The 144,179-nt window shown below is 35.0% G+C and overlaps 7 protein-coding genes and 1 pseudogene across 11 annotated transcripts; 3 read left to right on the top strand and 5 right to left on the bottom strand.

Annotated features, from left to right (window-relative positions):
- Window positions 1-8,723: 8,723 nt before the first annotated feature.
- On the top strand, window positions 8,724-17,830 carry LOC120090406 (protein LNK1). Of its 3 annotated transcripts, XM_039048042.1 has the most exons (9): window positions 8,725-8,924; window positions 9,678-9,792; window positions 12,168-12,316; window positions 13,652-14,217; window positions 14,311-14,662; window positions 15,173-15,544; window positions 16,405-16,556; window positions 16,892-17,030; window positions 17,300-17,830. In XM_039048042.1, the coding sequence occupies exons 4-9, from the start codon at window positions 13,856-13,858 to the stop codon at window positions 17,393-17,395; spliced, it is 1,473 nt and encodes a 490-aa protein (XP_038903970.1). In that variant the 5' UTR covers window positions 8,725-8,924; window positions 9,678-9,792; window positions 12,168-12,316; window positions 13,652-13,855; the 3' UTR covers window positions 17,396-17,830. The 3 variants fall into 3 exon arrangements, with proteins under 3 accessions (XP_038903968.1, XP_038903969.1, XP_038903970.1); XM_039048040.1 differs by lacking the exon at window positions 12,168-12,316 and having other exon boundaries at window positions 8,724-8,924; XM_039048041.1 differs by lacking the exon at window positions 12,168-12,316 and having other exon boundaries at window positions 8,724-8,924; window positions 17,186-17,830.
- Window positions 17,831-28,124: 10,294 nt separating this feature from the next.
- On the top strand, window positions 28,125-32,649 carry LOC120090386 (pentatricopeptide repeat-containing protein At4g33990). 3 transcript variants are annotated; one of them, XM_039048012.1, is made up of 3 exons: window positions 28,125-28,646; window positions 29,293-29,350; window positions 29,887-32,649. In XM_039048012.1, exons 2-3 carry the CDS (start codon window positions 29,346-29,348, stop codon window positions 32,336-32,338), a joined length of 2,457 nt encoding a protein of 818 aa, XP_038903940.1. In that variant the 5' UTR covers window positions 28,125-28,646; window positions 29,293-29,345; the 3' UTR covers window positions 32,339-32,649. The 3 variants fall into 3 exon arrangements, with proteins under 3 accessions (XP_038903940.1, XP_038903941.1, XP_038903939.1); XM_039048013.1 differs by having other exon boundaries at window positions 29,176-29,350; XM_039048011.1 differs by having other exon boundaries at window positions 28,125-29,350.
- A 1,195-nt stretch (window positions 32,650-33,844) lies between these two features.
- On the top strand, window positions 33,845-44,005 carry LOC120091856 (endoplasmic reticulum-Golgi intermediate compartment protein 3-like). Its single transcript, XM_039050005.1, has 13 exons — window positions 33,845-34,241; window positions 35,041-35,114; window positions 35,609-35,692; window positions 35,851-35,931; window positions 38,098-38,178; window positions 38,612-38,704; window positions 39,806-39,985; window positions 40,132-40,199; window positions 40,533-40,584; window positions 41,182-41,235; window positions 41,326-41,418; window positions 42,281-42,347; window positions 43,585-44,005. The coding sequence occupies exons 1-13, from the start codon at window positions 34,100-34,102 to the stop codon at window positions 43,674-43,676; spliced, it is 1,161 nt and encodes a 386-aa protein (XP_038905933.1). The 5' UTR covers window positions 33,845-34,099; the 3' UTR covers window positions 43,677-44,005.
- A 2,066-nt stretch (window positions 44,006-46,071) lies between these two features.
- LOC120091306 (probable leucine-rich repeat receptor-like protein kinase At1g68400) lies at window positions 46,072-50,919 on the bottom strand. Its single transcript, XM_039049281.1, has 2 exons — window positions 47,315-50,919; window positions 46,072-46,895 (listed from the first exon to the last, which is right to left on the bottom strand). The coding sequence occupies exons 1-2, from the start codon at window positions 48,540-48,542 to the stop codon at window positions 46,225-46,227; spliced, it is 1,899 nt and encodes a 632-aa protein (XP_038905209.1). The 5' UTR covers window positions 48,543-50,919; the 3' UTR covers window positions 46,072-46,224.
- Window positions 50,920-51,187: 268 nt separating this feature from the next.
- On the bottom strand, window positions 51,188-52,778 carry LOC120091307. The gene has a single exon (XM_039049282.1). It carries the CDS (start codon window positions 52,672-52,674, stop codon window positions 51,382-51,384), a length of 1,293 nt encoding a protein of 430 aa, XP_038905210.1. The 5' UTR covers window positions 52,675-52,778; the 3' UTR covers window positions 51,188-51,381.
- A 2,102-nt stretch (window positions 52,779-54,880) lies between these two features.
- Window positions 54,881-58,357, bottom strand: LOC120091101 (probable anion transporter 5). The gene is made up of 2 exons (XM_039048942.1): window positions 57,744-58,357; window positions 54,881-56,692 (listed from the first exon to the last, which is right to left on the bottom strand). The coding sequence occupies exon 2, from the start codon at window positions 56,537-56,539 to the stop codon at window positions 55,211-55,213; it is 1,329 nt and encodes a 442-aa protein (XP_038904870.1). The 5' UTR covers window positions 56,540-56,692; window positions 57,744-58,357; the 3' UTR covers window positions 54,881-55,210.
- Window positions 58,358-64,101: 5,744 nt separating this feature from the next.
- On the bottom strand, window positions 64,102-74,762 carry LOC120090415 (BRASSINOSTEROID INSENSITIVE 1-associated receptor kinase 1-like). Its single transcript, XM_039048055.1, has 11 exons — window positions 74,246-74,762; window positions 73,520-73,652; window positions 73,349-73,420; window positions 72,823-72,966; window positions 67,939-68,010; window positions 67,757-67,828; window positions 67,593-67,672; window positions 66,665-66,793; window positions 66,236-66,577; window positions 65,580-65,974; window positions 64,102-64,984 (listed from the first exon to the last, which is right to left on the bottom strand). Exons 1-11 carry the CDS (start codon window positions 74,331-74,333, stop codon window positions 64,670-64,672), a joined length of 1,842 nt encoding a protein of 613 aa, XP_038903983.1. The 5' UTR covers window positions 74,334-74,762; the 3' UTR covers window positions 64,102-64,669.
- Window positions 74,763-114,270: 39,508 nt separating this feature from the next.
- LOC120090655 lies at window positions 114,271-140,828 on the bottom strand (annotated as a pseudogene).
- Between the last annotated feature and the right edge of the window lie 3,351 nt (window positions 140,829-144,179).

The raw sequence follows: 144,179 nt of genomic DNA, 5'->3' as shown, positions 1-144,179 counted from the left end.
GATCAGTGGTACTTAAGGAGGAAGATGTAATTACAGGGGCAAAATGGTAAATTGGCATGTTGTAATTACGAGCATCTGTGAAGGGTCATCGTATTGATGATTGGTTATATTCAATGGACATAGAAATATATCTACGAAAAGAAGAGTTCAACTTTCGGTCTTTAGTAGAATGCCTGGGAGTTAACAGATGGTGAATATCATGACTAAAAAGTTTAGTCAGCTATTCAAGTACCGTTGGAGCTTCGAGCCATAGGTCCATAAGGTCCCCTTAGTAGCTTGGATACAAGTTGAGAGTCAGTTTTTGGGTCAATTTAAAATGTTCAAATTGACAAGAAGGAGTTCGATTATATATGATATAATTGACGAGTTAATTAAATATGATATAATTAACTTTATGTATGAGATATATTAATTTGGAGGAAATTGGATATAAATATGATTTATATCTAGTAGAGGAAAAAATATTATAACTAATATTTGATATTAATTTATAAGTTATGAATGTGATAAGATCACATCAATTGGACGGTTATAAAGGAAATGGGAAGGCGCCTCTTCGTTTAAAATAACGGATGAGTGCATTATAAATAGCAGACGGTATGTTGATCTCGGGGTGCGCGGGTATTGTGAAAAAGATAGTGTCATCGTTTAGAAAATCAGTTCCTATACGATAGGACTGCATGATCGCTTACATATACGATATTGCTAAGAGATCACATACCAATTACACCACCGCACGCTATTATATAAACGATCGTTTACCTTTTTACTAAGTGATCGTTTAGTTCCCGATATTTACTAAACGATCGTATAGACGATCGCTTAGTTTTTCCTACACGATCGTTTTGGACGATCGCTCACCATTTTCCTAAATGATCGTATAGACGATCGTTTACCTTTTCCTACACGATCGTTTACCTTTTCCTACACGATCGTTTAGACGATCGCTTACTTTTACTACACGATCGTACACTTTACCTAAACGATCAAGCATATTGTCTATGTGATAGACGACCGCATCTCCCACTTGCTTGATTATTGTGTACGGTCGCTCTTCCTCCTTCTCTCTATCAAATCTGAACAAAGCCCACACTTTGGATTTTCACTCCAAGAATACTAAGGGCTCTAAGTGGTGTTGTCTTCTCCGATTCCTTCTGTTCGAGTGGTGAATATTCGAGGTAGATGGTTGGGCTTTAGACTCGAGAAATCTTCATCTGGTATGATTTCTTAATCCCTTTAGCATTATGAAAGTATGTTTGAATGTACATGTGGTAATTCTGTCACAATGAAAAATGTAATAGATAGGGTTATTTCATTCCGGTTTTGTAAAGGCTCAACCCGGTCCATAAATCCTTTATTTTTTACATGTGATAAATGTTTTTTAATATGTCATATGGTATGCACATATAGATAAACCCTACCTTAGGTCATCCATATTTTCTTTATTATAAGTGTTATAATTTAGATAAGCATGCTTTAATTTACATAAATGCATGCTCATGCATCATATAATATAAGGGTTATATTTATATATGCTTTATTCAATTTTTTTTCGTTATATTTATAAGCGTTATAAATACTTTGTTATGTGGGATTAGTGTTTTAGTTGTTTATTTTATAAATGGTTAGAAAATGAAATTAGAACTAAAATAATTAGTAAAAGATCCATATGTAGCAAGTCTATCTATAGTAAACCTTTTGTCGAAGGCGAGTTCTGTCTAGGTTGTGGTATTTAAGATGACGGCAACGAAACACCCCTACCTGGAAAGGTAAATTAGATAGATTTGATGCATGCAAACTAAGGCCAGTCCATTAAAGAGTTTAATATAAGTACTTGCTTTTTTTTTCAAAGACAAAAGTTGTTTTTGAGCAAACTTTATAAATGTCTTAGATCAAAATCAGTAGCCGGATTGTCTAGGTTAATAAACCCCTAGGTAGAACATTCAGTGGGAGGTTATTGGGGCATTTTCATTTTCACCTCTTGCGTTTCTCCCTCATAGTCCACACCGTGAGATCTACCCTCGGCCTTGAGGCACCTTTGGCGTGTCCGCCCAACGGATGGTGTTTAGGTAGGTCAATATCAAGGTGGATGGAGAGAGTGTTCATAGTAAGTGGGAGTGGAGCAGGAAGTGGGACAGCAATCCTTCGGTCTCCCTCCGTTGATTGAATAAAGTTTTTGCGCATTGCCTCGTGGTACCATTAGTGTGTCCCCCTAAAGGATGGTTGTTTTGCGCGTTCTTTAATTTGATCTCCAGTAAGAGGATAAAGTTACTTAGTCTCTTGTCCTAATCTGTCTTTTACCCTATGGTAAGCGCATTAGAACGGGACTCTGGGGCCGAAAACGAGGGGGGTACACTTACGCAGTATTGTTAAGGGTTAACTATTCTGGATCGACAAAATGGTGGCTATTAGGTTTAGTTCCAAGAGTTGATTTGCCTAATTGAGATTGTCTCATCCCAGTGAAGGGCCATCCGATCACCCACCGGTGAATGTTTGTCCTGCCTCACTGGGGCATCATTGCAAAAATAAGAAGTCTTTTTTACTAAGGGTACTTGAATCTGTTTTGCTAAAAGTTAATTGGTTAATTAAAAAAGTGGTTTTTGCAAAATCTTATAAAAGGTTATTCATTTTTTTTCCAACGGTTGTTTTTAATGGCATCAGCCACTATTAATTTGCTTAGCATCGAAAAACTAAATGGCCAAAACTATTCAAAGTTGGAAACATATGCTCACGACGATACTCATCATCGAAGATCTGAAGTTTTCCTTACGGAGGAATGTCCTCCTATTCCACCTCAGGACGCTACTCGAAATGTTCGGACAGTGTACGAGCATTGGATACGGCAAATGAGAAGGCCCGAGCCGATATTCTGGCAGTCTAAGTGACATTTTGGCCAAGAAACACGAGTTCAAATCTCAAGCTTGTGAGATCATCACATCCACTGTGGGGAATATTCGGACAGCCATCTGGACAGCTCAAGCATTAGGCCTCTGACATCTTCAGCTCCAAAATGGAGGAAGGCACCTCTGTTCGTGAACATGTGTTGAATATGATGGTCCACTTTAACGTGGCAGAAATGAATGGTTCTAAAATCGATGAGGGTAGTCAGGTTAACATTATCCTGCATTCATTGCCGGAGAGCTTCCTCCACTTTGTCAGCAATGCGATTCTTAACAAAGTGGAATATTCCCTTACCACTCTCCTCAACGAGTTGCAGACTAACCAATCATTTTTTAAAATTAAGGAAAAAGGGGAGGTGAGGCAAATGTTGTCTCGTCCTCTAAAAAGTTCTATCGAGGTTCAACTTCAGGAACAAAGTCTACACCTTCCACTTCTAACTCTAGAAAGGGGAAGAAGAAGAAGGGTGGTAAAGGGAAAGGGAATGCATCTGTTCTGCCACCTGTCGCCTAGAAAAAGCATCCACCACCGGTTAAAAAAGGAAAATGTTTCCACTGTAACCAGGATGGACACTAGAAGAGGAATTTTCCTCGTTATCTGAAGGAAAAGAAGGCTGCCAAGGCTAAGGCCAGGGCAGACAGAGGTAAATATGATTTGTTTGTATTAGAAACTTGTTTAATGGAGAATGATGATTCTGCTTGGATATTAGATTCGGGCGCCACTAATCATGTATGATCTTCTTTTCAGAGGATTAGATCCTGGAGACAGTTGGAGGATGGTGAGATGACGATGCGAATAGGCAGCAGGGCACGTCGTCTCAGCTGTGGCAGTGGGAGATATCCAGTTTACTTTACAGAATAGATTTCTTATATTAAAAGATATCTTTGTAGTACCTGAACTTAAAAGGAACCTTATTTATGTAAAGTGTCTGTTACAATAAAATTATACTATTGAATAAAGTGTTTATTCATAAGGATGGTGTTGAAATTTGTACATCTAAACTGGAAATAACTTGTATGTGCTAAGAACTTTTGCCGTAAGTTCCCTCCATAACATAGAGATGTTTAAAACTGTCGTAACTCAATCTAAATGCCAACGAATTTCTCCAAAACCTTGTTGGACATGGTTTGTTCGATGATGAATTACGCTTCCTTACTAGACGCATTTTGGGGTTTTGCAGTGGGGACTACAGTATACATTCTCAATTGTGTTCCTTCTAAGAGTGTTGCAAGAACACCTCTGGAGTTGTGGAACGGGCGTAAAGCTACTTTGCGTCACTTTCGCATATGGGGTTGCTCAGCACATGTGCTTAAGGAAAATCCCAAGAAGTTGGAATCACGATCGAAGTTGTGCCTCTTTGTAGGCTACTGCAAAGGTACACGAGGAGGTTACTTTTATGATCCATTCAAAAATAAGGTGTTTGTTTCCACGAATGCTACTTTCCTGGAGGAGGATCATATCAGGGAGCACAGTCCACGTAGTAAAGTCGTATTAAGTGAGCTTTCCAAAGAAACTACTGAAACTTCAACCTGAGTTGTTGAAGAACCTGATTCATCAAACAGAATTATTGATGATAGTTCATCTGGTAGGTCGGTTCCACCTCAAGAGTTGAGGGAACCTCGACTCAGTGTGAGGATTATGAACCCGCTTGATCGTTATTTGGGTTTCACAGAAATCTTAGCTATGGTGATAGATGGCGACGTTGAGGATCTGTTGTCCTATAAAAAGGCAATGGAGGATGTTGACTGGGATGAATGGGTCAAAGCCATGAATCTCGAGATGGAGTTGATGTACTTCAACTCGGTATGGGAACTTGTAGATCAGCCTGATGAGGTAAGACCTATAGGTTGTAAATGGATCTACAAGTGCAAACGGGGTGCTGATGGGAAGGTGCAAACCTTCAAGGCTCGACTTGTGACAAAGGGTTATATCTAGATGGAGGGAGTCAACTATGAGGAGACTTTCTCACCTGTTGCCATGTTAAAGAAATGTAAATAGATAGGTTTATTTCATTCCGGTTTTGTAAAGGCTCAACCCGGTCCATTAAATCCTTTATTTTTAACATGTTGATAAATGTTTTTTAATAGTCATATGGGTATGCACATAATAGATAAACCCCTACTAGGTCATCCATATTTTCCTTTATTATAAGTGTTATAATTTTTAGATAAGCATGCTTTTAAAAAGATTACATAAAAATGCATGCTATTGCATCATATAATAAAGGTTATATTTATATATGCTTTAATTCAATTTTTTTTCGTTATATTTATTAACGTTATAAATACTTTGTTATGTGGATTAGTGTTTTAGTTGTTTTATTTTATAAAATGGTTTAGAAAAATGAAAATTAGAACTAAATAATTAGTAAAAGATTCCATATGTAGCAAGTCTCTATAAGGTAAACCTTTTGTCGAAGGCGAGTTCCTGTCTAGGTTGTGCGTATTAAGATGACGGCAACGAAAACACCCCCTACCTGGAAAAGGTAAAATTCAGATAGATTGAATGCATGCAAACTAAGGCCAGTCCATTAAAGAGTTTAATATAAGTACTTGCTTTTTTTTTTCAAAGACAAAAGTTGTTTTGAAGCAAACTTTGATAAAATTGTCTTAGATCAAAATCAAGTAGCCGGATTGTCTAGGTTAATAAACCCTAGTAGAACATTCAGTGGAGTTATTGGGGATTTTCATTTTCAACGCTCTTTGCGTTTCTCCTCATAAGTCCACACGTGAATCTAACCCTCGCCTTGAGGCGACCTTTGGCGTTCGCCCAACGGATGGTGTTTTAAGGTAAGGTCAATATCAAGGTGGATGGAGAGAGTGTCATAGTAAGGTGGAGCAGGAAGTGGCGACAGCAATCCTTCGGTCTCCTCCGTTGTATTGAATAAAGTTTTTGCGCATTGCTCGTGGTACCATTAAGTGTTCCCCTAAAGATTGGTTGTTTTTTTGCGCGTTCTTTAATTTGATCTCCAGTAAGAGGAATAAAGTTACTTTAGTCTCTTGTCCTAATCTGTCCTTTTTACCGCTATGTAGCGCATTAGAACGGGACTTCTGGGGGCCGAAAACGAGGGGGGTACACTTACGCAGTATTGTTAAGGGTTTAAACTATTTCTGATCGACAAAATGGTGGCTATTAGGTTTAGTTCCAAGAGTTGATTTGCTAAATTGAGATTGTCTCATCCCAGTGAAGGGCCATCCATCACCCACCGGTGAATTGTTTGTCCTGCCTCACTGGGGCAATCATTGCAAAAATAAGAGAGTCTTTTACTAAAGGGTACTTGTAATCTGTTATTGCTAAAATTAATTGGTTAAATTAAAAAAGTGGTTTTCTGCAAATCTTATAAAAGGTTTATTCATTTTTTTTCCAACGGTTGTTTTTAATGCATCAAGCACTATTAATGTTGCTTAGCTATCGAAAAACTAAATGGCCAAAACTATTCCAAAGTTGGAAACATATGCTCACCGACGATACTCATCATCGAAGATCTGAAGTTTTCCTTAACGGAAGGAATGTCTCCTATTCCAAACCTCAGGACGCTAACTCGAAATGTTCGGACAGTGTACGAGCATTGGAACGGCAAATGAGAAGGCCCGAGCCGATATTCTGGCAGTCTAAGTGACATTTTGGGCCAAGAAACACGAGTTCAAATCTCAAGCTTGTGAGATCATCTACATTCCCTGTGGGGAATATTCGGACAGCCATCTGGACAGCTCAAGCAATTAGGCCTCTGATTAATTTGGAGGAAATTGGATATAAATATGATTTATATCTAGTAGAGGAAAAAATATTATAATTAATATTTGATATTAATTTATAAGTTATGAATGTGATAAGATCACATTAATTGGACGGTTATAAAGGAAATGGGAAGGTGCCTCTTCGTTTAAAATAACGGATGAGTGCATTATAAATAGCAGATTGTATGTTGATCTCGGGGTACATGAGTATTGTGAAAAAGATAGTGTCATCGTTTAGAAAATCAGTGCCTATACGATAGGACTGCACAATCGCTTACATATACGAAATTGCTAAGCGATCGCATACCAATTACATCGTCGCGCGCTATTATATAAACGATTGTTTACCTTTTTACTATGTGATCGTTTAGCTCTCGGTATTTACTAAACAATCGTATAGACGATCGCTTAGATTTTCATACGCGATCGTTTTGGACGATCGCTCACCCTTTTCCTACACGATCATATAGACGATCGTTTACATTTTCCTACATGATCATTTAGACGATCGCTTACTTTTACTACACGATCGTACACTTTACCTAAACGATAAAATATATTGTCTATGCGATAGACGACCACATCTCCCACTTGCTTGATCATTGTGTACGGTCGCTCTTCCTCCTTCCCTCTATCAAATCCGAACAAAGCCTACACTTTGGATTCTCACTCCAAGAATACTGAGGGCTCTAAATGGTGTTGTCTTCTCCGATTCCTTTTGTTTGAGTGGTGAATATTCGAGGTAGACGGTTGGGCTTCAGACTCGAGAAATCTTCATCTGGTATGATTTCTTGATCCCTTTAGCATTATGAAAGTATGTTTGAATGTATATGCGGTAATTTTGTCACAATGAATTAGAAAGATCCGTTTCCACTCGTAGGTACTCTTCAATAAGAGTTCCTTCAATTACGCACCCTTCATTCCTTTACCATTTGTAGATTACATTTTAATTGGGGTAAATGTGGCCTAAAATCAACTTTCAAGAGCTAGATTTGAGTTATCAAATTTCAAGATGTTTGAGATCGATGCTCATTGGCATGGGTTGAACCTAGCTATAAAGAGATCCGATTGAGTCACAATAATAATTGTAACGAATTTGTTTTAGTGAATATCACAATTTGTCAATGAGGTTTAGATCTACTATCATTCCTAAAAAAATTAAAGTTGGGTCATAATATATTTAGTTTTACTCCAAAACTCTAATTACCCCAATGGGTCAAGAGCTAGTTCTTGTAATGTATGCACTTTCAAAAAAGATATTGAACAAAATATATCTCATTTTAAATATTGATGATCAAGATAATAGAAGCCACAACTCAAAAGAAGAAAAATAAAATAAAAAAGTTATCATAGTATTCTATTTCCAATACCAACGTGATAGATGAATCAACATTTTTATTATACTGTAGAAAAATTCAAGAACATAAAAAAATATTAAAATATCACGATTGCAAAAGTAATAAATACATTAACTTAGCTAAAAGTCCTAAAATATTTATTTACTAATTTAAGTATATTTTTCAATTTTTTATTTTTATAAAATTTTAAAAAATACCTATGGACATCAACCTTTAATCCACCTTGCCCTTCATGTACCTTAAATTAAAATAATTTTAAATAAAGCCAAACCTTTTAAAACACAAACAACAATGCACTGAAAAAAACTACATAAATTAATAATATTTTGTACAACATAGTCGGTTGGAGAAATAAAAAAATAAGAAAAAAATAATATTTAAAATAATAAAAGAAAAAATTATAAAAAGAAATACCCACCCGAAAAAAAAAAAAAAAGAAAGAGACCACTGAAGTTATAAATAAATATATATGTGTACAATAATACGTCAGCCAACGCCCAACTTTTAGAACCCACTGTCTTAAAAGGAATCTTCCAGCAGTATGCCACGTGTCGCAAATCGAGCGATTGCTACAAAATTGAACCAATCACGCTGCCGAAACTGATCGGATCTCTTCTCGAGCTCTCGTCCACGAATTCTGATATCCCATCTCTCTTCTTTCTTTCCTCACGACACGTGTCCAATTTTCCGCTACTAGTTTTATAATTAAGGAATAGTAAAATATTCTTCCTCCAAAAAAAAAAAAAAAGAAAAGAAAAAAAGAGAGAAGTCGAAACAAACCAGCTCCTTTGCAAACCTGACTGAAGAAACAAAACCCACCTAGGGCTTATCTTTCCTTTTGTCCTAGCTGTATTTTTTTCTTCTTCGATTCCAAATCCTTGGTTTTTCTTTAAAGCCTTTCGGATTCTCTCACTACAATTTTGGAATCCAGGTGAGTTTTGTATTTTTTTTTTTCCGTTCTTTTTTCTGGGTGGATCGTTGTTGGTTTTGTTGTTTGTCTTCTGGCTTGGTGATTCGATTCCTGAGGTGTTTATGGGGTTTGAGCTGTTTGGTTGTTGAAGAAAATGGGTTGGATTGAGAAAAGCCTTTCTTGAATTTTGTTTATGGGAATTGGTTTCATCGAAAGGAAGTGAAATTGATGAGTTTCTGAGTGTTTTAGCGGATGAGTTAATAAAAAGAGGGGATGCTTATTCTTTGAAGCTGTAATTTTTTTTTTTTATTATTTCATGTTTCTGGTTCAAAGGGGTTGTTTTCTTTTTTTTCATATTAATTTTCAACTTTTTTTCATTATAAATTGGTTGATGAACTCATTTTTCTTTTCATCCGGGAACTTTTTGGATCAATTCGTCTTTTCAGATCACTTTTGGGTTAATTTGATGGACGGGAAATATTAGATCTAAGAAGAGTAAATTTAATAATTTTGTATGTTTGTTTGGACAGTATTACAAAAGGGGGGAAAAAAATAATGAATAACCAAAATTCCTTTAATAACTTACACCCCCGGGAAAATAATATTACCGGAATAAGTAAAAGAAATCTTTCTACCGTTCCTTCTTAATACTTCCGTATCCGATAGCATGTTTCTACTGTTTTTCCCTTTACAGTCTCCAATGGGTCGGTTTAGAACGCAAGTATGTATGAATCTGAGGAACTCGTGTCATTTTTTCTTCTATTCTTTATTCAGATTTTATTGCTGGGCAAGTTCGTGATTGAGATATGAGATCATATCAAACAATTTTTTGCTTCTTAGATGGTGGATAGAGGATCTCGAAGGAATGTCTGACTTGTGTATGTATAAGGTAGAGTTTACTTCCCCGTTTTTATCTATTTTTTAATTATTAATATGAACTGATGTTGGTTGTTTTTCCTAATAGAGACGCTAAATATCTCTCACGTTCCTGGCTTTGCATGGTTGTCCGTTTATTGATGTTACTACCATACCGAGAATTGTTAGTTTATCCAAAATTTCAAATTTTCAACTATCATTGATTTTGTAGCATTATTTAGTGTAAAAAATCTAACGGCCATTGAAATGTCATCCCACCCACTTAAAAATGGCTATAAAAGACCAACGGGGATATATCTAAGTATTTTAATTTCCACAACCTAGTCTGTTCACTAATAAATTTTCTTCGACTATTTTTAGAATTCAAAGACACAGACTACCTATGAAAAATATCCAATTTGAGTAAGGTCGTAAATTTTCTTTGGCTATTAATCATATGTTTTTAGTACACCCCTTGTCTAGTGTTAGTGCTGTCACAAAACTCATAAGAAAAGTAAAGGATGCTTGCTGGATCACGTGGTTAACTAGAAATTTTGTTTTAACATGTACTCCACATGTAGTGCGTTCTTGTTTTGCAAAGTAGTTTAAATATGGTTTAGTTGCAATCTTTTCGGCTTGATGATCATCGATTCAGTTAGCCTCCATAGGTTAGATAACTGGCTGAATTATGTTTCCTCTAGCACCCATGACAGCTCGTCCAGGTGTTTATTTATGAATCTTGGTTGTATTGAATGCCAAATTACTGTGTGATTAGCTTGGTGATACATTATTCACATATACATCCCTCGCTGTACATTGGCTGAACAAGAATTTGAGGCACCTTTATTGGTTTTAACAATAAGCCTCATAAATCAGGCCTCCATTTCTTCACTGCCAACACAACAGTAATTACTTCTCTTTCATAAATTGCCTTATGGTAATAACTTAGAGGGAAGGCTTTTGTAAGGTTTCCGGTGCCAATGCCAATGCAAAACAGTTTTTTGGATGTCTTCTTGTTTGAAGTGTCTTTGGAAATGACCGGACTTCAAATCAATGCTGAAAAAGATAGCTCATGGTGTTCATCTGAGAGTTATTTAGCAATCAAGTTTGGGATGTAGTTTGGATTGTCTTTTGATTATGGTTCATAATTTATAGAAAACGGCAACTTCCATCCTTTTTATTAACTGGAAAAACTAGATTAGAGATTGTTGACGCCCAAGACAAGGATAGCAAGCTGATCTGATTCCTTATTCCGTAGGTCAGTACGCCAATTTAGGAACCATGAGTTCTTAAGAAGCAAAACTCTTTCTGTGGATGCTAGTTCTTAACAGTACGAACACGCAAGACAAGGTGCAAAGGAGAACTCCTTTATTCTCTTAGGTTATGTCACGTGTAAGGGGAGTGAAGAGATCCTCAGTAACCTTCCTTTTTTTAACTACCAGTTTGCCTCTAAAGCTTGGAAGTTTATCAATCAAACGTTTTGGTTTGGTCTGGTGTTCTTATTAAGGATGTTAACAAATGGCTCCCTGTGTTACTTTCGGGTTGGTGGTTGAGGATAAAGCAAGAATGCTGTGGTCCACTACTACTAGAGCACATTTGGAACGGAATGAATGAGCTTTTTTTATATTTCTTGTTAATTTTTGTGAAAATATATTCATAATGAAAAGATACGTCAAGTTGGAGTTCCCGTCACCTTGAAGCTTTTCAAAGACAAGTTATTAAGGTGGATTTGGCTAGGTTCCCCAAAAGCACTATTAACCCATTTTCCACCTTGATGTTCATAATGAGTTATTTTTTATCCACACACATTGATCTTGTCATTAATACTACCAAACTAGGAAACAAGAAGTTCATTGCCTTGTGCCCTGGAAACACAATATTTTGGTTGCTTATGATATCTGATATGCAATTTTTAGATGTCCTTGAAGCAGTGCTAATACTAACGTTGTAACATGAGAGAATTTCATATTTACCAGGATGATCAATCTTATTCCTTTTATAGGATTTAAACGACATCTTCCCTTACTTTTCCACCTTAGCATCCAATTGTTTTCTAGAGATTATACTAGCTTTCTTTTTTTCAATTTAATTTATCTTCTATTTGTTTGAAATTTGAATATCTTTACTTGTCTCTAATGATTTGAGTTAATCTTATAATCTAGACTCATGTGGTGTGTGTGTGCACATGCATGCATGTATATTTAACTTATATGCATTTGGCTAGAAGGCCAAATTGTTGGTGCAAAGCAAACTATTCTTGTAGATTTACTTAGCAGTAGCCCTTCTCTGTAACTAATGTGTCTTCAGAGGTATGTATCTGTTTTGATTGCCAATTTGGCTTCCAACTGAATGCCCTTTTTTTCTAGTTCCAACTCTAGATCCGTCCATATAATATCATCTTATTAACAGGACTTTTGCAATTCAAGTTCAAGCTAAGGACCATGAAATGGATGTCGTAGTATAATAAGATATCACTGGTATTTGCTGATCTTGTGGTCGGTCATAAGTTGGTGTAGCTGATGTTGCCATTGAGATGAAGGCGACATCACTAGTAACTGGTATTCTGAAATCCTTAAATTTTCGTTCTGAATCAACATGTCTCTGCATATTTTCAGTTTTACAGTTAAAAGGAGATTGTTTCTGGCTTCTTAATCCGAATTGTAAGCAGAAGACTATCACTCTAACAATCTCACGTGGTTGTGTACAAGAAACTTATGGCAATAGTCTATGCAAAGCTCTAGCTTAGATGGGCTATTTATTATTCTTTAGTCTTCCAATAAGTATCAAATTATTTGTTAGGGAAAAGAAGAAAACAAAATTGAAAAGTCATACAAGTAAATCTAAGACTAAAACTATTAACTAAAGTGGGTATGTGTAATTGTTAATTTTCTGAAACTAAAGACTAAAGAAGCAATAAACTGAACACTGTGCGGGGAAATCCTCCTACCTTTTATTACGCTGATGAACATGATGTTTGAGATGATGGGTGAGGGCAGGATTCTGGCACTTAGCAGCCATTTCTCCATTAAGGATCATCAATTGAGTGTATTTTTTGGGAACAATAATTTATGGATGGATGTTATATCCATTCTTTTATTTCTCTATAAGATTGAAAAAGTCACATTTATACATATTTTATTGTAGTCCTAAACTTTTTACTTTTGAATTGTTTTTTTCTCACTCATTGAACTTTCAAATGTTTTGTTTAAGTTCATAAACTTGATGATCCATGTTCACTTTTTATTAATAGTTCTAACAGAATTTCAAATTCATTTTCAGACTTTACGTCTAACTTGCTATTTATAGCTTTAATGACTCGTCCACATAGACATCTACTCTAGTACTCATCATGTAATGCACAAAGTATGTCACACCAAGTTTCAATCAAATAATTTATAAAATATTAATAAAAATGACTTGAATGGTTTTTTGAGAACTGAAAGAGAACATTTGAAAGTTTAAGAACCAAAGAAGGGTATTATTGATACTATCATTCATACGGTTTTTTTTGGTGCAAAGATATACTGGCTCCCATAGCTTTTCTTTTCTTTATCTCTTTGAACTTTGTAGCTATCAAAATATTTATGTTTTGTATAAAGAAACGGTTTGAAGTTGTGCTATCAAAGAAAACTAATTCGATTGGCTAGAATAAGGGGTTACCGATGTTTACATCAAGTTTAAATGTAACAATTTTGCTATTGCACGCAGTGCTGGTATTTTGGATTTAGTTCACCTGCATGATGAGTGTTCAATTAGGTTTTGTATTTTCCGAGATGTAACAATTTATCCAAATCTTTTTAATGTAAGTGGGAAAAATAAAAAAAATATATATCTTTGCCTTTTATTTTAAAATTTAAAGCATTATAGCTTTATACCTTGTAATTGTGTTGCAGCTCAAGGATAATATTTGGAAGGACTTCACTGAGAATGATGATTATATAGTGCCTCATCTTGGTGATGAACTTTGGGATCTACTTGAAGTACAGAGTGATAGTCTCGGGAATTCTAATTGCAGAGTTGGCTTTATAAACGATGCTTACAGTGCAACTAAGTTCAGTTTTCTTGGTAAGGAGAAAGTAAAAACACAAACATCAATCATGAAGAGTACGGTGCTGGAAAAAGATTCATGGTCTCATATGCCTGATGGTGTCCCTTCTTCATTAAAAAGTGACTCATTCAAAGATACGAAAATGGAATCTAGTAGTCTTACTATGTCAAACAATTGCTTTAAAACAGACGTGGGTACAGATCTTGATTACTGCACAGATGATCATATTGTAACTGACAATAGTGCTGCAGACGAGAATGACATGTATCAATATTCAGTCAGTCACATTTCCCAAACAGATAATGATATTAGTTTTCTGGATGATGATCGTGAAAACGAAGAAAATAACGATCTTCTGTATTATGGGTGGCAAGATATAGGAAGCTTTGAGGATGTTGATAGGATGTTTAGGTAACCTTCTGCATTCCTCATAACTTGTTTTTCCATTTGTTTATTTTTCATAATATGAAGGCTGAATTCTTTGATCCCACTGTGATGATACAGAAATTGTGATTCAACATTTGGGCTTGGGAATCTAAGCAATGAAGATGATCTACGTTGGTTTTCCCCATCCCATGGCTCGGAAAAACTTGAAGATCCATCAAAGTCAAACTTTAAATTTTCATGCTGTGAAGGAAGTACAATAAATGATGCATCTGAATTTAATGAAGAGTCTAATCCCGTGAATTCAGAGCCTTCATCTGATGGTTTGAACAGAAATAACATTTTAAATGGTTGCAAGATGAATGATGGGATTACCGACATTGGTGACTCTGCTGCTATGAGTCACTTGTCAGCTGCTGACATGGCAGATAGAAAAGGCGATTCTAGAGGTGACTTGATACCTAAAAAACAGGTTTGTTATTATTCTTCTAATTTTCTGTTTAAAATTTACTTTTCTGGATCTTTATTCAACCTCTAACCAAGAATAAAATAAAACCTTTCTCATTTTATTTGTAAGTGAGGCCTTCACTCCCCAACCTTGAAGAAGTCATTATGGAAGGAAACGTATAGAGTTTCATTTACTGAAGATTTTAGCATAAACTTCTAGGGCCATTATAGGATAATGTAAAAAATGTCCAAGCATAATTTTCTGGAACTCGTCAAATTATAAACTTATGACTGAAATGTAAATAATGTTCAAAGTTTTTCAAGGCATAAATGAAGAGCAATACATAATACTAGGGAAAATTTTCCCCTTTGGTTTTGAAGGTTTAAATAGAGATCTAGATCTGATTTGTTGAGTGGTATGTTACAAAAAGTTTATGTTTGCACCTCGATTATAATGATGCATATTAGCAAATTTTGGTGTCTTTAGCTCTTTCTTGTACAAAATCTACAAGTAACGACCACCTATTTTCTGCAGGAGTCATCTTATGCATCTAATCAACTACATAGCTCTCATTATCCTTCCTTTGACGCTCCAACAATTGCAGCAAATGAAAATAGAGAGAAACTGTACCACCAGGATTTACCAGCCTCATTCAATAAGAATTTCACTTTTATGTCTGTGCCAAGTTCGGAAACATTCAATACTTCGTTTCCAGTTAGGAAGCAGGCTTCAAGGTCTGAAAGTGAAATTGATGATGGTCACAGCGAAACTGGAGTAGTTAGCCGAGGAAGTAGAGCAGAATTAGATTCTTCAAATGCTCAAGATAAGTCTTGCAGGAGCACTAGGCTGGATGGAATCTCACTGGAAGCAACTAGTTTTCGCCAGCTTCAACAAGTAATGGAGCAGGTAGTAGTACTTTCCTTGCTTTTCACATCACAAAATAGTCTTTATTGTCCATTTTGCATGGAAAATGTAATTTGCAAGCATAATAGTTATACTTCCTGTTCGCAGTTAGCATGTTGCTTTTTGCCAACTAACCATAGCCAACAGTCTGACCATGGCCATAAAAATAATATTTGGCGCTTTTCTTCATTCCCTACAACTTATGGTGTTCATTGCTTTTATGTCTTGAAATTCCACTAGTAAAAAATTGTCTGTATATCTTAATCAACATCATCTTGAGGAAACACTGGCACAATATGACATCGGTATGCATATTTTAGTTATATTTGAATTGAACAATTGCATTAAGTTTCATTGATTTCACTTTAAATATGTGTAAGTTTATGGTATCTATTTTAAAAGATAGCATTATAGAAGTGATTAAATATTCAACAGCTCAAGTACTTAAAAGAAACTGGTCATGTATTTCCAATTTAAAAAAATCTAGAAACTAACGAACTTATAATATTTTTGTTACGTTACGTACTTTTAGCTAACTAGCTTTTTTTAGCTTGCACTTGTTAAAGTGCGGATTATGTGAACTTTTATCTTTATTTTATTTTATTTTATTTTTTAATGCATGTTTCATTGTTTATTCATCCTTAACCTCTTTGATTCTTTTAACAACTCACTACACAGGTGAGCATTTTGCATGTCCATACTCTTGAGCAAACATTTACGTGGTTCATACATTGGAAACTAAAGATTAGCCAAGATTCAGAAAATTCTTTGACAATAAGCTTTTAGATGTGTTTACTAGTATATGTGTATGTGAATATCGTGATATTCTTCTTGCAACTAACTTTTTGGACCAATTAATTCAGTTGGATATCAGGACAAAACTATGCATAAGAGACAGCCTCTATCGCCTGGCAAGAAGTGCAGAGCAGAGACATAACTGTGCAAATCTCAATGAGAATATTGGTGAAGATAAATTTGTTAGAGTTGCTTCGTCAATTGATCAAGATCCAAATAGGCAAGTTCTTGCTGTTTTCTGACCTTATTGTATTTTTTTTCTTTTCTACCATTTAGCATGGGTATATTCTTAGGCCTCGTTTACTTAATCTAAATGAGGATGATGGAAAGCTGGAATGAATGCGTACTGAAAAGAAAAATTATAGAATGGAAATAAAAATTCTATATTACGTTCAAGAAAACTATGCTAACTTGCTCAATGTCTCCGAAAATTGGCCAGTATGGCTGGATGGTTATCGGCGGTTATTGTCCCCCCTCCCACCCCCCACCCCGCGGGTGCCTTTTTCCGTCTATGGAGTTATCCAACTTTCTTACTGTGGATTTTGGTTTTAACAGGAGTGGAGGTTTTCTGGATTTGGAAACTGATACCAATCCTATAGACCGGTCAGTGGCCCACTTGCTGTTTCACAGGCCTTCAGATCCATCATTAATGCCTGCTGGTGGTAACACCTTGCCACTGAAATCTCACAAACTGGTTAGCTCTTTAACCTTTCAGTTTTCTTCCTGTACTGTATGGAATAGAATCACCTCCAGTTTGAGAAACTCAAGATTGACCTATTTATCTGTTCAATGTCATTCGTCTTGCCATGTTATCTTGACACGTTGTTATATTTTGCATAAAATATCAAGATGATATAACATGGACTGAAGAAATGGAGATGATGATCCATTCAAATTTCCATTTCCCTTACCAGCAGACTTATTTCCTGTCAAGAGATTCACTGGTCTGTCATCAATCTGCAGGTGTCAGCCGAAAAACAAAATTTCCAGGACGAAACCGGTGCAGCTGCAGCTTGTGCAGCAGATCAAAAGCCACTGTCGAATGGGAAAAAACTATGAGCAGTAAGCTCTGTAAAATATTGTGTAATAACACGCGTGAGGCCCGCCATCGATGCATGGAGTGATTCCAATACTCCTTTATAACCTACCTTAAGCTCTGTGATATGTGTTCCCAATTCCTCCATGCATCCTTGTTGGTCCAGCTCCTTCAAATCCTTACCTTGAAAAGCTAAGTAGGCTATAATTCTACTTGTCTTTGGCTAATGTATTAAGAGCCTGTTTTAATATGCTGATTACAAAATTGTCATGTGCATTAGTTATTGCTTTGATAGGCTAATCACAATTCACAGGTCTTGTTTATACAGTCAGCTGGTGGAGGCTCCTCTCTTCTTGGTTATATTTGTTGTTTGCAATTTTTTGTCCCTGTGGTACTTTTAGGAAATGGTCTGGCCATGATTTTTTGGAAATTTAAATTATTCCTGTTTGTATGTTTTAGTGATCTAATTGAGTTCAAAGTTTAGATTATATGTAGTATATACCTCTTTATTTAGATGAACAAATAGTGGGTTACATGTAAAGTTCTTTTTCTTTTCCTTTTTCAAGTATAATTTTATGCGGGGTTTCCAATGAATACAATTTGATGAATTATCTCTACTTTGGGGCTAGTTTTCTTTGGATTCTTAAGGCTGAATTTTCATTGTAATGGAAAAATATATATGTGATGGTAACAATGGCAATAATTCTATGAATAATTTTTAGAGCTAACTGCTGTAATACACATTTTAAGAAATGTTACTAATGTTTCAACATGCTGGTTTACCTTTTATTTAGTAGCATATGGCCTAATCACGAGAGAAAGAAAAGTCAATTGTCTTTCAACTTTCGAAGTCATTTAACTTATAAATTGCAATGTTCTATTTTTCTTTTTCAAGAATCAGTCCTACATGATTTAGGGAAAAAAGAAGAGTAAAATTCACCTCCATATTTTGAGGTCTGTCCATTTTTTTCCCCATAAATTCTCAATTTTATTAGATTGCACAATAGATGAGAACATCGTCTAAGATTTCCACCGTCATCTTGAAATTTTGCGATTTGGAAGGGCTTGAAATTTTGTTTTTTCCCACAATTTTGACAAAATTTTGAGAATATTATGATTTCCTCCCTTTCAACGAAATTTTGATATTTTGAGAAAAATTCGATTTTTTCAATTTAGTTCAAAATTTTCAATTTTATAGTCTTGGTTAAACACAATTTTATAGTTTCATACATCAATATTATTTTCGACAAGTAATCAAGTCTTTTTATGTGCTACTTTTTCTAATTTCTAATCTTTCTCAATTTTTAGCTTTATTTTTTACCCAAACTTTCATTTATAAAGAAATTGAATTTGAAAAATTCACAAATAATAACCTATATTTATTTTTAACTTCATTTAAACTTTTTTAATTAAGTTTTCACGTCATTTTACCTCAAAATTAAATTGATGTGAGTTCTTTCTTTTACCTTCTAAAATATCATAATTTTCACATCATTTCACCTCAAAATATTCCTAAACTTTATATTGTTTTATAATTATTTTTTCATTTCTCTTTAAATTTCTGCTCTCGCGTCAACATTTACACATATATTTATAATAGACATCTAAATGTTATTTTACTTTTAATTGTGATTAAAAATGGTTAATTATAGTCTAATTAAGTCACAATTAAAGTTTCATTAACTAATTATAACAATTACTATCCATCTTCATAATTCTTCCTAAATTTTCTATTAATATCGATATTTCCATAAAATTGGAATCTCGATATTTCCATCGACATCGATATTTTGAACCTTGTATAAGAATTGTACTCTTTGTCTTAAACTTGAAGGTGTTGCAAAGTACATCGTGTTAAGTTGAAACAGTCATCTCAAATTTCCACTTTACAGTAGAACTTTTTTCTACTTTTTTTATTTTTTTTAATACAAATTTTGGGTATGCGGATAATCTCGCTCTCGCTTGCTGATTCTCACTCTCTCTTTGGAAGAAGAAGACAAAGACGAAGAAGATGAGCATAGAACCAACTTGAAGTGAAGATGAAGGTACGAAGACAAAGACGAATACACACAGATGCAAAGATGAAGATGAACGCAAATGAAGAGGAACCAATAGAAAGATGAAAAAGAAGAATGAAGAAAAAAAAACAGAGAAAAGGAAGAAGAAACAAAAAAAAAATTGCAAAAGGGAGAAGGATATAGGTGTTGGGATTGATGTCCTAAACCTCGTGGTCTTGGATTTTGTAAACTTTATTTGAATAAACAGATTATTTATTTCATAAAATAAGTCTTATTTTATTTGACATTTTTTTTACATTAACCCAAAACCAATAAACTAAGATTCAAGGTTATTCAATGTAGTTTAAACATGTATGTGGTGACATACATGTGGATCATGTTTAAGTAATAACCAAAACGGTCTGTAGTAGATGGATAAGGCTGGGTACCTTATCTTGGTGACATTACGAAAATGACACGCTTTGTAATTGTTACAATTGTTGTAAAATGTTACAAATGATCTGAACCGCGAAATGATTAGTCTCTCTTTATAATGTTGTTACTAGAAAGACTTACATTTCAGCTGAATGACCATAGTTGACTTAATCTTAATCCTGGGTGAGTTGTGAACTCCTGTCTATGAGGACAGTCCTTTGATTTGAGTAGGTGAGAGTGGCCAGATTTTCCGACTCAATATGCCTACCATTTTAGGGATTCGTTTGATTGGAAAGCTGGAACACAGCTAAATAAGAAGGAATTTACTCCTTCCTGTGGTCAGGACAAGTAAATAAATTACTCCCTAAAGGGTTGATTCCCGGTCTTGAACAATGAAACGTCTCACCCTCTTTGAAAGAACCGGTGAAGGTCCTTGAGTGGAAACGGAGAACGGTCCAAAATCCCAAATTTTACAGGTTCAAAATTTTCATAGAAATGTACACATTATGCATTTTAATGACAAAATACAACATGCTGAAAAACAATTAAGAAAAAGAAATAAGGAGACAGAAACTAACCCTTGAAGAACCCTTCTTCACATATTTTTTTTTCTCCGGACCTACCATGAACAAACTCGATCCAAATAGTCATCACCACGAAAAGAGCCTCCTGTATTCTCTAATAGAATGAGAACCACTAAGGAGTTGTGGGCTCTTGGGTTTTTGGAAGAAAGGAAGTGATTGAGAGGAAAAACTTTTTTTGCAGAGAAAAACTTATGTATCTTTTTGGAATTGTGTAAGTCTATAGAGCACTACATCCACACATGCATTAAATAGAGATAAATAGGGGAAACAACTCCCTCCCAAAACCATTTTCAAAATAAATTAAAATAACTTAATATATAAATATATGATAACTACCTTATCATATAATATATATTAAATTATATGTTATATCTAATATAACACATAACCTATAGTTTTCATTCTCTCAACAATGCATGATATTTAATATAAATCATATTTATATTAAACTTAATTATATGAATCCAATTTACATAATTAATATTTGAATCAAATTCAAATATTTATTTCCTCTCAAATAATGTATCAAATACATTATAGTAATTATATCATATAGAATTAAGTGAAATTAATTATATCACATATAATTAACTCCCTCAATTAATTTGAATAATTCAAATTAATCCAAAATTGATTCTCATTTAATCCCTGTTGAACTACAGAGGGGACCTCATGGACCTGTAGATTAAAACTCTAATGGTACTTGAATAATTAATTAAACTCTTTAATTAAATTATCCAACATCCATTAATTAACAGACACTCCACTAAAGACCACAGTTGCACTATTCACACTATAGATATATTCTGTATCAATTGGATATAACCAGTTAACAAGGCGATGACCTTTCATAAATTGCTCATGTCCAACTATGACTAAACCCCTCTTAGGCTAAGAGGAGATGTGACACCATATTTTTCAAGCCCTGTAATAAGTTTTTAAGGAGCAATTTATCTACTTACCTCGACCTCGGGGAATGAGTGAATTTCATCTTGTGTAGATGTGTTCCCAACTCCTCAATCAGACGAATTCCTAAAATGGTAGGCTTGTTGAGTCAGCGATCTGACCACTCTCACCCATGTAAATCAAAAGACCTCCTTCATGATAGAAGCTCATAACTCACTCAGGATTCAGGTCATGTCATCTATGGTTATCTTGGTGAAATGTAAGTCTCTATTATGAATGGTGTTATATAACGAGACTAGTCATTTCGTGGTCCGGTCTTATACAAACTCCTTTATATGAAATACTCCCGCTCACATGTCTCTACATGAATTATAATGATCAGATCATTTGTAGCACTTTATAACAATTATAACATCTACAAAATAGGTTGTACTCGCATTATCACCAGAATAAGGTATTCAGTCTTATCCATCTACTACAGACCATTTAGGTTATTACTTAAACATGATCCACTTGTATGTCTCTATATACATGTTTAAGCTATATAAGATAACATTGGATGTTAGTTTATTGATTTGTGGGTTTAATGCTACTAAATGTCAAATAAAAATCTAATATTTTATTAAATAAATAAAATGTCTGTACAATACAATACAAACTACATAACCCTACGAGATTTAGGGCACCAACCCCAACACTCTCCTGGGCCGAGAGGGGTTTAGTTATAGTTGGACTATGACTAATTATTCATTAGAGGGATCAATGGTACTTAAGTAATTAGATTTAACTACAGGGATAAAACGACAATTTTCACTCAGCTATAGTTACGAGCAATTTATGAAGTGTCAACGCACATTTATATCCAATGGACACATAAATATATCTACAGTGCGAAGAGTGTAATTGTCAATCTTTAATAGAGTAACAGACAGTTAATAAATGAGGATTAATTTAATTAAAGAGCTTAATTAGTTAATTTCGTATTGTTAAAGCTTCAATCTGTAGGTCCATAATGTTCCCTTGTTAGCTCAATAAGGATTAATGAGTATCAAATTAATTGTGGATTAATTTGAATTGTTCAAATTAATTAAAGAGAATTAATTGTATGAGATACAATTAATATAATATATGTTGATACATTATAATATAAAGTTTAATGAGAGAAATAAATATTTGAATATGATTTAAATTTTAGTTATATGAACATGATTCATATAAAAACTATACGTTAAAATAATAATGTGAATATAATTCATATTAACACTATAGATTATATAAGAGAAGTTAACTATAGGTTATATATATTATATGAGATATAGTATATGGTTGCATTTAATTATATATATGTAATATAATTAGATTAATATTAAAATAGGAAATAACTTCCTCCCATCTCGCATATGTGGAAAGTGGTAGAGGATTCCTTTAATTCTGGATATTATCTCTTAACTTCATCTTCCTTCTCTGCCATTTTACTTTCAAGATCTCTATCTCCTTTCACTAAAATTGAAAAAGGAGCCTACAAGTCTCCTTGATTCTCACCTTGAGAATAACAAGATAACTCTTGTGCTAGTGTCTCATTGCTGCCTTGCTATGAAGTTATGTTCAGGAGAAGTGACAGAGATCTTATTCGTGATCATCCAGAGAAAGGAAATCATAAACAATAGGTTTTTCAAGGGTATGTATATCATTTCTCCTTTTCTTCTCTGTAATTCTGTAGAAAGCATGCTTAGATTTACATATGTTTATCCATGGGTTTCGTCTCCTTTGTTTTTCTTAAGTTTGTAAAACGAAATTTGAGACACCCAACGTTCGTACGTTTCAGAAGGGTTAAAATAGTAATTTCACAGGGTGATAACATCAGCAAAATGTCAAATCTCATTGGTTTTTAAATTTGGGATTAGTTTTCATAAGGGGCGTTCTATACAATTAAATCATTGGTGATATGGAGGGTAATAGGAAGGTGTACTCCACTAAAGAAAGAAAGTTTAAAAAGAAGGGGTAAAGTTTTAGAAACAGTTGCTAGAAATCATGGTTTTTGGTTTTATTTTATTTTATTTAACTTTAACTAGAATTTATGATTCTTGGTCACAATCTCAATCGAAAATTATGAGTTCTAGCCAAAATCTGAATTGAAAATTCATTGTTTTTAAACTTAAAATGATTTTCTTTATTTTCTTTTAATATTTCTTTCTTCATACATTTTTATGTAATATTTCTATTTTTTAATAAACCAAATAAAGAAATCATTGTTGTAAATAATTGGGGTTTTTATACCGAAGGCTCTTTTTAGGAGCCAAAATGAAATTTGGCTCAAGATTCAAATTTGCTCGAAAAATGGGCTCTACTTGCGTGAGTTGTGTGTGAAAGTATCATCTTGTACCTAGACCGCATGCGAGAGCCTGGCGCTCAAGCGAATTTTCCTTCTTCTTGTTTTTCACTCCTTCCTTTTGTTCCTTACCAGACACAATTTCAACTTTTTTCTTCAATGTTTTCCTTTGTTCAGATTCTTACTCTCGTTTCTTGATCCTACTTCTTATTCTTCATCAGGCACAACTGTAATTCTTTTCTTCAATTTTTTCTTCCTTTCTTCAAATTCTTCCTCTCACTTTTTCCTCTAGCTTATTGTTCTAGCTTCTTACTTCTCCCTCTTGTTCCTCATCAGACATAAATGCAATTTTTTCTTATAAAAAAACTATAGAACAAATAAGGAAGAGAAAAAAATTTAGAGAATGAAGAAAAAGAAAACATAGGGAAAGAAGAAAAAGAAGAAGAAAAACACAGGAAAAAAATGGAAGAAGAAAAAAAATGACGACTTAGAACCAATAAGAAATGAAAGAAAAAGAAAAAACGAAATAAGAAGAACATAGAAGAGAAAAAAGAAGACGAATGCATAAAAAATGCATATTTTTTTTTTTTTTCCAGATTGAGCAACTAGAAAAAGAAGAAAAAAGAAGGAAGTGCATTAGGGATTAAAGTGGTAATTTCTCATGGTGCTAACATAAACAAAGGGCCAAAATTCATTGGTTTTTAAAATTGGGTTTAATTTTCATTTGGGCCCTTATAATTAGGAATTTTATATGGATGACCCAAATGAAATCTGGCCTCTTCCCAGATTTCCAATGAATATGGTATTTTGCTTGCGTCAACGACGTGTAAATTTACGTATTGCCCACATAATAAAGATGGATAGACCCCACGCATACCACTCTCGCTTCTCCACTCGGACTCTTGGTTCTCGTTCTCGTTCCACTTCAGTCAAATATTTTGATTTTTTATCCTCCACTCGCTCTCGATTCTCATATACACTTCTCGTCTCTCGCTCTCGCTCCTCTTATACCCTTCTTGTGTCTCGCTCACTGTCAGTACTTTTTTGATAATTAATGCGCACTGCACATCAATCAATATGAAAATGCACTCATTCCATTCAAATCAATTTGAGTAAAATATTAATAAATTGTTTAACAAATTTCGATTTGGTTAACTTTAGAAATTAAACCAAACACAAGATTTTCAAACCAAAGAGAAAACCTCATATCCAAAATTTGTGAAAAATCTATACAACCTAACTGTGAAAAATGATCAACAAGAAGTACAAAATTGATATTATAGTAGTTTAGCTTCAAATGCCAAGTAGGTCTTCACATGTGCAATCCTTCTTTTATACATTGTTAACGTAATGATTTTTTTTGGTGTCTACATTGTTAACACAAGTACCAAGAGGGTGACACAAGATAGAGATAGTTTAGCTATAATGTTAATGACTAAGAGCAAGGCACAACAACGACAAATGAGAGTATAATACGAGGGTACGGGGAGCGTTAGCGAGAAGTGAGAGCCCGATCTGAGATTGGGAGTCGAAAGCGAGAAGCGAGCACAAGAGGTTACTCTTTGTCTTATCATTGCCTATCAACCCAAGTCCATACATGTAGACAAGACTGACCTTCATTGCATCTAGGTCATTCTCAAACTGTAGTCCCTTATAATGTTATTTAAAGGTGGTCGGGTGGGTCTTCCGATTGCGTATATTTTGGAAATACTTCGTTTGAAATGACCACTTTGTCACTTTAACGGTACAAGGAACAATCACAGGTGACCTCCATAATCTAGTCACCAATAGGAACTAATCCTTGGAGAACTTTATAGTATGTCCATTCATGCCAAAGTACATGGGCTCATCACCACCACCCTCCGGTGCACCTCCCTCAGTAGGATGCAGTGGACTAAGGGTTAATTGAAGACTATGTTTATGTCCATAAACCTACCAAAAACAGTCCTCCTAAACATGTGGAGCTGCCTATCAGTAAGCTTTTATTTGATTAACGGGTTCACAACCTCAATATGAGATGACAAACATAGATTGGGCAGAAAAATGGTCTTCAGGACCAATCTTGAAGTTTTCCATCTACCAGTGCAAGTAAGAAACAGAATTAGAGGAAGGAAAAAATAGAGATATCAAAATATAGCATTCTATAAAAAAACTCTCGTTTCTCTCTCTCGTCACTCGCTCTCGTTTACATCTCTTGTAGTCTCTCTCTCGTACGTGCCTCTCGATTCTCATTCTTGTTCTCAGTTACCTCTCTCGATTCTCTTTCTATGGTTTCTCTTATTTCACACGACTCTTGATTATCGAAACCCTAACTTGACTCTAGCATATCGATTCTAGATAATCCATCGACAACACCCTATAACCCTCAACATTACATAACAACTCAGTCTCAATTATTTCCTACAGGTATTGTTTCTTTCTCACGTTTCCTACACTCGTTTTTCGTTTTATTCTATCCTCTTTGTCCCTTTCGTCCTTATCTATCATACAATTCAAACACTACAACATTCTATAGACCTCAACATCAGGGCATGCAACAGAAAAAGAAACCTTAAATGTGAAAATCGGAAACAAAAATTCCAACCGAAACAAAAGAAGACGAAATAGAAATAAAGGCATTGCCTTTGGAGATGAACTTTTGAAATTATGAGGGAGCAACGCAAACCGTCGATCGATCATATGGTAGGCGTTCGTCAAGAGAAAAATAGTGAGAGAAATGAGAATCGAGAGAGAAAGAGAGAGAGAGCCAGTGGGGTCCGTCGAACTATATACACCATCACACTTTTGAAATTTATTTTAATGGTTGAGTTTGTGTTGATGAGAGGCAAGATCGAGAGACAAGAAGTGTATACAAGAACCGAGAGCGAGTGATGGATAAAAACTCAAAATATTTGATTGAAGTGGAACGAGAACAAGAACCAAAGTCTGAGTAGAGAACCGAGAGCGAGAAGCGAGAGTGGTATGCATAGATGCCTGTCCATCTCTTCTGCGAGGGTGATACTGTAAATTCACATGCCACTGACACAAGCAAAATGCCATATATCATTGAAAACAATTCGGGAAGAGGCCAAATTTCATTTGGGCCACAGATTTTGGGTCAACCATACAAAATTCCCCCAGGGCCCTCTGTGCAATTCTTCCAAAATATTTTTTTCCCAAATGTATTTATCAATTTATATGTTTTTTTTTTAAACACGATAATTCTACACATGAAAATTAATTTATACTTTTTTCTAAAGATTTTATAGTATATTGTTTTAAAATTTAACTTTAATTTGACACAATTTTTTGACAATATGTGGGCTGGGGGGAATCAACCTCTAACTTCGAAGTTGATAGTAAAATCTAATTGAATGATGCTCATTTTGACCGTTTTAATTTGATATTCAAACCCACTGATCTTGTTTTAAAGTTTAATTTTAATTTGAGATTTGAAATAATTGATTTTATTTGTTTGAAATTTAAAATACGCATGTTATATTTGGATATTTTAGTCATTTAGTAGATTTAATTTAATATTAAAAAACCATGACTATTTTTATAACAAGGCCATGTTTGCCAATCTATAATGAAAATTAGTGTAATCGTGATGGAATTTCATTGATAGATCAATTGTAATGGGTCATAATTGCAAATGTAATTGGATTGCTTTTTATCACAATTACTTAGAATTATGAACTTTGTCACATTTACTGGTACTATTACCACTATCGTTACCTCTAAGGGTCAAACGGTAATAGTAATGGTACGATATCAGAAAGATGTCAAAATTCATAATTCTCATGTTGTAACAACTATAATAATGGTAACCGTAATGGTAACAATAAAACGTAATGTCTAGACGCAACTGGGTTAAACACCATCCACTTGTCAATCATTTTGTATCTTTTATTACAAATTTGGAAGTGGCCCCAGATGTCAAACGAGTGCAGAACACAAGTAAATAACACCATGGGTAATCAAATGAGACCCACTTTTTATATTATAACCGATTTATTATGTTTTCATTTGGGTAAAACGTGACCTAAATCTTTTGCCATTTTTCAAAAGTAAAATAAAATTTGTTGTTAACATTTCTTTAAATCTAGGGCGATTCCTCTTCTTCCTGGTTAGCGGTGGTTCTTTTCTCCCTTCGATTGTGGAGCTTGACTGCGCTAATCTTGTCGATGTTGTCCGAGTTGTGTCCTTCACCTGGTGTCCAAGATCGATGAATGGAGCGACACATTGTCTTGCTCGTGTGGCAGTGCCTTCCTCTACTTCTAGGACTAGTTTGGTAAATTTCTCTTCTTCCTTGTCCAAAGAAGTTGGTAGGTTTTTTTAGTTTGCCTGTTTGGTTCTCTCCTCCTATTTGTGAGAATGCATTTGTATCGTACTCTAGTTAGTTTATACCTATCTAATTCTTAAAAAAAATTACTAAAAAAATCTCAAAATAATACTAATAATAATTAATTAATTATATTTTTTTAAGGAAAAACCCTAGGTCGTTTTCTCATTTTCCCTTTTTTCCATCTTAATTTATTGCATCTGCAATTTGATCCCAATTAGCATCCCTCCTTCCTCTGTTGTCTTCTTCGCGCCTCTGCTGCACTCAATCCCTCCCTTCTCCTTCTTACAACTTAAATCCTTCCAATTTCAACCACATTTTTCTGTGTGATTTTACCCAACATCAACCCAAACCCAAAATTTGTATTTTACTTTGCCTTTTGCCCTCCCCTGTATTCCTTCGAGTGAGCTCTTATGTATCAGCTAGAGTCGAGGATTCACTCAGCAATCTCTGAACTTTTTTGCGAGTAAGGTATCCATGCAACTTAGATTCTTGAAAGGAATTTCATGGGGTTTATTATAATGCGAGAAAGTACGGGCTGTGGAGCTTTATATTTGAAGTTGCAAGGTTTCAGCCATTGGAATAACTCAGGCGAGGTCGAAGAACGGGTGGTCGAGGAGAAAGAAAGAGACCCTTTTCGATCAAGTCGTGTTTATGGTGTTGATATGATTAAACACCGATCTTTGTTGTCAAATTCCGGTATGCCTTAAAATCAACTCTATGAAACATTTGTGGGATTTTGTGGGAATGCTCTATAGTGGTCTGGAGATATGTTATAGCTCTGTGTAGATTTCAATGCGATTTTAAGGTCCCGTTTAATAACCATGGTTACACTACTTTAATCTATGAGTTTACCTAGGCTTTCTAATCCAAGCCAAGTTTTGAAAACTTGAAAACAAGTAATTTTTAAAAACTGGAAAAAAAAGTAGTTTTTAAAAACTGTTTGTGTATTGGACTTTCACTAGGAATTCAAAGGTTTCCTTATTAAAATGGAAACCATGGTAAAGAAATTGCTTACGAGAAACTAATTACAATTTCACTAGAAATTCAAAGGTTTCCTTATTAAAATGGAAACAGTGGTAAAAAAATTGCTTACGAGAAACTAGTTACAATTTTACTCGGAATTTTAGTTCGTGCATCATTAAAGAGTTTTCAGTTTGCCCTTTGTTAGTCTTTTGTTGTTTGGTGGTCATTCGTAGCTTTGTAGTAGCTTTTGTTTTTTTTTCAGAGTGAAGGAGGCTTGTAGGTTGAAGTGGCATTAACTTTCTTATAAACAACATTCTTAAAAACGGGGCATTGGATATGCATCAGACTTTTTTTTTTTTGGTCTATTACTTGGTTTTAGGATACAAATTTGGTGAACAAGACCCCACTACATAAAGAACTATCAGTCTCGGTATGAGGTATACATCTCTCTATATGTGTGTATGCTCTTTTGGTTATTTAACTTCTATGTTGCGAATTCCTGTTTCAATTCAACATGTTTAAGCATGGATAAACCTGTTGTTGACATTGGTTGTGAAAACTAATAAGGATGTGTTTTGTTTTTCAACATTTTATATTGTAATTACTTTTATCTCTTATGTTTCTGTGCATCGACTTCAACCTTTTCTTTTTGCCTTTGTGGTTATTGATTATGGATTCTTAGAACCAAAATTGGGAGGGTAAGAAACTGTCCAGACAAAAGATTGACAGGAATGCTATTAGGATAGAATTAGGAATGTTATTGGGGGCATTAAAATTAAGATTACATATAGCAAGGTGTCTATTTTTATGGAATCTATGAATCATCTTTACTTCTTGATCCTTAACATTGTTTACAACAGTTTTTTGTTTATTTGTTTGTTTTTTCCCTATCCTGCTTTGATTCAAGATAGTTGTTTGTCAATTACTGAAAGTTATTGACAAAAAAATATCTTTCTTTTTGTATTGTTCTCAGATTTTTGCTATGTAAATGGCGACGGGTTTCTTTGTTCAGGCCTTCATTCCAAACTTGTTGTTCTCTGTATTCAGCGACTACAACTGCTCCCAAGTATTACTTGGATGGAGTTGAAAATGAGAAAAGGGAGATCGATTTCAACCGACTGTTCCTTTTCTGCACAAAAGTACACCATGCCCAGCGACTCCATGCACTACTTGTGGTGTCTGGGAAGGCCCAGAACATCTTTCTTTCTGCTAAACTCGTCAATCTCTATGCTTTTCTTGGTGACATATCATTTGCTTGCCATACTTTTGACCAAATTCAGACAAAAGATGTCTACACATGGAATTCCATGATATCTGCATATGCTCGAATCGGTCGCTTCCATGAAGCTGTAGATTGTTTCTACAAATTTTTGTCAACTTCCATCCTTCAGCCTGATTATTACACATTTCCACCTGTTATAAGGGCATGTGGAAAACTAGATGATGGGAAGAAGATACATTGCTTGGTTCTAAAATTGGGTTTTGAATGTGATGTATTTATTGCGGCTTCTTTAGTCCATTTTTATTCTAGGTTTGGCTTTGTCAGTTTAGCTCGTAACTTGTTTGATAACATGATGATTCGAGATATTGGTACTTGGAATGCGATGATTTCAGGGTTTTATCTTAATGGTAAAGTTGTAGAAGCATTAGAAGTCTTTGATGAGATGCGATTCAAGAGTGTAACTATGGATTCTGTAACAATCTCAACTTTACTTCCTATTTGTGCACAGTTGGATGATATAATAAGCGGCGTCCTAATTCATGTCTATGCCATCAAGCTCGGGTTGGAATTTGACTTGTTTGTACGTAATGCATTGATAAACATGTATGCCAAATTTGGTGAATTGAGGAGTGCGGAAACCATTTTCAATCAAATGGAAGTTAGGGATATTGTATCTTGGAACTCTTTGATTGCTGCATTTGAGCAGAATAAAGAACCAGTGGTAGCTCTTGGGGTGTATAATAAGATGCATTCTATCGGGGTTGTACCCGACTTATTGACACTTGTGAGTTTGGCTTCTGTTGCTGCTGAACTTGGCAATTTTTTAAGTAGTAGGTCTATTCATGGATTTGTTACAAGGAGAGGTTGGTTTCTACATGATGTTGTCATTGGTAATGCAATTATAGACATGTATGCAAAGTTGGGTTTTATAGATTCAGCACGAAAAGTTTTTGAAGGACTTCCCGTCAAAGATGTGGTCTCATGGAATACTTTGATAACAGGATATTCTCAAAATGGGTTAGCAAACAAGGCAATCGATGTGTATCATTCGATGAAAGATTATAGCGATGCAGTTCCTAACCAAGGCACTTGGGTGAGCATTCTTACAGCACACTCCCAGATAGGAGCCTTAAAACAAGGGATGAAAACACATGGTCAGCTGATAAAATTTTTTCTCTACTTTGACATCTTTGTAGGTACTTGTCTTATTGATATGTATGGAAAATGTGGAAGATTAGCTGATGCACTGTCTTTATTTTATGAAGTACCACATAAAAGTTCGGTTTCTTGGAATGCTATCATATCTTGTCACGGACTCCATGGATACGGTTTAAAAGCTGTAGAGTTATTTAGGGAAATGCAAAGTGAAGGAGTGAAGCCAGACCATATCACTTTTGTATCTTTGTTATCTGCTTGTAGCCATTCAGGTTTGGTTGATGAGGGTCAGTGGTGCTTCCAATTGATGGAAAAGACTCATGGGATAAAGCCTGGCTTGAAGCATTATGGTTGCATGGTAGATTTGTTCGGTAGGGCTGGCGATCTCGAAAAAGCTTATAATTTTGTAAAAAATATGCCGATACGACCTGATGCTTCTGTGTGGGGTGCACTTCTTGGTGCTTGTAGGATACATGAGAATGTGGAGTTGGTCAGAACTATCTCAGATCATTTGTTGGAGGTTGAATCAGAAAATGTTGGCTACTACGTTTTGTTATCGAATATTTATGCTAAACACGGCCAGTGGGAAGGAGTCAATGAAGTGCGATCGTTAGCTCGAGACAGGGGATTGAAGAAGACTCCTGGGTGGAGTTCAATTGAAGTAGATAAGAAAATTGATGTCTTTTACACTGGCAATCAAACACATCCAAAATGTGAGGAGATATACAATGAATTGAGGAATCTAACTGCTAAAATGAAGGGTCTTGGTTATGTTCCAGACTATAATTTTGTGTTGCAGGATGTGGAGGATGATGAAAAAGAAAACATTCTTACAAGCCATAGTGAGCGATTAGCGATGGCATTTGGGATTATCAGTACGCCGCCAAAAACAACTCTTCAGATCTTCAAAAACTTGCGGGTTTGTGGAGACTGCCATAACGCTACTAAGTTCATATCTAAAATTACTGAAAGAGAGATCATTGTAAGAGATTCGAACCGATTTCATCATTTCAAAGATGGAGTTTGTTCCTGTGGTGATTATTGGTGACATTTTCAGAAAGAACATACAATATACAAGATTCAGTTTATTCATTTTTATGTTAGGGAAACATGTATGGGCACATAGAGCAAAGTTTTGCTTTCAAGTTTTGGCAACTTGTATTTGAGGTGATCCAGTTCTAAGTTCTAACACAATTTACTTCAGTGTTCTATAATTTAAAGTGAATATTAGGAGTCCAATTGTCACTCAGGTTATTTTCTTTGTATTCCTCCTCCATTCACTATGTATTTTTGGTAAAAATGGAAATGCTGTAAAGAAAATGGAAATGATTGGGTGAAGATGATGTTTCAATTCTGCATTAATATGTTTTGTTTATGTTCTTTTTTAATTAATATCTGCCCTATACACTCCTTTAAATTTCGATAATTTCATTTACAATCTTAATCAAAATTTTAATACTAAAAGTAGATTCTTTGGCTGGTTTAATAATCATTTTATTTTTTGTTTGTTTGTTTTTTTTAAAAAAAAATTAAACTTATAATAACCACTTTCATATATTTGATTTGTGTATTTTGTTATTTATATTTTAAGAGTGTTTCAAAAATCCAAGTTAAAATTTGATAACTAAAAATAATAATTTTAAAAAAATTGCATTTGGAATTTTGCTAAGGATTCATGCGTTTACATAAAAAAATATGAAGATCATGATCAATAAATTGTGTCACAAAAACACAATTTTCAAAAACAAAGAAACTAAGGCTTCTTTTGACAATTATTTCGTTTTTTGTTTTTGCTTTTGAAAATTAAGTTTATAGATATTACTTTTACCTCCAAATTTCATTATGTTTTTTTAAGAATTCAACCATTATACTTAGTAAAAATGCAAATCATGGTAAGAAATGAAGAGGAAATAGGGTAAGAAATGGAGAGGAAATAGACTTAATTTTAAAAAACAAAAACAAAAAACGAAATGATTATCAAATATGACCTAAATGATTATTTAGCGGAGCTTTTAAATCTATTTTTTTAAAGAAAAAACAAGATTAACTATATATAGTTTTGAAAATATTTATATATAGTTTTCATAATGGGAAATTTTCACGCATAGAAAAATATCAAACTATTTATAGAAATAGTAAAAAAAAAAATATATATAGATAGACATCGATAGATTTATAATATAAATAATTTCTTTATTTTTCTATTTTTGAAAATTCACCTCTCATAATCTTTTAACTTTTAAAAATGAATGTACTAAAAACAAAAAAATAAAGATGGAGTCAATTGGACTAAAATGATTTTATATTAGAATTTTCAAAACACAATATTTATGTAACAAAATAATGTAAACACAACCAAAAAGGATAGCTCAGTTGGCAATGACACATCTTCTAATTGTGTTGAAAAAATGAGAGAAACTTAATCAATTATAGTTCTTTTTATTTTTCAAATTAAAAATTAAGTTAAAGGCGAAAATGTGATTATTTAATAAAAAAATAGAGTTAAAAATGCAAATCTTAAATGAATCATGAAATCAATGGATAGGGAAGAAAACGTCGTCGTTTGGTAAAACACAAAGTTCAGAATGGATTCCGTATGTTCACCGTATACGGCGAAGCAACCCAAATCTACACCGAAGCTCAAATCGCGTACCGCAAATCTATGCAATTACCGACTATTCCGCCATTCCTACATTTCTTGATTTAGTCAAATCAATTTCTATATATGTTACTCTTCTTCTGATTTGTTCGGAATTCGCATTCCGAAGCCTTCAATCTTCAAAGTTCCTTGCTTTTCTTCCTTCAATCCATGGATGCCGTCTTCAACAAGCTCCGCAATTTGGATGCCTACCCTAAAATCAATGAAGATTTCTATAGGCGCACCTTTTCTGGTGGTTTAATCACCCTCGCTTCCTCCTTTATCATGCTCTTCCTCTTCTTCTCTGAGCTAAGTATGTTCTGTTGTTCTTTCTTTTATTATTATTATTATTTTTTAAATTTTCTGAAAGTATTGTCTACCCTCCTTCGGTTATCTGATTAATGGGTTTGATTTTAGTTTGAATTTGTTTTTATATCTGAAAGTTATGGGACGATGCAATTTGATGTTGTTGTTTTTACTGTTATGCGATTTGCCTTTCCTCTTTGTCTTTCATGGCTGTTCAGCAGGCAAAAGAAGTTTTAATGTGGAAAACCTTTTAAGATTGAAAAAAAAAAAAAGTACAGGACCTCATTCATATGTAACTTGGAACACTACATTCTACGGGTTCTTTAAGAGTCATGCAACTTCAGACGTATGAGTACTGTTGCTCACTAAAATGCCCTGATTTATTCACCTCCCCCAAGTGACATCAATGTTGCCAAGTTCTCATTGCAAGTATCGGATGTATTCCTATTCCAGCAATTTTCTAATTACCAAACTTGGCTTTTCAAGGCAAGGGTCTTTTATGCAGGCAATTCATTTACATTTTATGGACTCTTTAATGGGCTATGGCCAACAATTTCTTGTTGGGTATTGAAAGATATTAATTCTCCATTTAAGCTATGTTTATCATATCAGGTTTGACCCATGATATTCGACTCCCATTAACCTTCATACATTTTTTTCCCTTCTTTTCGTATGAGCCTATAGTTCAGGCTGTTCAGCTATTATGTAGTTTGAAAATATATGTTAAGCCTTTTATTATTTGGTATTTTACATTTTCTGTTGCTTTCAAGCCTTTTATGACCATCATTTGTGATGTGTGGTTGCAGGAATGTACCTCCATGCTACAACCGAGACAAAGCTTGTTGTAGATACATCAAGGGGAGGAAAATTACACATAAATGTAATTACGAGTTTTTTGAGGCATTGATACTATATTGTTCTTTCTTTGTGTCTATGCATTACATTTTAGGTTTAACGTTCGCCCTTAAAAGCTCTTAAGTCATTATCTATTCCCTTTTTATTGTTGAGGTTTGGAAACATTTTAGTTTCATGCAGTTCAACTAAAATATAGAGCTGGAGAGGAAGTTTCGATTGATAACCATTTTAAGTTTCCAACGAGGAAAACTGCCAAGTTTATATCTGTTTTAAATGCTGGTAGCCGTGGGTTGGGAGGAACTTTGTCTGTAGTCTGGATATTGTTTATCAATCTTGTTCAACTAATCGACATCTTACCTAAATGTGAAATATCACTTTTGAAATAGGTTCATATGATTATTTTTTAAAATTGATGAACTGTATAGATGTAGATGTGAATTACAATTTATGTCCCTCTTGACCTAGTTCAATTGTCTATGTTCTATGGACTTAAACCTTATTCTTTTCTTCTTGATGCAGTTTGATTTGAGTTTTCCTGCAATTCCGTGTTCTATACTCAGTCTTGATGCCATAGATATCAGTGGAGAGCAACATCTTGATATTGTATGTGCTGCAAATATTAATACTTTGTCACTGTATCCCTTTTTTTTTTTCATATTATCTTGCCATTCTATCTCGTAACTTGGCTAGTATCTTATCTTACCATATACTTGAATATAGTCTCATATTTTCTTATGTTTGGATACATTGTTTGCTTTCAGAGACATAATATAATCAAGAAAAGAATTGACTATCATGGAAAGGTTATAGAAGCCAGACCAGATGGCATTGGTGCACCCAAGGTTAATAGACTGTATTTTGATGGTTTTTGCTGACAAAAAATTATTTCTTGTGTTATCTGTTTTATTATGATTATTCATCATAATTGACCATGCGAGGTTTCAGAGTTTTAATGAAAATGGCCAGACACAAATGTTTTCTTTTTACTGATTATGATAAGTTAATCTGATTGTTATTATTTATTATTTTTTTTATTATGAAATGAATATATTCTAATAAAAAGAACACTAGGAATACCTGGGGGCCGAGGGTGCTCTCTCCCTAAGGAAAGCTATCATCAATTTCTAATAATCATGAAAAGACTGTAATTACAAAAGTCTTTGTGGTTTGAACTCGAGCAAGAGGCCATATGCTGTATACTATAGACAAAAGAAGCTTCTATATTCCACTTGTTTTAAAAATTATAGAATTTCTCTCCTTCCACGTCAATCAAAGAGTAGCCTTCACCAAGCAAGTCCACAGAATTTTTGTTTTCCCTTTAAAATTCATGCTCCAGCGGGCTTCCAAAAACCAGTTATCTACTTTATCCTGAAGGCATAGAGAGATCGAGCTCCTTAAGAATTTAACTCCACCCTCTAGCAGTAAAAGGACAATGCAGCAGTAAATGATGTAATGATTCAGCTCCTCTTCCTTCCACGCAGAGGCAGAAAACCGTAGGCATAATGCCCTATTTGTTAACTTCTTCTGAAGCTTCTCAGTTGTGTTAATACTTATATACATCACAGACCACAAGAAAAAAATTCAATTTTTGAGGAATATTTTGCCTCCAAATTATATCAGCTCAATTGATGCCTTGATGGAAAGTTCCTGACTTGGCAAACATTGGGTGAGGGAGAGAAATGCAGATTTTGAGGAAAATCTGCCGCCAGAATCTAAGATCCACAGAAGGCTATCCTCGAGCTACAGTTTCTCCAAAATGTTGCTAGGGCCTCCCAACTATTCAGGAAGTTCCACATCTTGTTGATCAGCAACCCAACTCGAAGCGATTGGGGCATCATTTTTGGAGGACAGAACATGATTTTTGGGAATCTATCTGCAAAGTGCAAAGGCACCCCCATTCGTATAACCCTCTTCTCACAATCTGATGCTATGGCCATTCTTTGCCAAAAACTTAGTGAAGAGGACAAACCACTTACTGTTCTTGGCAATATCTTTCCATGGTCTACCCCCCCGCTTTCCCATTTATTTGCTTCATCATCCACCCTCTATCACCGTAAATAGCTACAACCACCTCCTCCAAAAAGCATCTGTTCAGTACTAAATCTCCTTAGCCATTTCTGTTTCTGTGAAACAAGGAGCCCACGGAACCTTTCCTCTTTAAAGGCAGAGAGGAGAGGCTCCAATTCACCAAGTGGCTCCCAGCTTATAGACTCCCAAGACCATATGAAGTTCCTGATGATTTTTTTTGGTTACCCATGGAGTTGATGACTTTTCAAGGGGCCTTCAGAAGAGAAAACAGATAGATGGGCAGGCTGTTGAGGAGGACCTAGGCTAAAAGCCTAAAATCAACCTCCCCCATTTGAAAGAAGCAACCCTCTCCATATGTCTAACTTCCTCTGCATATAATCAGATCTCATACGGCCACAAACTTTTGATTACCTCCCTAGGGGAAGCCAAAGTAAGAAATGGGAACGGAGTCAAACGAACATCCAAGGCTTCTACTGGATAAATCAATTCAAATACCATATTGGCAATTCACAAGGAATACTTTGACCCTTACTGAAAATAGCCCCCATAAATTGCTAGGATACATCCCGAGTTCTCCAATTCCCAGGCCAGTTCTCTATCTCCTCACAATATCCCTCTGAGTAGCATATAATTTAGGAATCAGATTCCTCCATGAATTCATTGATAATGGAGAACTGATGACTGATGGAAAAATAATCATATAGGATAAAGATCTCGAATATAGATTTTCTTATTAGAATAGATCATACAGTGCAAGTTCTGAGGTTGCCTAGGGATGACCAAAGAAGTTAAATATGAGACTTGTGTAATATTTCTCACCAGCTCCCTTCGTGGAGACAATGATTTATCTTGGATTCTTCTGTTGGTTTCTTATTTTAGAAGTTCCACCACTTGTTCTTTTTCTTTTTTCCCTGTTAATATTTCTTTTGGCTATTGGTATTTCTTTCCCTATAATCATTTTTGTTTTTTTCGTTCTCTAGATTGAGAAACCATTGCAGAGGCATGGTGGCAGGCTGGAGCACAATGAAACGTATTGTGGTTCATGTTTTGGAGCAGAAGAGGTACTTTTGACCATTTGTTATCCTTTGTTTACTTCTGTGGGTTTCGCTTTATTCTTTGTGCAGCTTTGATTATGATTCTGGAGCCAAAAAGAGGGTTTTTTTTTTTTTTTTTTTTAAAATAATAATAATAATTATGATTATTAAAGATATCCTTTCTGGTTTCCATTGCTTTATTTTGCTTTATAGCACTTCATATTGGTATGAAGCTATCATATAATTTTGTTATTCATTTTGGTTTCTTAGAGCATTGTTATTCTTTTTAAATTTTATGTATTCTTTTGCCTAAGTGTAATGTTTACGAGTGACTGGCATATTGCTGAAGTAGAAATCATTTACAGTTTTTCTGCTTTTGATTTTTTTCCTTTAAAATTGCACATATTTCTTGAAATTGTATCAGAAATGTGAAGGCTTTTCCCCCTTCTTTTCTTTGCAGTCTGATGATGATTGTTGTAATTCATGTGAAGAAGTTCGTGAAGCATACAGAAAGAAAGGTTGGGCTATTACCAATCAAGATTTGATAGACCAGGTACGTCAGATTGTAATAATTGCCATTTATAGGATATTATATGCTGCATAGAACTATAGGAGGCACGCACGTGGCTAATCACTAAGTGCAGTCCCACCAAGAAGGGAAAAATGCCATGTTTTTCCTTATAATGTAATGTTTAGAGGTTGGAATTATATCCATTGATTTTTTATTTTTTATTTTTAAATTTTTAAGAAACCACACTTTCATGGAGAGAAATAATAGATTATACAAGGCAAAAATGTACATCAACATTCATTTTTGTACAAGGTTTATATGACTTGTAGTTTGATGGAGTAATATAAAAGAAAGAAAAAGTTAATCAAATCCAACTTGGTTACTTCGATACTTTGTTTTTTTTGGTAAATGGTACTTTAACGTTTGTGGTATCTGATTCCTGGAAACTTGACTCTTTGAGTGTGTTCTGATTTTTATGATCCTCGTTAGATAAATTAAAATTGATTAGGGAAAAAATTAATTAGTGAAAGGCAGAGTACAAAAGATAGAGAGATCAGACATTGGCCTTCAGTCACCGAAAGTTTTACACAAGTTACTTATTATTATTAGTTAAAGGTTGGGGGCACGTCTTTGTGGAGGGGGTTGACATTATGCTTATACAAAGAGGCATGAAACAGAATGCAACACCGATATGATGATATGTCACTTTTCAAGGTCCTCAGCTTTTAACTTCTATGATTTGTGAAATTGACGAAAGCCCCAAGGAGTTCTAGTTGGATACTGTGCTGCTGTCAACGGAAGACACCATCTATTTGCATCCATTTCTTGTTTGTATATCCTTTTGGGATTAAATTTGGAATTATAAATATTGAGTTTTGATTGAGGCATTGGTTTTAAATGTCGAGGGATAATAGATGCCCATACAGGATTACATGTGCAACAATCTCTTTCAAATATATAACTTTTTCAATGCCCTTATTCCTAAAGTCATTCAATTTTGTTGCTAATTTTGTGTTCCCAACCATTGCATGAAACTGAGGAAGATTCTCTCTGCACTTTGTTTATTTGTGTTGTTTCCATACTACAAGTGAATGGTGTAGTCAGTTTTTGTCGCCAATTAAGATTTATGCCTTTTATTTTCAGTGCCAACGAGAAGGTTTCATACAGAAGGTAAAGGATGAAGAAGGTGAAGGGTGTAACATCGAAGGATCTCTTGAAGTTAATAAAGTAGCTGGAAGTTTCCACTTTGTGCCTGGAAAAAGCTTTCATCAGTCAAGTTTCAATTTTCTTGGGCTGCTTGCTTTACAAACGAGCGATTATAATGTATGGGTTTGTACTTGTGTAAATTTGAAACATGCAATGCAGAAGGCATGCATAGCCCAAGCATTGTTTATAATCAATCTCTCTTTCTTGCTCTGATATATATTTTCATCCTGTCTTACATTTTAAGTTCTACATACATGATGCAGGTAAGTCACAGGATAAACAGATTAGCTTTTGGCGACCACTATGATGGCTTGGTAAATCCCCTTGATGGGTAATTATTTTTTCCGCTGCCTCTATAGATTTTAAGTTGTAAAAAATGATTCTAGTACTATTAATAATTTCAGCTGAAGCATGACGGTTTCTTATTTAACTTTGTATTTCTAGTTTTTTTAAAGATATATTTTTCTGGCCAGAATCATTCAAGTCAATTATCTGATAAATATATATTATATATATATATATATAATTAATATTATATATATTTAAATTTTCTCTCAAACCTAGTGCATACTCAATGCCATAAACTCCAAGCTTCATATAATCAAATCAATTTTACTTCACAAAATTACCCCGTCTAAGAGATGTGCTTTCGTTGCTTATTCAGGGTGCATTGGGAATATGATAAACAGAATGTCATGCACCAATACTTTGTCAAGGTAAGAAGCACAATCCTCTTTTTAAATGGGTTTTTGTGTCCCTGCTTCAGGGATAGACAATCTTAATACCCCGTTTCTGTTAAAAAATGAATATAAATGTTGTTTGGATACTTGACATATTTACTTATCAGACTTCATGCTAATGGACGGTGATACACCATAATCTACCTCTGTACCAAATTTTTTAATAAAAAATGAATGGTAGGAATTAAGACTAAATGCGATGATTTGAGGGTTTGCCCTTGTATTCTTTCATTTTTTTTCTCTAGTTGTTTCTTTATATATATATATATAATGATAGAGAGGGTAAGGATTTACAATAAGTGAGTATCCCATTTTCCTTTTATAAAGTCGTTTCCTCTTGTCATACAATTGACAAGTCATGAATTCACTTCTCGTGGCCAGGGGGGCTTGGGAAAGTGCTTTTACAATTTAAAGCTGGTCCATTCACTATCGTATGATGAGTGTGGAGTTTAGATCTGCCCGTCTTGTTAAACCAGCATTCATTCACGTGAGCCTTGTTGGTTAGATAGGTGCAATGTTCTCTCTGGTACTTATAAGCTGTTAGGAAGAAATCTGAATATATCTAAATCGCAGGTGGTTCCAACTATATATACAAACATCAAAGGCCGTACTGTTCATTCAAATCAGGTATTACTGAAAGTACTTGGAGATGGACTTATGGATGTTATATTTTCACTTGGATGATGCCTCGAACTTCATATCGATGATTCTGTGCAGTACTCTGTCACGGAGCATTTTAAGAGTGTGGAGTTCGGAAGTTCTCAGACTATACCTGGAGTCTTCTTCTACTATGACCTTTCTCCTGTTAAGGTTGGTAATATATCTACATCCGAAATGTATCTGAAAACAAAAACTACATTGTTCTTTATTGTAATATTGGAACTTCAGCTGTCATTGGTGGGTGATGATAATCAGATACTTTTTACCCAGTTCACCTTATTTCTTGATTATCGAAAGTGTTTGAAGGGTTTTAACACCTCAAATAACTATCAGAAAGTATGATTTTACCATTTTACCATAAATAATTGAATGAATCAACATCATACGAATATGATATGGTAACTGAATGTTATCTTTGACAGACAACTATTTTGGGGTTGTTCAGAGTAAAAGTTTTGAATTCCATTTCTTATTTGGTCCAAGGAGTTCATGGGTCCCACGACCAAAAAAATTAATTTTATGCCTTATTAACTTCTTACGCTGTATCATAAAAAAATGTTACATTGGGTCCATGCTCACTAGATTTTACAACTCCACTCCATGCTCAACCCCTTTGATTAGTTTTTCTAGTTGAACTTGTTTACAAATTATTTCTTGTTAAATAATTTATTTTTTTGTTCCTTGTCAAATTTTAAAAACTAATAATAGTTCTAAAAAATGTGTTTTGTTGTTGAATATTTAGGGGGTGGAGTGGATAATAAATTCTATGGATAGAAAACTAAAAACGAAGTCATTTATTGGTTGGGGCCTAAATATTACCTTAAGTTCTTTTAGATGTTTGAATGGGTCATCTTTATGTGAAATGATAAAAGAACATGAATTTTTTAGTTTTCTAGTGGGGTAAAAATAAAGTAGGAAACGAAGGATATCTGTAAATTAAATGTCATTTAAGTTCTTTTAGAAGCGAACCACAAGGCGCTGTGTTTGACTTCTCTTTCTATTCATTGTTCAGGTGACCTATACAGAGGAGCATGTTCCATTTTTACACTTCATGACGCACATTTGTGCCATAATTGGAGGTACCATATGCTCTCTTTTCTCTTCCCAACCCAAGTATAACCACGTGCATATTTATATGTTTGTTTACAAGTGGTTTCTTTCTCCATATATCTTTTTGTTAGTGTGAAATTTCAAACGGGGGAGAAAATAAAAGACCTCTCCAATAGGAGGGAATGGAGGAAAAGTTATGGTAGTGGAAAAGGGTAGCGTTTGCACCATGAAACAACCAGATTAACGTTAGCTTCAGAAAATCTGTGATACAGAAGTTCCTTATCTTGGAAAATCCTCTATTGCCAAATGGTTCTGCAGAGTGCTCTATTAATTTTCTGAGTTTTTTCCAATAACGTGAATTGATGTCCCTCAAGTGTTAAGTACAGCAACTGTTTTGGGTCCTCTGGTAAGACCGTAAACCGCCCAAACCAATGTAGAATGAAGCTCCAAAATTTCACAGCAAACTCACGGGGGTTGATGGCTTTGTGAGAGTGATCTTTTTAGAAGAAAACAAAACTTTTCATTGATATAATGAAAAAAGACTAAAATTCAAAATACAAAGATACGAACTAGTAACCAAAAAGGCCATGAACTAAGAATACCCAAAGAAAGGTAAATTAAACAGAAAAAATGAAAGCCCCCAAATTAAGCTTATATCTTGAATAGAAAAATAAACATAAAGCTTAGAAAGAGAATACCAGGCAGATGCATCGAGTCTGGTGGCTTCAAAAATCAAAATGATCATCCCATTGAAGAGATTTGCTTTACCGTATCTAAGAAGTCATTTCGAAAGTGAATTCTAAATGATGGCCTCTTCCATACAATTGTCTAAAGGGTGTTTTTTTTTTTCAACCACACTTCAAGGGCGTAGAGAATACAATCTCACAAGATCCTTGGTTTCAACTTAAGGGACTAATGATCAAGATATAAGCTTAATTTGGGGGCTTTCACTTCAAGGGCGTAGAGAATACATTATATAGTCGAATGAATGAAGAGCCAACCAAATGAACTCTTGAAGGACTAAAGTTTCTGACATGAGAAGACAATGGAAGAATGAGTGTTTTTTTTAGATTGGGTACAAAAAATGCCAATTTGACAAGATGGACGTGAGGGTTTTTTTATTTGAATCGCTGTTGTTTAGTGAAAACATTCATTCTTCAAAAAAATTTCTTGATTTATCTTTAAGACTCTTCATTTGGTACGACATAATTGTACCCCGGTACAATCCCTCGGCCATAGGACTAAAGTCCGATCTTTGTTTTGCAGGTATTTTCAGCGTTGCAGGAATTGTAGATGCATTCATATATCATGGTCAAAGAAAAATGAAGAAGAAAGTCGAAATCGGAAAATTTGGTTGATGTCTCAGCTCCCTTTCACGTTAGACCAGTTTTGATCAAGCTGATGCAAAATTTCATTTTAGAATCAAAATACAATTCTGTCATCATTTGGGTGTTCTGAAAGTAGTATTTATATTCCATGGAATTAGATTCATTTCCAAACAGAGGTTAAAATCAAGTTCTCTTTCACATATCACCACACAAGGGGGGAAAAACAAATTTAATGTAAGATACAAGAAGTTCCTGTTACACCCACATCTCCTTCTGACAATTTGTAAATTACTATACAAGTATAACTTGGGTTTTAATGGAGGTTGTGATTGAGAATTTGAGATTCATCATCATTTCAATTGGTTTGAGTTTTTTTCCTTCCCTTTTTTGGTAAATTATTCTGTTGTAAATTCATTGTGTTTAGCCAAAAGGTTAAAAGTTTGAATCTTTTTATCTATATTTGGTGATGATGAGATGTGTGGGTGAACACTGGTAGCTATTTTATGAAGTTTAGGTTTAAATTTTGCTCCCTATGATTTCCAATGTTTGAACTTGTTCAACTTTTATGAATCAAGTCAAACCAGAATCAATAAAAGAGCTATTTGTTAACCCATTTAAAAGAAAAATGAAACTTAATTAAATTACTCCTATGAATCAAAGTGAAGCGAGATATTCTATTCAAATGAATGAACATCGATGTCCAATACCAAAACCATCAAATTACTCCCTTTTCTTCTCCTCCTTCGTTAGGGTTAGATTTAAAGAATAGCAAATTTTTTAGTTTCATTCGTAGAAATGGTAAAAAAGTTTGTAAATTAAAAAAAAAAACCGCAAAGTTAATTTTTATAATTATTAATTAGTAATTATGAAAGACAAAAATACCCCCGAAGTTAAAAATGTGCTCAACTGAAACCCAAACATTAAAAAAGAATAAAAAATGATGGGGTTAAGGTCAAGAATTTTGTATGTTTAAAAAGAAATGATAAATATAGGGTAGTTATGAAAAAATGATTTTAATAATATTGAAAAGAAATAATAAATTTGTGAAAAATTGGTAGAAAACTCGTGTACCAGGTATACGGGTTCATTCTCTTCCTAACATCTTTTCACGTTGCTGCCACGTTGTTGGTCATGTGGAACCCGGAGTTTTCTATCTTTTTTTTTTGAAATATTCATAAATACAAAAAGATAAATAAAGAATAATCATCCTCAATTTAAATAAAGAATAATCATCCTCAATTTTAGTGTTCTAATAAATCTAGATACACGAGTTTTCTTTTATTTTTCTTTGAAATATTCATAAATACTCAAAAATAAATAAAGAATAACCAACCTTAGTTTTAGCAATTCATGCCACATATCTCCCTTTCTTGAAAGTGTATTTTCTTTATTAAATCACTCTACCAAATTCATATTTTTACTCATGCAAATCAAGGAAGAATACAAATTGTAGTCCCCTCTCTTCTCTCTCGATTATTTAAGAGACAAAAAGAAGGCATTCACAAATCTTCAAGATTTCAAAGAGAGAAAAGGAAGAAGAAACGTACATAGCAATTATGTTTGGCGTGTCTACATCAACTATATAAAACCTTCAAGACTTCATTAATTCAAAATTACAAGATGAGGAAGACAAAAGCTAAGTTCTCTCAACTCCTTGAAACAAAACACAAAAATGTTTTGATCGAAAAAAGTTGAAGACAACATAATTTGAAAAAGAAGAAAAGGAAGGGAAAAAAAAAGAAATATGGAGGGATTGAAACAGTAGACCTGTATTACAACATATCATATATGATGACTAAAGTAGTGGAAAAATCTTATAAAGTCTCATCAAATTCTCTATAAAATTAGATCATAGAGACTAAGATTAAAAAAAAAAAAAAAAAACCCTATAAAAGGGGAAACAAAAACATTTTTTTTCCTTCTAAAATCAAATTTTCTCCAAAATTAGATTCTCTAAATTTCTCTCCCCAAATTGTGGACAGGATCCACAATTTTGTATGATTTTGACGCGAATGGCCTGCTGGTTGGTTTTTTTTTTGCTCGATGAGTGATTTTTTAACTAGGGTGGCCTAGAATCGTGTACCCCGAATTACATTAACGCTAAATCGTGTACGGGATATGCAATTTAACAACCCTAAATTTGTCAATACTTTTCCACTCACCCTATTTTTGTCCATATTTAATTAAATTATATTTTTTTAAAAAAAAAATCAGACAAATGCAAAATACTTGGCGCTTGCGCCAGCCTTCTTTGCTTTTCATAAAATGTCCCGAAGTTATTTATTTATTTATTCTAATGAAATATAATGATAAAAGTAGCGTATGTTTTCTCTTTAAATGCACAGTAGAAAAATGCTCCAATTAGAGCATTATTCCTATAGCTTATTTCAACAAAGTACAAGCAAATGATTTTGAAATTCTTGCTCATATATGCATTTCCAATCCACAAAATCTAAGAAATAACAAATAGTTTGTTGCATTATTCATATCACATAAAGAAAACAATGAAAGATATGAGTCTTAATAACAGTATGCTAAGATGATCTTTAAAATCTAGGATTGAAGTAGTTTGCATCTTTCATCTCTCATCCATTGCAATGCCTGACCCAACAGTGGACATTGAATCATCTGTCAAAGATCGATCAAATGAAGAGCTATATTCGTCTCCATTTTCTATAAGTTTGATATTTTCAACCTCTTTAACAACTTCACTCATCTCGGGTCTTTTATCAGGTGAAATATTGGAACAACGTATTGCAATTTGCAATAGATTCAGCATTCCTGGAATAGCAGACCTTTGTGAAGCTATTTCTGAGTCAAATATTTCTGCTGTCCATTCTTCTCTAACCGCTCTATTAACCCAAGCACATAAATCAATGCCATGAGATTCTTCTGGTGCTGAGTGAGATGAGATTTTTCCTGTCAATAGCTCAATAAGAAGGCAACCAAAGCTCCAAACATCTGATTTTCTTGATACTCTCTTCATTTGTTGATATTCAGGTGATCTATATGAAACCATGCATTGAGCTGCAATGGGAAGGGCTACAAGTGAAGCAAAGCCATAATCTGAAACAAGAACTTCATCATTCTCTCCAAGTAAAACATTTGAAGATTTTAAGTTTCCATGTGGGATGCTGCTGCTATTTGGCTTGCTATTGAAATGGAGAAATTCCAAAGCTCTTGCCACTCCTTGAGCAACAATCAGTCGTGAACTCCATCTGAATGGAACTCTCCCCACACCTCTGCCTCCTGTGGTACACAATAAGAATCATTCTTTCAAGTTAAGAACAATCTAATCTACCTTAGTTATATATGTTTTTGTTGAAGTATTATATAATAATATTTACCATAATTTATGTGCTTAAGCTTTTGGATTGATTAATGATTTTTGTAGTATTAGAGCAGAAGGTAGGTCATGTGTTCAAATCTTTGTAATGTCTTTCCTCCCCAGTTCGTATTAATTTCCAGTTGTTAGGATTAATTCGAATTCTCAAGCCCACACACTTGTGGAGGGTTGAAGCATTAAAATAATTAAATTTTTTGTAACCCATCAACTTAGCTTTTAAGTTCACCAGTGATTTAACAGTTTTCAACTACATGATTTAACTAATCTGTTGCAATTTATAGAAGGGAAGAAGAGAATGAGAAGCTAAAGAGCTAGAGCATACCATGGATTCTATCAAACAAGTTTCCTTTTTCAGCATACTTGTAGAGCAAAAGCTTTTCTTCTTTTGTATAGAAATAGGCAACAAGTGGAAGCAGGTTTGGATGCCTTAGCTTAGCAATGAGTTGTACTTGCTTCATGAATTCGCCAACGGTTAACGGTTTCAGATCTCTGAGCCGCTTGACCACGATAGGCGACCTGCCTTCAAGCATTGCCTTATAACTATTTCCAAATATCCCCTTACCTAGTCCCTCAGCTGAAGCTTTTAGAAGATCTCCAAGTTGGAAATTTTCTCCCTCCTCCATGAAGATGAGCTTTCCTCCTTCATCTGCTGCAGGTTCTTGGTTCTGAATTGAGATTTCAGTCACGCTTTCATTTTTCTTCTCTTTTGTTTCATTAGTGCCTAGTTGCTTTATGAGCTCCTTTAGCTCTAGATGTTTCTTGAAGTAGAGAAGGAGCAGCAATAGATTAGCAACAAAAAAAAGTACAATAACAAGAACCAGCAACAAAATGACGTGAGCCTTGGAAGAAGAATTATCATTAGTGGCTTTATTAGAATCAGGAGGTGCTGCTGTGTTATTTGACCCTTTTATGATTGAGTTGCAGACATCAGAGGGTGGACCGCAGAGTCCCGGATTATCGCGGTACGACCCCGGCCCAAATGATTGAAGAGCCTTTGTTCTTGGAATGAAACCCTTGATGTTGTTGTTTGAGACATTAAATACTGCTAAGGAAGACTGATTGAGTTCAGGTATGGAACCTGTAAGCTTGTTGTTTTGAAGCTGCAATGATTCCAATGAACTTAAACTCACAAGGGAATCCGGAATCGGCCCATCAAACGCATTGGATGATAGATCTATAGCCTTCATCTTCTTGTTGGAAGTGAAATTGAATACATTTCCTGACAAGGAATTGTTCTTCAAGCTTAATGCAGACAATTCAGTGAATTTGTTGAATGCATTGATATTCATATTGCCCACCAATCCCAAACTATCCAATGATATCGCCGTGACTCGGCCATCGCCACATTGAAGGCCATACCAAAGAGGAGGCTGATTGTTGTGGCAGTGAGTTCCAGTCCAGTTTCTGTTAAGAAAAGAGTCATTGAAAGTTTTCTTCAATGCATACAAAGCATCTCTTTCATCTCCATTAAAGCCAACAAGAATATCAACTTGAGCCACAACAGATCTAAACAATAGTATTGCTGCAATGAAGAACAAAGAAAACTCCATGCTCAAAAGTCCAACTCTGAGCAAATGTTCATTGGCAACAGATTTCTACTAAACGATGTCGATGAGATCAAAACCATCTTTGTTTTAAGTTCCTATTACAGCTAACCAATCTGAATTTTTATATTTATCTTAAAGATAAAAACAAGGGAATGATTCACTCATTTTTATATTGAAAAATGGATATTCCAGCAATTGTACAAGGTTGGTTGTTCGACATTGTTTCCAATCCAGCTTGAACAGAACAGGCAAGTAGACATCTAAAACCATGTCTGTTTGTAGTTGTATTTAATGATGACATTTGGGAAGTTCAAATGTTTTGATTTGTTTCCGATAAATGTGTTGCGACTTTATACTTGATAAAAAATATCCTCAAACTTCCAAAAGTTTAAAAAATATCCTAAACTTTAAATACTGATATTTGCAAACACGGCCAAAGACCAAATGTATGTGAGGTAAGCTGCTCACAACATCGAGCATATGAGACAAGATAAGCATAGGAATTTGCTAAACTTTTTGACTGTTACTAAAGGTGTAGGCTTTCTTGTCTTGTAGCATTTTAAGAACAAAGCTTGAAAATGAGGATTGATCATTGGATGACCGTCAATGTTTAAGTCCTTCAAATCTTCGTTCCTTTTTTTTTCTTCTTTTTTACCCTATTATAAATTTAATCACTAGTCTCTAATAAGTGTATTTGTTTAGCTTTTATTTATAATTTCTATTTCTAAATCTTTAAAAGTTTCTAATGCTATTATATTAACTAATGGTGAGGTAACATGATCTTCAAACATTTGTAAAGTAATTTGACACAACAAGATACACATAGAAGATAGGAAAGAAAGTTGTTACATCTCTCTTTCAAATTTATGTAATTACTTTCTTAGAAAAAAAAAAAATTAAAAACAACTCATCTGCACACGTTAGTGACTAAAAAATATGTGGTTTAAAAAACATGCTTGCACTGTTAAATTATTGAGTGGTAAAATATTTCAACAAATATTTAGCCTCGTCAAAAATTAAAGTACTTCAAAATTTAAATTGTTGTACTCAATTTTAGAAGATACCCCTTATCTTTGATGGAGTACATCTTTAAAATCAAATTGTAATACCAACTCTAGATCGATAACACAAACAAATGAAATCAAATAAGCATTTCATTGAATCAACCAATTTACTATCCTGCCCAATAAATGGGAACAAAAATTAATCGAAGTTTCACAGCAACCAAAAACGTTGATCCGCTGGAGAGGAAGCGGGTTCAAAATAATAGTGACAGAACCCACAACAGATTACTAGAACTCAAGGACACAATTATCAAACCAATAGAATCGATCAGGTCGTATTCAATCACAATGTCAGAGACTCAGAGTTAATAGCATATATCCAGATCCAGCGGCTTAAAGACAGGATTTGGAGACTGGGAGTTGTGTAGGGGAATTAAGTTTCTGAGTGATCTGAAATCACTAGTTTAAATTCCAAATTCATCAGTTATGTAGAATGTTTTGACACCAGAGAACATCTTCAAAATTCCAAATTCTACAATCGTTTGCAAGCATATCATGTAAAAGTTATGCCAGTGCTTTTCTCTGCCAAGATTCCCCTCACGCACAGCCTACATTTCAACAAGAAACCTACCATGATTTGACTGAAGCTCAAACGCATTCATCCCAACTTCAACATTATCAAGAAGGTACAATGATTTGAGAAAAAGAAGTAGAAAAACAGGAGGCAAACGACCAGATAAACCTCAGGGCATTCTTAGAAGGAGAAGCAGAGTGGTCTAAGGTAGAGAGTAAAGAAGAGAAGAAACAGGAGGCAAACAAATAGACAAGATTATATCTAAAGAAGAAAAATGGAGTCGCTCTTAGGTAGATGGTGGTTTGAAAGGAGGGAAGAAAAAGGAACCAAATAGACACGCGCAAGGTTCTATCTCTAAAGTAGAAAACAGAGTGAGTGTATAGTAGATTCTAGTTTGAGAGGAGGAGAAGGTGGTTTAAGAGAGAAACAAAAACAGGGAAGGAGAATGAACAGAAGGCAAACAAAAGATCTACAATGGGAACTCAATTACTAATGATAACTTGCCCTGTGAGCATCAGAGAAGGCAATGTTACAACTATTAGAAACATCACGTATAAGGCAAGTCACCAGACAATAAATGGTAAGATAAACAAAGATGTCTAGGAAAACATAAGACCTACATCGACAACTCTACTACTTAGGATACCATGCCCCTTATTAGCAAGGGGACCTTAGAACATTAAGTTCAGAATAGACCACCAAATCTTATTTAAGGAACAAAATAATCGGTAGGTTCGTAAACATGTTCAACCATTACCAATAAAGGAGATTATTTGTTTAACCTACAATCAAAATTCCCAAATAAAGTCAAGAAAAGAAATTCAGCTTAAGCTGCTCACCTTAATGTATGGTATGAATTGAATAGGCAAACACAAGTGAATTGTATATGGCATAAATCTGAACCATCACTATCAAAATGAAGCACATAACAAGTATAAAACTTGAGTTATTTAAGCCTTGACAATACACACCAACCGTAATTAAAAAAAAAAAATCAAAAATGGAAAAAGAACAAAAAATTACCCTCCACGTATAGGCAAGCACATGAAATTCTAACCAAAGAGGTCTACTCAGCCATGAAACACAAGTACTATAAAATCCTATGAAAGTACAACTCAAAAGGCTTGTAACTTGGTGAGAGATTTAACCATCATATAAGAATACAGACATCCATACAGTATTGTCCTAAACAAAGTAATGTTCAACCGCTTCAGATTCACTATACAACATCTGTTACCTGCAAACCAAATGACATTCAGATCGTTTATTTTGAGACTAATAGGATTTCTGGTTTCTTATCTTTGCTGGGTGTATTAGCATTAGAAGAAGAATTTGCTGCTGCTGCTGCAGCCTTTGCAGCCGCACGAGTTCTGTTGTCAAGTTGAATAAGACTCCGAGTGGCCAATATTACCTGTGGTACCAAATCATGAGATGCCCTCGCATATAAACACCTGACAGCAACGGAAGCTGCATCCTTAACATCTTGCGAATTCAAAGGAGCCAGTAAACAATGTCCTAAAATTCTAAGCACTGGCTGCAAAAGCTCCCATGGCAGCGGAATTCTGGACCCCTTAGATTCTGAATCATTGGAATTGTTCCCACACTTTTCAATTTGTAGTCTACCCATTTCTTCCGAAACATCTTCTATCTCATCCGTATACTCCAACGCCCTTTTCTCCGAAAACCCACCAATATCCAAACCATCCTCTTTATCAAACTCTCTCCTGCAGCAACAATCTTGCCCAGCCCACGACGCCGCAGATCGGCAGAATTCAAGCTTCGACCAGCTCGGCATCTGTGAGATCTGCTTGTAATAGCAATCAAGAGCAACCCCAACAATGCAAGCTCTTTTGGTCGACTTCACCGCGTTCTGTGGTTCGAGGGAAGGGGAAAGAACCCCAACAGACGGCCTGAGTTGAGCTTGGGCACCAGAATTGGGCTTATTCCGAGGAGAATGATAAAGAGAAGGCAGCGAAAGATCAGGAATGGAGACAAGAACAGGCTTCCCCGCCCGAGACTTAACCTCAGAGGAATAAAGCGCGAGAAGCACAGCCTCAAAACCGGCGAGGGAAGGGAGAGAAGGGGAATCGGAGGAAGTAGAATGGACACGAGAAAGGTACAAGGAGGAAAGAAGAGGAAGGAAAGAAAGAACAACAAGGCGGAGATGGGGATCGGAAGAGAGAAAAGTATCGTAAAGCCAGTGGCAAAGAGGGTCAGAACCAGATCCAGAGAGGGAGGAGGCAAGGGCAGAGGAGATGGCGGAGTAAGCATCATGAGAAGACAAAAGAGAGAGGGCCGGACGGTCGGAATCGGCGACGGAGGAGAGGAAAAAAGAGTCGGAATGAGGGGGAAGAATAGAGGAAAGGGCGTGGATACGAGAGCGGGCTTTGGAAACGGACTCCCACCAGGAGTGCATAGGGTCGGTGTCGGCGGAGGCGGTGGCGGTGGCAGTGGCGGAGGCAGAGGGATTATGAGGGGCGGTGGTTGAGGAGGCGGAGGAGGAGGAGGGGGAAGAGGAATGGCGGTTGTTGAGGGAGGGATTCCGGTGGAAGTCCATTACGGCGTTATTGTTCGGAGGCTTTGATCTGAGCCCCCTGCTTTCAGGGGGGACGACGAAGCCAATGGGTCAATCGTGGAGACAAATACATATAAGTGAATCATGCTTTTGGATTAGTCCTCTTTTCTTTTCAAATTTGACCTTCTACTTTTTCAAAGTCTCAAATTTGCCCCCAACCCTTTTTCTTTCTTTTTTTCCAGTTGATGACCTGTGATAGACATCCAACAGTTGATTTTTTGGATCGTAATTGATATCTTATCTACTAATTTACTAAACTATTTTCTTTCACAAATATAGGAATGAAGAAGGTAAAACGTTTGAAATTTGCTAATATGAACCGTTAGTATAGTTTAGTGGTTAAGGCATCTATTAATCTCTTTATTGTTGGATTCATAAGTTCAAATCTTCACTCTTGTATTTGTTGTATTAACGACTCTTTCAAGAGATAGAGATTGTCCGTCGAACTATGCTTAAGTCACCTCCTTTAAAAAATTTAGAGAGAATTTATTTTCATTTCTTTCATATTTCAAGTTTTTGTTTTATCAATTTAGCACTTGAAAAATTAAATAATTACTAAAATTATTAAAAATCATCCATTACGAATTTAGAGGATGCTTAGTCCAAGGAGTTAGAGTTGGGGAAGTGGACACTCATTGTTGAGCCAAGGAGTACTTGATTTTCATTGACTAAAAAATATTAGTTTCGTGTTTTATTAATTTCCTGTGTGAGTTCTATAACTTTGTAACTCTCCAAACTTCACAATTTCTCATATTTCACAATTTCATTATTTGTCTCAAATGCTTCACAATTTCTCATATTTCACAATTTCATTATTTGTCTCAAATGCTTTTTAAGAGTTTTTGTTATTATAGGAGTGAGTAGGATTATCTAAACAAGACTACTTTTTTTAATGTATTTATTTTTTTTAATTGCATCAAGTATTTCTTTTGGTTAGATTAGGAAGTTATATTTTAATTATATTAAAAAAAAAAAAAAGTTATACTTTAGACAATTTTTAGTAAGAGATTGATTTTGTCACTTATTTGAGTAGATATTAATTTTATTACCTATTCAAGTACAAAAATTTATGGGATATATAGTGTAAATGGGTTGAGTGAGTTTTCTTTTCCTTTTTGTTTGAGTCTTTTAATTGCACATTGAATTTGAAATTCAACCGAGTCAAATTCAATGGGAAGTTATAGGTAATAGGTCAATTATGGAGGTTGAACTTCAAGCAGTTACTTGTTATTTAATGTGTGAAAATGTACCACAATAATTAATAAATCCTTCAGTTTTAATTTAATTTATTTTAGCTCACATCCTTTTGTAAATATTAAATTTCCCCCCACATTAATACAAGAATATGAAGCAGCACTATATGGTTGAGTATATGTACAAAATTAATGTTGAATAGTATTAGCTTTTCTATATGTAATGCAAGCGCTTTAATAGGATAGGAACTACACATGTATGTACCAAAGTGTATTGTTGACATTTAAATGGCATATTAAAGTACTAAACAGTGTGAAACTTAGAGGTGAAACAGATGATTGTGATATAGATGACACGGTCGATCCTCGTTGAGCACATGCAAGTATAGCTTTTAAATTGGTTAAAAAGAAGCTGCAATCAGGAACGTAGTTTCATGTTTAAAACTACATAAAATTATAAATCATGAATGATAGTTATGCTGTGTATGCAAGGGCAGCTAGGGAATTCTTCCTTTGGATGACAAATTCAGGAGAGAAAGAAACGTGAGATGGGAAAAGAGAGGAATGTGTCCACTATGATATGAGAGAGAGATCAACAAGACAGTTTTCCGAGAGAAAACGAGTGGAAAGAAGAGGATATATCGAAGAAACAACAACCACAACTCCTCTTAATCATTTGATAGATGATGAAAATTGAGATTGTAAAGCAAAAACGAACATAGCTCAATGGTCATAATGCTTGAACTATCAACCTCGAAACTAGAGGTTTGATTCCCCACCACACATATTCTCGAAGAAAAAAACAGATTTCGGTTTCTCTCATGCATCCAATGATATAAAATTGTCTTCTGTGTGTGAGAGAGATGAGAGAGAGAGGGGAGAGAGAGACATGAAACATAATGGAAGTGGATCAAACTTTATTTATGCATATATCATTGATATCAAAGTCTACAGAATTAGTTGAAGGAATCAGAAACGATGTATCATACCCCACAGTCACAAATTTGTAACTCCACCCACTTTTATTTTCATGTATAAGTAATCCACAAAACAAATGTCACAAAGAAATACCAATATCAACTACATTGATGCTAAATCATGGTACACAATTTTTTTTCTTAATTAACAGAAGATGAAAAAAACTTTAACTTAGAAATTGAAACATGTGGCATATGAAATCATAAGATTTCCTCCTAATCCTACAGCCATTTTAAACTCTTTGTGGCAATTTGAAGTTTATAAATCCGATCGGTGTGATGATCACAAATCAGTGGCATTAATGGTGAATGCGAGGGAAGTTCCACGAAGAAAAAAGGAAGCTCACCTCAGTCAAAAATTCTCTCGCCAGTTGAGAAGAGCAAAAATATTATAGAGCTAAGAATGCAGAGCAACCCTGGTATGGAGAAAACTGCTCTCCAGCTTTCTGGACTTGAGAGATCTGAATTGGTAGCCTTCGCAGCTTCCAGTAGTTTGCCAGTCAAATCGACCCCGATAATACCAGCTAACGTACCAGCAGTGTTGGAGACTCCCATAACGATACCAGCATATCGAGGAGCAATATCCATATGATTAACAGCAAATCCTGCTCTCCCTAAAGCTAAGAAACCAAGAGCCACGGATGAGCAGAAGATAGCCCCACCAGAAGTTCTGAAGATGGGGATAGCCATCAATGCCAGTGATGCTACAGCAAAGCCTATCGTATTCAAGAATTTCCGGGTTCTAGTAACAGATAAAATTCTTTTTGTGACCAAGTGATCAGCAGCTATCCCACCGATATTCGAAAATAAGAACATGTTAAGGTAAGGCAACATCTTAGAAGAACCCATCTCCTGAAGGCTAAGTTTTAGACCAAGCTCAAAGTAAGTAGGAAGCCAGTTCATCAACACATATAATGCATAATGGAAGGTAAAATTGTTTACGACGATGGCCCAGACTGGCAAGCTCAACAAGATTTTCTTCCATGGAATGTTTGAAGTTCGGGTTGAAGTTCCTCCATTCTCTACTTTTACTTTCTGGTTTCCTTTGATTGGCAGCAAAGATTCACCAAAACCTGCAGCAGCAGCTTTAGGATGTTCAGAACGTGGGGGGTCGCTTGCGTACTTGAGCCAAAGTACAGACCATGTGGCACCTAACAATGCCTCAGCAGCAAATACTGACTGAGGCCCTCTATACTTCACCAGGCTCGGAAGGATAAGCATTCCAGCAGCGGCACCTAGGTACATTCCAGAGGTCGTAAGAGAAACAGATCTCGATCTCTCATGAGGAGGTACCCACTGTGCTAAAACAGTGTGGATTGAAGGGAAAATAAAGCCTTGTGCCACACCAACAAGCAACCGTGCAATTACCAAGACCATCACCCGACTCGGATTGAGTGGGACCAATGCACAGGTCAGGGACCATAAAATAAACGAGATCAAAAGAACCCTTTTCCCTCCAATTTTTTGAGCTGCCCATCCTCCAGGAACCTGGGAACAGGCATACCCATAGTAAAAGGTTGAAAGAATAGTGCCTTTGCTTGACTGGTCTACCCCCACAGCATCAGCTGCAAAGGTATAAGCAATTGAGAAGCCAACACGTTCCACATAACAAACAGAGGTACAGATGAAGGTTAAAAGAACGATCCAATAACGCTTTGGAATTTTCATCATTAACATACTTCACCAAAAAATCTATGCATGCTTTTAAGAACCTTCACCGTTGAAGATAGAGCAAAATCCCTCGTGGCTCACTTTTCAGAAGCAAGTGACTGAGGAGATATTGAAAAAAATTTCATATCTTTCAACATTATCTAGAATTATAAAAAGTGCCTGGAAAAAGGAGAGGAAAAAATTAGGACATGAAACATAAAATAGAAACCATCTTCTCATTATGAACAAAATAATTGCACGAAATCAACCAACACATTATTTTTACACAAGAAAAATTAAGCAAACAGCATGTGTCGAGCATCAGTACTGGTGGCTGGTACGTATATAAATTGTGGAAGAATCTCTTGAGAGAAAGAGGGAGAGATGAAAGCACACATTTGAGCTTCACTGTACTTTTTCTCTGAGAAGGACCTGTATAAAGGATACTATCCAAAAAGATGGAAATATAGCTGTTCGGCCTTTCATTAATATTGTTCATCTCTTACTTGATTCTAACTTCTTTTTTTTTTTTACTATACGTAGGTGGAAGAATCGAACCTCTAACATCGAGGTTGATAGTACTAACTCGAGCTATGCTCATTTTGGACATTCTAACTTAAATATGAATAAGAAAGTTAATCATTTCTTCTCTTCTTAGAAGATGGTAAATGGGCACAATACAGCCTAATGAAGGATAGAGGATTTCTTTTCTCATGCTTCATTTAGACATTCCCGGTTAGTCGAAATATTCAGATAAAAAAATGGATGCATTGGCAGATGGTATAATCTTATTCAACACCAGATCTAAGAATCGCAAAAATCATCACTTAAACCCAGTATCTGATCAGTAGAGCCAATGGGTGATTCGAGTGACCACATCGCATTCACATAAATCTAGCAATGCGATCAGGATTTACGAAGAAATGAGAAAAGTCGTCTGATGATCCAACTTGGGTTACTATCCCAGATTCTAAACTCAGGAATCGAAAAGAAAACCGGCTCCAGAAGGCAGTTAAATGAATTAGACGAAGTGCACATCGAGAATCAAAAAACAGGGACTGAAAATACACTAAATTGAAAGATAATCTATGCTCTAACGACCTAGATTGATCAAACAGACGATTCCTTATCGAAGTGACACAAGCAGAACGCAGAGATTTGAAGAGAGGAGAAATAAAACCACGAATTAAAAGCAAACCTCAAGGATGAAGAATAATTGCAGAGATTATACCTCAAAAACAACAAATGGGTAGGTCGAATTCCTGCAAAATGGCTCCAATTCAGCAGAGGAAGATCACAATTCCAGCAACAGAGACCCAGAAAAAGAAAATTGAAACAAAAATCCTGCAGAAATGTGCCTTCCAGACTAACCAAAACCAGCAAGTCAACTCAGGTACAGGGGTGGGTAAGTCTGGCCGTTGAATGCTTGAATTCGTAAGCAAAATTGCGCTCGAGTGAAAGAATCAGTCGAATTTCACGTGCATAAATGCGGAGAAAATAGGGGTTTAGCAGAATTGGGCGTTTCTTGAAAAAATCAAATACAAATAGTGATTTCCTAGAATTAATTCCAAAACCCCAATCAAACCCCGACCCAAAATTTTCCCCCACCTCTTATACCTGTCAAAGAAATCCAGGACCGTGCAATAAAAAACCCACCACCACCACCACCGGCGCAGTGATCGGAGGTTCAGCCGGCGGCGACGTCCGATAGGTGAGGAAGAGAACCGACGGCAGTTTTTCCCTTTTTCTTTTTCTTCTTTTTTGGCATAGAGATCTGATTTGAGAAACAAGGATGAGGCAGGATTATAGGAATTAGGCCCCTTCTTTGGTTATGGATTATTTCTTTTTAACCCAATCCCAACAATAAATTATCCATTGTTTTTTTTATACTTTCATCTTCCATCATAATTGTTCAATTCAAAAAAAGAAAGAAAAAAGAAATCTCTTTCTTACCTCAAATGTTGAGAAAACAACTTTATATAAGATTAATAATTCAACTTTAATAATAAATATTATTCAATTCTATATATTTATCGAAAAATTCTATCATTCATCTTTTTCTATTTTACATATTTATCAATAAATTTTATCTTACAACTCCTATACGTCAAATACAAATTTTTTAGTTTCAACCTATTAAATTTAGATTCCATAACTCAACTCTAGGGTTGGCAACAGAACAAAGTAGGGTCGTAGATGCACTCATCATCCCTGTCTCCGATAAAAAATTCCATGTTTATATTTGTATTTATTTAAATTAATAATTAAAAAACGTTGAAGATTTTTTATCATAAAATTAATAAAAAGTTAACATGAATTATATTAGAAATGAAATTTTAAAAAATAATAATAATAAAAGACATATATAAATATAAATAAATAATATTAAAGAATAATAAAAATTAATAAAATAATAAGTTATATATAAAAAATATTTTTAAAAAATATATTTAGGGTGGGGACGGGGTAGGGATACCCTCCCAGTCCCTGCCCTATCCCCGATCGGGAACCCATTTTGTGTTTTCGATTTAACCCCCATCTCGGATCAAATCGAGGATTCCTCCCTAAGGATAGGTACCTGCGGGGACCCGACCTCACGGGGATTTTTGTCGACCCTACTCAACTCAGTGTCACAAACATCCCTTAAGTCTATAAACAAAAGGTAAAATGGTTTAGGTGTCTACTCAATTGAAAATCAAGTTAAAAAATGATTAAATTAAAAATTTGATCTCTATAGTTTGATGAAAGTTAGAACTTAGTCTTTATAATTTTAAAAGTTTGAGTATAATCTCTATGATTTGATAAAACTCTCCAAAATAATTCATAGGGATAAAACTCTCCTAAATAGTTCAAAGGGACTAAATTTAACATTGGGACTATTTGATCTAGATTTATCAAACCATGGAGAGTAAATTATAATTATAAATTGTAAGGATTAAATTTTAACTTCTTCAAATTATAAGGACTAAATTTATAATTTAATTTTAAAAAAAGATTTCAAATCATATAATTTAAAATCAATAAGTTCTTAAATAATATGATCCGAAATCTATGAATTTTGTTTGTTAAAATTTTTTTTACCAAAGTGATTTTTTTTTTTTTTTTGCTCGAGTTTGAAACAAGTAGGGTTCTTTGACCTTATTAGTTAATAGTATAAATTATACTAGTTGAGTTAGGTTTAAGTTTTTAAATTTTTACCTTTCAAAAAAAAGTTTTTAAATTTTAATTTGCTTTTTTACTAAAGGTTCCGAGCCCTCGGAATTGAAAGGTAGTTGGAAAAAAATAAAATAAAATAGAATAAAATGATTGCTAATATAGGCTTTTAAAATTGATTTATTATTAAAAATAAATAAAATATGACAAAATTAAATAAATTATTTGTCGCTAAATGCGATGAAATCCCGCAATGTTTTACCATAAGGAAAATCCAAGTCAAATTTTCACATCAATTTTTTTCTTTTGAAAATATAATATTAAAATTGTAGGATAAGACTTTGAACTTCCGGCCTATAAAAAAAATAATAGGTTAAAATATCATTTTAGTTTCTATATTATAATTTTTGTTTAATTTTAGTATTTGTACTTTCAATTGTCTAATTTTAGTCTACTTTCAATTAATCTTATATGTAGTCCTTCAAAGTTAATATTTTCAATAATTGATCAAATAATAATGAGAATAATAATTCACATGTAAAAAGAATTACAATAAGTTAATATGTTTTCAAAATTTATAGTAAAAGGTTAATAAATAACAAAAAGAAAGTTTTAAGAAAATTAGCAATAAGACTAAAAGTAAGATTTATATTGAGAATATAAAAATTGTAATTACAAAAACTAAAATGGATCAAACTTAAAAGAATATAGAGTAATTGTCTTAAATAGTAAAATTGTTAGAAATATTTTTAAACATAGCAAAATGTCAATATCTATCGATGTCTATCACTAATAGATAATGATATTTTGTTATATTTATAAATAATTTAGCTAATTTTTCTATATTTAAAAATAGTCTTAAGTATATGGACCAAAATTGTATTTTAACCCAAAATAAAATTAATACCACTGTTTTATCCTTAAACTATACTCAATAGTTGCAAACCTTTTGCTAGAGATGGGAGAAGTTTATTTCCTTAAAAAAAAAAAAGGTTATTCAATTTTTTACTCAACAAAAATATATTAAATTATTATATATGACTAAATCAACTATGATAATCATTGCCACATCATTCTATCATTAGTGATCAATTAACGGTCAAAATAGACTAGGGCCTATTTAGAACTAATTTACGGACTAAAATATTTAATTTTGAAACTTGAAAGACCAAATAGATATTAAATCCAAATCTCAGGAGTCAAAAGTATATTTTGCCTAAACTTTTAAATATGTGATAATGAAAATAAAGAATAGTTTGAGATATTTTACTACATAGAAATTCTTATAAATAGAAAAATTCAAAAAATATTTACATTTTTAGAACTCTTTGATATAAAATGTAAACATTTTTAAAAAAATTTTATATTTAAAAAGACGCATTTACTAAATTTGAAGGAGCCACTAAAACCAATCATAGAACACAGATATTAAAATTTCCTTAAAAAAAGAGAGAGAGATTAAGATGAGAATTTAATTTATAAAGTTGATGACATAAAATTTCAACTTTATGAAGGATATAAGGGAACTATGTTCTATTTTTTTTTTTATATAGTAAATATAAATTTATATTCCTAAATTTATGGTTTATATTAATTTAAGTTTAACTTTCGTAAGTGTATCAATTTAGATCCTCTTCTGTATTTTTTTTTACCATTATCGTGTCAAATTTAAGAGTTTGATTAATTTATAATTTGAGTCAATCAAACTCTTAAATTTTCATAAGTCAATCAATTTAGATCTTTCACTACGACTATCTTTAAAAATAATTCATGCATCAATTTTTAAATGTGTATAAACTTCTTCAAATATTGGTTTTATAAAATGGATGATGATACTAAATGCATGGGCGATTTTCAAAGAGAAATTTGTCTAAGAGTCTTAAATTGATTCATTTATGAAAGTTTTGGAGTTTAATTAATACAATTATAAGTTTCACGGGAGATTTTCCATAAGAAATATAATGGAGGATGTAAAGTGATACACTTACAAAATTTTAGAGTTTACATTGATATTACTATTAGTCCATGACATAAATTTATACAACCAAGTTAGGGTAAATTGATATTTTTTCCCTTTGTTTTTACGGGATAATACATAAACATGATGAAAACTAAAACCCTCCAATTAATAAAGCAGGGAGTTTTCACATAGTTTAGAAACATAAATCAAACGGAATATCAATATCGACATATATTTTTATAAGTCTCGAAATTTTATAAATTTTATTTAAATTATTAATTAAGTTGTTTTAACTCCCTATCTAAGTTATGAATATTGTTATTAGTATTCATATTCATATTGGATTAAATAAATGATATTTTTATGTTTTACAAACATTTAGAAAAGATATAAGAGATATCGATGAATATTTAATATCAATATATAGGATCCTTCGATCTACGAAAATATTGCATGTAGATAGATATTTTCATTCATACACCACTTCACCATCTCACACGTCACTCTATTCATAGATCGTCAATAAAGAATAAGTAGTTATACTTAAAACATTATGTTAAATCTTGAATATCTTCATTGATGGAACCAAAACAAAAAAAGTTCACCTCATTCGAATGAAGGATATGAAACACTTGTCCCTAATATAGGAATCAAGGTTATTTATTTTCCTCTCCAGGAATGTGACAAAAATGCAAAATATTACATGCTATTGTAGTTTGGTTATTTTTTTAAGGTTCTTTGATTTGAAAAAATATATTTTTTTCTAGATAGTATTCTCCTCTTCATTCTTGATGAGGAGTCATATGAACATGTGATTGTGTTTGTCATTTGCCGCTTTGAATAAAAAAATATATTAAAAAATTCTTCAACCTTTTTATTTTAATGTACCACTAAATATTTAGAATTGCGTTGATCTTTAGCTTTCTTTGACAAAAATAACCAACAAATTATTGAATATATAAAGTCAAATACTCTCATTATGATTTGCATGTTTCCATAAGATATGGACAAATTTGCTGCAATTTCCTTTATATATATATAATTGTTTAAAAAATAATTTTTTTTAAAAAGACTCTAATTTCTAGGAGTGCAACAAAAAAAAACTAAAAAAACCGACAAATCGAACCAATTCAGACTGATCCATTGGTTTGGTCTCGTTCTGGACATATTAATTTGTCTTCAAAGAAAACCAAAAGTTATTGGATCGATTTTGGTTTTTTAATTGAAAATCAATTAAAATCAAACCAAACCATAATATATATACACTTAAATTTTAATGGATGATGTACTATTAGTATTTCATTTCTTGGTTAACCGATGAATTGTACTATGACTTTTATTTTTAGTACTTTAGGTGTAAGTATATATTTACTATTTAGACAAGATCTAATTATTATTATCTAAAAAGAAAAGAAAAAATATCTACTTTCAATCTAAAAAAAAAATAAAAGGCCACCCAATTTTAATTTGAGATAAAAAAAAAAAAAAATAGAAGACCAATTCAAAACAAAAATCAAAATAAAATTGAAAAAAGAAGAAGAAGAATAAGGAAAATAACCCATTAGGTCCAAAACCGAAAACCAAACCAACATGGAACCAATCCAAATCATTGGTTTTGTCCTTTATTAGACATCATTTGATTATAAAATCAATTAGTTCGAAACCGAACTGATTATTACCCCACTAATTTCCCTTGTTTACATTGTTTCACAACTGTCGTCATAATTTGTAATTTTTTTAATCTGTATGGGTCTACCAAATCTTAGTTTAGTTTTTTTTTTCCCCTTAAAACAAGATTAAATTTGTATAACATTACTAAGATTAAGAATTGAAATTCTATATATACGAATTGATGGTTCAACAACAATACTAAGATTGATCGATATATTTTTTATAAATACATAGAAAACATTGAGAATAAATAAATCTCATTTAATTAACCTGAATATAAATACTAATGAAATGAGTTGAGAAATGAGCACTATTTCTTAATCTTGTTCTACATTGTTCTTAGTTTATAACAGAAGATTCAGAACTAAAACTCGTCTGCATCTTGAGAATCTGTACATGAAGAAAAGGCTGAAGTTAGAACAGATATTAGAGTATTTGATTCATTTGCCCCATTTCCTTTTACGATTCTGCCCTTAATTTGCTTGAGTCTGATCCATAACCTCCTTAAAATAGCAGTGACTTAGCACTGTATTCGGCTCAATAATCGAATGCATCATCGGAAATTTAAGAAGTATTTAAAAAAAAGAGACATTTTAAAGATGTGTTTAGATGAAAAAACGTGATTTTAACTATTTCAAAATTACTCTCAAACGACATATCCGTAAAGAAAAATTGTCACTATAAGCCCGATTTTTCTCCTTATCAAAAGGCATAAAATGTCTCAAGATGCAGGAGGAGGAAGTTAGATAACTCAGTGTCAACTAATCACGCATAATATTCCTAGAAAGGAAAGAAGGATGAGAGAAACAAGAGAAGAAAGGCCAATGATCTTCATGATTATAACAATATGTACTCTGGGTTCTCCAGAAATCAAGATACAAACACTGTTATTGTATGACAAAATCTAATCCTGGGAAAACAAATTATGAGAATTCAACGATTTATCAAACTTAATCCACCAAAGTGATGTAATATAAATTTATTAGTAGAGAAAGAAGAGATGTTTGATTATTCAAGCCAATACATTTATATGTAACATCACTTTATCAGATCAGATTTGAAAAATCAGTTGAATTCCCAAAAATTTAAGAGTTATCTGAAGGAGGGGGAGGGGGGTGTTGCTATTAATCTCCTGCATTGTGCAATATTGTTTTTGTTGGTAATTTGATTAGCAACCCCTCTACAAATTACTTAAACTCAGATATGTGATACAAGATGAACAGAGCAGAAAAATTATGATAAAATTATTTTTTTTCGAAAAAAGAAAAAGAAAAGAAAAGAAAACTATATGCACAAATGTGATATATGTATATATGTGTGATAGATATACACATATATCACTCTTTTAACTTACATGAGGGGACTTCCAGAAATCATCTTGGACCGGACAATTCATCGGGAGGAATTTCAGCAGTAGAGTCAAGAATCCAAGTCGTACTTGGGTGGGGATTGCGGCTTAAGTCTTGATGAAACCGCTCCTCTTTTTGCCATTCTTCCCATCTTTCAGCTAAACCATCACCCTCAAGCATCCGTACAACCTCTGACATCTTAGGCCGTTCTGTTGGAGTCCCTTGTGTGCACAACAAGGCAACTTGTATAAGCTGCTCGACTTCGTCGTCGGGATATTTTCCCGCAAGATCGGGATCAACTAGTGTTTCCAACCTCTTGTCTTTCAGAAGTCCTTTCACCTATAATTTCCAGCGTGAATATAAAAGTGAATAATTCCCTAGGGTCCAAGCTACCTTGTATGTATATATCGATTATCAAGTAACGAGCAAGGCCTGAATCATAAAACTTTTAAGGCCTCTAAATTCATACCTGTCTATTCAAATACAAAGCCAATATGCATTATTAGATGAACAAATAATACTTATGACACCGTGAGAATGTAGTCCTAACAGGTTGAGGAAGCAAACCTTTAAAAAAATTAGGTGTTTGGGCCAAGTAGTTGGGAAGTGTGAAGTTGTAAACTCCACACCTTGTTTAGCCCTAGGAGTTCGTGAGTCCCACTACTAAAAAAAATATCAATTTTATGCCTTATTAACTTCTTACACTGTGGGCTCGAGTCCACAACTCCCCAGATTTCATAACTCTTTGGAATCCACGACTCCACTTCTTGCTCCAAACACCCTCAAGAGATACTAATAGACTACATGATGAAAACCCTTTTCAATTAATTGTACTACTTTTAGTGATACTAAACTAATAGACTAAACCATAATTTCTAGGTGTCAAAATATTAATGAGAAGAATCCAAACATATTGAGGTAAGGCAAAACATACCCAATCAAGAAGCATGACATCGTCATCATTTGCAAGCCGGGCAAGATCAAAGGCCCTCTGTCCAGTTATGAGTTCAAGAAGCATTACCCCATACCCAAAAACATCAGTCTTTTCAGAAGATTTTCCAGTCGAAAGGTATTCAGGAGCTATATGCCCAATTGTTCCTCGTACTGCAGTTGTGACATGAGTATCTTTGTAGTCCATGAGTTTAGCCAACCCAAAATCACCAACAACAGCTTCATACTCCTCGTCAAGCAAAATATTTGCAGCTTTCACATCACGATGAATAATCTTAGGATCACAATGATCATGTAGATAAGCAAGCCCCCTTGCCGCTCCCAAAGCAATGCGTTTTCGATTCAACCAATTAAGTGGAGGTTGTGCGTCTGGACGTTCTGCAATAATGTATAACCAAAAACAAGAGTGTCATGTGAAAATTAAGCATGTGCTATGCTTGTGCATAACAGTTGATTTTCATTCACTGATATCGCTATTAATCATTATGTTTACTTGCAATACTTTTAAAGTTCAACCATACAGTCCTTTCATGTGATTGGGATTTATGAGAGACCTGATCAGTATGTAATCCTTTGTTACCGACTGCAAGGATACAGTGGTTTAAGATCCATAATATATGTAATACTATGAAATAGTACCTCTCAAACATGATGCTACACTTCCGTTAACCATAAATGGGTAGACCAACAACCGCTCAGTTGGTGTCATACAAAAGCCACGCAAGCGGAGCAGATTACGATGCACAGCCATGCTGATCATCTCTACTTCTGTTTGGAATTGCAGCTCCCCACCCTGTGAACGCTCCTCTTTGAGTCTTTTAACTGCTACCAGAGATCCATCAGCCAGCCGTCCCTTATAGACCTTGCCAAAACCACCTCTACCTAGAATATGTTTGTTGCTAAAATGATCTGTTGCAACTTGTAGTTCCCGAAGAGAGAACCTCTTGAGCTGACCAAGATGAACTTCGGGATCCTCTTCGGCTGTAGAAGAATTGAAATGGAATAAGGAATCCTCTAAAATAACAAAGGAACATAACATTTTCTTAACTTTGTTGCCAGTACACTGACCAGGTACATCAAAGAAATGATCTTGTGGTTTCTTCCGACGCCACAGAGCAACAGCAACAGCAGGAGCAGCAAACAGTAAAGCAGCAGCAGCAGCAACTCCACCAGCAATAGCTCCAGTGGCACTATTACCTAAGGCCATGCACCAAATTGAAAAGGGATAATTGCGTCATAAAGTCATAGATTAACCAACAGTGATAAATGACCAGATATATTTTTTTGTCCTTTTAAGAAACAAACTTTTTGTTGATATTGATTATTTAGAAGTTGCAACAAAAACAAGAAAGTAATCTTCAACAGGGAGAATAAAGCTTAAAACCTCAATTCATAACCAACTTTATCTGGAAAACTTAGAAAAATAAATAAAGTAAAAAGAGGTTTCATGTTGTATAGTAGTTGCTGAACAAAGAAAATAAAGAACACAACGCAACAGTTTTATATTGATATCTAGCTACATCCACTCTCTCACACCACTCAGAATGTTTGTCTTCAAATATATTCTGCTTTCTTTCCAACCATATTTCCAAAAACCATGTTTCCCCATATCATCTTTATTTCAAATGCCAAAGATGGAACAGTCTAGTATTGGCTATATCTATTTGAACATGTCTAGTACTGTAAATGGCAGCTAGAAAAACACTGGAAATAATTGTATTTTAAAAAATGAACAAGGCATAAGGTATGCTACAATACAGAAGAAATACCACACTATCCCCATCCCCATCCAGGGGCAGTTTGTACAGAGTAAATAAGAAATAATAGAAGTTAAAAGGTTACTTAAACAACCACAAGAAAATATGGGAAAATAAAGTCAAAATGTACTAAACCAATCAGACAATTTGAAGACCTTTAAGCTTTAGAGAGGCTTGGAGTTCTCTCTTAACTTGAACACACGAAAATAGACAAGAAAATCGGTAAAAAGCTAACAAACCTGATACGGGGCTTGGTGAAGAAGGTAGAGGAGGTGGTGGAGTATGTGCAGTAGATTCATTAAGACGATTTTGGGCAAAACTGCGTGTAGAAGGATGGTCATCAACTCTACTGGGCTATTGTAATAAGATAAAGAACTAATAATAATCACACAAAGTTTATTACCTGATAGGGGTAAAAAGAGAAAAGGAACCATTGACCGGGATATCTCCAGTTAGCTTGTTGTATGAAAGATCCCTACAGCAAAGTTGAATGATAATGTTACCTAAAACAGAAAAATGAAAATGATAGGAAAAGTGCAAGAATTACTGGTCCTTAGGATAAATATTAATAAGCACAACACTCACAGGACTTGTAAGGATTTAACATTAGTTAATGACATTGGAATCGTTCCCGATAAGCTGTTGTTGTTAAGACGCCTAATTCACATATGAAGAAGAAAATCATGTTAGAGAACCACTTAATAGTGAGTTCAGAAAAGGCACATAAATATAACCGGGGGGAGGGGAGAGATTGGGGATGACAGAAATTTAAAGCAAAGCAGAAAATATGTCTGCCAGTATTAGCAATTGTTTTCCAACCTAAACGGGTATAAAGCCCCCCTCTTTTCATTAACAATCAGAGTGCATCAAGAGAACTCTCCTTCCATTTTTGTCATGAAAAAAAACCATTTCATAGAAGAAAGCGGAGGTGCTATAGACAACTTTGCCTGGATGTAGACAAATACGCATATAAAGTATACAGTGGGGGAAGGGGAGATTGGGGATAACAGAAATTTAAAGCATAGCAGAAAATATGTCTGCCAGTATTAGCAATTGTTTTCCAACCTAAACGGGTACAAAGCCCCCCTCTTTTCATTAACAATCAGAATGCATCAAGAGAACTGTCCTTCCATATTTGTCATGAAAAAACCATTTTATAGGAGAAAGCGGAGGTGCTATAGACATCTTTGCTTGGATGTAGACAAATATGCATATAAAGCATGCAGTGGAGGCGGATGTAGATAATACCAAAATGTAAATTCTTCTTTGGTCTCCTTGCTTGGAAGGCCGAAGCACAAATAAGGAATCCTAACCTCCTCTGTTAGGAACCGAGGTAGTATGGGATGTCTTTGTCCCACATTGGTTAGAATGGGATGACCAATGTGGTACTTAAGTGGTTTGGCTCTCCCACCCCAATCGCTAGCTTTTGGGGTGTGGTTCTTCAAGGTGCTTAAGTACCTAACATGGTCTCCTCCCACTGCATGCCTGTTGAAGAATGAGCCAGCGACTCATAGGCAGTGGCTTGGTTAAGTGAACCCACCTGAGCCGAAGCGAAAGCGAGTCTTCATGGGGCAATTGTCACTGTTTATGGACCCGAATCTAGGTGATCTATCCATGACCAAGATGAAGCTTGGGTGAAACTAAGTGGAGATCTAAACCGACTGATGTTGAAGAATCAGCGGATGAGTTGTGGTTAGGAGTGAAATGTCACTCGAACCCAGAGCTAGCTGGTTCTCCCTGAAATGCCTTGAGGTGCAGCAGTTGACTGGACATCTAGAGGTAAAGCACTGTTTTGGTATGGGCTGCGAGAGCATACCAAATCGAGGCACTCTCTAAATACTAGATATGATCTCAAAATAACAGGGGTCAAGGTCGGCCAGTGAGACGATGGGGGATAAGCTTCATCATCAAGAGGGAAACATCCCAGATCACCAACTAAGGCCCCTAAATGACCGCTCAGTGATAAAGGAGGTAGGGGTGTAGAGACAGCCAAGAGGTTTGCCTAGAAGCAGCCACCCTTGAAAGAGTGCGTAATAGCTCAAGCGCTCTTGCGTCGAAGATGAACGGGGCTAAGCGATTTTCCAAAGCTATGGGATGTAAAAATGCATCGGTAAGGCGTGTTAAGTACTTAAGCACCTTAGAGAACCACACCCCAAAAGCTAGCTATTGGGGTGGGAGAATCAAGCCACTTAAGTACCACATTTGGTCATCCCATTCTAACCAATGTGGGATAAAGGCATCNGCGTAATAGCTCAAGCGCTCTTGCGTCGAAGATGAACGGGGCTAAGCGATTTTCCAAAGCTATGGGATGTAAAAATGCATCGGTAAGGCGTGTTAGGTACTTAAGCACCTTGGAGAACCACACCCCAAAAGCCAGCTATTGGGGTGGGAGAATCAAGCCACTTAAGTACCACATTTGGTCATCCCATTCTAACCAATGTCGGACAAAGACATCCCATACTACCTCGGTTCCTAACATCCTCCTAACGCCTACTTGATGCATTCACTACAAAAGAAGATCTCACTTCTCGGCACAATAAATTCATCCTTTTTTCCTTTGCTCGTAACTACTCTTTGATTTCCACTCATACTAACACTCCCCCTCGCTTGTAGGCTTGAAAATTTGTAGACGACCCTACAAGTGGAGATCGGTATTAATTGGGGAGGAAATGACATTACTGGGGTTTGAACATCGGACCTCCTACTCTAATACCAGGTTAAATCATCGATTAACCAAAAAACTTAAGCTAATAGGTTATGATAAATTTAATTATATCAAATCAACACTACACCAAAAGCTATTAGCATCTCTCTCTCTTTTTTTTTTTTCTTTTCATTTTTTACAAAGAGGTCGTGTACAACAATCTCAACTACACAAGCCTGCCCCCCACTAGCTAACATAGAAAGAAATTATCTAATAGTAAAAGTATCAATGAGAATCTCTTCACAGCCAGGCTGAATCAGGCCACCACTTAAGGTAGGTATGACTTGAGCCACATGCATCATTTGATAAATGCACTCAAAACACCAAACCAGCCCTCAAACTTGGCTTGTCAACCATGCTTCCCTTCCCCTAAAAATAATGCTCCGTGCTGAAATCACTTTCTTGGATTGGAGCAACAAAGTAATTAATAGTTTGCTCCAAGACTCTGCCACAAGAATATGATGCTGTCCTAGATGGAGCTAGAAACCAATCTTTACTTCCCTAGGGCTTGCCTCAACTACTAAATCAAATTTTAGGTGGGCTTGAAAAAGAATTAACCAAGCCTTGTTACTTCTTCTTTCTCCAAGTAGAGTCACAGTCAAATTTAGTGCCTCAAAAGGCATAAAGAAATGAAGGTAACTTACACATGTGGATTTAATTAAAGATCCTGATATACTATACTAATATGAGTAGATCCCATAGTCCAAGTGAGATCATCATGACATAAGAATATATGATCCAACATTCCCCAGTTCCTTGTATTGATTATGTTTTTGTTTCTAGTTTGGCAAAAAGATAAAATTTAGTTTTGTTTGATATCCCATAAACACAAGCTAAATAAGTTTCTGGCTATAATGTAGGAAATGTGCAAATGTGATCCTTATAGTCTATTGTTGGCATGACCCAATAGTACAAGTGTCCGAGAAACTAATTCTAACTAAAACAAAGGGTGGATCTTTACCAATTTCAGACACTTGACTCAATGGAAGCCAACATAGTATGCATCAAGCACAAGTTTGGGATTGAGTTACGAGAAATTTTTTACTTTATTTGTGCCCTTATTAGACTACTAAAGGCATTAGTGCCCCTACCCTAACTATTAGTTTAGTGGAGGTAGTTCATCTACACTAACGACTTCTGAAAATCCTACTAATAGAAAAGGTAAAATGCAAGGAACCAGGATCATAAAAGAGGATCTATAAGGCTTTTGATAAAGTCGATTGGTGTTCTGTGGATAAATAGTTGCATAACCAATACATCCTTTTCATTCCTTCTCAAAGGAAAATCTAGAACAAAAGACACACCCTAACATCAATTTACATCCCAAATGGTTTTTTGGCTTCAAATTGGAGCTCACTTCATAATTCTTCTTGTAATTACCCAATCAATCTTATTTGTGCCGATCATTCTCTCCCTCTACAACACCAAAAGAAAAACATCTTGCAAACGTCTGTAGGAAAAAATTGTAGTATCAATATCCGACCTAATTTATCACATTGGATCCTTAAAGACTAGAACAAATATGCCCATATATTTGAATGAGAACATCACATCATCCAACAAAGCAAAGAAGAAGGACCATAGACAATTGACTCTTCTTAAATAGAAAGGAATGGCCAAACCATTCCAGCTAACCAGAGATGGATGACAACAAACGAAACCAACTAACACTAGGAGATGACTAAATAATGCACTCCTAAAATGCTTTTCTATTTTTTATTTACAAAATCAACCAACCTAAGTAGTCATACCATGATTGAGTTTGAAGCACTTCCGTTGATTGAATCCATCCATAACCTAGACCAAGGAGCCTTCACGAACAGAGCATCAAAACATCAACATCCAAAGATCACCTTCTGCTTCTTCAATGGGTGAGCAATGGGGAAGGAGTATGTACGCAAGTCGACTGGTCAAAGATAAGCCACCAGTGGCTGAGAGGAAGTGTGATGCCCCAAGCCTAGGATTCGGAATCTAGATTCGACACTTGATGGCCCCGACATTTCCCTATATCACCTGCAACCTAGTGATGTCATCATTGCTTGTCTTGGATGCTTCCAAGGGTGAAGACTATCCCCACAAACCAACAAGGGTCCTTTCAGCATATATTTTCCTCACTCACATGCTTCCTAGGAAAATTCCCTGGAAGTCACCCAACATAAGAATTGCTTCAAGCTAAGCACGCTTAACTATGAAGTTCTTATCATTGAGTCACAAAAAAGGAAGGTGTACCTTATTGATATAGGTAGTAACTTTAAATTCTTTTTTAACCTTTCGTTAACCATACTTTTATATCCTTAAAGTCCCCCTCATTTAGATGTGATCTCAGTTCATTCATGTCCCACTCCTAAACTTGGGGCGTTACATATCTTTAGCAATGGGGAGGGAGCACGTAAGTAAGTCGACTGGTCAAAGATAAGCCACTTGTGGCTGAGAAGAAGGGAGCAGCACCTTGTCAAGTATAGGTTGGGTTCTACTTGAAGAAGCAAGCTCGTTACAAAGAACGCCAATGTGCAGTATCCTCATTCTAAATTTTAAAACATTAAGTGGCAAAATGTGTAGAATAAAGTAGATGTTCCAACTATTCGCATCTTTTTTTATGAATAGTTGGAATAGCAAATATCTACTATATGTTTAAGCAATACAAAAAATGACTATCAAATAAATAAACCATGTAGCAAAAGCATGGGAAAACGGTAGAGAAAAATTAAAGCAGACACTAAACAAGATTACTAAAGGGGGAAAAGATTAAGGATGTGTAACCATACAGGAAACGCAGTTTTTGAAGCTCGCCAAGTGTGATTGGTATGGGACCAGTTAAATTGTTCAAGTAAAGATCCAAGCTCACCAGGTTTGTCAAAAGCCCAATCTCCAACGGAATTTCTCCACTAATATTGTTACTGTAAAGCTCCCTGTCATATCATACCAGTTAAAATTATTTGCTACAAAAATAACTATAAAAAATAATTGCACTCCCTCACTTTTACTTTACAAGAAATCCAGTCAATTGGATCTTTGAGATAGTTTCTACCATTTCTTTCTAATCCAACTCTAGGTAAAGGCTTAAAGACTAAGATGTGTTACACTTATGAGTAATGTAAATCATAAAATTTGATAAGAAACTATATGACCTTGATCAATCAGGGAAAAAAAGGTAAATAAACAAAACACAAGTAAACTTGATCTATAAATTCCTTGAATTTCTACAACCCAACCCGGACGAGAGAGACGTAATCAAGATGGAAAATCTAAAATAAAAAAGATCAGTATAAGCATAAATTGATGAAGACTCACAAATATTGCAAATTCGGAAGATCACCAAGTTGTGGAACCAACGTACCAGATAGATTGGCATTTCCAAGATCACTGGTCAAATAAAAAGGAAAAGATTGAGGGGCAGCATTCATAATAATAAATCCCAAAAGCAACATTTGTTTGAAGCTCCCAGTAGGCATAGAAGCTTACACTCGAGTGACACTATTCTCACTGTCACAGGTGACATGGAACCATGTGCAAGGATTAACAAGTGTAGGATCCCAACTCTGTAGTACACCATTGGGATCTTGTAAATTTGACTTTAATGCATTCAAAGCATCGCCTGCCCCCACAGAAGTTCATAATAGTTAGTCCAAGAAACAAGTATGCACATATCCACATCCCAGTTCATGCATTCAAAACTTTAATCAGAAATGAAAAGTAAGGGGAGAAACAAATAAACTAGGTAAAGTGGACGTTGCAATCTTTAGAAAGCCAGTCTCGAGCCAAACAAAACTTTAAGTTCGATTAAGTTCCCATATAGCTAAAGCTTAGCCAATAAATGAGCAACATACTTCAAAATCTCCATAAACCATGTTTCTTATTCCAAACTGTTCAGTGCTATCCCAAAATGTAATCACACGGATCGGCTTGTATTAAAGTATGTGCAACATAGCTGGGAAGAAAAACGGCGAGTGGAAATAATGAAACCCAAAAGAAAAAATCTAGAGCTGTTTCATTTCAGCTATACCCAAATAGCTAAATAATTCCCAAGCATCCCAATTTACATAATAAGATTTCCGGGCGATCAAACAAGTGAAACAACACAGATGGGTCGCATTCATAAAGTCATAAAAACAGAAACAGAAACAAAACTCAATGATCAAAGATAAGCCACAGCGGATAAGAAATAATGAGAAAATTCAAGAAGCAGACCTTCAGGATTAGCAGAGAGCAAGGAAGCAAAACCCAGCAAGAAAATGATCCATAGAGAAGAATAGGAAGAACCCAACATCACCGACATAACGCAGAACAAAATCCCGCACTAAATTGTACAGTCGAAACAATTTGACATAGCGAGGCAGAAGGGGATTTGGAAGGACATGAATGAAAAAACCCAACAGAATCCTCGAATCAAAGCTCCATGTTCATTGACCGATTGATTCTGTGGGAAACTTCGAGGAAGCTGCTCAAAACGTGAGGAAACCCCGTTGACCGCAACAGGACCGAGGAGAATTGAAGGGAAAATGCTAGAGCGGAAGAAGAAGAAGAAAGAGAGATGAAATTGGGAAGATGCAGAGATTCAGAGCTTCCATAAGAGAGGGAGAAAAGGAAATTGGAAGAAAAATTCGGGGTGGGTTGAAATGGAAACGAAAGAAAGAAGAGAAGTCGTTGGGTTTGGTTTGCTGTAGAGAGCTGGCTCAAGGGCTTACATTTTCCTTTTTCTATTTTGTCATTGATTTCGTTTTTTTATTTTATATTTTATTTTTATTTTTCATTTCCACCGTTTGAACGGTCAAACCACCTTCCCACCGGCTACCGGCTGCCAGCCCCACCCTTTTCCCTTTTTCCTCCACCTGTTTTTTCCTCCCTTCATCTCTTGTGGATTCATTGCAATACTCACACTTACAAAATCTAATTAAGATGGTTAAAATACCATTTTCACTAGCTTGTTTTCAAATGTAGTAAAACATACTATAATATTTATAAATATAGCAAAATTTTATTATCTATTTATGATAGATCAGCCACGATAGACAGTAAAATTTTATTATTATTTGTAAATATTTTCAACAATTTTGTCATTTAAAATAATTTTCCTTTTGATCCTTATTTTTTAAGTTAGTTCAATCTTAGACTTAGTACTTTCAATTGTCATATTTAATCAATATACTTTTAATAAAACTTAAATTTAGTTGTTACTTTTGGTTTATTGTTGATTTTTTAAAATGTTAAATTTAGTCATCACTGCTAGTTTATCGTTGATTTTTAAAATAATAAATTTAGCCATCACTGTTAGTTTATTGTTGGTTTTTTTAAAAACTTTTTGTTAAAAAAAAAGCTTTGAGGACTAGATTTAAGATATATTTAAATTGCAATGATTCAAATTAGACGATTAAAAGTATTGACACTAAAATTGAACAAACTTCAAAATATGGAGATTAAAATAATATTTTAACCTATTAAGATGGACATTTTTCTTATATTCTTGTAACTTTCAACATGGCTCAATTGAGCCAAACTGAACTTAGTTGAATGATAATTGGCATGACGTTTTACACCGGAGGTTGGAGGTTTGTTCCCTACCCCTGCAAATTTTGTATTAAAAAAACATAACTCGACTGATTTAATGCATGTTTATGAGTAATTTTAAATATGAGAAAAAACACTCCTAAATAGATAAATGACCTGTTTGGATTAACTTAAAAAATGTTTTTCAAAAATTCATTTTTATTTAAATATTTCTGATCAAAATTTTTAAAATACACTTTAAAAGCTATTTTGACTAGTTGTCAAGCACTTCAATTTGTTCTAAAATAACTTATTTTTTTAAATTAACACTTCAATATATTCCAAACACACTCAAAATCACTCTGAAAGATAGATTATATCACTAAAGATTGACTTAATGTTTAAATTTGTACTTTTAAACGCATTTTTCATGTTATTAAAATTGTTTTTGAATGATTAAATCATTTTATGAGTTATTTTAAAAATGACAAAAAGTGATTTTTAACCATTTTAGAATCACTCCTAAATACGTCATTAGGCTTATATCGTTGATCAAAAAATCACATATTCAAATTTCTTCAACTTCACACATGCTTGAACTTGTATGTATAGATAACTTTCGATTTCTGAATCTAATAGATTTTAATTATATTCGATAGTTTTAAAGTTTACAAGCTTATTCGATACAAATTAGAAGATTGCAAAATTTTACTTTTAAAAGATAAATAAATTCATGTTGAATATACATTGAAAGACTCATACTTTCAATAAACTTTTTTGGGTACACATTTTAGACTTTGAGGCATTATTTTTAATTTGGTCGATGTGATTTTTAAAGTTTTGATTTCAACTATTTAATTTGAATTTCTGAAAGTTTAACCAAAGGTCCAAAAGCAAAACTATAACAAAATTATCAGCATCAAATTGAAACTTTAACCCAAATTATGAAGATCGATTTGAAATTTAACATTATTTAGGTTTAATTTGGTAATTATTTGATTTTAATTTTTTTTTAAAAAAAATTAAGTTTATATACACTATTTTTCCCTCCAATTTTTTACCTTTGTTATGTACTTTTTACCGATAGTTTAAAAAACCAAGTCAAAATCTAAAATTAAAAAAAAATTAAAAGATTATTTTTATTTTTAGAATTTAATTAAGAATTCAACAATTATAATTAAAAAATATATAAATCATGATAAGAAATAAGAAGAAAATATATTTAATTTTTAAAAATAAAAAACAAAAAACGAAATAGTTATCGAATAGGGCTTTAATTATTTTGTTGTTCATCCTTCTTCGTTATCTTTATTCTCTAACTTTTATGATTTTAAATTAATTTTCCAATTTTATGCTAAATTATGTTGTTATTCATCCTTCTTTGTTATTTTTATTCTTTAACTTTCATGATTTTAAATTTAATTTTCCAATTTTATGCTATAAAATTATGAGTATAAATCAATCGATTTGTATAATGGTAATTGATGCTTGAACTATATTGAAATAGCTTGAATGTACATTCTCGAAAAAAAAAAAAAACAAATGAAATTTTCAAAAATAAATTTCACGTGATTTATTCGTTTTTGTTAATTCAATCATCAATTATGAACTTTTTTTCCCCTACTAATCAACTTAAGCCACATGTGATGTTACCCCATTAATTTACTTAGCAAAAGAAGACTATCTTAGTCACTTCCAAGTCCAAGATATATATTTAACCAAAAATAAAATAATAAAAAAATCAACCAATTAATCATCTAAAATATTTCTTGGGAGTGAAGGAACGATGAAGTTCCATTACGGAAGCGAGATCATCCCAAATTTTAAATTTCACATAATACAAAATCCTCCTCTCTTACTGGGGTAAACAAACGCTTTCTAACAGCCTATTGGACCTAGCAAGGAAAGCTGGAGTAGAATAGAACGCAAACTGGATAAGCGAATCAAGTGATTTTTTCACGAATTCTAGGCGGTTGTAGAGGGATTCAGCATTCCTTTGAAGGCAATGAGAAGATCTAGGTAGAAAGTAGCTCCCCAGTAGCTCAAAGAAAGTCTCGTCCCGACTTGGGGTTGGCTTGAGAAGGAGAGTCTCGCCGGTTGTTAACAAAGCGGCATGCAAGGAAGCAAAGATGAACCGGCTTGGGGGAAATAAAGAATCTGAATGTTCGGGTGGGGGTTCTCTTAAGAATAAAGAAGACAAATAGAATCTAATTCATGTTCACGACATCCCCTCCTCCAAATTGAACCAAGAAAAAAAATAGAATGACCACCACCCACAAGATCTTCCTCTGTATTATCTTTTAGGTATAAAATTCTCAAGAGGTGTAGACTCTGAATTTTGAGAGAGGGAGAGTAGAATTAGAAAGAGAAAATCTTTTTGCAGGGAGATTGTAAAACACACATTCAACTCAAATCTTCTCTGCGAAGAATAAGATCAATGGTTGAAAACTTTCTACTCAACACGATTTGATGAGAGAAATAAGGGGAGAGAAGTTATTTCTCTCTCTTTAATTTTAAAAATAAATTTAAAAATGATTTTAATTTAAATAAATATATATTATATATATATAATAATTTACTATATATATATATATATATAACACATAAACTATAGCTTTTATATTGTATTAAATACAATATAATCTATAGTTTTTAATTTTCTCCTTAATGCATGGTATTTAATATATATTACACTTATACTAAATTCAGTTATATGAAGCTCATCCATATAACTAATATTTGAATTATATTCAAATTTAATTCCTCTATAAATAAACGTTATACTACAAATACATTATATTAATTATATCACATATAATTAATTCTCTCAATTAATTTGAACAATTCAAATTAATCCAAAATTAATTATCAATAATCCATGTTGAGCTACAGAGGGACCTTATGGACCTGTAGATTGAAGCTCCAATTGTACTTGAATAATTAATTAAACTCTATTCAACATCTATTAAATGTCGGTCACTCCACTAAAGATCAACAACTGCACTCTTCATACTACAGATATATTTATGTGTCAATTGGATATAACCAATCAACAGTGCGGTGACCCTTTACAAATTTCTCGTAAGTACAATTGAACCTAAATTATTGTTTTGCCCATGTAGTTACATCTTGTTGGGGTTGATGTCCTAAATCTCGTAGGGTCCTATAGTTTGTAATTGTAATGTACAAACATTTTATTTATGTAATAAAATATTTGATGTTTTATTTCAAAAGTAGTTGCATTAACCAGAAACCAATAAACCAACATCCAAGGTTATCTTGTAGCTTAAACATATATGTAGAGACATACAGGTGAATCATGTTTAAGTGATGATTTAAATGGTCTGTAGTAGATGGATAAGGCTAGATATCTTATCCTGGTGACACTATGAGTATGGCCTATTTTGTAAATGTTACAATTGTTGTAAAATGCTACAAATGATCTGATCCTGATCATTCAAGTGGAGACATGTAAGCCGGGATATTCTATACAAAGGAGTTTGTATAAGACCGGACCATGAAATGTTTAGTCTACGTCGTTCATAATAGAGACTTACATTTCACCATGATGACCACAGGTAACATGACCTGAATCCTGAGTGAGTTATGAACTCGTGCTTGTGGAGACAGTCCTTTGATTTGTTGGGTGAGAGTGACCAGATCGCTGACTCAACAAGCCTACCATTTTGGGGATTCATCTGATTGAGGAGTTGGGAACACAGCTACACAAGAAGGAATTCACTCCTTCCCTAACGTTGGGGTAAGTAGATAAATTGCTTCCTTAAGGGCTGATTCCGAGATTGAACAATATGGCGCCACACCATCTCTTGGCCCAAAAGGGGTTTGGTCATAGTTGGACTATGATTTATTGTTCATTCGAGGGATCAGTGGTACTTAAGGATTTAGATGTAACTATAGGCACAAAATGGTAATCTTGGCCTAGCTGTACTTACGAGCAATTTATGAAAGGTCATTGTACTATTGATTTGTTATATCCAATGAACACAGAAATATATCTATAATGCGAATAGTGCAGCTGACGGTCCTTAGTGGAGTGTTCGTCAGTTACGGATGGTGAATAATTTAAATTAAAGAGTTTAATTAATTATTCATGTACCGTTGGAGCTTCAAGCTACAGGTCCATGAGGTCCCCTCGGTAGCTCGGCGGGATTTAATGAGAATCAATTTTTGGATTATTTTGGATTGTTCAAATTAATTGAGAGAATTAATTATATGTGGTATAATTAATTAAATTTAATTATATATGATATAATTACTATAATGTATTTGATACATTATAATATTAAGTATTTATGAGAGAAAACAAATATTTGAATATGATTCAAATATTAATTATATGAATTAGATTCATATGGTTATAATTAATATAAATGTGATTTATATTAAAAGTCATTGGTGAGAGAAAGGTATGTTATATTTGATATAACATATAGTTTAATATATATTATATGATAAGATAGTCGTTATCATATGAATATATATTAAATAATTTATTAAATAAATAATTTAATTTATTTATTTTTGAATTAATGTTATTTGGGAGGGAGTTGTAACTCTCTCCCCCCTCTTTCTCTCTAGATTGTGTATGTGGGATGGTTACACCTTAATCTTCTCAATGTGGTGAAGAAAAGAAACAAAGAAACCTTTTCTTTTGTGTTCTGATATCTCAGGCTTTCCCCTGCTTTTCTTTTCTCTTCCCTTACCAAAATAGTCAGAGCCCACTCCTCCTGGATTCTCATCCAGAGAATACCGAGGTTGCTTTGTGGTAGTGCCCTTTTTGGTGTTTGTGTTTTTCACGATGAAGAGGAAATGTGAAGATTACGTTTTTCAAGGGTAAGTCTTCTATTCCCTTTTTCTCTCTTTAGTTTCTAAAGCATGCTATATGTTTTGTTTAATTAAATGCATGATCTGTTTTGTTTCTCTGAAAATTGTGATCTGTAAATTTTTTAGAATTGAGACGATCCGCTTCCGCTGCGGACCCTTCACAGGGATCCTTCAATTGGTATCATAGCCAGGTTGGCCCAAATTTTCAAAAATTTCATTTTAATTTTTACAGTTTTTTTGTGGGATTTAAGCATTCTGTAATTTTTTTTCACGTGATGAATGTTTAAGAATGTGGGTGTTTGAAATTATTGGATAATTTATGGGATTGACAGTGTTTTGGTTTACAAATTTATTTGTAAGGACCCTGTTTTGGGCTTATTTGTTTGCGATCAAGTTTATAATTTAAATTTTCGAGTCGCTCGTGTTGTTCCCAGTGAGTTTTGGAGGAAATTCATAGTAATTCTACAATGAGGAAGAAACCTTTTGCTAAGAGATCACACTTTTTTTTTTATACGAGATCGCATAGCTTTTCCTAGATCGCGTAGCGTTTTCTACGAGATCATGCGGTGTTTGCTATGAGATCTACCAGTGTTTTGCTACGAGATCGTGTAGCGTTTGCTATGAGATCTGCCAGTGTTTGCTACAAGATCTGCTAGCTTTTACTACGAGATAATGTAGCGTTTTCTACGAGATCTGCCAACATTTGCTACATGATCAGCCGGGGTTTGTTATGAGATCGTTGCTGAGAAATTGTTGGTGGACAGTTCGTTCGAGCGACTCAAGGCCCGGTTCACTCGTTTCGAACTGGATGACTTTTAACTTGTAATAGATAGTTACTTTTGTTGATTAAATTAATATAAGTGTTATATTAATTTAATTAGTTGTCTAGGTGTCCAATCCCGTTTCAATAATTTTTTTAATTATGTATTTGATGTATGATTTATTTTTATTATTATATGTCATAATGTATGTCATATAGTAAAAAAGAAAAAAAAAATCTTACCATAGGTTATGCATTTAATTTCATGCATCATTTGTATTATAAGTGTTATAATATATATAATTACATGATTTAATTAATATAACATGCTCATGCATCTTATAATATAAGTGTTATACTATATGTTTGCATGCATTAATAACATTGTCATGCATCATTTATATTATAAATGTTATAATATATAGTTTTGAGTATATATGGATGATTGTTATTAATTACATTATTATATAATTGTTATATATAGTCAGTAATGAAATGGAAATGCATGAAGCATGACATTACCTTAGGTAATTTATAATTGTTATAATTTACTAAGTATGTCACTCATGCAATTGATTAGTTTTAATTTTGTTTCATTTTTTTTATAATCGTTATAATTAAATGAATTTAGAAATTAAAATCACTAATTCAGATTTGCATGCAAACCTTAGGTTAAAATCATCTTTTAAAATTGTTTTAAAATATGATTCACATAGACCTAAGATCATGATTCTAATGAGATTAAAAATCTTAGTTTAATCTTTTAAATCATTTTAATAGGATTAAATTGATCTTAATAAAAGATTAACAATGTAACAAATATATCTATAAGGGATATTTTGTCTAAGGCGAGCTCTATCTAGGCTGGGGTATTTAAGTTGACAGAAACTTAACACCCCTACTTGGGAACTTACCTGGAAAAGTGAATTAGATAGATTTATTACATACATGCAAGTTTGATTAAATTTTATTAAAGAGTTTAATAAGAATTCAATCAAAATTATTTAACTATCCAAAGACAAATATTGTTTTTGGGCAAATTAAACATTCATTTATTTAAAAACCAGTAGTTGATTTTTTCTAAGTTAATTAACCTTAGGTAAAATACTCAGGGGAGGAAAATAGGGTATATGATACTTCATTTTATCATCTTCACGTTTCTCCTTAAAATTCACACCGTAAGGTATATACTCGGCCTTGAGGCACCATGGGTGTCCCCCTACGGGTGGCATTTGTATAGATCAATATCAAGGTGAATGGAGAAAGTGTTTATAGTAAGTGGGAGCAGAATGTGTGACAACACATCCCTCGGTCTCTCTCATTAGGTTAAACTAAAGTCTCATGCATGGCCTCGTGACACTGTGGGTGTCCCCCTAAAGGATGACATTTTTGCATGATGCTTTATTCAATCTCTAGAAATTATTGGGTTGCTTTAGTTTCATGTCTCAATCAGTTTTTTTTCCCTACGGTTGGCTCATTGGGGCGGTACTTTAGAACCTAAAATGAGGGGTCACACTTACAAGAATTTTTAAGCAAGTTAACAAATTCTGGACCGAACAATGGTGACTGTTAGTTACAGTGACAAAGTGTTGTTCCTGTCTAATAGTTGAGAATGTCTCATTTCAGTGAAGAGGCACTTGATCATCCTACGGTGACTTTTGTCCTGCCTCACTGAAACATCATTACAAAATAGATGTAACTTAGGGTACACTAGACTATTTTGCTAAAAACTGATTGGTTGTCTTAGTGGTTTAATGTAAATAAACTAATTATAAATAATTTGTATGTTTCAGCAAATTTGTTTCAATGGTTACCGCTACTTTAAATCTTCTCGCCACTAAAAAATTAACGGGCGAAAACTACGCTTCATGGAAAAACATGATCAAACACAATTTTAGTAATCGATGACCTTTGTATTGTCCTAATGGAGGAATGTCCCTCATTCTAGCTCCAAATGTTGCTCAAAATGTTCGAAAAGCATACGAGCATTGGACACGAGCAAACGAAAAAACCCAAGTATATATCTTTGCGAGTCTTTCTGAAGTATTAACCAAGAAGCATGAGCTCATGCTCACAACTCATGAGATCATGGAGTCCTTGAAGGGAATGTTTGGACAACCGTCCGAACAACTTAGGCATGATGCTCTTGTTTGGATTGATGTCCTAAATCTTGTAAGGTCCTATAGTTTGTAAACATATGTATGAATAAACAGTTTTGTGATTTATAATATGAGATATTTTATTCACTTCAGTCTATAAAATATGAGATATTTTAGTTGCATTAACCACAAACCAATAAACTAAGATCCTTAATTATTGTTGTAACTTAAGCATGTATGTGGAGACATACAAGTGGATCGTGCTTTAAGTGATAATCTAAATGGTCTGTAGTATATGGATAAAGGAGGAAAACCTTATCCTAGTGATGCCAAGAGTGTGGCCCACTTTGTAGGTGTTACACATGTTGTAAAGTGCTACAAATAGTCTGATCCTAACCATTCGTATTTTATATATGCGAGCGGGGATGCTTTATACAAAGAAGTTTGTATAATACCGAACCATGAAATGTTTAGTCTCGTTATATAACGTCGTTCATGATAGAAACTTTCATTTCACTAGGATGACGATAGATAACATGACCTTAATCCTGAGTGAGTTGTAAACTCCTTCCTATGAGGGAAGTTCTTTGATTTGCATGGGTGCGAGTGACCAGATCACGGACTCAAACCTACCACTTTGAGGATTCGTCTGATTGGGGAGTTGGCTCAACTACACAAGACGGAATTCACTCCTTCCCCGAAGAAGGGCTAAGTAGATAAATTGCTCCCTTAAGGGCTGATTTCGGGGCTTGAACAATGTGGCACCACACCTTCTCTTGGCCCGAGAAGGGTTTACTCATAGTGGGACTATGACGTATTGTTCATTAGAGAAATCAGTGGTACTTAAGAAGTTAGATGTAACTACAAGGACAAAACGGTAAATTGACCCAGTTGTACTTACGAGCAATTTGTGAAGGGTCATCTTACTGTTGATTGGTTATATCTGATGGACACAGAAATATATCTGTAGTGCAAAGAGTGTAGCTGTCGGTCTTTAGTAGAGTGCCCAATAGTTAACGGATGGTGGATATCGTGATTAAAGAGTTTAGTCAGTTATTCACGTACCGTTGGAGCTTCAAGCTACAGGTTCATAAGGTCCCCTTGATAGCTCAATGGATTCATGTTGAGAATCATTTTTTGGGTTAGTTTGAAGTGGTCAAATTAAAAAGAGGGAACTTGATTATATATATGATATAATTAATTTAATTTAATTATATGTGATATAATTGATTTGATGTATTTGATATATTAATTGATTGAAGGAATTAATATAAATATGATTTATATTAAATACCATAAAGGAGAAAAAGAACTATAGTTTATATATTACATATGATGTGATATTAAAACTATAGGTTATAAATATAATATGATAAATTATTTATTATATTTATTTATAATTAAGTCAGTTATGAGATAATAAATTATAAGATAATTGATTTCAGTTTTTCTCCAAATAACCACCTTAGTGGGTGATTTTAGTAAGTTTATGGCAATCGAATGGTAAAAGTGAAAATCGTTTTCATTTTTCAATCCAACGCGTATAAAGAAAAAAGTTAAACGATAGCTTTGTGAGAGTAAACGATTGAACGAGTATCCTATATGATAGCTACTCGCTGCTAAACGATCGAGTACCCAAGTCTAAACGATAGACTTCTTCCTTCTCTCACTTACTTGATCGACTACTCGATCATCCTGTTCCTCCTTCTCTCTACCAAATCCATACAGAGTCCACACTTCTTGGATTCTCACACCGAGAATGCCAAGGTATTCTCGTGGTAGTATTGAGTTTTGATTCGAGGGTCGAGTATCGAGTTTAACTTGATTGTGATCGAGTATTTACCAGTTCGTGCTATTTGCTGGAATTACTCGCGTTGCGTTCGTGTTGTTGGCCGCTTTGCTGTTGGATCGAGGAAATATTAGAAGAAAAAGTTCTTCAAAGGTATGTTTACTCGATCCCTTGTTTGTGTTTACCTTTATAGCGTGTTGTAATTTACTCCTTATGCATAATTGTTGTTATTTGATTGTAAATATCTTTTTCTTTCACAATGGGATTTGGAACGATCTGCTTCCACTCATTGGTTCTCTATATTTAGAGATCTTTCAGCTCTCAAACACATCTTCAATGACCGTATGCAAGAAAAAGCATATGTCCGATAACATATTCTCAACATGATGATCCATTTCAACGTGGCGGAGATGAATGGGTCTATCATCGATGAAGCTAGCCAGGTTAGCTTCATTTTGGAATCTTTACCTGAAAGTTTCCTACATTTTCATAGCAATGTTGTTCTGAATAGGATTGCTACAACCTAACCATCCTCCTCAATGAGCTACAGACCTTCCAGTACTTAATGAAAAGCAAGGGACTGAAGGGTGAAACAAATGTTGCTTCTTCCTCTAAGAAGTTCCACAAAGGTTCAACCTGAAAGAACTCTTATACAAGAGTACCTATGAGCGGAAGCGAATCTTTCCAAAAGCATTGTGACAGAATTTTTCCACATTTACATTCAAACATACAAATATGCATCATATAGAAAATTACCGACATGCTTAAAGATAAACCAATACGAGAACAAGAGAACTTACCAGTTGAAGACTTTTTTCTAGGCAAATTTCACTTTCTCTACGTACGGATGCTCTCGCTCTTGCTGAAACGACAAGCTATCATTCAGCAACACCCGATCGTCTACCACAAATAGACTCCACAAGAACATATGAAGAATGGGGATAACACCACCACTTGGAACCCTTAGTATTCTCGGAGTAAGAATCCAAAGAGTGGGCTCTGTTCGGATTTGGTAGAGGGGAGGAAGAAAAAAGATCGTATACAACGATCAAGCAAGTGGGAGAAAGCTAAGTCTATCGTATAGACAAAGTGCTTGATCGTTTAGATGAGATATACAATTGTGTATGAAAAGGTAAGCGATTGTCTATACAATCGTTTAGTAAAAGCTCGGCGCTAAGCGATCGTTTAATAAAACATGGGCGATCATTTAGAAAGCAGCGCACACGTGTAAGCAATCATCTAGTGATAACTGGCAGAAATGTCAGTTATTATAAGCCTTTTATTTAGAATCATGAGGGCTAATAAGTAGAAAATGCGGTGATAATACTTAGAATTTTCGAGAAATTGAGTTTTGCGTCAATTAGCACCTAAATCCTCACTGACCCCAACACTATGCATTACTCCATGCCAAAGTGTCTATTTTTGTAGCTATTGCAGACGAGTGCATGTGCTGAAGCCAAGCGATCGAAAAGACAAACGCATGAGCTAAGCAATCGCAGACGGTAATCACATGCGTCCAACATATCGAAGTTGCGGTAATCGCATTTGTCCAACACATGGAAGTTGCGGTAATCGCATGCGTCCAACACATGGGAATTGCGGTGACCAAATGGAGATTATGGCCATGGGGTGACAGCCATAATAGAAGATTGCAAGATGGGTAGAACGCGTTGATGCTTCAGCTAAATCAAGTTTGGACGCATACCTTAGGAGTATCAACAAGATAAGGCGATGTGACAATGCCCATACTGCGACAAAAGCAGCAGTGAGCCATACCATCATCATTATAGCTGTTGGCATCCAAACTCTATAAATAACCCTTGGGACCTTCATTTTAAGACATCCAAGTTTCTGCCTCAAGGTAGAAGTTTGTGATCACAGATGAGAGCTTGAAAGAGATTTTCAGTAAGAATTCTTCATCTCCACAACCCAGATTGAGTGGCGATCAGAGCATTCGTTGGAGATAGAGCTTGAGAGAGATATCTCCACCATTCAATCATGGCACCACCGGTAGCCTTGACGCAGAGTCCTTCCTTTCTCTTCTAATCTTTGTATTGTATTACATTTCAACTTAAGTTATTAAGATATTTTGTGATTAATGGAAATCTTAACTCCTTCATTGTTGTCTTTTCCATCATCTTCATCTCTATCATAGTTTATCTTCTGTGTTTATTTATCAAAGACAATCGCATGCTTAATCGTGTAGCTTAGAGATGAAGCAACCCACCGAGAGGTGTGCATTGTGCGAGTATAGTGAGTTAATCCTCTTTGCTTGGTGAAAGGCTGTAGCAACGCCTGTCTATGGGATGTTGCATTGCTTGTCTATAAGTTAAATAGTCGCGTCTAACTACTTGAGAAGGTAAGAGATGGAACGCACTCAAGCAAAGTTCGCATTGTCCCTAGAGATAGGCAAAATCTTATGCTCGACGCACCCATGCACTATAGAGATATAGTCATGCGGCTCACCATCGAGAGGTGTGGGACGCATTAGTGCAATGAACTGGGATTACTCGGGCGATTTAAGATGATAAACATTACTATGCGTTAATGGTTGTTGTGTCTCTACTTATTCTCATTGCAAGTCTTCTATTGCTCAATCTATTTAGTTAGGCGTAGGAATAGTCTGTACATCTAATAAACTTCTTTTTATTTTTCTTTTCATCGCCTCAAACGCATTACTTCACAAGAATTATTGAGTGACAAGTCCCTGTGTTCGACCTCGAATTACCCGAGAAACTTGCGTTTGCGTTATACTTGATGCGAGCGTAAGAAAACTTGTGATAGGTACGCGTGGTCATTGCATATTACTGTAACACATCTACATTCTGACGCATGACCTCAGACGCATGGGTGCGAATGCATAAGCCATGTCTAACGCATGAATTCGTGTACAACCTCATCCGTCCTTAATAAATAAAATAAAACAAAGTTATTCCCTAAATTATCAACATCTAGTAAACTTGAGCTATCGTATACTCTCTCCATTCACTAAGCGATAGAATGCAAACACTTCGTGAGCTAATTAACCATGTTCTTTTGCAAAATGAAAATAATCTTCATTTTATTTTTCAGTTACGAAAACCGAATGGAACTTCCCACTAACGCATGGTTATGGAGAAAACGACGGTCAATTATCCCATAACTGTCCAATTAAAAAATAATAAATATAATCATATTATATTCATTAACCTATAGTTTAATATCGTATATTAACCATAGTGGTTTCTTCTTCACTAGATATAAATCATATTTATATTCAATTTCCTCCAAATTAATGTATCTCATACATAAAGTCAATTATATCATATATAATTAACTAGTTCAATCATATCATATATAATTGAACTCCCTCTTGTCAATTTGAACATTTCAAACTGACCCAAAACTGATTCGCAACTTGAATCTAAGCTACCAAGGGGACCTTATGGACCTATGGCTCGAAGTTCCAACGGTACGTGAATAGCTGACTAAACTCTTTAGCCACGAGATCCACCATCCGTTAACTGTCAGGCATTCCACTAAAGACCGACAGCTGAACTCTTCTTACCATAGATATATTTCTATGTCCATCCGATATAACCGATCATCAGTACGATAACCCTTCACAGATGCTCGTAAGTACAACTGGGCCAATTTACTGTTTTGCCTTTGTAGTTACATCTTTCTTCTTAAGTCCTACAATGTGTGAACACCTCTCGGGTCATGAGAAGGTGTGTGACGCCACATCGTTCAAGCCCTGGGATCAGCGCTTAAGGGAACAATCTATCTACTTACCCCTGCTCCGGGGAAGGAGTGAATTCCATCTTATGTAGTTGAGTTCCCAGCTCCCAAATCAAACGAATCCCCAATGTGGTAGGTTTGAATCGATGTCCTGGCCACTCGCACTTATGCAAATCAAAGGACTGACCTCAATGGCAGGAGTTCCCAACTCACTCAAGATTGAGGCCATGTTACCTATAGTCATCCTAGTGAAGTGAAGTCTCTGTCATTAACAACGTTATATAACAAGACGTTAACACTTTCTGGTCAGGTCTTATATAAACTCTTTGTATAGGACGCCACCGCTCGTATGTCCCCACACGAATGATCAGGATCAGACCATCTATGGCAAGTCACAACATTTGTAACCATTGGGTCACATCCGTAGTGTTACTAGGATAAGGTTTCCCTCTTATATCCATATATTACAGACCATTTTGGTTATTACTTAAGACATGATCCACTTGTATGTCACCAGATACATGCTTAAGTTACATCATGACAACCAGGGATTTTAGTTTATTGGTTTATGGTAAAGCAAATAAAACATCCAATGTGCAAAGTCAAGTAGTGAAGAATATATCATATATTATACATCACAAGCATTCGTACAAACTGTATTTACAAACTACAGGACACGAGACTTTAGGGCATCATCCCCAACACGACTTCGGGGAAAAAGTCTGTACCTTCTTCCTCTGGCAATAAAAAGTGGAAGAAGAAGAAAGATGGAAAGGGGAAAGCTAACCTACTAGCAACTGCTCAAAAGAAAGCCGAGGTTGCAAAGGGAATCTATTTCCATTGCAACCAAAGGGGACATTGGAAAAGGAACTGCCCCAAGTACTTCGCAGAAAAGAAGAAGGCCATGCAAGGTAAATGTTATTTGCTTGTATTGGAAACATGTTTAGTGGAGAATGATGATTCTGCATGGATTATAGATTCTGGCGCCACTAACCATGTTTGTGCTTCATTTCTAGGAATTAGTTCTTGAAGGCAACTAAATACAAGTGAGATGACAATGCGGGTTAGAATCGGGCACGTCGTCTCGGCTGTGGTAGTGGGAGGTCTCCAGTTGACTTTATAGAATAAATTCATTTTACTAGAAAATGTATATGTAGTTCTTGGTTTGAAGAGGAACTTAATTTCTGTAAAGTGTTTATTTGAACAAAAAATATTGTATAAATTTCTCTATAAATAAAGTGTTTATTTCAAAAAATGATGTCAATATTTGTTCAGCTGAACTGGAAAATAATTTATATGTGCTAAGGTCGTTAGCAACTAAATTCCTCAATAACACTGAAATGTTTAAAACTGTAGTAACTCAACATAAAAGGCTTGAAATTTCTCCTAAAGAAAATGCCCAACTTTGGCACCTGAGGTTAGGATACATTAATCTCAATAGGATTGAGAGATTGATGAAGAATAGACTTCTAAACGAGTTAGAAGAAAATTCTTTACCTGTGTGCAAGTCATACCTTGGAGGCAAAATGACTAAGAGACCCTTCATTCGAAAAGGTCATAGGGCCAAAGAACCTTTAGAGCTAGTACATTCAAACCTCTATGGTCCGTTAAATGTAAAAGCTGGGGGGGTTACAAATATTTCATCAACTTTACTAATGATTATTCAAGAATTTAATGCAATAAGTCTAAATTTTTTGAAAAGTTCAAAGAATTCAAGGCTGAAGTTGAAAATGCATTAAGTAAAACAATATAGACATTTCAATCTGATCGAGGTGGAGAGTTTATGGATCTAACATTCCAAAACTATTTGATAGAATATGAAATTGTATCCCAACTCTCAGCACCTGGTACACCTCAGTAGAATGGTGTATCAAAAATGAGAAATTGAACCTTGTTGAACATGGTTCGGTCTATGTGAGTTACGCTTGCTTACCTGACTCGTTTTAGGGTTATGCAGTGGAGACTACAACGTACATTTTGAACTGTGTTCCATCTAAGAGTATTATCAGAACACCTTTGGAGTTATGGAATGATCATAAAGCTAGTTTATTTCATTTCAAAATCTGGAGTTGCCCAAAATATGTTCTTGAGGCAAATCCTAAGAAACTGGAATCTCGTTCAAAATTGTACCTATTTTTAGGCTACCCCAAAGGAACGGGAGGTGGTTACTTCTTTGACCCAAAAGAAAACAAAGTTTTTGTATTGACAAACACTACTTTTCTTGAAGAAAACCACATAAGGGAGCAAAAGCTCCGCAGTAAAATTATTTGAATAATCTTTCCAAAGAAACTACTGAACCTTCAACAAGAGTTGTTGAAGAACCCAATACCTCAACAATAATTGTTGAAGTTGGATCATCTAGTAGGTCAAATCCACCTCAAGTGTTGAGGGAACCTGGACGCAATGGGAGGGTTGCAAACCCACCTGTCCGTTAAATGAGTTTAACTGAAATCCTAGCTATGGTAGTTGACAGAGATGTTGAGGATCCATTGTCTTACAAGAAGGCAATGGAGGATGTTGACAAAGATGAATGGATCAAAGCTATGGATCTCGAAATAGTGTCAATGTACTTCAATTCAGTATGGGATCTTGTAGATCAACTTGATGGGGTAGAATTTATAGGTTGCAAATGGATCTACAAGAGAAAATGAGGTGCTGATGGGAAGGTATAAACCTCTAAGGCTAGACTGGTGCCAGAGGGTTATATTCAGGTTGGGGGAGTTGACTATGAGAAGACTTTCTCACCTGCTACCATACTTAAGTCTATTCGGATCCTTTTGTCCATTGCCTCATATTATGACTATGAGATGTGGCAGATGGATGTCAAGTTTGACATTCTGAATGGCAGTCTTGATGAGACCATTTATATAGAGCAGCTCGAAGGATTCATAATCCAAGGTCAAAAGCAAAGGGTTTGCAAGCTTAATTGGTCCATTTATTGACTGAAGCAAGCTTCTCGATCTTAGAACATAAGGTTTGATACTACGATCAAACCTTACGGCTTTGATCAAAATGTGGATGAGCCTTGTGTTTACAAGAGGATCATCAACAATTCAGTAGCTTTCTTAGTGTTATATGTAGATGATATCCTAATCATTGGAAATGAGGCAGGTCTACTAACTGAAGTTAAGAACTTGCTAGTGACCAAATTCCAAATGAAAGATTTGGGAGAGGCTCAGTTTGTTCTAGGAATTCAGATCTTTAGAGATCAAAAGAACAAAACGCTAGCTTTGTCTCAAGCATCATACATTGACAAGATGCTTGTCAAATATTCGATGCAGAACTCTAAGAGAGGCTTACTACCTTTCAGGTATGGAGTAATATTGTCTACGGAACAGTGTCCTAGGACATAGGGTGGGCCCAATTGGGGCGAGGAATCCTCGATTTGACTGAGGAAGGGGGTCAAACTGGGGATTCTAATTGGGTCCCCGATTGAGGACGGGGAGGGTATCCTCGCCCCGTCCTTGATTAAATTTTTTATTTTTTAATATATATATAATATATATATATATATAATGTTGGGGTTGATGCCCTAAAGTCTCGTGTCCTGTAGTTTGTAAACAGTTTGTACGAACGCTTGTGATGTATAATATATGATATTTTAGTTCACTTCTTGATTCTACTCAGTTAATTGTATTATTTGTTTTACCACAAACCAGTAAACCTAAAATCCCTAGTTATCTGGATGTAACTTAAGCATGTATGTGGTGACATACAAGTGAATCATGTCTTAAGTGATAACCAAAATGGTTTGTTAGTATATGGATATAGGAGGGAAACCTTATCCTGGCAACGCTACGAATGCGACCCGCTTTGTGTAATAGTCACAAGTGTTGTGACTTGTCACAGATGGTCTGATCCTGATCATTCTGTAGGGGACATGCGAGCGATGACGTCCTATATAAAGAGTTTGTATAAGACCAAAGCACGAAGTGTCAATGTCTCGTTATATAAACACCGTTCATGACAGAGACTTTACTTCACTAGGATGACCATAGGTAACATTACCTCAATCCTGAGTGAGTTGGTGCTACCCTTGGGAACTCCTGCCATTGAGGGCAATCCTTTGATTTGCATGGGTGTGAGTGGCCAGGCCACCGACTCAAACCTACCACTTTGGGGATTCGTTTGATTTATGAGCTGGGAACTCAGCTACACAAGATGAAATTCACTCATTCCCCAAAGTAGGGGCAAGTAGATAGATAGCTCCCTTAAGGGCTAATTCCAAGGCTTGAACGATATGGCGCCACACACCTTCTCTTGGCCCGAGAGGTGTTCACACATAGTTGGACTATGTTGTATTGTCATTAGAGGGATCAGTGGTACTTAAAGAGTGAGATGTAGCTACAGGGGCAAAATGGTAAATTGACCCAGCTGTACTTATGAGCATCTGTGAAGGGTCATTGTACTCATGATTGGTTATATCCAATGGACACAGAAATATATCTGTGGTAAGAAGAGTTTAGTTGTTGGTCTTTAGTGGAATGCTTGACAGTTATCGGATGGTGGATCTCGTGGCTAATGAGTTTAGCATGCTATTAATGTACCGTTGGAACTTCGAGCCACAGATCCATAAGGTCCTCTTGGTAGCTTGGATAAAGTTGAGAATCAGTTTTTGGGTCAGTTTGAAATGTTCAAATTGACAAGAGGGAGTTTGATTATATATGATATAATTGAACTGGTTAATTATATATGATATAATTGAACTGGTTAATTATATATGATATAACTGACTAAATGTATGAGATACATTATTTTGGAGGAAATTAGATATAAATATGATTTATATCAAGTAGATGAGAAATTACTATAGTAGATATGTGATATCAAACTATAGGTTAAGAATATAATATGATTATATTCATTATTTAATTAAATAAGCAGTTATGAGATAATGGGCCGAGAATTTCTCCTGAATCGTGCGAAAGTAGGAAGATTGATTTCGATTCTTGTAACTGAAGAATAAAATGAAAATTGATTTCATTCGCTAAAGGGTTCGAAAATTTGCTCACGGTGTGAAAACTTCACGATCACTTAGCATTGAGAGCCTATACGATAGCGCCCATCATCCTAAACGATCGTACACTTGCGCACTAAACGATCGCATGCGATTTCTAAACGATCGCTTACCTTCTCTGAACGATCGCTTAGTGCCTTGAGCTGATCTAAACGATTGCTTACTATTTACTAGACGATCACTTAGTAAAACCTATACGATCGTGTACCTTTTCCTAAACGACAAGCACCCGACTATATGATAGTCATCTACTATTCCCACTTGCTTGTTCGTTCTACACGATCATCTTTTCCTCCTCCCTCTACCAATTCCATCAAAGTCCACTCTTTGGATTCTCACTTCAGGAATACCGAGGGTTTCAAGTGGTGGTGTCGTCCTCGGTTGTTGTTTGTTTGTGCATTACCATTCGTGTAGACGATCGTGGTGCTGTTAGGCGACTGATTGTTGAGCGATAGAAGCGTAGAGGTGTTCGCTTTCGCTGGATTGAGTTCAAGTGAAGATTGTCTTCAAGTGGTACATTTACTCAATCTGTTGTATTTTAATTGTTAAAGCATGCCTATAATTAGTGTTACAATGCATATTTGTTTGTTAGAATGTATGTGGGGTAATTCGGTCACAATGAAATCTGTAAGATCCGCATGTGCTCAGGGATGCTCTTGTTTAAGAGTTCTTTCAGATAGGTCCCCGTGGGGATAGAGGGAAATACCCCCAGCGCCCCCCCCTACCCCGCCCCGACCCCGTTTCCAACCCTACTAAGACACCTCAAGACGCTGAGGAAATAAGACAAATTTCCTATGCATCGGCTGTTGGCAGCCTGATGTATGCGATTTTAGTGGGGATAGTCAATAGATATCACTCTAATCCAAGATTTGACCACTGGACCACTATTAAAAATATCCTCAAGTATCTGTGGAGAACGAGAGACTTCATGCTCGTTTATGGTTCTAAGGATCTGATCCTTACTGGATACACAAACTCTGATTTTCAGACTGATAAGGATTCTAGGAAATCCATTTCAGGATCAGTGTTCACTTTTAACAGAGAAGAAGTAGTCTGAAGGAGCACCAAGTAAGGGTGCATCGTTGACTCCATAATAGAGGCTGAGTATGTAGTAGCTTGTGAAGCTACTAAGAAAGTTGTTTGGCTTAGGAAATTCTTGACGTATCTAGAAGTCGTTCCAGAAACGTCAAAGCCCATCACACTTTATTGTGATAATAGTGGTGATGTGGTTAATTCCCGAGAACCTAGGAGTCACAAGCGCGGGAAACCATAGAGCGAAAATATCATCTCATCCGAGAGATTGTGCATCGAGGGGACGTGATCGTCACGCAGGTAGCTTCAGAGCACAATGTTTCTGATCTGTTTATAAGGGCCCCCACGGCTAAGGTGTTTGAGCGTCACCTGCAGAGTATGGGTCTATGGGACAAGCCACGTTTAGACTAGGGCAAGTGGGAGATTTTGTACTGGGCAGTTTATGCTCTAGTTTATTGCTTTGTGTACTTTGCATTATAGTTTGACTTTTACACTGTATACCTCACTAGCTTCAGGTCTAGTTTATTGCTTTGTGTACTTTGCATTATTGTGGTTATTGCCCTAAATCGTGTAGGGTCCTTTAGTTTGTAATTGTAATATATAAACATTTTATTTATGTAATAAAATATTGTGACAGATGCAAATATAGACATTAGACCCAAAGTATTAGCAGATATAACATAATGTAAAAAAAATTGCAAATATGGCCAAATTTAATTAGTCTATCAGTGATAAACCATATTATTGGTAGGAGTCTATCAGTGATAGACCATATCACTGGTAAGAGTCTACCAACGATAGAAGTCTATGCTGACAGACTTGGGAGTCTATCAACGATAGAAGTCTATGCTGATAGACTTGGGAGTCTATCAACGATAGAAGTCTATCGCTGATAGACTTGTCTATATTTGTAGTTTTTTTTAAAATGATGTTATACACTTTGTTATTATTCCTAAAAAACCTACCAGTTGAAATTACCCTAAAATATTTTATATTTTATTTCAAAAATAGTTGCATTAACCACAAACTAATAAACTAACATCCAAGGTTATCTTGTAGCTTAAACATCTATGTAAAGAGTTACGGATCATGTTTAAGTGATAACCTAAATGGTCTGTAGTAGTTGGATAAGGCCTAATACCTTATCCTGGTCACACTACGAGTATGACCTATTTTGTAGATGTTACAATTGTTGTAAAGTGCTATAAATGATCTGATCCTAATCATTCATGTGGAGACATATGAGCGGGGATATTCTATACAAAGGAATTTGTATAAGACCGAACCATGAAATGCTTAGTCTTATTATATAACGCCGTTCATAATAGAGACTTACATTTCACAAGGATGACCATAGGTAATATGACCTAATCCCGAGTAAGTTATGAACTCCTGCCTATGAAGGCAATCCTTTGATTTGTATGGGTGAGAGTGGCCAGATCGCCGACTCAACAAGCCTAGCATTTTGGGGATTCGTCTGATTGGGGAGCTGGGAACACAGCTTCACAAGAAGGAATTCACTCCTTCCGATAAATTGCTCCCTTAAGGGCTGATTCTGGGGCTTGAACAATGTGGAGTCACACCCTCTCATGGCCCAAGAGGGGTTTGGTCATAGTTGGACTATGATTTATTGTTCATTAGAGGGATTAGTGGTAATTAAGGAGTTAGATGTAACTACAAGGGCAAAACGGTAATTTTAGCCTAGTTGTACTTACGAGCAATTTGTGAAGAGTCATCGTACTGTTGATAGGTTATATCCAATGGACACAGAAATATATTTGTAGTGTGAAGAGTGCAGCTGACGGTATTTAGTGGAGTGCCCGTCAGTTAATGGATGGTGAATAATTTAAATTAAAGAGTAATTAATTATTCACATACAGTTGAAGCTTCAAGTTACAAGTCCATGAGGTCCCTTCGGTAGCTCAATGGGATTTAATGAGAATCAACTTTTGGATTAATTTGAATTGTTCAAATTAATTGAGGGAATTAATTATTATATATGATATAATTACTGTAATATATTTGATACATTATAATATTAAGTATGTATGAGAGGGAATAAATATTTGAATATGATTCAAATATTAATTATATGAATTGGATTCATATCGTTAAAATTAATATAAATGTGATTTATATTAAAAACCATTGGTGAAAGAAAGGTATATTACATTTGATATAACATATAGTTTAATATATATTATATGATAGGGTAGTTATCATATGAATATATTTTAAATAATTTATTAATTTGATTTAATTTAATTATTTATTTTTGAATTAATGTTATTTGGGAGGGAGTTGTAACTCCCTCCTTCCTCTTTGTCTCTAGATTGTGTATGTGGGTTGGTTACACCTTCTTCTTCTCAGTATGGTGAAGAAAAGAAACAAAGAAACCTTTTTTTTTTGGTGTTCTGATATCTCAGGCTTTCCTCTACTTTTCTTTTCTTCTCATCTCTCAATCTCTTCCCTCACCAAAATAATCAAAGCCTACTCCTCTTGGATTCTCATCCAGAGAATACCGAGGTTGCTTTTGTGGTAGTGCCCTTTTTGGTGTTCGTATTTTTCACAGTGAAGAGGAAACGTCAAGATTACGTTCTTCAAGGTAAGTCTTCTATTCCTTTTTTCTCTTCTTAGTTTCTCGAGCATGTTGTATGTTTTTTTTTTAATTAAATGCATGATCTGTAAACAATAAGTCATAGTCCAACTATGACAAAACCCCTATCGGGCTAAAAGAGGGTGTGACGCCGCATTCTTCAAGCGTCGAAATTAGTTCTAAGAGAGCAATTTATCTATTACATCGACGTTAGGGAACGAGTGAATGCTGTCTTGTGTAGCTGTGTTCTCAACTTCCCAATCTGACGAATCCCCCAAATGGTAGGCTTATTGAGTTGGCGATCTGGCAATTCTCACCCATACAAATCAAAAAACCGCCTTCATAGGCAGGAGTTCACAACCCACTCAAGATTCAGATCATGTTGCCTATAGTCATCCTAATGAAATGTAAGTTTCTATTATTAACGATATTATATAATGAGACTAGTCATTTCGTGGTTCGATCTTATACAAACTTCTTTATATAGAATACCCTCGCTTACATGTCTCCAAATGAATCATTAGGATCAAACCATTTATAGCATTTTATATGTGAGACCTTAACGCTAAATCCAAGGTGGAAGGTTATTTGGAGAAGGAAAATCTTAAGTAATAAAGATATTAGGGCAAGGGAGAAAGCATTAGTTCTAAATTATGTCAAAAGGTGGCAAGTGGGCCAACACATATGGAAGGCTTAAGCACATTGAACGCAAGAGTGTGTGGGAGGATGGAAGCAAGAAGACTTGGGCAATAGTCGTAGGCTTGCATGCAACTAATGCAAGGGCATGCAGACACAAGGCATGCGTTGGAGGCATGCGTCGAACATGTTAAGCGCACAGCCCATGCATCGAGCAAGTATGCCAAACACCCATGCCTATGCGTCGAACGCTGTCAAGCCTGCCGAGTGGCCATGCCTATGCGTCGAGTGCTATTGAGCCTACCGAGCAGCCATGCGTCGATGCCTTATACCGAGCACATAGCCCAGGTGTTGAGCGGCCAACATATGTTGCAAGCACATTGTTGAATGGTCGTGCGTCGAAGAGCCCTGCCGAGCATTAATACATCGAAGTACGCCCATGCGGCTGAGCAAGCAAGCGATGATCAGCGCCTATGCAACACGCCTATGCGTCGATGGTCAGCGGCTATGCCAAGTGCCATGCGTCCATGCCAAGCAAGCTGAGCGAACATACATAGTGAGCCATGCGTCGAGGATGAGCGGCCACCCTATGCGTTGGTGATGACTGACTTATGCGATGGCTATGTGGGATTTCGATGGAAGTAAGTTTGCTTGCTATGCGTTGTTGACAAAAGAAAGGCTAATTGATGGGGAAAAGAATTATAAGAGGAGATGGAAATATTTATGAAATGCGTTGATAAGCCTAACAAATTAGATAGATGAACATGTTAAGTATTTAAGTGATTGAGGTGGCAAAAGGAGGTTCACATAAAGCTCTAAGCAGAAGGTGAACAAAGGACATTACATGCAAGAAAGGTCTTATCATCCTAAACAAGAGGTGGATGAAGGTGGTTGCATGAAAAATGGGGATTTTGGCTAGTAAACTAAGGTGAGAACAACTCAAGGCTGTGCTGGAATAGGCTAAGTGTTTCCAGCTTCAAAAAGGGACAAATGGGAGTTGAGTTATCACAAAGGGGTGATTTTGGGATGGCTATAAATAGAGAGGTTGGACGAAAAGAATTTATTCATGCCATCACCAAAATCTCTGTGTTGAGAGCTTATTTAGAGTGTTATGCTTGAGTATTTAGGCTGCCAAGTTAATTGGGGTCCAAAGGAGCTAAGGTTGCATTAGTGAAACATTGAAGCCAGCCCGGACGCATAGCCAGCCAACACATCTAGCACACAGCGCGCACGTCTTGCGCCTTGCATCGTTGCGTCCATCGATCAACGCGCCTCGCACGCCAGCCCAACACAGCAGCCTACCGTGCGACGCATCACGCATGCAGCAGCCACTGTGCAACACATCATGCATGCAGCAGCCCACTGTGCGACACAGCACGCCAACCCTACACACAGTCAAACGCCTAGCTGTCTGCCACAGTCCAAATAACCTCAAAAGAGGATGATTTTAGGATTTTGGCTAGGTTTGGAGTGGGGTAAGCTAGTACTTTTATTATATAATGGTATTTTGGCTATTTTAGCATTATTTACTGAAATAACAAATGTTAATTGAGGAATTTTCATTGATATGGAAGAACTCTCAGGAAGGTATTCTCAAAGTGATTTTAGTAGAAAATCGTGCTTATGATGAGTGGTTATTTAGCTTTATGCAATGCTATATGAGTAAATGCATGGCGTACAAGATGCATGATTATGATGTTTTGCTTGCCATGATATTGTCTGTGAAATTTCTATGGAAACTAAGATTATAACCGAAATACATAAGTTAGCATGCTTAAAAAGGGTACTTGACGGGAAAATATAGTCGGCTTCAGTCGACGAGAAATGATAGTCGGTGACGACCGACGAGAAATATAGTCAAGATACCTAAGCATGACTAGCGGGAAATAATTGTCGATGTGCACAATGGCGGGGAAAGCAGGGTATAGGAAAGTTTCCATAAAAAGTTATTATGATTGTTAATATATGCATGATGTGAACATGCCAAGTATAGCATGAGACTGGAGGATAATGATTTACTGAAATTACACATGATCATGCATAGATTATACTAAAATTGTGATTATGTGATTGACTTCTCAAAAATATGTTTTGTAAAGTGATTATTATTTTAAAAGGCACCACTCACTGGGCTTATTAGCTCACACTCTTTCAAATATTTTCTTCTATTCCTCCCCCCCCAGGTTACAAAGCGGAGGCGTTCAAGAAGGAGTCTACAACCACCAAAACACCAGGACTTAAAAATTTCTCAGGGCACGGCTCAGATCATGTAATAGAAGAGTATAGAAATTGAGCTATATGTATGAAATTTAAATAGATTTACTGTAAACATGTTAAGGTTTTTAATAGATAAAAGGGGAAATGTTAAATTAAAATGTTCTTGGAATGCTACTAGTATATCTTCATGCTCTCTTCCAAGTCTTGGAGCTAAGGCTAGGGAGGGGGTGTGACATTACAACAATTGTAACATCTACAAAGCAGGTCATATTCATAGTGTCACCAGGATAAGGTACCAAATCTTATCCATCTACTACAGACCATTTAGGTTATAATTTAAACATGATCCACATGTATGTCTCTACATACATGTTTATGCTACAGAAGATAACCTCGGATGTTAGTTTATTGGTTAATGCTACTCAATGCCAAATAAAACCTTTCATATTTATTAAATAAATAAATCGTTTATACATTACAATTACAAACCACAGGACCCACGAGATTTAAGGCATTAAACCCAATAGTCTCTCACTTATCCTAAAGTTAGTGGAGTGTACATCATAAAAGTCATAATAATATAAAAGTACACAAAACAGTAAACTAGGACATGTGCCCAATACAAAAATCCCATTTGATCTAGACTAGATGTGGCCTGTCTTGTAACCCATACTCTGCAGGTGACCCTCAAACACCTTAGCCGTGAGGGCCTTTATAAATGGATCAGAGATGTCTGAGCGGGGGTATTCTATACAAAGAGTTTGTAAACATACCCGGACTACGAGATGACTAGACTCTGTATATAACGTCGTTGATACTAGAGACTTACATCTCACTTAAACGGACATAGGTGACACGACCTCAATTTTGAGTGTTGGGAACTCTTGCATTTGAGGGCAGTCCTTTGATTAGTATGGGTGAGAGTGGCCAGATTGCCAACTCAACATGCCTACCTTTTTGGGTACTTGTCTGATCTGGGAGCTGGGAACTCAATCCACAAGATGGAATTCACTTCTTTCCCAAAGCAGGGATAAGTAGAGAGATTGCTCCCTTAAGGGCTGATTCTGGGGCTTGAACATAGTGGCCACAACTTCTCTTTGGAAGAGAGTACTCAGTCATAGTAGGACTATGACTTATGTTCATTAGAGGGATCAATGGTACTTAAGGAGTTAGATGTATCTACAGGAGCATAACGGTTATTGGCCGAGTTGTACTTACGAGCAATCTGTGAAGGGTTGTCGCACTTCTGATTGGTTAAGATGGACACATAATATATTTGTGGGAAGGAGAGTTCAGTTGTTGGTCTTTAGTGGAATGCCTAACAGTTAACGAATGGTGGATCCCATGATTAAAGAGTTTAGTCAGTTATTCATATACCGGTCGAGCTTCGAGCTACAGGTCCATAAGGTCCCCTTGGTAGCTCAATGGATTCAAATAAGGATCAGTTCTTGGTGTTGATTTGAAATGTTCAAATTGACAAGAGGTATTTTGATTATATATGATATGATCAGAATGATGTATGAGATACGTCTAGTGGAGGATTAATGTAAATGAGATTTACATTAAGTACCATGGAATAGAAAAAGAACTATGGTTTATATGTTTGATGACATGAAATATTAAAACTATAGGTTATAAATATGGTATGATAAGTTCGTTATCATTTATATTTATAATAATATTAATTATTGGATAAATAAACCTTTTTCTCTAATAACCAATTGAGTGGGAGGTTATTGGTGGTTCATGGTAACCATGAGATAAAAGGAAATTTTTTTTCCTAATTTTAGTAAGTTTTCGCAAAAATGTATTGAGATTTCTCTTGGAAAAAGAAACTCACGAAGCTTGTCAAGTAAATACAGATTTACTAAGCGACAACTTAACAAAAGGTAAACGATCGTGTAGTATTTGTAAGCGGCAGATACGCTGGTAAACGATGAGCTCAACGATCGCTTAGCTTGTGTTAGATGATTGCTTAAATTTTGCTAAATGATTAGGCATCAACCTATACGATAAGTTTCAGCCATCTTTCACTTGCCCAATCGTGTACACGATTGTTGATTCCTCCTTCCTTTGCCTCAAACCAAGTCAACACAGAGCCCACCCTCTGGATTCTTACACCGAGAATACCAAGGTAGCCTTCTTGGTGGTGTCATACTCAACTCGACACTGCTGAGGTTCTGTGGAGGCCGCTTGTGTTGCTGGGTAGTTCGTGACCGAGGCGATTGCGGAGTTTTAGTGCGCGGTGTTCGTGCTCGGAGTGGTCGTGTTGTTCGAGCGTTCGAGGTTGTTGTGTTCTAGTGTTCGTGAGCAAGGAGCGTGGAGATGAGTTGACAAACGTTCGTAGCTTTTCTCCTTGTTCAGTTGTAGTTTCATGCTGTAATTTCTATATTGATTGCATAACTGCTTGTTTTGTTTACGACTTTAATTTTTAATGTTCATTCATGATTGTAATTTGGAATGATATATTCAGCTACTCATGGAAATCCTCATGTTCGATTTCCTTCAATAGTGTCATTATTATGAGTTCTGTTCATCCTGGACCCATACTCATTTTCCTGCCAATCTTCGTGATTCTTCGAGATCCGATCCAAAATATTCTTGGCCTCAGTATATGTCTTGTCCAGTAGTCCTCCTGCCGCGGCAGCATTCACAGCGGTCTGTGATCCTGAGTTCAAACCATAATAAAAGATTTCCATCTGGAGACAGTAAGAAAATCCATAATGCAGACAATCCCTAACTAATCTTTTGAATCTCGCCCACGCATCGTTGAGCGTTTCTAATTCTCCCTACTGAAAGTTTGTAATCAGCCTTCTTCTCTTTACATTTTCTGTTAGTGGGAAATACTTTTTCATAAACTTCTCTACTACTTGTTCCCATTAAGTTATCTCCCCTGGTTCAAGTGAGTATGCCCATTTTCTAGCTTCGTCGTATAGTGAAAATGGGAATAATGTAAGTTGTACTTCCTCTGGTGTGATGTTTGGAAATACAAAGGTGTTGCATATTTCAATAAAACCCCTCAGGTGAGCATGGGGATCTTCACTGCGTCTTCCTCCGAATTGACCGGCCACTTGAATCATTTGAAGCATTACGGGCTTCATTTCAAATCTTGGTCCATCCAAGGCTGGTTGTATGATTCATGAAGAGAAATCATACAAGTTGCATGACGTGACACATAGTCCATGATGGGTCTATTGCAATCATTTGCCAACAAAATTGGGTTGGCAAGTGCTTCATTGTGATCATTTTCCTCTTGTAGTTCCTCTAAGTGGTTCTGCTATTCGGCCATCCTACGAGCTCTATTTTATCGTCTTCTTCTATTGGCTCTCTGTCTTCTGCGAAAAGTTTTCTCAATTTCAGGGTCGTATACGAGCTCGAGAGTATTTCCTTTGCTCATACAGCACTTGCGCCTTTCTTGCAATTAAGGTACAATACTCCATAAAGTCAAGGTCTGCAAAGATCAATAAGAATAGTTTTAACACACTTAGTTATCACAATCCCCGACAATGATGCCAAAAACTTGATGCATTAGTAACATGCGATAGATTGATAAGACTATTGTGGTTTAACGCTTAGTTTTATCTGGTTGAACCCAAGTGCAAATTCAACCAGAGTGCTGGTGAGTCTAGGGTCGAATGCAGGGATTGTTGCCAACGTGCGGTGAAAGTAAAGATATGATCGTAGTGCAAATTAAAATGTTCAAAATGGTTGAGTGAATGACCTATTTTAAATCTAAGTATTATGCGATGAAAATTATGTCCAAATGAAGCAGTGTGAATCTAATGACAGATATATGATGAAAGGGTTGAGAAGAATTATCACCAACACTTCCTAAACAACTAAGTGGATTATGCGATCAAGTGATGCACTCAAGGTTACGTCTAACATTTCTCAGTATATCTAGCCACATTATCTTATTTCTAAGATGCTTGCGATGAGTGTAATGTGTAGAGGATATACTTGTTTCTAAGAAATACCTTCTCTTGTTTTATAAGATCCAAATCTAAGGTCTTTCAAATTTACATTAAATTTACATAGAACAATCTCTCAATTGATTCAAGCAAGCCATATAAGCATGCATCAAACAAGTTGATCACTTGATTCTCTTGTTGTTTAGTAGTGCCAGCTACACACTTCTCAACCCATTTGGCAATTTAGTTACGTATGATATTGATGGAAAAGATGGATAAAAGATAAGATGAACATGTATTAATATTGCAAAGTCTGAATTTTTCGATAAATAAAGTATAATGCAAATACACAATGGAAAATAAAAGAATATAGAATCAAGTCATGGTCTACAATTCCTTGCTCCCTATGGCTCCTTTGACGATTACTTCACTTAGAACATTAAACAGTGGTATCCTTTGATAAGCAAATAATTGGCAATGATTGGGAGCTAGAGCATTAAAAGGCTTACTTCCAAATTAAGCTTCTAAGTATGAAAATTGCAACCCTTCAAGAATCAAAGCCACCAAAAGTCATAATGAATCAGATTGGGGGCATGGAGGTCTTTTAGGAGGTGGTGGTGGGTCGATAATCTAGATGCGAGAGTGAGGATAGGAAGAGGTTCATCTTTGGAAGCGGGTGGCGTTGGGTTTTCAAGCAATTGGGGGCAAATATTGAGATCAACGTTTACCCGGGGGGAATCAGGGCCCGGCTGGGATGATGGATATTTTTCTAATTGGGGCGAGGGGAGTGCTTTTTGTTAACCTCTGAGGCAATAATAACCTTTCTTTTCTTGCGCTGAAAGGCTTTTGGGACAGTTTGGGTCAGAGGCTACCGCTTCGCTTGCGGCTTAGGTTGAACTTCTTGCACTGACAACCTCATTAAAAGGTGGAGAGAGTTGTTTATCAATGTGCTTTTCACCGCCACATCTTCTTCCTCTTCAAACCATTCTTGGGACACGCGTAGCTCCATGATGAGAGAAGGGAAGAATAGCTGTCCCCTTGGCCTAGAGAAAGATGACCAAATTTCGTCTGCGATCAAGCGACCAACATTGATGGGGATTAATCGAATGATGCAAAAGATGGCCATTACTCATTCTCTTGAGACTGAATGATCATGCATTGTAGGGAGCAGCTTTCTCTTGATAAAGTATAACCACACATTAGCTTCAGGCATGATATTGATGGAAAAGATGGATAAAAGATAAAATGAACATGTATTAATATTGCAAAGTCTGATTTTTTTCGATAAAGAAAGTACAATGCAAATACACAATGGAAAATAAAAGAATATAGAATCAAGTCATGGTCTGCAATTCCTTGCTCCCTATGGCTCCTTTGACGACTACTTCACTAGGAACATTAAACAGTGGTATCCTTTGATAAGCAAATAATTGGCAATGATTGAGAGCTGAAGCATTAAAAGGCTTACTTCCAAATTAAGCTTCTAAGTATGAAAAGTTGCAACCCTTCAAGAATCAAAGCCACCAAAATTCATAATGAATTAGATTGGGGGTATAGAGGTCTTTTAGGAGGTGGTGGTGGGTCGATAATCTAGATGCGAGAGTGAGGATAGGAAGAGGTTCATCTTTGGAAGCGGGTGGCGTTGGGTTTTCAAGCAATTGGGGGCAAATATTGAGATCAACGTTTACTCGGGGGAATCAGGGCCCGACTGGGATGGTGGAGATTTTTCTAATTGGGGCGAGGGGAGTTCTTTTTTGTTAACCTCTGAGGCAATAATAACCTTTCTTTTCTTGCGCTGAAAGGCTTTTGGGATAGTTTGGGTCAGAGGCTGCCGCTTCGCTTACCACTTAAGTTGAACTTCTTGTGCTGACAACCTCATTAAGTGGCGAAGAGAGTTGCTTATCAATGTGCTTTTCACCACCACATCTTCTTCCTCTTAAAACCATCCTTGGGACACGCATAGCTCCATGATGAGAGAAGGGAAGAATAGCTGTCTCTTTGGCCTAGAGAAAGATGACCAAATTTCGTCTGCGATCAAGCAACCAACATTGATAGGGATTAATCGCATGATGCAAAAGATGGCCATTACTCATTCTCTTGAGACTGAATGATCATGCATTGTGGGGAGCAGCTTTCTCATGATGAAGTATAACCACACATTAGCTTCAGACATTAGGTTGTGTGGTGGACTGTCCATTTCGTCCCAGGAAGCCTCACCACCTTCAATGCTTATCTTTGCTCTTCAGACGTTGGGCTTTCAATAATTCTATTTCCTTTAGCAACAAAGATTTCTTCCAAGTTGTATAAGTGATTAATTTTCTTGATGTCGAATCCAATGGTTGCCTCCCCAGGGTTAGCTTTATATTGCCTAATGTGAGGCTTTCTCTTGTAAAATGCGGTCACTACAAAAGGTTTGACCATTTTGACCCCTGTGCAAAAATCTTTCCAGCCCAATGCCTTGACTGTTTCACTAATGAAAGGCGGTAAAGGGGAGCTCTCCGAGAAGAAACCCATCTCAATTAGGATTGATGGTCGCTTCTTGGGAATTCTTTCCTCCTCTACTGTGGGCGTTTTGCCCTTCTCCTTCTTCCTCGTCATCGCTTATTTTTGTGTTTTTTCTTTTTTAAGAGTGCCACCTACTGCCCCATTTTTCTTCTTTTCCTTTGGTTTTTCAACTTCTTTCCATTTTCTCGTATCGACCTCCTTTATCGTTTTCTTTCCTTTCTTCTCGATGCGTTGAGCCCTTTCCTTCCTAACTCTTTCCTCTTCTTCACTTTTCCCGCACAGCTCTTTCTTGAGTTCCATCGCAGCTCGATCTGCGCTATCTAATGATTTCTCTGGATGCGATGGAACTTCAATGCACTCGAGCTCCTCATTGCAAATTTTGCGATGGAGCTATGTTTTTGCTATTAAGCCTTCTGCCTTCTTTCTTATATCGCTAAGGCCTTCCCTTACCTTTTTAGCCTTCTTCTGAAATTCTTTTGCCAACGCCTCGACAGATAAGGCGGAGGAACTTGCCTCAATGCTTCTCTTGCTTCCTCCTTTTCCACTCCTTTTTAAAGTTGGCTCCTCTTCAACAATGACAACCACTTCACCTTGATTCTCCTCATTTGCCGCGCTATCAGGCCCACGCGGTGATGGTTCAGCCCCAACCTACGGATCGCCTAGCTGGTTTACCACACCTTCATCATGGGATTCAAGAGGCTTTAGATTTTTAAGAATATCCCCATAGACCTCTCTCTTGTCCCTAAGTCGTGCCTCGCTTGTGGTGGAGGTGGTTGGTTGTTGGTGAACATGGAGGGACGCGGATTGAGACACGGCTACAACTACGGGGAAAAGCATAGGGTAGAATGGCGATTGAGATGCCACCGCGGGTGGAAACGTAGGTAGGCGCAACGGCGACAACAAAGGAGGTGGAATTAATGGAAACCGAAGGGGATACCACCTCAAGGAGAAGGTGGGGGTAGATGATCAGGCAGATGATGGGGTGTTTTGTCTGGCCAATTGGGATGCTAGAGGAAAAGAAGTGACGAAAAGAAGATCGGAAAGGTTTAAGCTTCGCTGGAAGGTCTTTAAGGCATAAAGAGCTTAGGGATTTAGGAAAGGTTTATGAAAGCACATGGAAATAAGATACTCGAAGAGGGCTTTAAATAGGTGAGGAATGGAAGAGGAAACGATGAACTACCTCGTGATTCGAGGCAATCATGATGTTGCGCACATTAATAGCGATTGGAATGAATGCCAAACAACACGTCTTTTCACCAACCTGAGGTGGAATGACGTTTCGTTCCCTCACCCACGATGAGTTCTTTTTTAGATGCGTTGGGCTATAATTCCTACACATCGCCAACCTCATCGCAACACTCATCACATCAGAAAAACACCAATTTCTAATATATATATATATATCTACATATATACATATTTTAACTAAAAAAAGTTAAATTAAAATAATTAAACAAAAAGCAGAAAGTAGTCAATTAAAAAAAATTAGAAGATAAAAAATAAGCAGTAAGCAATCTAAATGAAAAACAACAAAGTATACAAAAAAAATGTGATGCGTCCTGTAATGGATATTGCATCATTCAGGCTTCCCCAAGTCTATGGAGATTTTTTTGCGATGAAAATCCCCTTCCATAGTACGACTTGATTCTTTGCCCATTAACCTTAAATGCGTTGGTCCTATCTTCACTGGTCAATTCTACCACTCCATGTGGACAGACTTTTTTAACGATGAATGGTCCTGACCAGCGTGATTTTAGCTTTCCTGGAAAAAGATGAAGTCGATAGTTAAATAATAAAACTTTTTGGCCAATTTCAAAGTTTTTCTTACGGATGCGTTGATCATGCCAACGCCTTGTCCGCTCTTTGTAGATCTTGGCGTTCTCATATGATTGCAGTCTCCATTCATCTAGTTCCAACAATTGAAACTTTCTAGCCTCTCCCGCACTGTTCAAATCAAAGTTGAGTTTTTTCTGGCCCAGAATGCCTTGTGTTCCAGTTCTAGTGGCAAGTAGCATGCATTTCCAAAGACTAAGGCATATGGGGAATTCCTTATGGGAGTTTTGTATGTAGTGCAGTAAGCCCATAATGTTTCGTCTAACCTTTGATCCCAATCTTTTCGTGTCAGATTAACCACTTTCTCCAATACTATCTTGATTTCCCTATTTGATACCTATGCCTGACCATTGGTCTGGGGGTGGTATGTTGTTGCTATTTTATGGTGCACGTTATATTTGACAAGAATCTTGCTAACGATGCGATTGATAAAATGTGCACCTTCATCGCTTATAATGGCACGTAGAGTGCCAAAGCGAGTGAAGATGTTTTCCTGTAAGAATTTCGATATGTGATCGCATTGTTTGAGACACAGGAAATTGCCTCCACCCATTTTGATACATAGTCAATAGCTAATAGGATGTAGTTGTGGCCATTGGATGGTGGAAATGGTCCCATAAAATCGATTCCCCAGACTTAAATAATTCCACCTCCAGGATGACATTCATTGCCATTTCGTTTTTTTTTTCCAGAAATGTTCCCGGTGCATTGGCACCTATCGCATTTTATGACATAATCGTGTTCATCCCTGAATAAGGTAGGCCAATAGTATCCACTTTTCAAGACCTTCGTAGCTGTGCGCTGACTTCCAAAGTGTCCACCATAAGACAATTCATGGCATTGATAGAGGATGCGATGAAATGCCGTTTTAGGAATGCATTATCTCAAGATATGATCATGTCTCCTTTTATACAGGTTGGGCTCATCCCAATAATAGAATTTACAATCATGTATGAGCCTTTTCTTTTGTTTAGAGGTATATTCTTCTGAAAATTGCTTGCAAATAAGGAAATTAACAATGTTTGCATACCAAGGCAAGTACTCATCGATTTTCAACAATAGTTCGTCAAGGAATGAGGCATTCATGGAAGGTTGTACGCGATTATTTTCATGATTTTCAAGCCTTGATAAATGATCAACGGCCTTATTCTCTGTCCCTTTTATTTCCACAATCTCTATGTCAAATTCCTATAGTAATAGGGCCCACCTGATCAATCTTGGTTTTACATCCTTCTTGGTCATCAAATATTTGATAGCAGAGTGATCAGTGTGAATGGTGACCTTTGATCCTAGCAAATAGGGTCGAAACTTTTCCATGGCAAAAACCACTGCCAACAACTTCTTCTCAGTGGTCATACAATTCTCTTGGGCACTGTTAAGGGTTTTACTTGCATATGCGATAGGATGAAGAATCCTTTCTATTCTTTGAGCTAACAACTCTCCCATCGCATATCCACTAGCATCGCACATGAGTACAAATGGTTTTGTCCAACTGGTGAAATTAGTATAGGAGCCTAGACTAGTGCTTTCTTCAACTTCTCAAATGCATTTAAAAAATTGTCGTCGAAATCAAAACGTCGGTCCATCTCCAGCAGTATATTTAGTGGCTTGGCAATATTTGAGAAGTCCTTGAAAAATTTGCGATAGAAACTGGCATGTCCTAAAAAAATTCTCAAAGTCTTTATATTCGTTGGGGGTGGCAGCTTCTCAATAGCCTCGATCTTTGCTCGATCAATTTCTAGGCCAGTCTTAGGAACCTTGTGGCCGAGAACAATCCGTTCAATCACCATGAAATGACACTTTTCCTATTTAAAACCAAATTTGTGTCTTCACACCTTTCTAATATTTTCTCTAGATTCTCCAGGCACACTTCATATGTTCTTCCGTAGACTAAAAAATCATCCATAAATATTTCTAAAGAATCTTCGAGATAATTCGAGAAGATAGCCATCATGCACCTTTGAAATGTGCTAGGAGCATTGCACAGTCCGAATGGCATGTGACGAAAAGTGAATGTCCCATATGGGCATGTGAATGTTGTTTTTTCTTGATCTTTTGGTGCGATCATAATTTGGTTATACCCCACGTAGCCATCTAGAAAGCAAAAATAGTCATTCCCTGCCAATCTATCCAGCATTTGATCAATGAAGGGCAAGGGGAAGTAATCCTTTTTTGTTGCAGCATTGAGTTTTCGGTAATCCATGCAGATTCTCCAACTGGAAACTGAACATGTTGGTATTAGTCCGTTGTTCTCATTGGGGATAACTGTCGTTCCCCCTTTCTTTGGCACACACTGCACTGGGCTGACCCATGTGCTATATGAGATAGGGTAGATAATTCCAGCATCCAATCATTTGCACATCTAGATGTGTATAAGAGACAGACACTGCACTGGGCTGACCCATGTGCTATATGAGATAGGGTAGATAATTCCAGCATCCAATCATTTGATGATTTCCTTTTTTACCACTTCTTTCATTGCAGGGTTCAACCTACGTTGAGTTTCAACAAAGTCCTTCTGACCCTTGTGCATGCAATAGGATGGGCTTATACCCTTAATGTCAGCAAGGGTTCATCCTATGGCTTTGCTGTATTTTTTTTTAACACTTCAAGAAGAGTTGATTCTCTTTCCTTGGAAAGTATGGATGATATGATGACTGGCAAGGTTTCCTTCTGTCCTAGGAAATCATATTTCAGATGGGCTGGTAAAGTGGATAAATCCACCCTTTTTGTGGACTTCATTATACTTGATTATGAAACTGATAAAAATGTCCCTATTATCTTGGGACAGTCATTTCTCTCCACTGGCAGAGCTCAGATTGATGTACATAAAGAAGATATTGCAATGAATGTCAATGGTCAAAAACTGAAGTTCAGCATCATTAAGGTGATGAGCTACTTGAATAAAGTACACTCATGCGATATAGATGAGGAATGGTCCTGCAGCTTTGATTAGGAAGCAGATGAAGAATCGGGACATAAGGAGGAGGTCTACACTGCAGTCGAATCATGTATTGTGATGACCGTGACGATTCCTTGCTCCCTATGGCTCCTTTGACGACTACTTCACTTAGAACATTAAACAGTGGTATCCTTCTTTCTCTCTCACAGGAATCCTAAGCTCTCACTAGGGAATTTCTATGGAAATACAGGAAGGTATTTTAGCAGAGTTTCCTCTCAGAGTTTTCTCGTTTCCCACTATTGTTCTCTTTGCATGAAAATTACATGGGTATTTATAGGCGTTCGAGGATTCTTTTCTTCTTTATTTTATCTTATTTTTCTCATGATTGCATTGATGGGTCGCATTAAATTTCATATCCTGTCCTGCCGTCTGCAACGTCTCAGGGGTTCATTGAATCTTCACAAAGTTCTCTTGTCAGCTACCAACGCAGTCTATGATTTGACTCCCACCGCCCATGTCATGTCAAGCCTCATCGCTTATAGCAATGCGATCATCCACTTTTCTGGCAGTTCTTGCTTGATCGTGTCGGTGGGTACTTGGCTTATGTGATCGTGCGTTCATCTGGTTGTGCTGAAGGGTATTCTGCACAAAGATAGCAATATCACTCCGAAGTTTAGATATGTTATATTTTTAAAGTGTGTGATCGCATACTCCATTTTTTGTATAAATTCTTTGATAAAGTATATCGAAATTTCATGCATTTCTCTTATTTTTCACATGGAAGAGATACAATAACTTGTATTTCTTACAAGTTATCAGTCCACTCAACACAATCTTACTGCAGGGCTTGTGCTTCTTTATGTGGTCCTCTTCTAAAAATGTAGTGTTTGTCGGCACAAACACTTTATTTTGTTTAGGATCGTAGAAGTAACCACCTTCGTTCCTTTAGGGTAAATTACAAATAGGCACAATTTTGTACAAGGTTCCAATTTCTTAGTATTTGCTTCAAACACATATGCTGGGCAATCCCAGATTCTGAAATGGCGTAAACTACCTTTACGACCATTCCATAATTCCAAAGGTGTTCTAGTAACACTTTTGGACAGAACACAATTCAAAATGTAAGCTTCGATCTATACTGCATAACCCCAAAACGAGTTAGGTAAGGAAACATAATTCATTACAGATCGAACCATGTCCAACAAGGTTCGATTTCTCCTTTCTAATACACCATTTTGCTGAGGTATATTAGGTGTTGAGAGTTGGGATACAATTCTATGTTCTATCAAATAGTTTTGGAATATAAGATCTAAATACTCTCCACCTCGATTAGATCAAAATGTTTTAATTATTTTATTTAATGTATTTTCAACTTCAGTCTTAAACTCTTTGAACTTTTCAAAAGCTTCATACTTATGTTACATTAAATAAATATACCCATATCTAGAATAATAATCAGTAAAAATGATGAAATATTCAAACCTTCCTCTTGCCTTAACATTCTTCGAACCACAAAGGTCTGAATGTATAAGTTCCAAGGGTTCTTTGGCTCTATGACCTTTTCCAGTAAAAGATCTTCTAGTCATTTTACTTTCAAGGCATGACTCACACATAGGTAAAGAAATTTCTTCTAACTCGCTCAGAAGTCCATTCTTGACCAATCTCTCAATCCTATTGAGATTTATGTGTCCTAATCTTAGGTGCCAAAAATGGGCATTTTCCTTAGGAGAAATTTGAAGTCTTTTATTATGAATTATCGCAGTTTTAAACATTTTAGTGTTCAAGAGGGCTTTAGTTGCTAATGGTCTTAGCAAAGATTATCTTCTAGCTTAGCAGAATAAATATTGATACCACTTTTATAAATAAACATTTTATTTACATTAAATGAAACAAAATATTTTTGTTTTAGTAAGCACTTTACAGAAATTAAGTTCCTTTTTTAATTCAGGAACAACTACATTTTCTAATAAAATATAACTATTCTATAAAGTAAGCGGATTCCTCCCATTGCTGCAACTGAGACAACGTGCCCAGTTCCAACACGCATTGTTATTTTTCCAACCTCCAGTTATCGCCAGGAATTAATTCCCTGAAATGAAGAATAAACATAGTTAATGGCGCATGAATCTATTATCCCAGTCGAATCATCATTCTCCACTGAAACAATCTCCAAAACAAGTAAATCATATTTATCTTGCTTGACCTTTTTCTTTTTTGCCAAATATTTGGGACAATTTCTCTTCCAGTATCCATGTTGATTACAATGGAAATAGATTCTCTTTACAGCCTTGGCCCTGTTGCCCCTCTGGCAGCAACTGGGGGGTTAGCTTTCCTTTTCCACATTTCTTCTTCTTCCAGTTTTTGGTTCTCTAAGAAGAAGGCACAAATTTAGTACCAGATGTCAATCCTCTGTAGAACTTCTTAGAAGATGAGGCAACATTTGCCTCACCCTTTTATTCATTAGTTTTTATTAAGGATTGGAAAATCTGTAGCTCATTGAGCAAGGTGGTCAAGTTGTAGTTAATCCTGTTTATAACAACATTACAACAAAACTGCAGAAAACTTTCAGGTAAAGATTCCGGTATGAAGCTAACCTGACTGGCTTCATCGATGACAGACCCATTTATCTTCACCACGTTGAAGTGGACCATTATGTTGAGAACTTTTATAACAGATGCCCCTTCTTGCATACGGGCATTAAAGATATTTTTCAAAGCATCGTGCCTAAGTTGTGCGGATGGTTGTCTGAACATCCCCCACAGGGACTCCATGATCTCATGAGCAATGATCATGGGTTCATGCTTCTTGGCCAAGACTTCAGAAAGGCTTGCCAAGATGTACGCTTGGACCTTTTCATTTGCCCGTGTCTAACGCTCGTATGCCTCCCGAACGTTTCGAGGAGCATTCTGAGCAGGAACAAGAGGACAATCCTCCATAAGGAAAAATCTCAGGTCATCAATGATTAAAATTGTGTTGATTGTGTTTTTCCATGTAGTGTAATTTTCGCCGGTAAATTTGTCAGCGACGAGTAAATTTAGCATTACAGAAGTCATTATGAAATTTTTCGAAACATACAATTTATTTATATTAGTATTCAAGCATTTTCCATTGAAAAAACCAATCAAATTTAGCAAAATAATTTAATGCACGCTATGTGACATCTATTTTGCAATGCTTTTTTAGTGAGGTAGGGCAAAAGTCACACTGTAGGGTGATCAGGTACCTCTTCACTGAAATGAGACCATCTCAACCAATATACAAAACAACTCTTTATTATTATAAATATCAGTCGCCATTGTCCGGTCCAAAAATTGTTAACTAACTTAATATTTTCTTGTAAGTATAACCTCTCATTTTAGATTCTAGAGTTCCACCCCAATGAGCCAACCGTAAGGAAAAATCTATTAGAGCATAAACTAAAGCTATCCTATCTATTTCTAGAGTTTGAGTAAAAAATCATACAAATGTCATCCGTAGGGAGACACAAGTAAAGGTACCTCAAGGCCAAGCATGAAAATTTACTACAAACTAATGAGAGAGACCAAGGGATGTGTTGACACACGTCCCGCTCCCACTTACTGTAAACACTCTCTCTATTCGCCTTGGTATTGACCTACACAAATACCACCCATAGGTGGACACAAGCAAAGGTACCTCGAGGTCGAGTATAAATCTCATGATGTGAATTTATAGAGAGAAACGTGAGAAAGGAAAAATGAAGTATATGTTGGGATTGGTATCCTAATTCTCCCGGAGTCTCATTGTTTTGTAAAGATACACATTGTCTAATGAATAAAATAAGTGTGATTTAATTCTGGCATTTACTCATATCAAATAAACAAAGCTCCTTAGTTATCTTATGTGAACTTAAATATGTATATGTGATATACAAGTGGATCATGCCTTAAGTGATAACCTAAATAGGTTTGTAGTATAAGGATTAAGGTGGGATACCTGATCCTTGTGACACTACGGATACGACCCGCTTTGTAAAGGTTTGCAAGTGTTGTAAACTACTATAGATGGTAGATCTTAACCATTCATGTGGAGACGTGCGAGCGGGGGTGTCCTATACAAAGAGTTTGTATAAGACCTGAACCACGAGATGATTAGACTCTGTATATAATGCCGTTGATACTAGAGACTTGCATCTCACTTAAACGACCATAGGTGACACGATCTCAATCCTGAGTGTTTTGGGAACTCTTGCCTTTGAAGGCGGTCCTTTGATTAGTATGGGTGAGAGTGGCCAGCTTGCCAACTCAACATGCCTACCTTTTTTAGGACTTGTCTAATCTGGGAGCTGGGAACTCAATCCACAAGATGGAATTCACTCTTTTCCTAAAGCAGGGATAAATAGAGAGATTGCTCCCTTAAGGGCTGATTCTGGGGCTTGAACATAGTGGTTGCAGCTTCTCTTTGGAAGAGAGTACTCCGTCATAGTCGAACTATGACTTATGTTCATTAGAGGGATCAATGGTACTTAAGGAGTTAGATGTAACTACAAGGGCATAACGGTTATTGGTCGAGCTATACTTACGAGCGATCTATGAAGGGTTGTCGCACTTCTGATTGGTTAAGATGGACACATAATATATCTGTGGTAAGGAGAGTTCTTTAGTGGAGTGCCTGGCAGTTAACGGATGGTGGATCCCGTGATTAAAGAGTTTAGTCAGTTATTCACATATCATTGGAGCTTTAAGCTACAGGTCCATAAGATCCCCTTGGTAGCTCAATGGATTCAATTGAGGATCAGTTCTTGGTGTTGATTTGAAATGTTCAAATTGACAAGAGGTATTTTGATTATATATGATATGATCGGTATGATATATGAGATACATCTAGTGGATGATTAATGTAAATGAGATTTATATTAAGTACCATGGAATAGAAAAAGAACTATAGTTTATATGTTTCATGAGATGAAATATTAAACTATAGGTTATAAATATAGTATGATAAGTTGGTTATCATTTATATTTATAATAATATTAATTATTGGATAATTAATTCTTTTTCTTTAATAACCAATTGAGTGGGTGGTTATTGGATTTTCATGGTAACCATGAGTTAAAAGAAAAATTGTTTTCCTAATTTTAGTAAGTTTTTTTTTCAAAAATTTGTTTTGAGATTTTCTCTCGCAAAAAGAAAAACTCACGGCGCTGGTCAAGTAAATACGGATTTACTAAGCGACAGCGTGTTTTCGTAAACGATTGTGTAGTGTTTTGTAGGCGACAGACACTGAGCTAAACGATCATTTAGCTTTTGCTAGATGATCGCTTAGCTTTAGCTAAACGATTAGGCATCGAGCTATGCGATAGGTTCCTATCATCTACTACTTGCCCAATCGTGTACACGATTGGTCTTTCCTTCTTCGTATGCCTCATTCCAAGTCTGAACAGAGCCCACCCTTTGGATTCTCACACCGAGAATACCAAGGTAACGTTCTTGGTGGTGCCATACTCAATTCGACACGGTCGAGGTTCTGTGGAGGCCGTTCGTATTGCTGAGGAGTTCGCGACTGAGGCGATTGGTAAGTTCGCGTACGAAGTATTCGTGTAGAGTTGCGGTTGTGTTGATTGAGCGTTCGAGGTTATTGTGTTCAAGTGTTCGTGAGCAAGGAGCATGGAGACGAGTCTACAAATGTTTGTAGCTTTCACCTTGTTCATTTATTGTTCATGCTGTAATTTCTGTAACAATTGCATAACTGTATGTTTCTGTATGACTGTAATTTGTAATGTTCATTTGGAATGATCTATATTCCGCTGCTCATGAAAATCTCGAGTTCGATTTCCTTCAGTATCATATACCACATTTTCCTCCCACTAAGTGCCTTACCTAAGGTTAATTAACTTAGAAAAATACGGCTGATTATTTTACTAAATGATTATTTAAAATTTTCCAAAAGTAACACTTACTTTGGATAGTTAAACAACTTTGATTAATGTTCATTAAACACTTTAATAAATTTTAATCAATGATTGCATACTTGTAGCAAATCTATTTAATTCACCTTTCCAGGTCAGTTCCCAGATAGTGGTATTCTATTTCCGTCAACTTAAATACCTCAACCTAGACAGAACTAGTTTTAGACAAAAGGTCCTTTATAGATACATTTGCTACAAATTTAATCTTTTAATTAAGACCAATCTAATCTTATTACACTTATTAAAAGATTAAATGTATTTCTAATCTCATTAGAAATGTGATCTTAGGTCTATGTGAATTATTTTTTACAACTATTTTAAAAACGATTTTAACCTAAAGTTTGCATGCAATTCTGAATTATTGATTTTAATTTATAATTTTATTTACTTGTAACCTTTATAAAAGAAATTAAGTAAATTAAAACCAACCATTGCATGTGAATGCATATTTAGGTAAATTATAACAATTATAAAATAACCTAAAGTAGTTTCATGCTTTATGCAATCTCATTTCATTGTTTAACATACATAACACTTATATAATAAAGTAATGAAATAATTAATAACATATATACATCTATACATTCAAACTATATATTATAACGTTTATAATATAAATGGTGCATGGTTATGTCATTAATGCATGCAAACATATATTATAACACTTATATTATGATGCATGAGCATGCTATAAAATAAATCATACAACTATATATTATAACATTTATAATATAAATGATACATGAATAGTACATAACCTATGGTGAGATTTTACTATATGACATACATTCTGACATATATAAATAAAATTAAACCATACATCAAATGCATAACTTAACAACAATTATTGGACTGGGATTAGACTCTTAAACAAGTAATTAAATTAATATAATACTTATATTAATTTAATTAATTAAAAACAACTAACTATTACATAATAATAGCCAAACCGATTCGAAACAGGTGAACCAGGCCTTGAACCGGATGAACCGGACCGTCCAACACCACAACCGCCCTTGAACCGCTCAAATCAAGCGAAATGGATGCGAGGCAGATGCATTTCAAACCAAACCGCGTGCGAACCATAAAAAGATTTCTGTCTCGGAGCGTTGCAACGCTGTGACCTAGTATCGTTCGCAGCGTTGCAACGTTAGGGCACAACGTTACAATGCTTCTGGATAGTAGCCACTGCATAGTTGCGAAGTTTGTCAATCCTTCTCCGATTTGGGCCTCGTTTTCTCTAGAAAAACATCGAAAAACTCACGAACGACTCAAAACATACAAATTACAGACTTTATTATAATTAAATGTCCAAAACACCAAACCCTTATAAACCAATTTGTAAAGAAAAGCAATAAATCTAAGGTCAAATCTCACAGACATCCAAAAATTGTAAACCACATACATTCCATACACATTCATCATATGAACAATTTTTACAGAATGCATATCCACCATTAATCTGTATTCAGTTCTGGGAAAAAAATAATGGGACCAAAATGACCACTCTGATACCAATTGAATGAACCATGAAGTTCCATTGCGGAAGCGGGATCGTCCCAAATTTTAATTTTCACATAATACCAAAATCACAGAACAAGTTTATGCAAAATACAGAAAATTAGCATGCAAATGAAGGAGAAATTTAGGGTTAGAAATTACATTACCCTTGATGAATCGAAAATCTTCACGAAATCCCCTTCTCTGAATTGATCACGATCAAGAAAAAAACAGAATGGTCACCACCACAAGATCTTCATCTGTATTCTCTTTTAGGTAAATAATTGTCAGGAGGTATGGGCTCTGAGTTTTGGGAGAGGGAGAATAGAATTAGAGAGGAGAAAATCATTTTGCAGGGAGATTTGTAAAACACACAATCAACCCAGAGCTTCTCTGTGAAGAAGAATAAGACGATCAATCATTGAAAACTTCCCATTCACCACGACCTGATGAGAGAAATAAGGGGAGAGAAGTTATTTTCCTTCCTTTAATTTTAGAAATAAATTAAAAAATAATTTTAATTTATATATATATATATATATATATATATATATAATAACTAATTTATTATATATATAACTATATGTTATATTATATATAACACATAACCTATAGTTTTATACTGTATCAAATACAATATAACCTATAGTTTTCGATTCTCTCGTCAATGCATGATATTTAATATAAATCACATTTATAATAAATTCAGTTATATGAATCTCATCCATATAATTAATATTTGAATCATATTCAAATTTAATTCCTCTCTAAATAAACTTTATACTATAATGTATCAAATACACTATATTAATTATATCGTATATAATTAATTTAAATTAGTTATATCACATATTATTAATTTTCTCAATTAATTTGAACAATTCAAATTAATTCAAAATTAATTCTCAAGATCCTTGTTGAGCTACAGAAAGGACCTTATGGACTTGAAGATTGAAATTTCAATGCTACTTGAATAATTAATTAAACTCATTTAATTAAATTATTCAACATCTATTAATTGTCAGTCACTCCACTAAAGAACGACAATTGCACTCTTCGCACTACAAATATATTTATGTGCCTGTTGGATATAACCAGTCAATAGTGCGATGACTCTTCACAAATTGTTCGCAAGTGCAACTGGGCCAAAATTATCGTTTTCCTCTGTAGTTACATTTGACTCCTTAAGTACCTCTAATCTCTCTAATGAACATTAAGTCCTAGTCCAACTATGACCAAATCCTTCTCAGACTAAGAAAGGGTATGACACCACATTATTCAAGTCTTGGAATCAGCCCTTAAGGGAGCAATTATTTACTTACCCCGACGTTAGAGAAGGAATGAATTCTGTCTTGTGTAGCTGTGTTCCTAGTTCCCCAATCAGACGAATCTCCAAAATGGTAGGCTTATTGAGTCAGCGATCTAACCACTCTCATCCATACGAATCAAATGACTACCTTCATAGGCGAGATTTCATAACTCACTCAAGATTCAGATCATGTCACCTATTGTCATCCTGGTGAAATGTAAGTCTCTATTATTAACCGTGTTATATAATGAGACTAGTCATTTCGTGGTCCGATCTTATACAAACTCCTTTGTATAAAATACTCTTGCTCACATGTCTCCACATGAATGATCAGGATCATATCATTTGTAGCATTTTATAATAATTGTAACATCTACAAAGCAGGTCATATTCATAGTGTCACCAGGCTAAGGTACCCAACCTTATCCATCTACTATAGACCATTTAGGTTATCACTTAAACATGATCCACATGTATGTCTCTACATACATGTTTAAGCTATAGAAGATAACCTCAGATGTTAATTTATTGGTTTTGTGGATTAATGCTACTAAATGTCGAATATAATATCTCATATTTTATTAAATAAATAAATTGTTTGAACATTACAATTACAAACTATAGGACCCACGAGAATTAGGGCATCAACCCCAACAATCTCTCACTTGTCCTAAAGCTAGTGGGGTGTACATTATAAAAGTCATACTAATATATAAGTACACAAAACAGTAAATTATGACATAATACGTGCCCAATACAAAATCTCTCACTTGTCCTAGACTAGATATGGGTTGTCCCGTAAATCATCATGTTATTAAATTTTGGATTTAAAGGGCAAGTTAAAGGGTATTATGATATTTTGATATACAATTTTGTGAATTTTTTTATTCAAATTGTGAGTTTTTGTGACATATATTTGTTCATCTTCATTTGTAGTTTTTGGTATATAATGAAGTAGAGGCTTTATCGTTATTATATATGTTTTATTAGTTTTTCTAATTACAATTTGAGATAAGTTTATTTTCAATTGATATTCATATTGTAAAGAGAAAAAATAAAGTTGGTTAAGATGATTAAGAAAATCTAATGAAAAAATAGTGAGGAAATAGGAGAATGGAAGATATAGAGAGAGATTTTAGAAAAATAGGAAATAAATGAAAAATGAATGAAGAAATTGATAAAAATAGGAAGTTATTACGTAAAAACTCATTTAATTTTATTCTTAATTTTAAAAGTAGAATCATCTATTAGTTTTCATCTCCATAATCTCACAATTTTAGGGTATCTCTTAACAAAATTAAATATACGATTCATCAAAATTCATCATAATATTTTAACATATTGTAAATTTGGTAATTTCTATTGGTATATTTGATTATGAAAATTCAACTAGTAAACTTGAAAATCCATTAATTTATTTAATGTTGTTATTTCAATCCTCAATTTTTTTTTAGTTAAATCTTTCATTTTATCAATTATCTTTTAAGTTTAATTTTTTTTTTAAAGATTTTTAGACATTGAAGTGTTTTTTTTTTCTTTTTCAATAGTCAACTTGAGAATCATTTATTTATTTAATTTTATTATTTTAAACCTATTTTTTTTTTAATTCTTTCATTTGTATCATTTTTTATAGATTCCAAACTATTAAAACCTTTTTTAAAAATTTTAATTAGAAAGAGATTTATTTGATTATGAAAAGACAACAGGCAACTAAATTCATTAACTTATTTTTCCCTTATCGCTAATGTTGGTATTTCAAACTCTAAATATTTACATATTTTTGTTTAATTTTTTATATTTCATTTTTCATTTTTTAAATTCCCATTGTGTATGTGTTTTTTTTTTAAGATTCCTAACCACTAAAATTATTTTTTTGTTAAATTTTAATTAGATGGAAATTTATTTGATTATGAAAATTCAACCGGCAACTAAGTTCATTGACTTATTTTTCTCCATGTGTCGATGAGGTTGTCATTTCAATTATGAATGATTACGTATTTTTGTTTAATTTTTATATTTTATTTATCATTTTTCAAATTTTCATTGTATTCTAATGATTGTTTTCATTCTCCTTCTATTTTTTCATTCAATAATTAATTTTTCTTTTTTTTTTTTTCCACGGCATAAATTTATAAATGCATTAATTTTAAAAAAAAGACTCTTAAATAATAAAATAGAAATAACCTTAAAATTTTATTGACTTAATATTATATTATATTATTTAGAATTTAGGGTACATATATCATAAATCAAATACAATGAGGAAAACAAAAAGGACTATGATGGTAGCTGGAGATTTTATAAAAATAAATATATAAATAACCAACAAATCTTTTCCCCTTTTGATCTAGAAATAATCCCCTTAAACAAGAAGGTTAATTTAAAAAATTATATAAAAATTTGGTTTTTGTTTGTTTTTCTCCCTCGTAAAGTCACTATTTCAAGAATAGGTTATTATGTCACTCTTATATAATTTTATTTCACAAATTTAATTTGTATCATATTTTAATTTTATTCCTTCATATATTTTTATATATTTTTCTCTGTTTATAGTTTTAAATTTTACATCAACTATTTGAATTTTAAATTTAAATGTATTTTCATTCAAAAATTTGAACATTTAAAAATTATCTAAAAAAACTTTCCAAAACATTAAAAATATCTCATATCCATTGTCAATTGACTTGATAAAAAGAAATATATAGTTTTTTACACTATTTTTAAACCACTTCTTTTCCTATCAAATATTTACTAATTAAACTCAATGAATGTTGGATCAAAAATCTAATGTTAAAAAACTATTGAATCACAAGTTAAAATTTATTCTAAACATCTATGTGAAAAAAGTTTTAAGCCATGTGCATCACACGTGTCCCCCAACTAGTGACCATAATATTGGGAAGAAAGAAAAAACTTAGAAATCTGTGTGAAACGGGGAAAAACAAAATTTTGATGCCTTCAAAATCTTGATCGAAGTTTTACACCATGTCTAATAGACACAAAGTTGAAAATTCAAGAACTTATTAAATATTTCTAGAAATTCAAAAACCTATTAAATACAAAATTAGAAGTTCAAAGACCATTTAGGCACCTTAAAAAGCTCAAGTACAAAATATTCAAAAACCTCAAAGTCAATGACTAAACTTGTAATTCCTTACATTTAAATGTATAGAAAAAATTAGGTTTAAATCTTATTTTGGTCCCTAAACTTTGAATCTTGTTCTATTTTGGTTCCTAAACTTTCAAAAACGTCTGTTTTAGTTCCTAAACATTAAAAAAGTGTTTATTTTGGTCCTTGTTAAGATTTCTGTAACTATATTTTTTGATGATTAGATTGCCAAATAAAGGGGTTTCAATTTTGAATTAGATGGTAGAATGATTTTCTATAGGAGATCAAAGGACATTTTGCATTCAAGATTTTGGTCTTTCACTATTTTGGCATGTTGGTTGTTGACATTTTATTCATATTCATCGACCCATTCTTGATGAAATTTCATCCTTAAATAGCTTTCATCCCAAAAGAGTTAACATAATCTTAACAGTAGAGACTAGAATAAACACTTCTTAAAAGAAGGACTTTTTAAAATTTAGGGACCAAAATATGATTTAAACAAAAAAAAATTACATTTTTAGTCCTTGAGTTTTGTTAAACATGTGCATTTGACCTGTAAGTTTTTAAAATGTGTCTTTTTAATCCTCAAATTTTTGTACCTTTTTAATTCCATAAATTTTAATATTTTTTATTATTTTAAATTAGAAAATGCTTTTAATAAGATTATCTCCACTCTAAAATTACTTTTAAGCGTATTTTTCTAATTCAAAATGTCATATACCCTCAAAATAAAATTTAATCATAAAAAAATTACATTTTTAGTCCTTAAATTTTATTGAACATGTATATTTGGTCCATAAATTCAAAATGTATTTTTTAATTTTCAAATTTTTTAAGAATATGTGAATTTAGTCTCTAAATTTTTAAAATATACCTTTTTATTTCCTAAAATTTCAATATTTTTTATTATTTTAAATTAGAAAAATACTTTTAATAAAATTATCTCCACTCTAAAATTAATTTTTAAGCATATCTTTCTAATTTAAAATGTCATATACCTTATAAAAAAACCTTTCAAACTTATTCTTAGAAATTCAAAGACTAAAAAATATATGGATCAAGCACAAAAATAGCTAGATTTAGTTGGTTGCATTTCAAAAATACCTACAATATGGTTTCTATGCAAAAATATCTAATCTTTAATAGAAGTTGTTAGATTTGTTGTGACAAGAATACTCTAACTAAGATTATGCTATTTATTAGCAACTACTTCCAATGCCTATAAAAAAGGAGAACTAATAAAAAAAAGTATTATAAAAATAAAACAATAATCCCTACCGAATACAATTTCAATATACATAGTCTATAGGATCTATGATGTGTATAAAAGCATAGATGTGTATATACATCAATACAACTATATCTATAAGTATAACTAACCAAAAAATACTATCGATGATTAAATAAATAGTTGAAAATTGCTAATTTCTCTAATTATCCTTAATCTCACAGACAACTTATAAGACCCACCTAGAGGTAAATAAATTTTTGGAAAAACTTGTCTCATGGATGAATTCCACAAAGTATATATACATGAATACAACGGGTTAGATTATAAATAACAGGAAGTATATATGTACACTTATAATAAATATTCAATAAAAGTGTGATTAAAATAGTATAAGACTTATATGGCCAAGCTACTCCTTCATTTGAAATTCAAAACCCACCTTACCCTCCAATCTCAAACCCTTTAATTTGCTTCTATGACTATGATTGCAATTAGAATGTAGAACTTCTACTAGAGTTTGTTAGTAATGACGTTGCACATAAGGGATGGTAGAAGGTTCACAAAACCATGCCTGAAAATCTACATAAGTTCTATTTGTTTCAATCCAGTAGAAGGCACAATTGGAATAGGACCGAAGACAAGAAGAAAAGGAAACTTCACCGTGTACTTATCTCTCCCATTCCTTCATCTACCCCATCTATTTCTATTTTCGTTATCATCGATGAAGCATTCTTGTTGTATATTGGGAGGATGAACAAATAATAAACAGAAAAATTAAAAATGAGAAATTTTGGGTGATGATGATGATAATTGCGACATTTAGTTGATTTTAGGTTTTAGAGAATATATATCATTCAAATATTTTTGAAAATCTTTTACTTCTAACAAAAGAAATAAAAAAAATCGTATTTCCATTGTGATGATATATCTATAAATAAATAAATATACAGGAGTATAACTTGAAAAGGAAATCCACTCTCTCCTCCCCTAAAAATATGGTAGGTATTTCTACAATATAAGTAACCTCAACGTTAGATATTTAGGTAGGCATTTTTTATAATTTTAAAAATTCATAGATCAAATGTACTTATTTAAAAAAACAGAAACTAAGAAATGTATGTTTTGAACAATGTGAATAATAGAAACCGAGATTGGCACGACATTGGTTACCTTTCTAAAATGTCCACTTCCAAACAATCAATGCTTTCATTTCATGCGCATGTGAATTCATTTGCTTTTCAAAAAGCATCTTTTAGACTAAGAAAATAGAAACCAAATCTTCTTTGAATAATAAACTCTTCTTTTCCTACCACCAAAAAAAAACAATGGTTTCAATATTCTTTTTTGACCATCGCATAGACTGCTTCAAAAGAGCACCAAATTCAGCATTTACAACCAACCAACCAATACGGCAAAGGGGAAGAAGACTGCTGCTAAAACTTAAGTGCATCTTCTCTATACAATAGACAGACATCTATATGTCACTGTGAACCTGCAGTCTTGTATTATTACACAATATAATTTATGCACATTTAATCTATCTTACCACCCTTTCGGTTTTTCCAGGTCGATGAGAATCTGATGAAGATGATGACAGCAACGGTGACGGTGACTATGAGGGTACGGAGGATGCTATATTTTTCCCTCTCTTGGTTTACGGAGAAGTTGCAGCTGATTTTGAAGGATCAGCTGGCAAATATGAAATTTTGAATTTAAGAAAAGGACAAAAGCTATTGACACAAAAGGTGGACACTCCTAAATAAAAATCTTCAACCACATCCAGCTCTGTTCTACTGAAATTAGTTTGAATAAATACAAAATTATTTATTACGAAGATATCTCCCAACTTATCACATGTTCCTTGTCAATTAATTTGACTAAATGGCTCGTTTCAATTTTTGCTGACCTCTAGTTTCTAGAAAACTAGTAAATATAGAGTTGTTTAGAAGAACTTTATGCTTTTCTGAACAAAAATCTAAAACAAGTTTATGTATCATTTTTCTTCCTTCAAAACTACAAGCATTTCCTCCTCTCAACCTCTCATTGAGGAGAAATTGGACGAGATCTACAAAGCATACAACTCCAAGGGCTTTGAAAAATACACAAATTTTTTAACCGAATCCATATGGATCTCGGTGAAATTTCCAAGGTCCATCGAGGAGAAGTTGTTTGCGATCTATGGAGAATAAACCTCCAAGCCCCAGGGGCTTTGAAAAATAGGCTTTCCTCCAAGACGCAAGTCCTTTCTGAACTCAATCCACATGGCTTTCATCAAAAGAGTAGACTCACTTTGATCTAGGTAGTTTACAAGGAGATCCTGCATGACTTCTTATTATACTTCATAATTCCAAGGGCTATAAAGGAGAAGTTGGAAGAGGTCTTTAGAATTTTTCTATTAGAAGGAGCCGACCAGAGAGGATCACGACTTAACTAGAAATTTAGATGAAAATCATGCAAGGAAAGCACATCAGAGATTGGGAACTTGGTTTGTAAAAAAAATTTCTTTAACGAAATATAGTTTGTAGAAATATCACACCTTTTAATCCTTTTTTTTTTTTTTTACCTAGAACAAAGCCTAAGGTAAATATTTCTTGAGCTTCAAGAAATATCCTTATGGTGTTTCCTCTTTTCTAAAAACTTTGGATGTTGAAAATCCTCAAAAGAGATAAACTTCCTTTCATGGTTGGTCACTTTAGGGAGGACTAAAACCTTGTTCTTTATCCAAAGAATCTGTGTGTATGTCTTAGAAGATTTAAACCATTTCTGGCTTTGCCCTCTGCTTCTATGAACTGGTGTCGGTTTTGGCTAAATTTTGGCATTTTGACGATTCCTTCAACTATTAAAATAATGATGGAAAGGCTTTCTTGAACCCACTGTTCGACATAAAAGCTAATTATTCAAGAAAGTATGATTTGTTGTCATTCTAAGGAATGCTTGATTAGAAATAAACAGGAAAAGTTTCTTGGATATAATATAAATAGGTCTCAAAGGAAGGTCTGAGATTTGGCATGTTGATCACAAACGACTGTCACAAACTGGGCCTTTCTTTGGAGGGCTTACTTAAATCTCTTTCGTAATTGTCCTATTCTCTTGATCACAAACGACTAGGGCTCCTTGTAGTGTTTTTTCTTTTAACTGTTTGGGGTACCTCTTGTTGGTTGGCCCCAGTTTTATTAAAGCATAAAAGTTAGCTTCTTGTTGTTGAACATTAGAGGTTCAGGAAACAGCACAGATGTAAAAACCAAACAGCGCTTCAGTCAATCCAGGACAACGAGAGAGAATCAAGACCTGTTATTCTGATCATTTGAGTTCTCTATGGACATCGCCTAAGCATGTGTAGTGATCTTGATTCGTGAGTATTTACCCATGGTCATGGCCATGTGTGCATACTAGTAAACTACTGTTCACGTTTTTCCCCCCTCCCCTTTTTTCCTTCAAAAACTGAGCTAAAGATATACAAGGGCCCAGCAACAAGAGCCCAAACAAAACCTGACCAAACAAGACAGTTCACAAGGTAATGTTGATGCTACAATTAAATAACATACCTCAATCTATTGTTGAAGAAATCTTTCTTGAGCTCAAGCTGTGAACCTGATACATTTAGATTAGTGCCCAATCCATCCGTATTGTTTCCAGTGCCCTCTCATGGCTGAAAAGGAACAAAGAGATTTTGGGGAAATTGAGTGAAGGACAGGTTTGAAGGGCCGCCAGGAAATGAAAAGTATTGTGGATGTCTATTGGGAGCTTGTTCTCCATTCGTTTCTGTATTGTTGGGGTCAGGCAAAGGTCATTCAACCTGAGGAACTACTGCATATCCAGGAGACCTGTAAATAAATAAACAAATAAAAATAAAAAATAAAAAAATATCATACTCTTTTTTCTCTTTGCAAAGGGAGAAATGGCCTTAATGTTAGTAAATTTTCTAGATCAGCGAAAAGGAAAATAAACCGGGGATCACATAGCTTGCAATGAAAAGGCATACCATACTAATGTGCTCACAAAATGATAAACTTATGATTTCTCATATATTGAAGCAGCAGCTGCAGCAGCTCGGACTCTAGCCAGATGATGATTCAAATTATCATTAGCAACACCAGTACCACTTCGTGCAGATGAGCTTGTGGTTCCTGTTCCTGTTTTCAACTGAACGATCAGTTCAGTCATTGTATCCAGGTTTCAGTATGGTATACCTCCATCTTGAAAAAACAATTAAATGAAACCCAAAGTTCCAGATTGGGGTCAACTTTTATTAAAGAAAGCAGATACACTGAAGGGAATCCTACAAACATGCACCAAACAACCAAACATTTAACACTGTTAATCCAAAGCAATGAGATCATATAAAAGACTTCAAACAGTTTTTTAGGTAAAGCAAAGCCTTTTCAGTATCTCCATAGAAAACTTGGAAATTACTCCCACACCTTTTCTAACAAAATAAGAAAATTAGAAACAACACAAGAAAAAAAAAATGAAGCACCCAATTTTTACAGAGCACCAGAGGTCCAGTTCAAGAATGATCGTCCATTCTCAAAGAGATATTCTGAAGTTCATAGATGGTTCTAGATTTAAACTAGTTCCTTTAGAAGAGATTGAATTGCTTAGACACAAAAATATACAAAACAAACTACAACTTTAGGGACTATCTCGTAAGAGTTGGTCTCTTGTCTATTTTTCATGTGTCTCATTGGGCTTCAATCTATGGTCTTTTGTAATTATTCTATAGATATAATCTTGTATAGTTGGAGTACACATAGAGGCAGTCTCCTTTTTGTGGGCTGATTTTTTGTACCGTGTATTCTTTCATTTTTTTCCTCAACGAAAGCTGTTGTCCTTATCAAAAAAAGTACTCTCTTAAGAAAAACAATCATGAAAACAGAAGAAATAAGAAAAGAGAAGAGAGAAGAGAGAGTCAACACCCAGGAAATGAATCGTGAGAGAGGCCCAAATTTCAACTCACACTGATGGTGAGGTTCAGTACATAATATATAGAGAGAGAAGACTTGCAAATACTGATAGCTTGTTTTTGCATGGTTACTTCACAGCCAATATATCTTTTTTTTAAATGAAAACCACAACTTTCATTGAGAAAAAAAATGAAAGAATACATAGGCATATAAAAAAACAATCCCACGGAAAAAGAGAGCTCTCTTTACAAGAAGACACTCCAACTATGCAAATAATTCCTCTAGAATAGTTACAAAAAGCTTTCAAAATCGAAGTTCATAGAGAAACATGGAAACAAACAAGGGACCAAACTTCCGAAGAATCCTTATCCACTTCCTAAGCACTCTCTTTAGTCTATGACCTAGATTATTTTCAAAACTTAAACCAAATTGGGTACTACTCATAAAAAAAAATAAAAATAAAAATAAAAAAACAGAGAGATGCAGGGGAAGCATTTCACAAATAAAATACTACTCGTAAAAAAAAAAAATAAGAGATGCAGGGGAAGCATTGCACAAATAACTGGAAAAGTTGTACACTGCGAACTAATTTGTAGGAGACATGGCAGGTGGAACTGATATTTTCCTGTCCCTAAAACATTGAGGAGACTCATATTCCATAGCATTGCACAAATAACTGGAAAAGTTGTACACTGCGAACTAATTTGTAGGAGACATGGCAGGTGGAACTGATATTTTCCTGTCCCTAGAACATTGAGGAGACTCATATTCCATATCTTTAGGTTTTTGAATGTAACATAAGCAACCTCAAAGAGTACTCCTTTAGCTTATTTTAAAAAGAACTATGTCCTCTAGATCATTCGTGCATTTCTTCCCTAGTCGACGTTTCAGTTTCCTCAAATGAAAGATTCCAGAAAGGTCCACAACCAGATGAAATATACATGGAAGAGATTTACAGAACTGGTCAGATTAAAAATTGTACAAGATGTAGGACCGGTTAGCCAGACACTAAATTGAATTCAACTTGTTATTAGTGCAATTACCTTGTTGGTTAGCATCAGACCGCACTCCATGATGACTGCCTGCTGTGCTTGAACCTTTGGGTGGTACAACAAGGGCTCTCTGCAAGTGGGACAAGTATGTTGTCGCTCCAACCAGGATCAATGGACTTGAAAAAGATGTCCACATACTAGTTTCTTCGCAATCATCATCTCCTCACGACAAAGAATGCATGTTGCGTCATTTCTGCAATTCCATAGAAAGAATTTTTGTGGCTAACATAAAAGTACAGGAAGCATCAAACACACAACAAGTTGACTAAGCTTGGACACACAAATTGAGTTCTTCAGGCGTTGCATCTGGAAAATGATCATTCATATTTGAATTGATCTTTCTATAACCGATGTAATCTGCAATGCAAATCCTAAAATTCCTAAAGTTCTCATAGAGCTCTCGGATCAAGTGCAAAGGCACACCATAAGTCCTACAAGAGCAAAGTTTGTCAGCAGAATAAAGATGGGAAATGGGGATGAAGTTAATGTGGAGGTAACTTCAAACATTACTTTTAGTTCAACAATTGCAACAATTGTGGGGTAGGAGATCAAACCATCGACCTTTGGAATGGTAATTGATGTCTTATCCACTATGCTAAAAATCATTCATATTGAAGACAAGAAAGTTGTATATTCCTTGAGCTTTAGTTAACTTCCTTATCTCCTTATTATGTATTAAGAAGTTAGTGCAAGAATATACTAGGGAAAAGGAAAGAGCAGACGATTCGAAGTTCAAAAGAGAACCATATAAATGAAATGATACTTAACTTTCTATGATGTTTACAGTCTAGCAATATCTTTAAAAAAAAAAAAAGAACTCCAAGAAATAAGTGGTCAGACTAGAAGCAAAATCCTTTTTTAATGCAATATGTGCATGTAAGCAGAAAGCTATGCCTCTTTCAATCTTAAAGGGACAAAATTCAGATGAATGGAAATAATAATGATGCAAAGGAGATCCAAACAAACAACAAATATCATATCAGTCATAAGACACTCCTGCAATGACTTATGAGCCATCTCCCAGAATTAACATGAAAGCAAAATATGATAGGCATTGATACATGCAAGGACACAAATCCCATAATATGGTCCTCTCGGACGATGGAGGTTGCTTTTCTGAACTGTTCATCGCGTCCAACCTTGATAGGACCAGGGCCATCTGAGCGGACATACTCCCCATCCATTCCTTCACCTCCTTTGATTGTAGGTTTATCTTTTCCTCGATCTCCATCTGTTTTTCCTCCATAGCTACCATTCGAGCTTCCATTTTTTCCACCATACCCAGGTAACCAGTTGATAAACTTAGAAGCTTTCTCCTTATTTTATTAATAAAGGGGGACAATTCAAGAGCTCCCCTTCCCTCCTCTAAATCCCATAATGAGATTGTTACACCAAAATCTTCTCTACCTTCTCATGGCCTCAATGACCTACCCTCACTTGTGGAACACCACCCCCCCCCCCCCCCCTATTTTTCTTCCTTTCCTCACATAACTAACAATATTCTTAGTGGCCCACTTCTCTTCCATTACATTTTGTAACATTTTCCTATCTCATTCTCTACCTTTTTTATGGTTTTCTTTCTTCTTTCATACACTTTTGTTATTAGGGGCTATCAGAGTCATCTCCCACAATTAACATCAAAGCAAAATATGATGGTCATTGATACATGCAAGGACACAAATCCCAGTAACCACATCTGATTTTTTTGGTTTGCATAGTATTTCTCGAGAAGAATCAGAATCTGACTACTTTAACATTTGGACATAGGCAGTATGAGCACATCTATGCAGAAAGAGATGAATTCTGAACTTCCAGTTCACAAGAATGGGATAGCTTAACAGGTGTAGCTTGATTACTTACATGAAAATCATGAGAAAGAAACACAAGTACATCGACAAGTGAAGTAAGTCTCGGATAAGTTCCAAATAAAATGTATAGACGGGTTTCCTTTTTCCATTGTCCCTCCATGAGCACATCACTGACATAGAAAATATATTTCACAAACTTTGACACAGCTGTTGTCACAAGAATCATATACCTAAAAAACAAGACATTGAATTTATTTTATGATGAAATAAGAGCCTCAAAGGGCCACAGTAAAGCATAATAGGATATTTAAAAACTTAACTCCAGTGAGCAAAGACTGCAAGACAGTACTCTTATAGCCATAAATTCTCCAAATAAGATCTTAAATATCAAATCTAAACAATAGTTTGTGAGTTCATCTAACATATCCTTGATATCTCTGACATACTGCCTTGAAATTATTGCGGTGCCAAATGTTCAAAAATTTCCATTATGTAAACATCATAATTTAAGCTTGTATAAATACAGAATCAAGATATAAACCAAATTTCATGACCAGTTATAGCTTATAAATCTCATCACTGATTGGAAAAGAATTTTGAAATCCATTGTATAGACTTTCCTCTTTTTTAATTTCATCATAACAATGAAATATCCATGTTTCTTATAACAACAACAACAAAAAACAAAAGACAAACAAAAAAAAAAAGGAGAGATATATACTTGGTGGAAATTTAAAACTTATTCAAATGAAAAGAAGAGGGAAACCGAGGCCTTCCTTGTCTGTATCAGAGATTCTATCGAATTATAAAAAAACAGACTATCTAGAACAAAGAGGAAGCCTAAGAAAAAAACTATCCGGATATGACACAACAATGGCACTGATGGAGTGGTTTCCATGTATGCAATCCTCTTTTGAGCCAGCCAATGCAAAGCTTTGATCAACAACAAAGCCATGATCATACCAAGGAATGCAACAGAAAAATCTTGCCGGAAAATAGAAATGGCAAAGAGGATTCATCAACTCCTTCCATGATTGCTCGTTGAGCCTCTCAACTTCTGCTTCTCTAAGAGAACCAAGAAATATTTTTTTTGTTAGTTGCCACAAAATGCACATGATGATAAACCCATATCGAGAAGAAGCACTATATTTATCTTGGAAGTCGATAAATAGACCAATGCTGGGTAGAACTGCCCTCTACTGTTGAAGGCATGACAGATAACCACTATGGTTGCAATGAAACCAATCCCCGCATATGTTTGCAGCTTCATCATTCTCTACTGCACTGCCATATGAGAAGTTGAAACGACAGCCAAATGAAACAATTATACGAGGCTAAAATACCATCATTACCTATCCTGAAAATATTGTAAATTAGTTATGTGTACGTAAGACATTTAAAATCAGAAGTAATGCATAAAGAACCTTGAGAATGTAAAGATTTTCCTTCTCTAAGCTATCCGAGCTTTTCTGGATTGGGTGCAGGAAAAGAAGGGAATTTTCAATGATAGCATCATCATTGAATCACCATCATGGAAGATGCTCAAAGCTAGAGGAAAAAATCGCAGAAAATGGAGAACAAACCGACCCTTAGGTCTTAAGTATCCAATTCGGCAACCTGGTTAACTTGATGAGTTCCCAGGTCGTAATTCCCACTCAAAGCCAAAAGCACGAGACAAAACAGACATTTTATTGTACAAATTCGACTGGGATTAATCTTCCTAGGGTTTACAGAAGTAACTTGATTTCCAGCGATCTGTGTTGAGTTTGTCGATTGCATCACACCAAACAATTGATAACGCCAACCGGACAAGGAATTTCCCTCTCCAGCCCTAACATTTGTTCTTTATCGATTCAGGCCGTGTAATGTTTTTCTTGCAACATGATCTGACTAAAGTTGGTAAACCAGAAACTCGTAACATTGATGTTACAGACCCAATTGTGACCGAGCAAATCCACAAACATCAACAGATAAGTTGTTTTAGGACATGAAATCTTGCCTGATTGATCGATGACTACAGCTGTCTATGGTCGGCTAGATCTCGACGGCAATACAATTGGAAATCAATGACGATTAGACGAACGAGGGGAAATTCTCCAAAATAACCCCTTCTTTAAGTGTAACAACCCAAATCTTTTAAAACTCATTTACAGGATAGTACTCCATGCATGCATGAATTTCAACCGTTTAACTCTTAAAGTTCAGAAAGAATGAAGACTTTTTATTAAAAATGAATGAACTAAACCAAAATCATAAGTTCAATAACAAAACACCTTTTTGGGGTCCCTTTTAAGAACATGAGTTATTAAGAAAAATAATAATAATTACAAATCTCATTCAAAAGACATTTGGACTAAAAAAGGGAAAACCATGGAAAGCTAGTGTCATGTGCGGAAGCGATGATCAAGTCCCTTCACACAGTCACAAATCCTCTTTGTCATGCATCGGTTCATCCTTGTCCTTACCTGAAAAACATAGCATACGAAAGGATGAGTATAATTACTCAGTAAGTGGGTCACTACTGGGGGCTAGGCTTTTCAGTCACATACATTGAATGTCATTCAATTGACGGGTCTTTTAGCCATATCATAACATTATTGCCTAACTAGGTGAACTTGTTGATTTTCCCAACTTAGGTCTACAAGCACATCTTTTTTTTTTTTTTTTTAAAAGGAAACAAGTCTTTTTATTAATACATAAAAAGAAAGTACAAGAGTTGTGTACTTAAATCAAATTGATACATAACTAAGGATCAAGAGGTGCACCCGAACATCTCGACTAGATTGACACCCCCTTAGCACCCTCATCACTTCCAAACCAACTAACTCAAAGAACAAAGATAAGAGGAACTCTTACAAAGCAACAAAAGAGATAATGTATACAGTCCTCAATAAACATAATACAAAGTAAATCAATAGCAAAATCCTAAGTTGCAAGACCACACTAGGCTGAAAAAAGAGTCCACTAGCTTTATGCTTCTGTCAGTCCAAATGGATGAAAGCTTGCCAATTTAAACAAATATCTTATAAAGAGTATGTTGCAAATGCTTTAGATAGAGAGCACCATTGTGAAGCATTAAGTTTGGCAGCCTCAAACCGAGCAAACCAATGGGTTTCCTTATCTTGGAACACTCTTTGATTTCTTTCAAACCAAAGTTCAACGAGCAAGGCTTTTACAGCATTAATCCAAAACAGATTTGAAGATTTCTTGAGAAAAGGCCCAATAAGGATCTACTGTACATTATTCCTGAAAACGTTATCAAAGACCCAACAAATAGTGAAGCTTTCAAAAAGAGTTCTCCAACAATTTTTGGCATAAACACAGTCAAAGAAAATGTGTTGGAGATCTTCCCCTTCTGATTTACATAAAGCACATTGATTGTGAGAAAGAAAATGGGAAGGCAGTTTTTGTTGTAAAACTGAAGAACAATTTAGGGCTCCAAAAAACATGATCCAAAGAGGTGTTTGCCAGTGATTGTACTGTGAAGGAACCACATGCTTCTAGGGACCATGTACGAGAATCTTGGCAGTTCAATGGTTCTTTCTTGGACACCAAGGATAACAAATTCTGGAGTTCTAAAATTTCTTCTTCCTTTAAATGCCTTCTGAAATATATGGACCATGAAGAAGTTTGAGTATCCCAATGATTCGAGACAGAAACATTCAAGACCATGAAGAAGGTCTAGATGCACATATCATAGGCATAAGTATAAACATAGGTAGTGTCCCCGAAGGTACACAAACATAGGTGGTGATCTCGAAGGAACACAATCATAAGCATAGGTAATGAACCCGAAGAAACACAATCATAACATAAGTAGTGAACCCGAAGGAACACAGTCGTAAGCATAAGTAGTGCTCCCATAGGGGCACAATCATAGGATGTGCATCTATACCATTGGGAGTGTCAACAATCACCTACCTAACTAGCATACATCAATCCTTCAATAAGCATAATCATAATAACATAGTTGCATGTCCATTACAGTCAATCTTTTCATGGCAGTACACATCAGTCATTCCATAGGCCAAAGCATGGTATTAATATCCACACAACTTCGCATAAGTCCTTATACATAGAGCACTTGGATCGAAGATGGTCCAATAGAAGAATAAATTACCTCGAAATTTAAGCCCAGAAGTATTCAAGCAAAACAATCTCCAACATATCCTGAATTAAAACCTACAACATAAATCAAATTTGAACTTAAACCTTCATGTCCTAGTTCCATTCATCAATCTATTCAAATGTTACCCAAAATGTTGTTTGATCCGAAACTGCTTCAAATCCCTCAAAACAATGTGACCTTAATCCAAACACAAAACACTTAAGGTTCATAACTCAAATAATAGCCTCAAATACAGTTCAAAAGGTCTAATTAACCTTAATAACTTAACCCAAAACTCGTTAAAACCTTAATGATCCTGTTGGATGGTACATTGAACGCTTCAATACCTTAACCTATACTCCAGACATAAGGGGTTTAATCAAAATCACACCAAGTTTCATATGTAAACCAAAACAATCAAGAAACTCTTCTCGAATTTCCGTTAAAACTTACCCAATCAAAACTTCGACGAAACCCATGGAAGCAACGGTGACTGGTGGTGAGGCACCGATGCTCGGACGACTAGCAATCTAGAGGTACTAAGCAACAATCAGTCGATTGGTGTGCTGGGTAGAAGCTCATGGCAATGTGTAGTTGCAAATAACGGCAAAACTTCCAATGCAACATCTGAAACTGAGTGCGACGACAAGTTGTTACAAACGGTTGGGTCACAGGTCAGGTGAAAGAGACCCACGACAACCAGGTCTACACGGCACGTCAGAGAGTAGTCTGTACATGACAACGACGAGCGGCAGCTGGTACAGCATGCAACCTGAGAAAAAAGAAGAAAAAAACTACGGGGGGGGGGGGGGGGGAGGGGGGGGGGGGGGGGGGGGGGGGGGGGGGGGGGGGGGGGGGGCTTTTTTTTTTTTCTTTTTTTCTTTTGGCAAAACTCTAGTTACTTTGGTTCTGACTTAGTCAAACTTAGTTCACCAACATTAAGCCCAACAACTTCCCAATTTCACTCTAACAAATATCCACAAGCCCAAAAAATGACTAAATGAACTCAATACAATCCTATTAAGGCTAAAAAAAAATCCAAAACTAAAGGGGATTAAAACCCAATAACTTAAGGAAATTAATTTAAATTCACATAAACCTTGGGAATGTTACATTCTTCCCCCCTTATGAAAAGTTCTAATCTTGAAAAACCTCTAGTACTTTCTTCTCATCTCATTCTCATGTTCCCGAGTCACTTCTTTAGACCGTAGATTTTTGCAAAGAGCTTTCAATGGCGCTATCTCCTGATTACGCAAGTTTTCACTTCCTTTGTAAGAATTGGGTTATCATCCTCCATATAACTTAGATTCTCACTCAGATGCAAGGGCTTGAAAACCAACACATGAGACTGATTTTCCAAATACTTTCTTAAAATAAAGGCATGAAAGACGTTGTGAACTCTATAGAGTGACAGTGGTAAAGTAAACGATAAGTTACAAGGCCAACTCGCTCTAAAATCCCAACGGCCCACTAAAGCATGAATTTAACTTCCCATTTTTTGCAAACCTCATAACACCTTTCATAGGTGCTACTTTCAAGAACACCTTATCCTCTATATCAAACACTAAATCTTTGTGTCTAGTATCGGTTTACCTTTACTATCTACTCCATGTCGTTTGCATTCTCGCTCTAGCCTTCTAAATAGCCTCATTAGTAGTTCACACGAACTCCAGTTCCAAAAATTTTTGTTCACCAACTTCACCCTAATAAACAAGAGACTCATAACTCTTTCCATATAGAGCTTCAAACGGTGGCATGTCAACTATAGCCAGATAACTTATTATAAGCAAACCCTATAAGATGTAGGTGTGAATTCCAACTCCTTGCAAAATCTAATGTACAATTACATAACATGCCCTCTAAATTTTGGTTCAAACGCTCGGTTTGACCATCGATATGCGAGTGAAAAGCTATACTGAACTCTAATCGAGTACCTTGCACTTTCTCATGAAGTGTTACAATGTCCTTCATATACAACTATAAACTCAAGAGAAATTGAAAATCAACAATACTTTTAACACATTCACCCTACGAATTGTCACGAGCTTAAGAAGTCTTATTTACTAAAAACATGTATTTGAACTGGTTGTACTAGCATAAAAAAAAATCTCTCTACGTGCGGCAGAGCAATTGGCCATACTATATACAACGTAATCTTAGAATACATAATAGAGCAAATTTAGTTAACTGGAGATGGCTTCCACTCTAGTCACGTCAATTATGATGCTCTCCTTAGCAGCTACATGTCTGAGAAAACAACTTTGTCCAATTAAGTCTCATACTCATTAGAAACTCAACATAAGGCTTTCTATTACCAAAGGTTGTAAAACTTATTCGAGATAGTCCTCATGTTACTATTTAGTCCAAAAATAATTGCATCTCATTGTATCAACCCTACCACGAAAGAGTTGAGAGATCTTTTTGAAACTACGGAAATCTTTCTGAAAATGAGGTTCCTGAAGTTCTTGGATACTATAGAGCATTAATCAATCTAAAACACATCATTGTAACCTTTATAATAACCGTAACTAATCCCTAAAGATAGTTTTCAAGATAAAAACCTTCTTGATTCACGAGTCTATCTTGATAATATCCATCTTGATAGAGTCAATCAACTCACCGTTCATGCAAGAAGAAACATATTATTTGTGGCACTCTAAGTCTAGGATCCATAATTTAGAATTCAAATTTAGCACTCGAATGTCTCGACATTCCCCTGCATCCCCTACGACGTGGCTATGCTACATCTTCGTCTCTTAATAGTTGATTCATTGTTGCGTGGATCCATTTTCTTCCTTGATAAATAAAATTAGTGTGCTCCAAGACGAAATATAGGGCATACGAAGAATTTTGCTGAATAGTTCATATTTTTGTAACTTGAGCTACTTCATCTGATCTATAGCAACTTCTTGCTATCAACTTAGCTCTATTATCAAATCTATCTCTTGTGCCAATTATGATATTGGAAGATCTAAATTATTTAAATACTAACAACACATCTTATTTACTTCGCCCTAGATAACTTTCATTTTCCAATCAAACTGAGGTCCGCTAGTTTCTAGTTATAGCTTGTGTTCAAAGTCACGATCTCTTAATCTTTGCTAACGGCTTCAATACTTTACCTTTTCGCTAATAAAACCTCAACCTTTCCTTTCAGTAGTCTCGACAACTATTGCTTACCAAATTCCACTTAAAAGTTTAACTTTTCCAACTCTTTTGCAATTTCCAAGAACAAAAATTATCTTTAAACCCCAAACCCTAGTTTCCCTACTTAAGTGTAATAATTAGTAAGTAAAGTAAGATTAAGAGTAAGTTAATATTATGTATGTAAGGAAGAAGCTTGAGAATGAGTGGAAAGGAAGAAAATTCTAAATGTTGGAAGACTTGCACTCGGGTAGCTTGGTGGTAGGCAAAAGAAGTAAAATAATGGCTTAAGTGTTGGAAAAATGCATGGAGGCCATGGGCATTGGTCTTATCTGTAGAGGTTAGGCAAGTTTAGAAGAATAAACTACCTCAAAATTTAAGCCCAAAAGTATTAAAGCAAAACAATCTCCAACATATCCTAAATCAAAAACAACATAAATCAAATTTAAACGTAAACCTTTAGGACCTAGTTACATTCACCAATCTATTCAAATGGCTCTAATTAATTTTACCCAAAATGTCGTTTGATCCGAAACTGCTTCAAATCCCTCAAAACAATGCGACCCTAATCCAAACACAAAACACTTAGGGTTTATAACTCAAATTACGGCCTCAAATACAGTCCAAAAGGTCTAATAACCCTAATAACTTACCCAAAACTTGTCAAAACCTCAATGATCCTGCTAGATGGTACATTGAACGCTTCAATACCTCAACCTATACTCCAAATATAAGGGGTTTAAGTCAAAATCACACCAAGTTTCATATGTAAACCGAACCGATCAAGAAACCCTTCTCGAATTTCCATTAAAACTTACCCAATCGAAAATTCGACGAAACCCATGGAAGCAGCGGTGACTGGCGGTGAGGCAGCGACGCTCGAACGACTAGCAGTCTAGTGGTAGTGAGCGACAATCAGTCGATTGTTGTGCTGGACAGAAGCTCAGTGCAGTTGCAGACGACGGCGAAACTATCCAATGCAACGTCTGAAATAGAGTGTTACGACGAGCTACTACGAGCGGCTGGGTCACGGGTCAGGTGAGAGACCCACGACGACCAGGTTTACACGGCGCGACCAGATCTGCACGGGCGTGTGCATGGTGGCGCTGGCGTGAGGGAGGGGGCTGACCTGCGAACGAACGGAACCAGACCGGCGACAAACAACGGTCAGTTGCGCATCGGAGAGAGGAGAGCCGTTCATGACAACGGCGAGCGGCAGCTGGTACAACATGCGACCTGAGAACGAAAAAAAAAAAAAAAACAAAGAAAGAAAGAAAAACTACGGTTGGGGAGGGGAGCGTCTCACGCGTGAGAAGAGAAAAGGAAATGATTTTTTTCTTTTTTTTTTTTTTTTTTTTATTTGGCCAAAACCTTGTTACTTTGATTTTCAAGTTCAACATTAAGCCCAACAACTTCACAATTTCACTCTAACAAATATCCACAAGCCAAACAAAATAATATAGTTAATGTTTTTAACATTTCACTAAAAAAATAATTAAAAAAAAAGACTATTGGTCTCCCTATTTTCATATAAGTGGCTATTTACAAATTAGTTTTCACCTGTCCATGCATACTTCTCTCCCCCAATAATATATTTCATATATTCTCTCCCCATAATTCAGACTTATTTCTTTCTCTTCCCTCAATGGTAGACGAAGGCGTGGGCGAATTGATGGCTAATAAGAGGTGACATGAACGACTTGGGACAAATCGATAGCGCGGACCATGAGGGATGTATTGCGATGACAGGTTGAGTAGATTCGATTGACGGTACGACGAGGCAAACAAATCTGATCAACGACAATGTGGAGAGAGATCTGTGGCGGCCATGGCCAAAGAAGAAGAGATGAAGATGGAGGGTTATATATTATAAACCCCCATATGAAGATGGACTTTATTTTTTCCTATTTTATATATATATGTGATATTTTTTTTAGCTTTTGTAGGAAATTTGATATATAGTGTGATATATGTATTGATTCATTTTTTTGATATAAATGAGTGTTTTTTTATTTGGACTATTATGATATATATACTATGATGTAAATGAAATTTATGAAGATTTATATATTGTAGTATATTTCGTATATTGGTTTATATGTGATTTATGTCGAGCATTGAGTCAATCTCTAATTTGTAAACCGTAATATATTTCATATATTGGTTAGAATATTTTCAAATGTCTAACAAAATGTTCTAATGGATATTTAAAATAATTGTGAATCCGTCAAAATGTTCTAAGGTATATTTAAAAAAACTAATAAATTGATATGTACAAATAAACAACATAATATATTACATGTACAAGTGAACAATCAATGAAATACACATAATAACAAAAATCAACATGAAAAACGAAATAGAAAATAAAATCATATTAAATGTCGTTTTCTCTTTCCAAATGAAAATGAAAAAAATATATCGAATGCATTTTATCTCTAAAATTGAAAAGGGAAAAAAAAAACATAATAAATGCATTTTCTCTCCCCATAATAAATGCATTATATGGTGATTTATGTCAAACATTGAATTTATATATTGTAGTATATTTTATATATTAGTTATAATATTTTCAAATTCCTAATAAAATGTTCTAATGTTTATTTTAAATAACCATGAATCTGAAAAGAAAAAAAATGAAACCTATGAAAATAGGAAAAAAAATCATTAAATGTATCTTCTTTAATTGGATGATTAATTAATTGAATAATTAATTATTTATTTAATTAAATATCACATATTTAATTTAATTTCCCATTTGAATCATATTAAAAAAACATTTCTCTCATTTAACCCATAGTTTTAATGCACATTAATTTTAACCTATAGTTTTTTAATATGAATCTTACTCATATTAAATTGATATTTGAACTCCTTTCAGATATTTCATTATCTCATTTATTAATTTTGCATCATATTTAAAATTAACAATAAAGTCTAAAATTATACTTTATATTAAAATGTATCAACAACATTAAAAAAATCCCAATTATGAATTTGAACATTTCGAATTCAATTTAATGACAAATTACTTCGATACCTTTTACAAGCTAGGAAGAGGACCTAATGGACCTGCAATCAAAAGCTTCAACGATGTGAGATTAATTAGCTAAACTCATTAACCAAATTAATAAATATTTGTTAATGGTGGGTACACTCTACTAAAGACCCACATTTGTACTCTCCTCACTACATATATGTTTTTGTATCCACGGATATAGACCAATAACGACAAGTTAGTCATTCACAAGTGTTTGTAACATCAACTAGGTCAAATTACCATTTTACCTTTGGGTTACCTCTACATCCTTAAGTATCAGTGCTCATCTAATAAACAACATGTTGTTTATGGTCCAACCATTAAACATAAACCCTTATCGAGGCAATGAAAGGGTAGGACCCTTTGTTCAAGTCTCGGAGACACCACTTAAGGGAACACTCATCTACTTACCCTGAAGTCGGGAAAGTGAGGGTGGTCATTCAAATTGTAGAAACCAAACCGAACGGAACCGAAAACTCAGTGAAACCAAAAAATGCGGTTCGATCCGGTTTGAGAAAATGTTGAAATCGAATTAATTCGGTTAAGTTCAGTTTCACTTTCGAAAACCGAATTTGAAACCAAACCAAACTGTTTTTAACTAATATTTATTTATTTATTTATATATTTAAAAAAGGAGTAAAACCGTATCTAAAACCGAACCGTTTTTAATTTAAAGATAAAACCAGATTTAAAACTGAACCGAACCGAACCGTTTTTTAATTAAAAAAGAATATAACATAGATTTTTTTAAAATGCCAAAGCTGAATTTGAAACCAAATCAAACCGCATATATGCAGTTCGGTTCGATTCGGTTTAAACCAATAAATCGATTTGGTTTGACCACCAAATCGAACCGTATCCACCCCTACGGGAAAGAGTGAAATCCATCTCGTATGATTACATTCCTAGCTACCCACTCGGTCTTATCCTCAAAATGGTAGGAATATTGACTCGACGAACTAACCACTCTCACCCGTACAAATCAAAAGACAATTCCTCATGAACAGGAGTTCATAATATATGCTCTAGAGTAAGACTAAGTTGCCTAGGTCATTCTATTGAAATAGAAACCTAACTAGTCAATGGAGTAACATCTAATGGTTACTATTTCGCGGTCTGGTTTTGTGCAAACTCATTGCACGGGATACCCCCACTCATGTGTCTTCTGCATAAATGCGTTGTATCACTGCATTTGTGTCAAATACAAAGTGGGTCGTGTCCATAGTGTTACTGGGATAAGATACACAAACTTAACCCTATACTATGACCCTCTAGGTTGTATTTTGAATATTGATCCCTATATGTCTCTACATACAGTTCAAGATTTGTAAGACAACCTAGGACATTACTTTATTGGATTTTAGGGTTAATAAGACAAAATTAAATAAAACATCAATAACATTCATTGATAAAAACATTTATAACTATATTAATGACAGTCATTTAATTACATTCACTATCTACGAGTTTTAGGGCATAAAACTCAACACTTTCATGATCAGTAATAAGGAAGACCTTCATTCTTTTAACGGGTGAAGATATGTCTAAAATGACTTTATTGGTGTCTAAGGTACCAATGGTAGTTCACAGGAGTAGAAGTACGACACCATCATCTCCAATCCCAATGGCTCAAAATGTACC

The sequence above is a fragment of the Benincasa hispida genome, chromosome 11, assembly GCF_009727055.1.
Source record: "Benincasa hispida cultivar B227 chromosome 11, ASM972705v1, whole genome shotgun sequence".
Taxonomy (NCBI): Eukaryota; Viridiplantae; Streptophyta; class Magnoliopsida; order Cucurbitales; family Cucurbitaceae; genus Benincasa; species Benincasa hispida.
Note: the sequence above shows the minus strand (reverse complement) of the source record. Positions and strands in the feature narration are given on the sequence as shown.

What these genes read in the sequence shown, in the direction of transcription:
- LOC120090415 (XM_039048055.1), bottom strand. Translation starts at nt 74,333, where the DNA reads ATGTCGGTGATGTTGGGTTCTTCCTATTCTTCTCTATGGATCATTTTC. An exon ending in GAGAATAGTGTCACTCGAGT is followed by an intron (nt 73,421 to 73,519) that starts GTAAGCTTCTAT and finishes TTATTTGACCAG; the next exon opens with TGATCTTGGAAATGCCAATC. An exon ending in TCTCTTTTTACCCCTATCAG is followed by an intron (nt 67,673 to 67,756) that starts GTAATAAACTTT and finishes TTCTACACGCAG; the next exon opens with TTTTGCCCAAAATCGTCTTA.
- LOC120091101 (XM_039048942.1), bottom strand. Translation starts at nt 56,539, where the DNA reads ATGTTAATGATGAAAATTCCAAAGCGTTATTGGATCGTTCTTTTAACC.
- LOC120091306 (XM_039049281.1), bottom strand. Translation starts at nt 48,542, where the DNA reads ATGGAGTTTTCTTTGTTCTTCATTGCAGCAATACTATTGTTTAGATCT. An exon ending in CTTGTTTGATAGAATCCATG is followed by an intron (nt 46,896 to 47,314) that starts GTATGCTCTAGC and finishes TGTGTACCACAG; the next exon opens with GAGGCAGAGGTGTGGGGAGA.
- LOC120090406 (XM_039048040.1), top strand. Translation starts at nt 9,769, where the DNA reads ATGTCTGACTTGTGTATGTATAAG. An exon ending in CTGACTTGTGTATGTATAAG is followed by an intron (nt 9,793 to 13,651) that starts GTAGAGTTTACT and finishes ATTGTGTTGCAG; the next exon opens with CTCAAGGATAATATTTGGAA. An exon ending in ATTGATCAAGATCCAAATAG is followed by an intron (nt 16,557 to 16,891) that starts GCAAGTTCTTGC and finishes TGGTTTTAACAG; the next exon opens with GAGTGGAGGTTTTCTGGATT.
- LOC120091307 (XM_039049282.1), bottom strand. Translation starts at nt 52,674, where the DNA reads ATGGACTTCCACCGGAATCCCTCCCTCAACAACCGCCATTCCTCTTCC.
- LOC120091856 (XM_039050005.1), top strand. Translation starts at nt 34,100, where the DNA reads ATGGATGCCGTCTTCAACAAGCTCCGCAATTTGGATGCCTACCCTAAA. An exon ending in TTGGTAAATCCCCTTGATGG is followed by an intron (nt 40,200 to 40,532) that starts GTAATTATTTTT and finishes TTGCTTATTCAG; the next exon opens with GGTGCATTGGGAATATGATA. An exon ending in CATTTGTGCCATAATTGGAG is followed by an intron (nt 42,348 to 43,584) that starts GTACCATATGCT and finishes TTTGTTTTGCAG; the next exon opens with GTATTTTCAGCGTTGCAGGA.